Source organism: Muscardinus avellanarius, assembly GCF_963383645.1.
Source record: "Muscardinus avellanarius genome assembly, chromosome: 4".
In the NCBI taxonomy this organism is placed as follows: domain Eukaryota; kingdom Metazoa; phylum Chordata; class Mammalia; order Rodentia; family Gliridae; genus Muscardinus; species Muscardinus avellanarius.
The window spans coordinates 135815687-135959865 of NC_137789.1; the positions used below are offsets into that span (position 1 = coordinate 135815687).

At 42.3% G+C, this 144179-nt stretch overlaps 2 protein-coding genes across 3 annotated transcripts in view; one reads left to right on the forward strand and one right to left on the reverse strand.

Annotated features, from left to right (window-relative positions):
• CNNM2 (cyclin and CBS domain divalent metal cation transport mediator 2) overlaps nucleotides 1-10516 on the forward strand; it is a gene marked incomplete at both ends in the record, with an annotated part of 162575 nt that extends 152059 nt beyond the window's left edge. Inside the window, 3 exons of one of the 2 annotated variants that reach the window (XM_080694604.1) lie at nucleotides 371-436; nucleotides 8063-8244; nucleotides 10307-10516. In XM_080694604.1, the coding sequence (XP_080550730.1) occupies nucleotides 371-436; nucleotides 8063-8244; nucleotides 10307-10516 (458 nt within the window). The remainder of the gene's footprint in view (nucleotides 1-370; nucleotides 437-8062; nucleotides 8245-10306) is intronic. The other variant, XM_080694605.1, reaches the window with a different exon arrangement.
• Nucleotides 10517-24476: 13960 nt separating this feature from the next.
• NT5C2 (5'-nucleotidase, cytosolic II) lies at nucleotides 24477-106856 on the reverse strand (the record flags this gene model as incomplete). Its single annotated transcript, XM_080694687.1, has 17 exons — nucleotides 24477-24719; nucleotides 25244-25420; nucleotides 25568-25628; nucleotides 25732-25783; nucleotides 27513-27683; nucleotides 29856-29922; nucleotides 30184-30291; nucleotides 31429-31470; nucleotides 33661-33744; nucleotides 35934-35987; nucleotides 37217-37310; nucleotides 38500-38557; nucleotides 38701-38792; nucleotides 46142-46237; nucleotides 48107-48224; nucleotides 70963-71036; nucleotides 106756-106856. The coding sequence occupies 17 exons, from the start codon at nucleotides 106854-106856 to the stop codon at nucleotides 24477-24479; spliced, it is 1692 nt and encodes a 563-aa protein (XP_080550813.1).
• Nucleotides 106857-144179: the final 37323 nt, after the last annotated feature.

The window sequence follows — 144179 nt, forward strand, 5'->3', positions numbered from 1 at the left end:
TGCGGCTGGGGCTTGGGCAAGCTCGCAGAGCGGTGGATTCCATGAGATCCCCTTTTGAGGACCCATTTGTAATTCGGCCCTTAAGAGGAGCACGCTTTGGAGCCGTAAGCTCCGATTGGGTTGGTGGCTTAAGAGATCGCTGGGCGGGAAAGGAAGGATGTGAGTTGGACTTCCCCTCCTCAGCCTCCCCATCCGTCTTCCTGGAGAGCAGCGTGCTTTCTCTCGTTTATATAGCCTCACGTGGGCTGTTGCGGTTCTGGGGTTGAGCGCTCGCGTTGGTAGGACAAGTGTCCTCTCCTGGCCCTCAGTTGCAGAGATCTCCTTTCTTTGCCTCTCGAGATGGTCTCACCCTGTTTTTCTCCATTTTCAGTTCCTCTGTCCCTGTCTCGTACCTTTGTTGTCAGCAGAACAGAATTGTTAGCCGCAGGCTCTCCAGGTAACGCGCATGCTTCCTTTTCGTATTTCTCCGGCTGCCTCCCCTCCCCCTGCACAAGGCCGGCTCCCCTCTCCTCAGGCCCCAAGACTGTCCGCTTCACAGACTAGCAGTGGGCCATCCGCAAAGCCTGAGCCACACGGAGGCAGAGAGTGGAGGGAGCCGGGGAGGCCTTCTGGACCATGACGGGGACCGAGAATGACGCTCAGTACAGTGTCAGTGCCCCATCCCACCTGCACGCAGCAGCCTGGGATCCTCGGGGGCTTGGTGTGACTAGGAAGCCATGGGTGTGGAGTCCGCGGAGGCCCTGAGGGCCTCAGAACCCGAGGCCAGCATGCAGTCGTTCAACCAAAAGCCCGAAGGACCATGGCTGCCCTTAGCGAGCAAGAAAGATACACCTTCCCCAGAAGCTCTGTGCTCGCGGCCGGCGGGGCCCTGCTCTGCCCTCGCTGGGTTTTGCAGTGAGCACCTTGCCCATTCCCGGTCAGCTGCTGATTGTGTCCCTGCAGGAGAGTTCAGCCATTTAAAAGAAAGGAAAGGTCTAATCTTTTTTTAATTAAACTTGCTGGAGTTTCCTATTGGGCAGGACAGTTTCCTGTATTTATTTTGTTCCATATGGCTTATGTATTTAAACCTGACTGAAATTTGCATTTCATAATCCAGTTTCAGCAAAATTATACCATGTTGGTATTTGTGAAGGGGGTACTCCTTCTCAGACAGATAGCATTTTCTCAGATTTTTGCTTTTAAAACTTGGGATCATGGAGAGTAAGTTCCCCCCCACCCCCTTCTTGATATTAGGGATTGAAGCCAGGGGCCTTATACCTCTAAGCTACACCCCGAGCCCTATTTAATTTAATTTAACTTATTTATTTATTGGTATTGGGGATGGAACCCAGGGACATTCCACCTCGGAGCTACACCCCCAGCCCTATTTTATTCTTTGATTTTTTTTTGAAACAGGCTCTCACTAAGTTGTCAAGGGCCTCACAGGGTTGCTGAAGCTGGCTGCAAACCTGTGTTCCTCTATCTCAGCCTCCAAAGTTCCGGGATTACAGATGTGCACCACCACGCCCAGCTTGTATTTCTGTTTTTGAAATAAGGGCTAAGTTTCCGAGGGCCTCACTAAGTTACTGAGGTGGACCGCAAACCCGCCATCCTCCTGTTTCAGCCTCCCAGCTACTGCTGGGCCTGCACTGCCACACCTGGCTGTAAGATGTTATTTACAGGGCTATTTGAATCAAGCCAGCAGAATACACATGTGTATGAATACATACATGTATCCATAAACACATATATACTGGTGTGCATATATGTTTGTACTTTTTCTCTTCATTTCCCTTTTTCTGTCTGCTACTGATTTAAAATGTTCAGAGTCAGGCGTGGTGGCGCACGCTTGTAATCCCTGCACTTGGGAGGCTGAGACAGGAGGATCGCGCAGGTTCGAAGCCAGCCTCAGCTACTGAGTGAGGCTCTCAGCAACTTAGTGAGACCTTGTTTCCAAGTAAAATATAAAATAGGTCTGGGAGTATAGCCTAGAGGTAGAAAAGCCCTTGGGCTCCACTCCCAGTACTACTAAAATAAAATAAAATAAAATGTTCCAACGGGGCGTGGCAGTGCACACTTGTAAGCCCAGTACTTGAGAGGCTGAGGATCGCAGGTTCATGGCCAGCACCAGCTGCTTAGTAAGACCCTCCACAATTTAGTGAGACTCTGTTTCAAAATAAAGAATAAAAACATAGGGCTGGAGATATAGCTCAGAGTAGAATGGCCCTGAGTTCAATCCCTGGTACCAAAAAAAAAAAAAAATAGTTCCGGGTGCCGCAGTAAGAGACTTCTGGGCGAAGTCTGTTCGCAGTTTCCCTTCCCCATAGACTGGAACACAGAGGCTTCTTAGCGCTGCGCTCCATCTGAGGCTCAGATGCCCAAGTCCATTGTGTGGTCCAGGCCCCCAGGGGTGCTGGCAGTGCGGTCATATGTACTAGTAAATGGGGGTTGGATTAAGCCAGAGATTTCCAGCCTCTTCCAGAAGGTGTCTTGGGGCTCCCAGGGAGGAGGCTGGACATATTTATTTTGTCTTCTCCATTACTGCCAAGAGGAAAGGATTGATTCCTATGTAGGATGAATAAATTAAACCAAGACAGGCCGTGCGTGGTGGCACACACCTGTAATCCCAGTACTTGGGAGGCTGAGACAGGAGGATTGCAGATTCAGAGATAGCCCTCAGCTATCTAAGTAGTGAGACGCTCATCACCTAGTGAGACCCTGCTTCAAAAAAAACCGGGCTCAATTGCCAGTACCACAAAAAATAAAAAATAAGTAAGTAAACCTCATATCACCCTAGAAAAATGTTGGTGGCACATGATTATAATCCCAGTATTTAGGAGGCAGAGACTGAAAGATTGCAGGTTCAAGGCCAGCTCTTGGCCAGGTGTGCTGGCACATACCTGTAATCTCAGTATTTGGGAGGCTGAGATAGGAGGATTACAGATTCAGATAGCCCTCAGCAAGTAGTGAGACTCTCATCAACCTGGTAAGACCCTGTTTCAAAATAAAAATAAAAGGTCAGTGCTTGGTAATTTAGTGATATCTGGTTTCAAAATAGAAAAGAGCCGGGCATGGTGGCACATGCTTATGATCTCAGTACTTGGAAGGCTGAGACAGAAAGATTACAGATTCACAGCCCGCCTCAGCTACTTAGTGAGGCCCTCTGCAATGTAGTGAGACCCTGTTTCTAAGTAAAGAATAAAAATAGGGATATAGCTCAGACGTTGAATGCCCCAGGTTCAATCTCCCATACCACAAAGAAAAAAAAAAATTATCCAGGCAAGGTGGTGCAGGCTTGCAATCCCGGCACTTGGGAGGCCAAGACAGGAGAATCCCAGGTTCACAGCCAACCTCAGCAATTTAGGCCCTCCACAATTTAGGGAGACCTTGTTTCAAAATTTAAAACAATAAATAAAATAGGGCTGGGGTGTAGCTTAGAGGTAGAATACTCCTGGGTTCATTCCCCAGTACCAAAAATAAATAAATAAAATAGAAATGAGCTGTGTGTGGTGGCTCAGGCTTGCGGTCCCGGTACTTGGGAGGCTGAGACAGGAGGATCACAGGTTTGCAGCCAGCCTCAGAAACTTGGGCACTCTGCAATTTAATGAGAACTTGTTTCAAAATAAAAATAAAGTAGGTTTGGGCGTACAGTTTAGAGGTAGAATCTCCCCTGGGTTCATTCCCTAGCTTCGTTATTAATTAGTTGATTAATTAATTAATTAATTTAAAAGGAGCTGGGCATGGTACAGTATAAACCCCTAATCCCAGTACTTGGGAGTCTGAGACAGGAGGATCACAGATTTGAGGCTAGCCTCAGCAACCTATGTAGTGAGACACTATTCCAAAATAAAATAGGGATAGGGGTGTTGCTCAGAGGTAGGCTAATGTCATACACACACACCCCCCCCACACACACACACAGCCAAGACAAAAGCAGAAATAAAGCAATGCGGAGAAGGCAGAGAGGAATCAAGATTGAAGCTTTTCCAGAATTATTGTCATAAACCTCGGCACATAAATCGAGTAATAAGAGATGACCCGAGGCTAGGGCCGCACGCCAGCTTTTGTTCTGCGCGGTGTGGGTCTGTCTCCCGCTCAGATCTGCTGGGCACCGTGTGTAACGTGGGGCACACAGACCGTGTTGCCTTTCTAGATTTCAGAGCATGCCGGTCCCAGGGGCTCTGGCTAAAGATGTGAACCTGTGCTGCACTGCTGTGACGCCTGGGCTTGTGGCGCTCAGCAGTGGGCTGGAGCCAGGGCGGCGGCCTTCCATCCCGCAGGCACCTGTTGTACAGCAGGAAGTCCCGGGAGAGGCTGCTCTCCAGCTGTGATGACGGTGGGCTCCGGCACAGGGAGGCTCCCTCCACAGAAGCAGCAGGGCCAGCCCCACTCGCCAATAGAGTCTGACCAAGAGCAGAGCACCCTGGGATCAATAAAGTAGGGCGGGGGTGTAGCTTAGAGGTAGAAGGCTGCTGGGTTCATTCCCCTTGCTTGCTTTATTATTTATTTATTTGTTTATTTGTTTATTTTCGAACCCAGGGACATTCTACCTCCAAGCTAAACCCTTTTTGGTTTTTTGTTTTGAAACAGGGTCTGGCGAGGTTGCTGTGTCTTGCTAAGTAGCTGAGGCTGGTCTCAAACCTGCAATCCTCCTGTCTCAGCCTCCTAAATACTGGGATTATAGGCATGCCCCACCGTGCTGGGCTAGTGCCTTGTTTTTACCTTTAAAGTTTAACACTTAGGAGGAAACAGCACTTCAGAGGTATCTTTAGAAACAGAAACAGGGCCGGTGATCTGCCGTGGAGCAACACGGTCACCACGTGGAGAGGCTGGGCCCTGGGGTAGCTGTGGTGGCAAGTTGGAGAACGCGAACGGGAAAGAGCAGACAGTGTTAAGAAGGCGCGCTTGCTGCGTCTGACTGTGTCAGGTGCTGGCTCGAGCACGTTAACTTATTTTTAACCCTCAGACCTTAGGAGGTAGGTGCTATGATTGCACGCATTTTACAGATAAGGAATCAAGCGTAGCAAAATTAGATCATCTGTTCGAAGTTCCATTCTGCTAAATATAAACCATTGATAAATTATTAATGCCCCTCATTCTCAGAGGAGGGAAGGAAGCACCAAGAGGAACTGCTCTTCTGAGTTTAATTTCCACGAACAGAGGAAACCTGGTGCAAGACTGGTTTTAGACACGCAGCTGTAGCCGGGAAGGTCGCGCCCTGGAGTCTGGGGGAGAGGCCTGGGCGCCGGGCTTCCAACATGGGGGTGGGCCGCCGGGTGGGAAACACAGGCCCGCAGAAGAGGAGGCTTCGGGAAAACACGACTCTTGAGAACTGCAGGGCTCCTCTCAAAGGGCCGAGGGATGAACGCGGCAGTAGCGCCCAGCGTGGGAGCCTTGGGAGGTGGGAGGAGACGCTGATTGGCCAGGAGGAAGGCGGCCCCGCCCCGGCGCCTCTGCCCCGCCCGGCTTCTCTGACATTTTGCAACCCAGGACTGTTAAGTATGAGCACCCAGTTAACGTCTGCACAGTCGCATTGGCTAGAGAAACAAAAGCGGAAGAAGCCCTGGCAGAGGTGTATTTATTTATTTTCTATTATTTTCAATGAAAGTTATATTAAAAGCTATAATGAACTTCCTCTAAGAGCAAGAACACAGCCGGGCGTGGTGGTGCACGCTTGTAACCCCAGCTTTCCGGAGGCTGAGACCGGAGGATCGCAGTTCGCGGCCAGCCTCAGCTACTTAGTGAGGCCTCTTCGCAACTTAGTGAGACCCTGTTTCAAAATAAAGAATAAAAAAAAAAAAAATAGGGCAGGGGTGTAGCTCGGAGGTAGAACGTCCCTGTCCATCCCCAGACCCGCAAAAAAAAAAAAAAAAAAAAAAAACTAGAACACTTAGATCCATCTGCATTTCCTTCCGCTTTATCTTTTTGTGTGGTGTACATGTGTGATGCTGGGACCCCCAAGCTATACCCCCAGCCCTATTTTATTCTTTACTTTGAAACAAGGTCTCCCTAAGTTGTGGAAGGCCTCACAAGTTTCTGAAGCTAGCCTCGAACCTATGATCCTCATGTCTCAGCCTCCCAAGTACTGAGATTACAAGCGTGTGTGCCACCACGCCCAGCTCTTCACTTTATCTTAATGAAAGGATACTATCAAAATCTTACTCAAGTCCAGCATGGTGGCACATGCTCATGATCCCAGTACTTGGGAGGCCGAGACAGGAGGATTGCAGGTTCGAGGACAGTCTCAGCAAATAGTGAGGCGCTCATCAACCTAGCAAGACCCTGTTTCAAAATAAAAAAAATAAGGCCGCATGAAGGCCACCAGTTATATGGTTGTATTGATCTCACATTTAAAAATCAATTTTTGAACTATGGCTGACTTGGCGTAATTCCTTTAAGGTACTCATGGTTAGTAATCCAAAAGGAATCCATTAAGGAAATGTGGACCGCAAAGTCCATTCAAGTAGCCCTTTGGCCCAAAGTAAATAAATGTTATAATACAGTAAAAACATAAATAAAATAAAATAAAATAGGGCTGGGCGTGTAACTTGGAGGCAGAATGCCCCTGGGTTCAATGCCAAGTGACACAAACCAGGCATGGCAGTGCACACTTGTAATCCTAGCTACTTGGGAAGCTGAGATGGAAGGGCCACAGGTTCAAGTCCAGCTTGGGCAACTTGTTGAGACCATGTCCCCAAATAATAATAATAATAATTATTATTATTGTTATATAATTATTATTATATTAATATTATATTATATTAATATATTATAATATATTATTATTATTATTATAAAGCCAGGCATGGTAGTGCATGCTTGTAATCCCAGCATTTGGGAGGCTGAGACAGGAGGATCGCGGTTCAAGGCCAGCTTCAGGTACTTAGTGAGGCCCTCTGCAACTCAGTGAGATTCTGCTTCAAAATAAAGAATAAAAAAATAGAGCTGGGGGTGCAGCTCAGAGGTAGGATGCCCTTGGGTTTCATCCCCAGTACCACAAAATAATGATGAATGTTGCTGGTGGTGGTGGTGGTGGTGGTGGTGGTGGTGGTGGTGGTGGTGGTGGCGGCGGCGGCAGCTGTGGCTGGGAAATTAGCTCAGTGGTTGAGCACTGGCCTAGTGCGTGTGAGCTCCTGAGTTTAATTTCCAGCACCACCAGAAAGAAAACCAACAACAACTCCTGAGGAACCACAGAGCACCTACGCCATCTGAGCCCAACTTCTTGAGGGGTTGTGCCGTCTGGCGATCTTGAATTTTCACGGCACCCATGAGATGCCCGACGGGGCTATTATTGAGACAAAGGTGATACTAGGCTTGTCTGGGAGGAATGGCGTGCATAGACAGGCCTTGTTTTGTTTTTTTTTTGCGGTGTTGAGTGAACCCAAGGGCATTCTACCTCTGAGTTGCACCCCCAGCCCGTTGTATTTTTTATTTTGAAACATAAAAATTAAAAATCTCACTAAGTTGCAGAGAAGCAAAGGGACAGAGGGCCTCCCTAAGTTGCTAAGACCGTGCGCCACCATGCCCAGCTCAGAAGTATTTGATCTCTTTTTTTTTTTTTTTTGGTGGTACTGGGGTTCCTGGAAGCCCTTCTACCTCCGGGCTACACTCCCAGACCTATTTTTACATTTTTATTTGGAAACAGGGTCTCCTAAGCCAGCGCGCGCGGCTGGCTTCAGACCTGCGCCATCCTCCTGTCTCTGCCTCCCAAGCGCAGGGATTACAGGTGTGTGCCACCACGCCCAGCGTGATATCTTTTGAGCCTTTTGGCTTTGTTTCTGGCAAAATAACGAAGGCCTGTCTTCAGGGAGCCCGTGTTGGGTGGCAGGCAGCTTCCCCCTCTCAGGCCTCATGCTGTCCTCGTCTAGACCTTTAGCAGCAGTGAGCGACATGCCTCGCCGAGGCGCCCAGCCAAGGAGAAGCAGAAGGCCGCCGTGCGCCGCGGCTGGGCTTGCGTGCCGGGCTGAGGCCAAGGTCTGCGCCCATGGGGCTTGGGTGACAATTATTAGTTTTCATTTGGGAATAAAGAGCTGGCTCTTGGCTATATCTGCTTCACTTACAAGGGCTTTTTCTCCTTTTCTAGGTGAAAATAAGTCACCTCCTCGCCCGTGCGGCCTCAATCATTCCGACTCTCTGAGTAGAAGTGACCGGATGGACGCGGTGGCGCCCTCGCTGGGCAGCAGCAACCAGCTGAGCTCCTCCTTCCTCCAGGTCTACATCCCCGACTACTCGGTGCGCGCCCTCTCCGACCTGCAGTTCGTCAAGGTGAGTGACAGGAGGGCGCCGAGCAGGGTGGGAAACACATCTATCTCCTTGGCTCTATCAAAAAAGCTGCCACGCCAGGTACAGTTGCACACATCCGTAATCCCAGCCCTCGGGAGGCAGAGACAGGAGTATCACAAGGAGTATTACTTAGTAATACCCTACTTAATACCCTGAGAACAGGATATTATTTCAAAATTAAAAAAAATAAATTTAGCCAGTGGTGGTACACATCTGCTAATTCCAACACTCGTGTGGCCGAGCCGGGGGTGGGGGTTGCGTGTTGCAGGTGAGCCTCGGCAATTTAGCAAGGCCCTCGACAACTTAGTGAGACCTTGTGTCTGTGTAGCTTGGAGGTAGAAAGCCCCTGGGTTTAATCCCCAGTACCAAAAAAAAAAAAAAAGTTGACAAATCAGTTGTGGCTATTCAGGGAATGAGAGCGAGAGATCTGGAGAAAAGGAGCCAAGGTTTTTTCAGGAAGCTTTTATGAGCCTAGACTAGCGAGCCCGTCCCTGGTCGGCTTGGGAAGCCAGGGCGGGGCACAGCAGGTCACCGGGGCCGCCTCCTGAGAGGACGAAGAGCTTCCTCTTGGGACTCCTGCAGATGGATCCTTTTCTTGTTCTGAAATGAAGAGGTATTTGACAAGCGGCTTTAGCTGGTGGTAACTCATCTCCGTTTTCTATCTCTGTGAAACTGGAAGCAAAATTGGAAGTGATTTTACATCAGGAGGACCTGACATGTTTGCAAGTCAACCTGAACTTTAACAAACACCTCAGTTTAAGCCCGACACAGTGGTGCACACCTGTAGCCCTAGCGACTTGGGAGGCCAAGGCAGGAGGAGCCCGGAGCCCAGGCCGGGCCGAGCAACGCAATGAGACCGTCTCAAGGGGGAAGAGGAACGTGGCTCGGTTTATACTCAAGAGTGATTTTTTTTTTTTTTTGGTACTGGAGCTTTTTTTGTTTTTATTTTTTGTTTTTGCAGTACTGGGGATTAGAACCCTGGGGCATTCTACCTCCAAACTATACCCCTAACCTTATTTATTTTTTATTTTGAAGCAGTTCTCACTAAGTTGCAGCAGGCTTCAATAGGTAGCTGAGGCTGCTTTGTTTATTTTCATTTTTAAATTTTTTTGCAATATTAGGTAGGGATTGAACCCAGGGGCATACTATCTCTGAGCCACACCCTTGGCCCCTAATTTTTATTCTTTATTTTGAAACAGGATCTCACTAAGTAACTGAGGCTGGCTGGGAACCTGCGATCTTCCTGTCTCGGCCTCCTAGATACTGGGATTATAAGCATGCCCTACCATGCCCACCCAGTTTGGACTGGAATGTCATCCCAGGGGCATTCTACTTCTGAGCTATACCCCCAGCCCTTAAAAAATATATTGATTGAAACAAGGTCTCACTAAGGGTCTTTGCTAAATTGCTGAGGCTAGCCTCAAACTTGTAATCCTCTGTCTCAGCTTCCCAAATACTGGGATTATAGGCGTGTGCCTGACTTCAAAGAGGATTTCCTTGTATGAGACTGCTAGACAGCCGGGTGTGGTGGCGCACATCTATGATCTCAGTATTTGGGAGGTTGAGACAGGAGGGCTACAGGATTGCAGCCAGTCTCGGCAACTTAGCAAGGCTCTCAGAAACTCAGTGAGACCCTTTTTCAAAATAAAAGAATAAGCCGGGTGTGGTGGCGCACACTTGTAATCCCCGTGCTTGGGAGGCGGAGACAGGAGGATCACATAGGTTTGAAGCCGGCCTCGCTGGCTTAAGAGACCCTGTTTCCAAATAAAATATAAAATAGGTCTGGGAGTGCAACCCAGAGGTAGAAGGCCCCTGGTTTCCATCCCCAGTACCACCAAAAAAATAAGTAAATAAAATAATTAAATAGGGCTGGGGTGTGTCTTGCAGGGAGAATGCCCTTGAGTTCCATACCCAGTAGCACAGAAAAAAAGAAAAACTGCTACAGGCCTTTTTGGGGATTCAGTGTGTAGTTTCGTATAGAGGCCAAAGAACCCCAAACTAAGTGCTGACTTGGTTTGTTTTCTGTGCCACGTTCTGGTCCCAGATCTCAAGACAGCAATACCAAAATGCCTTGATGGCATCCCGGATGGACAGGACCCCCCAGTCTTCAGACAGTGAAAACACTAAAATCGAATTGACTCTTACGGAGCTGCATGACGGGTTGCCGGACGAGACGGCCAACCTGCTCACGGAACAGAACTGCGTGGCGCACGGCAAGGCCAACCACAGCCTGCACAGCGAGGGCGCCATCTAGGGCGCCCGCCTCCCCGCCGCCTCTGTCCGCCCGTGACTGGCATTAGTGTGAGCTTGTCCACCGTGCTGCGTCCCGCAACATTCTGAGACCAAAGACTTTGTCCCCTTCCTCAAAGCTGCGGAGGAGGACTGCCAGAGGAGGAACGGAAACTGGAGTCGTGGAAGCGACGGCCGGGGCATGGCGTTCAAGATGCGGAGACGAACTTCTTCTGCCCAGATAGAATCATGTTTATTTTTTCAGCTGTACCATTTATCAGTACTCACTCTCCTCCCTCGATTTGCATGAAGTTGAAAATTGTCGCGATTTATTTTTTCAAGAGATCATGTTTTTTAAAAGTGTCTTTTGCAGAGTTTTAGGTTGTGCTGTAGGAACTCTGCTGTGGTCCCATGACGTGGCCCTGATAGGACGGACCTGCCCTTGAGCGGCCCTGGGGCGCTCCCAGGGAGGGCGCTCTTCCCTGTGCCCTGTGGGTGTCACTGTCGAACTTGATGGATGAAGGAAGAAAATCGTGTCACCGCAGAACCTGCCAAGTCTGTCGTCACCGTGGGGGCACCGCGGTCGCCTCCTTGAGCCCAGTGTTGATTTTGAGAATGTGATGTTTAACCGTGCGCCTTCCCCTCAGGAAGGTTTAACATTGGCTTGGGAATGTGATTTTGCTCCCACCCTAAGGAATTTTTATCACCAAAATGAATGTTAATGAATTTTAAACCCATGGTTTATCATTGGCAAGAGGCAAGTTGACTTCATCCTGATGTTCCTCCGGCCGGGGGCTCTGGCTCAGCCCGCCCACCCCGGCCCCCAGAGCGCGTCGCCACCTCCCGGGCCCTGTCTCTTGCTGCCCCAAGATGCTGCTACACGGATGCCAAATGGAACCCTTCCGTGGGCTTCTCTGTAAACGTGGCGCCGAGGTCTCGCTCCTCCCTTCCACTGGGACGTGTGTAGTTATCAGAACAGGAGATGGATTCTTCACTCGGGGCCAAGAAGGCGTTTCTAGACCAGTGTTTTTAAAGGAGGGAACATTGGGGATTTCCAGCCCCTGTCCCTCCTTCCAGGGAGCCAACTGCCCCTGCCCCCGTAGGGCCCAGCGGCGGCAGTGTCCCTGCCCAAGGCTCGCTGTGTCTCCTGCCTCAGGCACGGCCTGTTCCCAGAGAGGCCGCCTGTGACAGCCCCAAACAGGGATTCCAGAACCAAATGTGTGTCATGGCCATTTCATGTGTGTCTCCGTCTTATTTTTTATACCAAACTCACCATGTGTAGTGAAATTAATGTCAGCAGGCTTTTCTTGGGTGACTGCATCCTTTACTAGCATCATCTGTGTTCTAAGTGTTGGCCGCAGGGATATGTGCATCTTGCTGACAATATTTGTACACGGAAGTGAAGTTCTCCTGGCCACAGCGTTCACGTAGGACTCTCACTCCCCACTGCGCCTGTCACTAGCAGAGAGGAGCCCTCCCTGCACACGGGAGGCCGTGGGGCTCAGCAGTGGCTTCTCCCTCTTCAGGTAGGGAGCCCTCCAGCCCCGGGCGGGGCTCTGGGGGACAGCATGCTGGGCTGGCCTCCTGGTGAGCAATTTGGTGGCTCAGTTTGTCCTGGGGTGCCTTCCTCAAGCCACCACCCCCTTACTGAGAGAGGTGGTGACTCACTTTTTGGAGGTCTTATGGGGCCCCCTCTAGGGGTTTGTGGCCTGTTGCCACCTTGGGATGGAGCCCCCACCATATAGCACAACCTGAGTGGACCCCCACACTTGAGTGTCCCTCATTTTTAGACACATCCATCCAAGTTAAAAGGTCCATTTTTTAAGGCACATCTAGCCACGCACCACCTGGGCACAAATGTATGAAGAGGAGAATCCCCTGTAACCAAGGGAAACCCGGGCTGGTGAGCAGGGATCTCCCTCCACGAACGACCGCCCTCCCGGGTGTGTACCTTCCTGGGGGCTAGCTGAGGCCCCTGGTCTTGCAGGGCTCCATTGCCAGCCCCTCCGGCCCGGGCGGCTCTCCATGGCAGGTGTCTCTGGAATGAGGGTCGTGTTGGGGCTCTTTTGGAGTCCCATCGTTCCTTCATGGATCCTAAAGAGGTGTGAGAGTCTGGGAGACAGAGAAAGAGGGAGCGAGAGACACACCAGCCACCGCCTCCCTGACGCCTCCCTGACGTCAGGAGACACGGCTTCTCGCTGCCTCGCGTGGCGTGGGGGCTCCTTGCAGTCTTCACTTTATAAGAGCTGGCAGGAGGCTCTGCAGTGGCTCCTGACGGACGGGATTTGAGCCCACCCAGTATGTGCATACTTCTTGTTAAATACTTTTTACCTTTGGTTATTCATATTATTTGATAACCACAGAGAATCCAGTGTCTGTCTGGTCCCCGAAGGGGGTAAATTACATCTGGTCTGGGGAGGCTCACGACCTTCCAACAGCACTCCCGGCCGAGTGACCCGGTTCCTCTTCCCATCTCTCCTTCCCCCTGGACACGGCCCCTCAGAGCGAAGGAGGGATGCTGGCTCCTTGCTTCTTGGCTAGGCAGGCCCGTGCCATTTGTAGTCGTAAAGCCAACCGGGCCAGCTGAGCAAGTGTGTCGGGTAGTTGGGAAGGCAGCGCAGCCTGGCTCTGCCTCGGCAGCCCTGGTGAGCATCTTCTAGAGCCAAGCTGCCATCCAGGCACAGGCCCATGTTGTGTGCGCCCTCTCAGACCCAAGGGCCTTGCCCTCCTCTCTGGCGGCCTCTGGGGCCTATGCTGCCAGCCCTGGCTCAGTGCCATGGACAGGGCCATACCTGCTCCTGCTCCCAAGCAGCCACTGACATCCCGAAGGCCCCACTAGACCTGGGTTCCAGGACCCCCTGTCCCAGGACACTTTGCCTTCTCTTTGTGAAGGGCTTTTTGCTACTGTGTTAGAGGCCCCCTCCCTTCTTTGCTTTGTTCTGTATTCATGGGGAAAACAAAACCCTAAGATTTGCAGATGCATACCGATGTGCTAATCAACTAGCTTAAAACCTTGTTTCTTCAAATTTTGAATTTGAAGGGGTTTCACCTATAATTCTGTTCTTCCTTCCCTTCCTTGCCTCATTCCCTGCAGAGAACTCAGTGCAGTGTGCACCTGGTTGGCTTCCCTGTGGAGGAATGAGCATCGTACGACTGTGTTATTTCAAGGAGCCTGTGCAAGTGTTGAATGCAGAACTTTACACTAATATGGAACGCTAACTGTGAATATATTCACCTTGCTGTCCCCATTCTGTACAATTAAAGGACCAGTTTTTCCAAGCCCGGAAGAGTGGTAGATACAAATAGAAATGCATTTTCCCTAGGAAATGGAGCAAGATGATTTTGAGCTAAGCAGGGACCATGAACCTCTGCCCTCAAAGTCTCCAGATTGAGGAGTGGCCTGAGTAGGCACGGGCTGACTGACCCTGTGCTCTGGCTGGTAAAAGCACACAATCACCTGTCACCTTCTGAAGACCAGGGATCTGTGCTGTCCCCGCTATGCTGGGACCAGGAGCGAGATTTCCGCAGAGCTCCCGGGGCTGGTGCAGGAAGGCACTGTCCTCGTGCCCTGCCTGGCTTCCACGCTGTACTGTAGGCCCACGCTCCTGGTGGTGTTGGTGGGGGCTCCCCTCACTGCTCCAACCCCAGAGATAGGCCTTGTTGTGGAGGGGCGAGATCCTGGGCTGACAGTAGGGAGGGCTGGGGGCTGCGCACCAGCGCTCTCCCGGATCACTGCTTTCATTTTGGACTGTGGGCTAGTGGTGCTCTGTCCATCAAGGACAGCTGGGAGAGTTAGAGGTTAACCCAGAATTAGGCAGTATTTAGAGAGTTGAATGGGAAAGCAATTTGGGGGATTCAGAAACTTTTCTGAAATAAATTTATCAATGAGCAGTCTACTCAGTGGACTTTGATAACTCAGGGCCAGCTTCGTATTTGGTTTGGGCTCATAACTGAGTTTGGAGACTTCTAGGCTTTGGCTCATATGTGTCTACTTGAAGGAAAAGTGGCGTGCCAAAGCAGAGCCTGCCGACGCCGTGACAGCGGGTGCCCTCTGCGTTTGCTCGTGTCCTGCCGCCTGCCAGTGCCTACGTGCAGGCTTTCCCTCTGCTTTCTCACCTAACAGGGGCTCACATTCCGGAGACCCTGGGCAGCTGCAGGACGGCAGGAGGAGATGGCAGTTCACAGCAACAGCAAGGGGCGCAGAATTCTATCACCGCGTGCTAGAATTCTGCTTCTTAGGCCTGTGTCGGATTGGCTCCTGGAACCTTTCTCTGTAAGCCAGGGCCACTGACACGTGTCAACCAGAATTGCATTATCTTTTGATGGGAAATGCCAGGTGGTACATTCAGCAGCAAAGATTCTAGTGATGAGTCAAGTTCTCAAGGTCCAACACACATGGTAAGACTTGAGAACACAATGTTTTCAGGATTTAATATCCACTGAGGCTGAGCATAGGGGTGCGCGCCTGTGATCCCAGTACTTGGGAGGCTGAGACAGGAAGATCATTGGTTCCAGGACAGCCTCAGCAATTAGTGAGACTCTCGTCAATCTAGTGAGACCCTGTTTCCAAATAAAATCGGGCTGGGAGGATAGCTCAGAGGTAGAATTCCTCTGGGTTCAATCTCCAGCACCAAACAAAACCCCCCACTGGAAGACTGGCAGTATCGTCTTGCCTGACGTAGAGGGCACCTTCTGATCTCTGGAGACTCACTTAGAAATGGGCCTAGGGGCCGGCTCTTCTCGTTGAAAACTCAGGCCTCTGGGTGTCAACAGCTGCTGCCCAGGCCCAGAGCAGAGGGAAGTAGAGGCTCGCTTGATTCGTTCCCGTTGAGTCTGCTGTGAAGGTGGTCTCAACCCTTTGCCTTTTCTGTTTTTGCAGTCCTCTAAGTTCACAGATGTATATGTTTTATTATATATTATTTATTATGTACATATTCCTCTACTAGTAGTACACCTATGACTAAGCTCTGTTTTGAAGCCTCTCATTCATGGAGACTGGGGTCCCTTAATTGGGTGAGAGGGCAGAGGTGTTTTGTTTTCTAAAACACCACATTGCTGCTCTTCTGTCGGCCCCTGCATCCAGCCCTTGATCGGGCCCACCTGTGTGTGTGGTGACCAGTGTTCGGTAGGAGGATGGAGGCAGGTCGCCTACCTTGTGGCGGGGCTCTTGGGTCCCTCCAACGCTGGAGTACTGTAGAGGTGGTTGCTTGGTGGCTGGGTCTCTTCTACACAGCGGTACAGTATGAGACCCGCGCCCTCCTCCACCTCCCAAGCTCGGGCAGTTGCTGGCCCTGCAGCAGCGACAGCCTCTACTTCACTTTGGATTGTAGAATCCACCTCCCTAGACCATGGGAGCCGCCGGTCCATCTGGGCCTTTCGCCTTGTCCTGGTGTCGCGGGCCCAGTGCCACCCTGCTTCCTGCCCGACTTTCACCTCCCTGAGCCTTTAGTCACTGTATCATGGTGGCCATTTCATGCATTTGAGCAGTGAAGTGTTCTGAACACAGTATCGAGCTGTGACACTGAATAAGCACAATTCAAGTGTATAGATTCCATGGGCTGATTGTCATAATGAATGCATTTTATAATTCAAATGATGTTGATTTACAGTCTATTTATTTTGTACCAATTTATGTGTAAATTTTGATTGTTTTGAAAAGGTTTTTATTTCTATTCTATTTAGATAAATGATTTTCTGTTCACCCTTCTAGCAGATGTGTGTCCCTCTTTCCCCTTTCATCTGTGCAACACCAACCATGCCATCTTGTTCAGCCGTGTTCCACCGTCTCCATGGCCTTACTAGTGGGAAAGCAGGACCGGCTCTCAGCACGGCAGCAGGCAGGGCATCTCTGGACAGAGCTGCAAAATCTTGTTAGCAGAGAAATGAGTCCAAGTTCAGTGCCTCCAAGCTGGAGCCTGGTACAGCCAGTTCTGGGGCAGGGGCGGTCTTTCCAGACTGAAGTCTGTCCCCATCAGTTAATCTCTAGATCCGGATACTCAAAAGTACCCAGTCAATTTGCCCTAGACACTGTCTGTTCAGCTACTGACAACACACAGTTCAGCTAAGCAAATGGCCAGACTAGTTTTCTCAAGCAAGAATAAAGGCATTATACAGGGCTCTCAATTGACTCCTAAAGACGACAATGGCTTTGTAGGTCCTCTGCGCTAAGCATGGGAGGAAGGTCACTCTCAAGTTCAAACACATCTGGCATGCACATGGGAGGCAAGTTCAGATGCTTTTCAGAACTTGAGAGCGCCCATGTGCCCAACAGCCCAGTGTGGGGGCCGCCGCCTCGTCCAGCTCCTCACTCATAGCCTCCTCACTCACACCAGACCCTGAGCGTCTGGCTTCAGGACCTCTCTATGATCTATCTCTAGACACATCTTTCTAGAGTCTTTCTTCTCTACTTAGTCTGTTTCACATTTCAGAGAGGATCATGCTCTAAGAATTAAGCTTCTTGCTTGGTCCCTTCGAGTCCCCACTGTATTTAACCATTTTACTTAGACTTGCCCTGTGGTTGGAGACACTTCAGTGGAGAACTTCTGACAATGTGGCTTTGAGACCGTGCCTAACCTGGCCATCACTCCCCTCCCCAGTGGTTACCCATCTCCTGAGAGTAGCATCAGTTTGTCTCGTTGGGAGCCTGTTTTCCCTAGAAGTAGGCACAAAGCAGCAGTAGGGCAGGGAAAGGACTTGCCGTAGCACACCCACTCCCCCTCCAGCTCTGGTTGGGTTTCCTGCTCTACTGTCTGGGCCAGGAGATGCCCAGAGAGACAGGGCGACCCTTCCTACTGTGAAGGACTTGCCTCAGCCTGTGTCCGTCCGTTCCTACACTTCGCTGTGCAGTGCTTTGGGCTTTCTACTTCACATAAATCCCCAGAGCCTCTTCTAACTTAGCGCTTCGAAGGAAACGCACACTGATCCGACGATCTTGTAGAGGAAATGACTGATAGAAACGGAATCACCTTTTCATAGCCTGGAGTTGATTTCTGGAAACGTATTTATACTTTTTGAAGACAATTTAATAAAGAGAGTACTCCTTATTAAAGCCAAAAAGTTGAATTCCCCCCCCCCCCGGTGGTACTGGGGTTCCTGGAAGCCCTTCTACCTCCAGGCTACACTCCCAGACCTATTTTTTATATTTTTGTTTGGAAACAGTCTCTTAAAAGCCAGTGCGGCTGGCTTCGAACCTGCGCGATCCTCCTGTCTCCGCCTCCCAAGCGCAGGGATTACAGGCGTGCTCCACCATGCCCGGCAAAAAAGTTGAATGCTATTAGAAGGCTAATGTTTTTCTTCTTTGTATGATTGCTTTATCATTTTCTCTCCAAGAGCCTCACATTTGTGCTTCCACAAGTCCCAGAACAAAGGGATGTATAATTATAGGGCCCTTTTTGCTGTAATTAGTCAAAGGTTATCTTTGGAGAAAATCCTCTTTCAAAAGACTGCACATTTAATAAACATTTTTCAGTGTTGGGAAGGTTTGAAGGAATCTCATTCACTCTTACCTCTAGTAATAAATTGGAGCCAAATTGTCTTATTTTATGTTAAGAAACATAAAAGCCATTTTGCTTAATTTGTCATTTTAAGTTTTAAAGTACAGATTACTTAGACACATAGCCAAGCTAGTAAGCTTGGGATGAGATGTTCTGAGTTCAATAGTACGTTTTTGTGTTAAAAGCTCTGTCTACCGAGGAACTTAAGTGGTGTATTGTTCACTTTGCATGTGAACACATTGTTTTTTTCAGATTTATTTTACTTTCTGCTATTTCTACTTTGTAGTGAGAGAATAGTGCAAAATGTTGCTTTATTGTTAGTGGAGGTATGACAGAGTGTAGTTTCTGGAAGACACCTGGTTCTGCTTCCTGACGCGCGTGTGTGCATGTGTGTGTGTACACACATCATTCCTGCCTGTTTAGCAGTAATATACATTGTTCTACCTTCAGCGTTGCCCAAGGAGCTCCACAGAAGAGATTTCATTCTCAGGGCCTCACAAGTTTTTTTTTTTTTTTTTTTTTTATCATTTCAAATTGTTCCATTTCAGGAAAACGTTAAGAGCTGGCTATCCTAGTTACCCAGAAAAAATGTCATGAGAAACATAGTATTGAGCTTGAAACTACTAAACCAAGTGAGGAATTAGGCTGTTAATGGTATGGAAATAGCTAGATCATATTTACCATTTTTCCCACTATCAGAGAGGGGTTAAATAGTTTCCATGATATGGAATGTAGACGGGGTTCTTACCCTAATACAGACTTAAATATGCAGTTGTTTGTCTCAGGCTATTTGTGGTGAATAAGCAGAGAATTTTTAAATGCCCAGGCAGCCTTGGAAAAATTGCAGTTTTAAAGTTGTTGACAAAATATTTCTTAAGTAAATATGACTGATTTAGAAATATCTAAACTTGGACAAAGTACTTTTGAATCTGACATGTAACTGCATGCCACTTTTTTTTTTTTGCAGTACTGGGGATGGGACTTGGGCATTCTCCCCCCCACCCCTATCTTTTATTCTTTATTTTGAAACAGGGTCTCACTGAGTTGCAGAGGGCCTAAGTAGCTGAGGTTGTCCAAGAACCTTGATCCTGGTCTCAGCCTCCCAAATGCTGGGATTACAAATGTGCACCATGCCTGGCTTTGCTTGTCACTTTTGTAAGTAGTTTTTTGTTTTTTTTTTTTTAGTACTGGGGATTAAACTGGGGGGCATGCTACCTATGAACTACAGAGTAGTTCAAGCTCACAAGTTCAAGTAGTATTTTATTTCTATTTTGAAACAGAGTCTTCTGAGAATCTGACTTCTTGCTGGGGTTGTCCTTGAACTTGTGAGCTTCCTCTTTCAGTTTCCCAGGTACTGGGATTACAAGCCACTGCACCTGGTTTATAAGCATTTTTTTTTTGTTGTTGTTGTTGTACTGAGGATGGAACCCAGGGGCATTGTACTCTGCACTATACCCCCAGTCCTATTTTTTATTCTTTTTTTGCGGGTCTGGGGATGGAACCCAGGGGCATTTGACCTCCGAGCTACACCCCCTGCCCAATTTTTATTTAGAAACCGGGTCTCACTGAGTTGCAGAGGGCCTCACTAAGTAACTGAGACTATCCGCGAACCGCGATCCTCCGGTCTCAGCCTCCCAAATGCTGGGATTACAAGCGTGCGCCACCACGCCCGGCTCTATTTTTTTATTCTTTATTTTGAAACAGGGTCTCACTAAGTTGCAGAGGGCCTCATTAAGTAGCTAAAGTTGGGTGCAAACTCAGGATTATCCTGTCTCAGCCTCCCAAGTACTGGGATTAAAAGTATATACCACTTTACCTGGCTTATAAGCAGTTTTATTTAAAATAAGTCTAACATGACTTAAAGATTTATAGCTGTTATTGTAGTTTGATTAAAAACCACTTCTTAGAGCTTCTTAGGGTAGCTTGAAGTGCTTGCCTATTTTAGATCTCAGAGCTATGCTTATGGAAAAACAAACACACAAAAACTTAGATCTAAAACAGGACAGTAAACTTCCTTGGCTTTAACAACTATTTCAAAAATATACCATCAGGGCTCTAACTAATCATCTCTCCAGAGATAAATCTATTGGTCAAATCCTCTCACAGTGGGAACTCAGCAAGGCCTGGGTCTGCTGTGCCTCTAACCAATGGCTCGGTATGCCAAAGTCATCCCTATTAGTTCACACTCTAAGTTTGAGAATCTATTTAGTACTCAAGAAGAGGGTATCTGGTATTCTAAAAAGCCTGTAAATAAGGAGTGTTATCCCAATATCAAGGGAAAAAATTGTCAAGAGATGGAAGATGTGTCTTCATGTTTAAAAACAATGGTAAAAGCCAGGCGTGGTGGCGCACGCTTGTAATCCCAGCAGTCAGAGGCTGAGACCCGAGGACTGCGGCTCACGGACAGCCTCAGCTACTTAGTGAGGTTGTCCGCAACTTAGTGAGACCCTGTTTCAAAATAAAGAATAAAAAATAAATAAAAAATAGGGCAGGGGTATAGCTCGGAGGTCCAATGCCCCTGGGTTCCATCCCCAAGCTGGGTGTGGTGGCACATGCTTGTAATCCTAGCATTTGGGAGGCTGAGACAGGAGGATCCGGGTTTGCAGCCAGCCTCAGCTAATTAGTGAGGCCCTTTGCAACTCCATGAGACCCTGTTTCAAAATAAAAAATAAAAAGTAGGGCTGTGGGGTGTAGCTCAGAGGTAGAATGCCCCTGGGTTCAATCCCTAGTACCACAAGAAAAAAGAAAATAGTAAGTATACATTTAAGTTTAGCTTCCTTAAGTACTGGCAACATAGAGAACTCACAATTCATGCTTTAACAAGCCCAATCAGTTGCTCTGAGTGCCTGCTCTGAGTGACTGATACAGGCTTAATGAGAATGTACAGAAGTACCATGATGTTCTGAGTCGCACGTGTGTATTTTGCTAGGGATCTGACACAGGGATTTATGCATGCCAGGCAAGTACTCTACAACTAAGCCACCTCCAGCCCCTTGGGTCTTAGATTTCTTATGAAATACTAACTCTCTCACAATACATTCTGGTAGTCCTAAAGCAAGCTGTGACAAGCAAGGGAAATTTTTTTTTTTTTTTTTTTGGGTGGTACTGGGGGTGGAACCCAGAGGCTTTCTACCTATGGGCTTTACTCCCAGACCTTTTTTATATTTTATTTGGAAACAGGGTCTCACTAAGTTGCTGAAAGCCTCACTAAGTAGCTGAGGCTGGCTTCGAACCCGTGTGATCCTCCTGTCTCAGCCTCTCAAGCACGGGGATTACAAGTGTGCGCCACCACGCCCGGCTTGAGCAAGGGAAATTTTTAATCATGTACCTTTTGCTTCTCAGTCTCTGGACCCAGAGTCATCTGGCTAATAAAAAACACTTACATGAACATAATATAAAAATAGAGGAAATAAAGCAAAGTGATGTCAGTCTCTACTCTCAAAGGAAAAATATGGTTGAGGTTAGAGTCACATCCTGACACAGCACTTATTCTGGTGTACCAGAGTTCTAAGGGACTCACTGACTCTGATTCACTACTAAGGGTAGTCAGTACCCCCAGTAGTACCCACGTCAGACACGTGCCCTGCCCTGAGACCTGGAAAGCTTGGGCTAACAGATCTCTGTCCTCATGCCCACAGAGTTGGTACCTGCCATGGTATATTAGAAATCCTTTTCTCTTTTTGTAGAAAAGATTTATAGAACTTAAGGAAGTATAGAAATATATCATTATAATAAGTTGGCTCTGCAGTTGTAAGCGATTTAAAGATTTTGTATTGAGAAAAATCTGAGTGTGTTAAACTGGGCAACATCTTTGTTTTTTTTTTTTTGTTTTTTTTTTGCAGGTCTGGGGATGGAACTCAGGGATATTCGACCTCTGAGCTACAGTCCCTGCCCTATTTTTATTCTTTATTTTTTGAAACAGGGTCTCACTAAGTTACAGAGTGCCTCACTAAGTAGCTGAGGCTGTCCACGAACCATGATCCTCCAGTCCCATCCTCCCAAATGTTGGGATTACAAGTGTGTGCCACCATGTCTGGCTCTGCGCAACATCTTAATCTTGAATAATAGTGACTGGAGTGACTACAAACATATTCTCTAAAATATTAAAACAGAGATAGCATATAATGATTATTTGCATTCCTAACTGGATCACAGCACTTCTAACCTGATTCTTTTAAAGAAGCACACATTCCTTTACCTAGGTGCGATGGCACATGCCTGTAATCCTTTTTCTTGGGAGGCTGAGACAGGAGGATCACAGATTCCAGGCCAGCCTCAGAAAAGATACTCAACAACTTAATGAGACCCTGTTTCAAAATGAAAAATAAATAGGACCAGAAGGATATAGGTCAGAGGTAGTCACCCCCAAGTTCAATTCCTAGTGCTACAAACAAACATCTTGCAATGCTGAAAAAAATTATGAGGCCTGTAAGGCACTGTGGATATAATCATACCAGATTCTGTAAACTCCTGAAATTTTCTTTCTAACCAAGAGATCTGGGCATGTTTAGTTTATTTTGGTTTTTTGTGGTACTGGGGTTTGAGCCCAGGGGCATTCTACCTCTGAGATACACCCCCAGCCTTATTTTTATACTTTATTTCGAAACAGGGTCTCATTAAGTTGCTGAGAGCCTCACTCAGTAGCTGAGGCTTTGAACCTGTGTGATCCTCCTGTCTTAGCCTCCTAAGAGCTGGGATTATCAGCGTGTGCCACCACGCCTGGCTCTTATTCTTAGTTTTAAACAGGGTCTCACTGAATTGGAAAGGGCCTCACCAAGTAGCTGGGGCTGGCCGTATACCATGATTCTCCTGTCTCAGCCTCCCAAATGCTGGGATTACAAGCATGCAACACCACGCCCAGCTCATGTTTAGCATATTTTTAAAATGTATATTTCCTTTAAGAAAATACCAAACTGTTGTCACTAAACCAAGCCTAAATACCAAACTGTTGTCACTAAACCAAGCCTAAAATTACTTAAAGACCAATAGCTGTTACAGTTGTGCTATAGAATGGATAAAAGTCAGTATTAGAAATATTACATTTTATTGAATTCTAGAATAGCTAGTCTATTCTCCTTGGTGATCAATTAAGAATGGAAGAAAATATATGAAGGTTAAAGAAAGAATCTATACTACTGTTTAAAATGTTGGAACAACTTTCACTATTGCTGATGAGGAAAAAAATCCCTAGTGTACACAGTAATGATACGTTCCTGTTCAAAACAAAAAGTGACTTCACACTTGAAATCCCGAAGTAATTCATCCTCACTGATTGTGTCATTTGCTTTGTGGAGTTCTGGCTTACAGAGCCTGCCTTCTACTCTCTAATGTTCAATTTTAAAATAGAGCAATCAGCCAGGCGTGGTGGCGCATGATTGTAATCCCAGCACTTGGGAGGCTGGGACAGGAGGACATCAGGTTTGTGGTTAGCCACAGCAACTCAGTGAGACTGCCACAATTCCCTTGTTCCAAAATAGAAAATAAGAGAGGGCTGGGTTGTAGCTTAGAGGTATAATGCCCCTGGGTTCCATCTTCAGTACCACACACTAATAATAATAGAAAAATAGAAATCAAAGCTATGGGATGGAGACATATAATCGGGTAGCAGGAGCCGCGAATCTAACCCATACTAATGGATTTCATTTAGATACACTATAGCATAAAGAGATCCTTCCTTTTCTTTTCTGGGGGCTTGCTCCTATGTTCTCTTTTAGCTAAACTTCCTTATAGATTTATTACAGATGAGAAAAAGAATGTTTTTAGGCACCAAGTAAACATTTGCACTATCAAACTAAAAAAATGTAGAAAGGACAAGGACAAGGACTTTGACCTCAAAATAGCATCCCTACAGCCCGTCCCAGACTGATCCTAAAGCAGAGACTGCTTCTGCAAAGCCACTGTCAGAGCAGCAGTCTTGCCAGGGTCATGGAGGATAATTAAAAGGATCCTGAAAGCAAACTTGACCTTAATAGAAGACTACACTTGATAATGGAAACAATATATTTCTCCACTGATAGACAATACTGTGTAATGCACTGAAAAAGTTGGATTTTGGAATAATAGCACAATTTTTAACAATACAGCATTTTTGAATCATCTCTTCTCACTGTCCTTGTTACACTCTGAAACCTCTGTAACCCTTGGTGTATCCAGATACACTATGCCATACTGATGACAAAAAAAAAAAGACAAGAAAGCAGTGTCCCAAGCCACAATGGAGCCACCTGCATGCAGTTCAGCCTGACTGGAGGCCTACTTTCTTCCAATATAGACTCCATTACAATTCTGAGTCATCTGCAAAGAATACAGATACACACAACTAAAACAAGTATCTCTCTATGATTAGAATATTTTAAGGTCTTCAGAAACTTTCCAAATGTAGCTTTGTTGGAGCACCCCACCCTTTCCAGTAGAACTCCACAAGGCCAGCCTTTGCTCCTGTGAGTCCTGCCAGAACTTCTTAATGGGTGTTCAGGGGCTTAATTTTCCTTTTTATTCTTCCTCCTCCTCCTCTTCCTCCTCTTCATCATCATCTTCATCATGGCAGTGTGTAATTTCCTGGGGGGCCAGTGGGAAGAGGTTGGGGGGTTTAATCTCACTAATCGACCTTGTCAGCTGGTGCCGTTTGTAGTCGGTGTCCTTGAAATCCACTGATGTGCGGTTCCGCGTGGCAAGGGGGGACTCCATCTCATTGATATCTACATGTGTGTGCTCCACTGTTGACTCATGAGGCATCTAGAACAAAGCCAGAGGCTCAGAACATAGGCAGGACCAAAGCGCTGCTTCCTACATCCTAATCCACCTCTCCAACAGACTGACGCTGAGGAAGACAGAGGATGGAGACTTCTATCTTCTACTTCACAGCCAGTCCCAACAGGTGAGTATTAGAACAAAGCCAATGAAAAATCCCATTTCTTTCAGTTATTACTAACAAGAGGAAAGTCTTTCCTACTCAATATAACTTAGACTTCATAAGGTTATATTACATAAGCTTTTTTCCCATACTTTTATTAGTGCATTGTAATTATATATCATGATGTTCAAAATGATATAAACATACATGTACATGCCGCAACTTGTCTATTTGCTGTAAGGTTTTATCTTGATCATACTTTATCAAAGACCCCCAGTGCAACCATGTAACATGTGCATAGGCTTTTCACAGGAGGAAGTTCAAACTGTCTACTGTGCAATCACAGAAAGCTGGCTCGAGACCTCTATCTTACAGTGCATTTTAACCATCAAAAGTAACAACTCACCAGGACATGGGCAGCTCTAAAGAGGTAGCTGAACGGGTAATAGAGCAGGTTGATGAAGGAGGCTGCATAGAGATCAGCGTAACGCATTACTTGGCTGGCAAAGAGGGTCTGCCGGGAGCCGCTGCGGAACAGGCTTCCCATCATCCCATAGCACATGTCCATGTCATGAGTCACTTTCTAAAGCAGAACGAGAATGAGATTGATTCTCAGCTCATTCAACAAATATTAGGCACCAGCTATATGCCAGTCCCTGTAGAAAACAAAAGTGAAAATAATTTAAAACAATTAATTTTCCAAGTTTTTTCTCAAATTCTGTATTGATACCTTAATACGTCTCTGAATGGAACTAATGTCTGGACGCTCATTGCTACTGCTGTCAAGGTGCCTGGAAACAAGAGAAAAAGCCAGTAAAAAGAACATTCTTTTATCTAAGTGAGTCCCAAAGAGGCAGTATTTAGGGAAGAAGTTTTCATAATTGGGAAACTTACTTGTAGAGTTCAGCCAAGAAAATATCCAAGCTCTGAAGTTCTTCGAAAAGTGCTAGTTAGGTTTGGAAAAGAAAGGAAAATGTTTTACATAAATAAACACTCAGTGTTCAACTGACACTAAAACTAAAAAGTTGCATATACGGACAAGAAGTAGATAGCCTGGGATTAACACGCCATAGGCAAGTGTATAAATGGCCTTCTCCTTCAGGAAAACCCACTGGTATCCTGCTTGAAACCTGGCAGCAGCTGAAACCATCGTTTTCTTACTGTCTTTCTGCCTAAACACCACTACTACTACTCTGCCTTCCAGCTGTTTGTTCTGAGATGGCAAAATGCCAATTCCTATCTTGTCTCATGAGCAGTTAGCAAAGAAAGTATTGATATCCCACTTTTAGATGAAGGATTGAGAACAAAGTGACTTGTCCATAGTCACAAGTTCCGGAAATAGCCAGGCGTGGTGGTGCACACTTGTAATCCCCGCGCTTGGGGGGCAGAGACAGGAGGATTGTGCAGGTTCGAAGCCAGCCAGGCTGGCTTAAGAGACCCTGTTTCAAAATAAAAATATATATAAAAAAAATAGGTCTGGGAGTGTAGCTCAGAGGTCTGGGAGTATAGCCCAGAGGTAGAAGGGCTTCCAGGAACCCCAGTACCACCAAAAAAAAAAAAAGTTCCGGAAACAGTAGAGTCAAATCAGCTAAACTTAAAACTTCATAGATGAACGTTAAAAATGGGAATTAAAAACAGCCAGAAAAGCTGGGCACCGTGGTGCATGTCTAATCCTAGTACTTGGGAGGCTGAGTCATGAGGACTGCAGGCTCAAGAACAGCCTCAGCAAGTACTGAGACTCTCAACTTAGTGAGACTCTGTTACAAAATAAAAAATAAAATGGGGGGGGGGCTCTAGCTCCTGGATTCCATCCTTAATAAAACACACACACGCACACGCAGCCATAACATCTTACAGACAGCAGCAGTCGCGACAGCCACATCTGATGCATGTTCCCATGTGTTTAGTCTTTCTCAATCTGGGTTCCCAAAAGAAATATGCCCTACTGCATCCATTGTATGTAACAAATTTTCTTTTACCAACTTTAGCAGACTCAAGGAAAGGGTTATTCAAATGATTTTCTGTGTTTTATGGTTCAGAAGAGGAAAAGTGACTGAGAGTAGCTGTCATGTCTATCTTCTTCATATACATACTGCCCTACTTATGATAGGCACTATTGTCATCCTCTCCATTTTATATGGCAGAGGGTGCCTCAGTAACTTGCCTAAGGTAATGCAGATTTTCAATGAAGGCAGGGTTCCCACTCAAGGCAGGCTGAATTTCTGGAGTCAGTAACTTTCACTATACCATGGGTGATACTCGGTAGGGCTGGACAGAGAACTTGTATACCTTTATATAACGATATCCAAAGCTCAGCTCAGTATAGCATATGTACTACATATTAGACTCAAAATACAATCTGACTTCATTCTCTGCTTCTCAGAAGAATAAATACAAAGAAGTAATTAATATTCGGAGCTGTCACTGCCCCAGAATCACAGGTATGGACTGTTAGCAGAGAAACTAGGACTACTAGGCATGTCTGGAGAAATATGGACTGCAGAGATAACTGCAGCCCTCCTTCACAAGTTAGTTGTTATTTTACTACAACTCAGACACCAACATTTGATCCTTAACTTTGAGAGGATTTAAGAAGTTGAACATGATAATCTCCTATAAACCATCTATGTCAAATAGCTAGTCTTATTTACAAAGTAAGAGTAATGTTCCCTTACAACTCTTGTCAGTCCAGACATGTAATTCCTGTGCAAGTTCAGGAATCACCAAGAATGTTCGCCACCCTTGTCGTTTCTTTGATTTTAAAATGTCTCCAAAAATGTGATCTCCGATATACAAAATGTCTTTGCCTTTGGCTCCCAACAGATCACAGATTGTATCAGATGAACCTGAAACAATAATAACAAAAATGTCTTTATATTAAAGCCAGAAAAGTACCATAACCATTAAATACTGTGATTAAGTTTACTTATGTAAGGACAGGCCTGCCTGTCTGTCTTTCTTTCTTTCTTTCTTTCTTTCTTTCTTTCTTTCTTTCTTTCTTTCTTTCTTTCTTTCTTTTTTTGTGGTACTGGGGGTGGAACCCAGAGGCTTTCTACCTCTGGGCTATACTCCCAGACCTTTTTTATATTTTATTTGGAAACAGGGTCTCACTAAGTTGCTGAGAGCCTCACTAAGTAGCTGAGGCTGGCTTCGAACCCGTGCGATCCTCCTGTCTCCGCCTCCCAAGCATAGGGATGACAAGCGTGCGCCACCATGCCCGGCAGGACAGGCCCTTCTTAGAGATGAAGATCTGAAGACTCACCATTCTTTTTCCCATCGTGTGTGTGTGTTTGTGGGGGGGTGCTGGGGATTGAACTCAGGGGCAGACTACCTCCGAGCTATACCCCAGCCCTAGTTTATTTTTTATTCTGAAACAGGGTCTCACTTGGTAGCACAGGGCCTCACTAACCCTGTGGTCCTCCGGTCTCAGCCTCCTAAGTACTGGTGTTACAAGTGTGCACCACCAGGCTTGGCTCCCACCACGCATTTACTGCCTCTAAGTCAAGGCCTTTAGCTCCACTGCGCTGACCAGAGCTCTGATAACTAAATCCAAGTCAACAGAATCACATGTCTCAGCTCTGATGAGTAAACCTTCAAAAGGACCCCACTATTTTTCATCACAAGCCTGCCGTTAAGCTGGCTTTCTTCAACTGGGTTCTGACTCTAACATAATACGTATCTGTGCCATATAGGCTCACCCTGGAAAAGCACCCCAGATGATTCCAGAAAGTTGAGGAAAAACTTCAAATAGGTTAAGGGAGTGGGAGAACTGATCCTTGTATTTATTTTTTGTGTATGTGGTCCTAGGGATTGAACCCAGGGGCATTCTATTGCCAAGCTACACCCCCAGCCCTGTTTTTTGGGGTTTTTTTTCTTTGTTTTTGGTTTTTTTTTTTTTTTTTTTTTTTGGTGGTACTGGGGTTCCTGGAAACCCTTCTACCTCTGGGCTATACTCCCAGACCTTTTTTTTTTTAATATTTTTTAAATTTGGAAACAGGGTCTCACTAAGTAGCTGAGGCTGGCTTCAAACCCGTGCAATCCTCCTGTCTCAGCCTCCCAAGAGCGGGGATTACAAGCGTGTGCCACCACGCCTGGCCCTATTTTATATTTTTGAACCAGGGTCTCTTACGCCAGCGCGGCTGGCTTCGAACCTGCGCGATCCTTCTGTCTCCACCTCCCAAGCGTGGGGATTACAAGTGTGCGCCACCACGCCCGGCCTGTTTTATTTTTATTTTGATGCAGGTTCTCACTAGGTTGATGAAAGTCTCAACTTATACTTACTGAGGTTGTCCTCAAACCTGTGATCCTCCTGTCTCAGCCTCCCAAGTACTAGAAGTATAAGCATATACCACCACAAACAGCTTTCTTTTTCTCTTTTCTTTATTGCAGTACTAGAGATTGTACCCAGGGGCCTCCTACCCCCAAGCTACAACCCCAACCCTATTTTTTTATTCGTTATTTTGAAACTAGGTCTCACTAAATCACAAAGGGCCTCACTAAGTAGCTGAGGCTGGCCGCAAACCTGTGATCCTCCTGTCTCAGCCTCCCAAGTACTAGGAGTATAAGCATATACCACCACAAACAGCTTTCTTTTTCTCTTTTCTTTATTGCAGTACTAGAGATTGAACCCAGGGGCCTCCTACCCCCAAGCTACAACCCCAACCCTATTTTTTAATTCGTTATTTTGAAACTAGGTCTCACTAAATCACAAAGGGCCTCACTAAGTAGCTGAGGCCGGCCGCAAACCTGTGATCCTCCTGTCTCAGCCTCCCAAGTACTAGGATTACAAGTGTGCATCACCACGCCCAGCAAAATTGATCCTTTTAATGAAAGTGAAGCTCAGTCTCCTCAACTTGTATCATGTTAGAGGACTATTTACCTCCAGTAGATGATACCTCTAATAGAAAAAGTACATGTGGTACTATGCTGAGAAAACACTGAAGTTTTCACAGTAAGGTCCCAGCAAAGATAATATTCACTGTGCAAAAACATTAAATAAAAGGAATTCTGTGACTCACCTCCTGAGTAGACGATGCCATGCTGCAAGGGGCCTGTGTAGGTACCAATCTTCAGCTTGCCAGTTTTCTGTGTGAAAAGAATATGGACTCTGCAGTACTTATCATCAATCACAGTTCACCTACAGTGCTACTTGGCCAAAAGCAAAATGAATGGCACTTTTTCTTTTCAATTAATGGCTAAGGTGAAGTATAGTTAAGACCACATCTTCTAATTTAAAGAGAAATATGGCTGTCAAGTTTAAAACACCTGCTTTCTTAGGGAGAGTGGGAGTGAAGAAGGGAATACATACGGACTATGCACTACTAGACCGATCACCTCTCAACTTACAGTATCCACTTGACGCAGTACTGTGCCTTCTCCAAAGAAGAGTGGTTTCCGTGCATCCACCAAGATCAGGTCAAAATAGGACTGCCACGGCCGATGTGAGCTCCCAGGCTGGGGAAGGAGAACCAGCAAAAGCCAAAACATCACTCCTTACCTTAAGGCACTGATGTTTAATCTCAATAAAATATTAGAACCTTAGAAGTAATTATTTGAACCAGAAGATCTCACTGTTTTACTTTAAAAAATGCACTGTACCTAATTATAAGCCACATCATTTTGGAAGCAGCTAAGTATAAATAGTAAATACACTCAATCTCTACATTTTAAGCCATTTTGTCTACTACTAAATTTGAGCAACTTACTTCACAGCACTTTAATATATGGAAGTGTGCTCACAATCTGAAATAGGAGAAAAGGAGCCAAGAAGAGATTCAAGTCAATACCTAAGGGGCAGATTACGGGAGGTCTCATCAGCAGTAGAACTAAAGTATGTAAAGTGACATGGGACAGATCAGGAGACTTGACTGGTTACATTTTCAGAATGCCATCTCTAGGTTTATACTGGTCTTTGGCTCATACTGCAAAGTAATCATACCACTGGTGTAGAAGATAACGCTCACTAAATTTATTTTTATCCTAAAATGAAACCATGGGATTAACCTTTTCTGGCCAAGCTGAAGGGTACTGCTCAATGTAAGCTTGGGGGAGGGTGGAAATAATTTTAAAAGGTTAACTTTTATTCAGAAATGTCTAGGACTAAAATTTTACAAGTATATGCCTAAGTTGCAATAGGTATTCCAGTGAAGACTTCTCTGCTAAATACCAAAGTTAACTGCTCTCTTGGCACAAAACTCAGCAATATTTAATAGCAGAATCTAGAAACTATTGAAAATATATACATTTTAATTTTACGTTAAATATATTCCTCAACTTAAAAATTTCTTTCATTGCCACACAAACTTAACAATTCTACATAGAACTTCTCCGGCATAAAATTATTCTGATCTTGTTCTACTAAATACCACATGAATATCTTATTTCTGTCTACCAAATATTCAAATTGCTAGTAATTTTAAATTCTACTAGCTCCTGGGTTTTCTTATAATGTTAATGAAGATTAGACAAAAGGCTTAAAACCTAGGACTGACTTTTCTGGGTATTTCTAACCAACTCCTTCCCCCTAAATATTGTCAAATGATTAAACGCACTCATTATTACTACAACAAGGATCTGTTGTTACTATAGTACCTTAGGGCCATGTGGAAAATCAAACAGGTAAGTCATAATTTTCTGGAAAAGAAAATGCAACATAAGGTCCATATATACTACTTTTACTAGGACATAAAACAACTAAAAAAAAAAAAAAAAAGACAACAAAAAAAAAAACACCCAAAATACCCTACATAAAAACTTTTCTTAAGAAAACATGTCTTCCTTGTAATACCAACATTCGGGAGGCTGAGACCGGAAGATGGCGGTTAACAGACAGTCTCAGCTACTTAGTGAGGCCCTCTGCAACTCAGTGAGTGAGACAGAGGGCAGGGGGTGTAGCTTGGAGGTAGAATGCCCCTGGGTTCCATCCCCAGACCCGCAACAAAACAAAACAAAACAAAACAAAACAAAACAAAACATGTCTTCCTTCAATATAGGAGTCACCATATTCTTGTTCCTCTTAAATCATGGCAGTAGAAACTAGAAATTAATGTTTTATCTCACACACACACACACACACACACACACACACACACACACACACTTTGACATTCTCAGGGAGGATATAAACTTTCAGATGTTTCTGTATAGATTCTTTCATATATCCCTATCCATATCTCCTAGAAAGCACACTTGGAAGTTAAGGGGCATATAAGATAAGACAACAGAGTAATATATTACTTTATCAACTTTTATACAAAAATAATTAAAGCCGGGCATGGTGGTGCACGTTTGTAATCCCAGCATTCAGGAGGCTGAGACCAGAGGATCGCAGTTCGCGGACAGCCTCAGCTACTTAGTGAGGCCCTCTGCAACTCAGTGAGACCCGGTTTCAAAATAAAGAATAAAAAATAGGGCAGGGGGTGTAGCTCAGAGGTTGAATGCCCCTGGGTTCCACCCCCAGACCCGCAAAAAAAAAGAAAAAAAAAAAGAAAAATAATTAGAGGAGCAGATTATTTCCTGTACTAGAGATTAAACCCAAAAGCATTCTACTTCCAAGGGACACCTCTAGCCCTTCTTTTTCTTTTTATTACCAGGGGGTGGGGGTGGGGGTGGTTATTGAGGATTGAACCCAGGGGCATTCTACCTCTAAGCTACACCCCAATTCTTTTTATTTATTTTGAAACAGGGTTTCACTAGGTTGTTGAGAGTCTCAATACATTGCTAAGGTTGGTCTCAAACCTATAATCCTCCTGTCTCAGCTTCCCAGGGACTGGGATGACAGGCACCTTACCACCATGCCCTTGCTCTTAATTTTCAGTTTTGAAACAGGGTTTCTCTCTTTTTTTCTTGGTGGTACTGGGGGTGGAACCCAGGGGCTTTCTACCTCAGGGCTATACTCCCAGACCTATTTTACATTTTATTTTGAAAGAGGGTCTCACTAAGTTGCTGAGAGCCTCACTAAGTAGCTGAGGCTGGCTTCGAAACTGTGCGATCCTCCTGTCTCGGCCTCCCAAGCACGGGGATGACAAGCGTGCGCCACCACGCCCGGCTGAAACAGGGTTTCATTAGGTTGCTGAGAGTCTTGCTATGTTGCTGAGGCTGTCCTAGAACCTGCTATCTTCCTGTCTTAGCCTCCCAGATACTGAGATTACAGGTATGTGCCACCACACCAAGCTAGGAATTAGTAAATTTTGGTGGCAAAAATTAAAAACATCTTTGTGCCACTTTTTACTATGGGGCTTCCAATAGCAAGGAAATACAAAAGTAAAGGATATGATTTCCCAGGTTTATATAAATTATGTTCCAAAGAGACACAGAAGCCACTTTAATTAGCACAAATATTTTAAATAAATCCCAAATTAGAGCCGGGCATGGTGACGCACACTTGTAATCCCAGCGCTTGGGAGGCTGAGACAGGAGGATCACACAGGTTTGAAGCCAGCCTCAGCTACTAGTGAGGCTCTCAGCAACTTAGTGAGACCCTGTTTCCAAATAATTTAAAACTACGTTCATTTACTAAACTTTTATCCTCCTCATTATCTTCAAGGTTCGTTAGGCCAAAATAATTTCTCTGTATAAATAAACATAAATATTGCCGGGCATGGTGGCGCACGCTTGTAATCCCTGTGCTTGGGAGACGGAGACAGGAGGATCGCGCAGGTTCGAAGCCAGCTGCGCTGGCTTAAGAGACCCTGTTTCCAAATAAAAATATAAAAAAGGTCTGGGAGTGTAGCCCGGAGGTAGAAGGGTTTCCAGGAACCCCAGTACCACCACAAACAAACAAACAAACAAACAAACAAACAAACAAACAAATTAAGTACTTACATCTGTATATTTATAGTCACTGTTGGTGGCAAGAAACACTTTCCCTACTTCCTTCATCCGGCTCAGAAGCAAAGGTAGTTTTCCCTAAAATGTAATATGAAGATGAACAAAATACAAATACATTTTTATTTATACTTTGGAATAGTCACATGCAAGATTTTTGTTTCCTGAAACAGAAAAAGGGTAAATAAGCCTTTGTGCGTGTGTGTGTACATGGGGGAGATACTGGGGCTTGAACCAAGGGACGGTCTATCTCTGAGCCACATCCATAGCTCTTTTTTTTTTGGGGGGGGTGGTTACTGGGGATGAAACCTAGGGGGTCTCTACCTCTGAGTTATGCTCCCAGACCTATTTTATATTTAGAACAGGGTCTCACTAAGTTGCTGAGGCTGTCCTTGAACCTGTGATCCTCCTGTCTCAGCCTCCCAAGTACTGGGATTATAAGCATGCACCACAATGCCTGGCTCCACTTTTTTTTTTTTTCTTAAACAGGGCCTTGATAAGTTGTGGAGGGTCTAAGTTGCTCTAGCTGGCCACAAACCTGAGATCCTCCTGTCTCAGCCTCCCAAGTACTGGGATTACAGGTGTGCACCACCACAGCCAGCTATACACTGTGGTTTTACAAAGCACCTTCCAGAATGAAGTGACATGTACAGGTACAATCTAGAAAGACCCACACCCACCCACATGTGGATAAGGATATTCTAACTCCTGAGGACAGAAAAAGGAAGGAGAAATTCTGAAAGCTAGAAATCTTTACCATAATATTTTTAAAAAGTATTCTGGTATTTTTACTCTATAGGAAAAAAAAAAAGAAGTACTTCATTTTGGTAATCTGTTGTTTATTCTTTATTTTTAAACAATTTTAGACTTAGAGAGAAGTTGTAAAAACAACACAAAGTTCCTATCTACTTATTTAGAAACTGGAGATTGAACCCAGGGGCATACTACCTCAAAGCTACCTCCAAGTCATTTTTTATTTTGAAACAGGGTCTCAACTAGTATGCTGATAGTCTTGAGAAGTTGCTGAGGCTGGTCCTGAACCTGTGATCCTCCTGCCTCAGTCTCCCAAGTATTGGGGGTAAACATGTATGTCACCATGCCCAGCTTCTCATATATTCTTCAGCTAGATTCCCTTAATAGTAACAACTTATGTTTAACTTCGGAATAAAACTAAAAAATTAACATTGTTAAAATACTATTAAGTAAACTATAGATTTTTAAATTTTTCTCACCTGTTTTCCATGAATCATGAATCTTTTAAGGTATTTTAAAGCCTTCCTCACTATTCTCTACTCTAGGTTAAAGGCAGTTTAAATAACAGCCACTTAGCTGGGCATGGTGACACACCCTTGTAATCCCAGCATTCAGGATGCTGAGACGGGAGGATCGCGGTTCGTGGACAACCTCAGCTACTATTTAGTGAGGCCCTTTGCAACTCAGTGAAACCCTGTTTCAAAATAATGAATGAAAAAATAGGGCTGGGGGTGTAGCTTAGAGGTAGAATGCCCCTGGGTTCCACTCCCAGTACTGAAATAAATAAATAAATAAATAAATAAATAAATAAATGCCACTTACATGCATATTTTTTAGATGGTCTAGTGGAGTGCTTATGAACTAGGCTATATTCAAATGTGAATCTTGCTTTTAATAATAACTGTGCAATCTTGGATATTAAATCCCTCTATGCCTCAGTTTTTTCCCATTTATGAGTAGAGTTAACAATAATACCTAAACCACAGTTACATGGAACATTAGATGGTATAATGCAAGTAATCACAACATGGTCATGTGCACATGGTAATCCTCTAGCTGCTATTTTTATAATTAGGGCTAAAAGGACAAGTGAAATAATAGGTCTTCTAGCCTATCAAGAAACAGAAAAATATACTCTGGCTGAAAATTCTTGGTAATTACTCCTGGCACATACTATGCTATGACAAAGAACTATTTTTCCCTTGTCTAATTCATTAAAAATAAGCTTATTATTAGTTTCATTAGTAGCCAGAATAAGCTATCATGTAGATTATTTACTATTCTGTGGTACTAGGGATGGAACCCAGGGGCATTCTACCTCCAAGATACACCCCCAGCCTTTTATCTTTTGTTCTGAAACAAGGTCTTGCTGGGATGCTGAGAGTCTGGCTGTGTTGCTGAGGCGGAACTCAAACCTGCAATTCTCCTGTCTCCGCCTCCCAAGTACTGGGGTTACAGGTATGTACCACCATTCCTGGCTCATGTAGATTCCCCCACACACACACTTTATTACTTACATCTTTGACGACATACTTCTCAAGATTTTCGACTGTCTTTTCCTTAAGGGATCCCTAGAAGAACAAAAAACAAGGGACTAAGATTATCAGTTCCTAACATTTAGTTTATAAGAAAAATTGTGGTTTATCATTAAGGGAGGGGAGTTAGTACTGAGGATTAAACCCTGAGGTATTCTACCTCTGAGCTACACTTTCAACCCTATTTTGGTTTTTTTTACTTTGAAACAGGTCTCACTAGGTTGCTGAGGTGGCTTCAAACCTGTGACCCTCTTATCTCAGCCTCCCAAGTACTGGGGTGGCCAGTTTGTTTGTTTTTTGGTACTAGAGTATTTTACTTTTGGTCCTTTTTATTTTGAAATAGGATCTTTCTAAGCTACCATTCTGGCCTTAAACTTGCAATAATCCTAGCTCAGCCTCCTAGGTTTGCGCCACTGCACCTGGCTAAATAAATTATATTTACTATAAATCCAAATAAATGTCCTATATTCTTATTAATATGGAAAAGTAGTTAAATTAGAGGCGGCCAGAAAAAGGAACAAGTATGATTTGCTGCAAATCTAACTACAAAAGACATTTATTTTCATTTTAGTGTGTGTGTGTGTGTGTGTGTGTGTGTGTGTGTGTGTGTAACTGGGGATGGAACCCAGGGATATTCTATCTCTGAGCCACAACTCCAGACCTATTTATTTTGAAACAGGGTCTCATATGCTGGGCATCATGGCGCAAGCTTACAATCTCAGCATTTGGGAGGCTGAGAAAGGAAGATCACAGTTTGCAGACAGCCTCAGCTACTTAGTGAGGCCCTCTGCAACTTAGTGAAACCCTGTTTCAAAATAAAGAATAAAAAATAGGGCTGGGAGTGTAGCTCAGAGGTAGAATGCCCCTGAGTTCCAGCCCTAGTACTGCAGAAGGAAGGGAGGAAGGGAGGGAGGGAGGGAGGGAAAAAAAGAGGGTCTCACAAAGTTGCTGAGGCTAGGTGCAAACATGTAATCATCCTGTCTCAGCCTCCCAAGTACTGAGATTACAAGCACACACCACCACACTCAGCTGTAAATATAAATTTAATATTAACTAGATAATGTTATTAGTCAAGTGGAAAATATTTGGGGAGAAAAAATGGAGCCTCAGTCACAAAGATGGTCAGACAAGAACAAATGCATCCCAGAGGGCTACCTTCAGGGACAACACCCTTTTTTTTAATGGAAGAAAAAATTAGCTCCATTTACACTTAGAAAGTAAATGCACGCCAGAGAGCCAGCAAGTGAAGCAGCGGCCACAGTTACCTTGTAATGAACCCAGTCAACAGCATCTCTTACATCCTGGAACATACTCCGATAGGACATGAAGAGGTCACCATCTTTAAATCCTGTCTCACAGCTACCGAAAAAATGAAAAGTGACAGGGAACCCAAAAAAGGGTAAATAAGATAAATACCAAATTTTCCCAGGGGACCCAAAGGTTCCATATAATATGGGTATAGATTGTGGTTAATTAGGAAAATAATTACTCCCTAATAAAATCCATTTTGACAAACAGAAATGGTCATAGTATTCGATAGAATATAATAGTTGTGAACAAATACAAAGCAATAGATGACTAGATAGAAGCTAAAAGGCCAAAATTCAAAATTCCTTCCTCACCCCAGGAATGGGGGTTCCTGGAAGCCCTTCTACCTCCGGGCTACACTCCAAAACCTATTTTATATTTTATTTGGAAACAGCGTCTCTTAAGCCAGCGTGGCTGGCTTTGAACCTGTGTGATCCTCCTGTCTCTGACTCCCAAGCGCGGGGATTACAAGCATGCGCCACCATGCCCAACGCCCTTCATCACTTTTTATAGACAGGGTCTCGCTGAAGAAACATTTAAAACTTACAGTTGGTCATTGAGATTCTTTCCACCCTTGCTTTTATGCAAAGGTGCAGTCCATTTTCAATTGAAGCTTAGTGTGACTCCACTTTCTATCAAATTTAATATCTTAAAGTGGATAGAGCCTAACATAATAAAGTTGGCAAACTCTGCTGGACATGGATACATTTTCAATAATGGCTATATAATTCTCTCTAAAAGGAGAGGATAACTTATTCAATACTTGAGCAAAAATTTGCTTCAGGGAAGATAAACAGGTTTTAATCCTCAAGGAAATCTCACTGGGCCTGGGAATGAAATTAAATTACCATCCCCGAATGGCTCCTGGGTAGCTGCTGTGAAATGAGTTGGGGGGTTTTAGTGTAATTCTGCTTGGACAGATAATCATCACACAAACCTCCCACTCAGTTGTCACAATTAGCACCTCTGCTGGCCGTCTTCATTCCCAGGAGAAGCCAATCAGAAGTGGTCCCTCCAAACATGGCTGCAGCACACTGGCAAGGGGAGGGCCGTGGGGGAGCTGAGAGCCTGCATGGAGCTGCTGGTGCCGTCCCATCTCTCAGGCTGGCAATGTGGCATCTCTCACTAGCACTAAATTCACTTTAGAAAAGCAGAAAAGACCTACAATGGCCAGTTCTCTAAAACCCTGTGTATTAATTTTTTAAAATCAACCAGAAAAAGAAAACCATAGTATACATACCTGGTATATCTGGGACAATTAGTAAAAAAATCTACTAGGCAGGCCAACAGGTAGGTCTCTGAAAAATGAAGAATAGATATTCACAAGCTATAAGTGAAATAATTCAAACTTACTATCTCCCTGCGCAAAGACAAATTGTTATGGACAGAAGGGAAAGCATCTATCTATCTATCTATATATATAGGCATAGAATCAGGCTACCTGGTAGATTGAATAGTGTGTTCAGAATGTAAAATCTTTCAGTGTCATCTCGTTGGATAAATTTATTTGGATACTGCTCTCTAGTTTCTGGCCTGAAAGAGAAATTTTAAAATTAACTGACATTCAAAATTAACATGATAACTGTGAGAAATACTCATTTTTCAAAAATTAATTCAAATACTTTCATGGCTGTGTGCAAGACAGGGCTCCAAATATTAAACACAGGTAGCTATAAGATGAACAAACTTAGTTCTAGCCTTTAAATTCTCAGTCCAGTAGAAGAGGTGAATCACATACACACAAAATTATAACAAGGGGGAAAATTTACAGTACTACAAGAGAGCTGCAAAGTGTTATGAGAAAATGGCAAATCATTTTAACCTAAGAGGCAAAAAGAAGTAAATATAAGGAAAAAAGGAAAATCTAGGATTCATGAAGTGCTGTCCTATGAGCGAACCCATAAAGTTTAAATGCATCAGTTGAGCTGGGTGTGGTGGCATGCACTTGTAATCCCAGTACTCGGGAGGCTGAGACAGGAGGATCACAGGTTCATGGCCAGCCTCAGCTACATAGGCCATCTGTAACTTAGTGAAACTCTTTCAAAATAAAGAAATAAAATGGGGCTGGGGGTGTAGCTTGGAGGTAGAATGCCCCTGGGTTCCATTTCCAATACCACACACTCACACACACAAAAAATAGGACCAGTTGAGAAACTAGTCTAATTTTTTTTTTTTTTTTTTTTTTTTTTGGTGGTACTGGGGTTCCTGGAAGCCCTTCTACCTCCGGGCTACACTCCCATACCTATTTTTACATTTTCATTTTTGGAAACAGGGTCTCCTAAGCCAGCGCGCGCGGCTGGCTTCGAACCTGCGCGATCCTCCTGTCTCCGCCTCCCAAGCGCGGGGATTACAAGCGTGCGCCACCACGCCCGGCGAAACTAGTCTAATTTTAATAGGGCAACCAAGGGGTGGGGGGATACAGCTACAAAGATGGGTTGAAGTAGCTTATGCTATATTTTTCCATATACCTCATTCAGGAACAAGATGATGCAACTTGCAATTTTTAAGCAGAGGGATTAAAGACATTGGAACTAAATTATAAAAAGGTTAAATTGGTGGCAGTTTTAGAATAAACTGCAGTAAGAAAATGTGATGTATTGCAAAATAACCACAAAGTTTTCCTGTCCCTCTGCGATACAACTCATGGCTCCTCTCAGAAGCTGAGTGGGTTTCTGTCCTTGGTGAAAACAGCAGCAAATGGGATCCAAGCAGACTTGGAAAACATCTGTGCACTAGGGCTTCCTTCTCATGCTGCATCTGAAACTCTAAGACTGACAGTGAATGACAGTGAGATGGTTTGTGTGCAGACAAAAGGCTACATGAAGAAATGGGGCGCAGAGCCAAGAGCCTGCCAGCTGGCAGGCACGTGCATAAGGCCATTCTAGGTCAGCTGCCAGCTGACCCACCAGCTGACCGAGACATCAGCTGAGCAATCTTGGAACTGCTCTGCTAACTTTCAGAATTTTGAGCTAAATAAAATAGTCATTGTTTTAAGACACTAAGTATTTGAGTAATTTATTATGCAGCAACATCTAACTAATACAGAATAATAAGAAATCAGTAAGGTGGCCAATGCAATCATTCAGATAAGAATGCCAGAGTCTGTTCAAGTAAGGTATCAAAGGCAAATAAAGGAACAAGTACACTCAAGAGCCTGCCAAGAGAAAATGAGTAAGACCAGGCAGCAGCTTGAACTTGTAGAGGAAAGGCACGAGTCAGAGATGACAGTGCTTATGCTAAGATGTCTCTGAGAGATGAACGATAATGTTAATAAAAATAGGAAACCATCGCCGGGCGTGGGGGCGCACGCTTGTCATCCCCGCACTTGGGAGGCGGAGACAGGAGGATCGCGCAGGTTCGAAGCCAGCCACGCTGGCGTAAGAGACCCTGTTTCAAAAATATAAAATAGGCCTGGGAGTGGAGCCCAGAGGTAGAAGGGCTTCCAGGAACCCCAGTACCACCAAAGAAATAAAATAAAATAAAATAAAATATGAAACCGTAAGTTCAATCCTCAGTATAGCAACATTAAAAAACAACTAAACAAAATAAACAGATAAGAAAATAATGGTTAAGAATTAAACAAAATAAAAAAATAAAAATAATGGTAAAATAAGAAAATAATGGTGTGCCAAGGGTAGTGGCGCACACTTGTAATCCCAGCATTTGGGAGGCTGAGATAGGAGGTCACGGTTCGCAGACAGCCTCTGCTACTTAGTAGGGCCCTCCGCAACTTGAGACCCTGTTTCAAAATAAAGAATAAAAAATAGGGCTGGAGCTGTAGCTAGGAGGTTGAATGCCCCTGGGTTCCATCCTCAAACCCGCAAAACAAACAAACAAACAAACAAACAAACAAACATACATTACGAATTTGGAACAGAGGTTCAGACCTGAGAGATAAATTAGATCATCTATGCATAGATAATTATCATAGAGAGATGAAACTAAGAACCATGACATGAAGAATATTCAGATATAAAAGAAAAAACAAGCTAGTAAAACAACAAAAGTGAGAGGTGCGTAAGAAGGCTGAGAGTGAAATGAAGCACTTCGAGAGACATTTTAAAAATTGTAAATATAAAAACACTTCAGAGAAACTGGAAGACGGAAACAATGCACACTCCTCACAGTAAATTTATGGAAATTAGCAACTCTAAATAAAAGAAACTAAATTTAAAAAGTTAAAACTCAAGCTGGGCGTGGTGGTGCATTCCTGTTATGCCAGTGCTTGGAAGGCTGACAAAGAAGGATAGAAGGGCTCAAGTCAGCTTCAGGGGCTCAGCGAGGTTCTCAGCAACTTAGTGAGATGCTGTTTTCAAATGAAAAAGAAAATCAGGGCTGGCAATACAGCCTGGTGGTAGACCGCCCTGGACCCTGGGTTCCAGCCTCAGTACCAAAAAAAAAAAAAAGGTAGCCAGGCGTGGTGGCGCACGCTTGTCATCCCAGCATTCCGGAGGCTGAGACTGGAGGATCGCAGTTCGCAGACATCTCAGCTACTTAGTGAGGCCCTCTGCAACTTAGTGAGACCCTGTTTCAAAATAAAGAATAAAAAATAGGGCAGGGGGTATAGCTCAGAGGTCAAATGCCCCTGGGTTCCATCCCCAAACCCCCCCCCCAAAAAAAAGGTTAATAGTAAGTTGGGTGAGGTGGTGTAGACTTATAATCTCAGTACTTGAGAAGCTGAGACAGGTGGATCGCAGGTTCAAAGCCAACCCCAACAAGTTAGTGAGACTATTAGTAACTAAGTGAAATTCTGTTTCCAAAAAATAAAATAAAAAGAGCTGGGGGAAGCCAGGCATGGTAGCCCACACTTGTCATCCCAGTATTTGGGAGACTGAGATAGGAGGATCACGGTTCGGTTCGCAGACAGCCTCAGCTACTTAGTGAGGTTCTTTGCAACTGAGTGAGACCCTGTTTCAAAATAAAGAATAAGCGGGATGTGGTGGTGCATGCTTGTAATCCCCACACTTGGGAGGCAGCGACAGGAGGATCATACAGGTTCGAAGCCAGCCTTGCTGGCTTAAGAGACCCTGTTTCCAAATAAAATATAAAATTGGTCTGGGAGTATAGCCCGGAGGTAGAAGGGTTCCATTCCCAGTACCACCAGAAAAAAAAAAAAAAAAAGGGCGTAGTGGCGCACGCTTGTAATCCCAGCATTCTGGAGGCTTGAGACTAGAGGATTATGGTTCACAGACAGCCTCAGCTACTTAGTGAGGTCCTCCACAACTTAGTGAGACCCTATTTCAAAATAAAGAATAAAAAATAGGGCAGGGGGTGTAGCTCGGAGGTCAAATACCTCTGGGTTCCATCCCCAGACCCACAAAAATAAATAAATAAATAAATAAATAAATAAATAAATAAAATTTAAAAAGAATAAAAATAGGGCTGGGGGTATAGCTTGAAGGTAAAATACCCCTGGGTTCATTTCCCAGCACCAAAAAAAAAAAAAAAAAAAAAAAAAGAGCTGGGGGAAGCTGGGCGTGGTAACGCACTCTTGTAATCTCAGCATTTGGGAGGCTGAGACAGGAGGATCACAAGTTCACAGACAGCCTCAGCTACTAATGAGGCCCTTTGCAATTTAGTGAGACCCTGTTTCAAAATAAAGAATAAAAAATAGGGCTGGGGATGTAGCTCAGAGGTAGAATGCCCCTGGGTTCAATACCCAGAAAAAAAAAAAATGTGGGGGTGTAGCTCACGAGGTAGAATGTCCCTGGGTTCAATCCCCAGTACTACAAAAACAAAAAACCCTCAGAGTAACATGGGTAAATTCCTGCTTGGGTTTGTTAACTAAAAATGACATAAACACTAGTTATACATATAAAATAATTTTAGTATCCTTACTGGTCACCTTAGTCATCTTTCTGAAATACAATTTTCTAATAAAAATAACTGCAGAAACTGGGCGTGGTGGCCCATGCTTGCAATCCCAGCACTCAAGAGGCTGAGAAAGGAGGATCATGGTTCACGGACAGCCTCAGCTACTTAGTGAGGCCCTTGGCAAGTCAGTGAGACCCTGTTTCAAAAATAAAAAGACTAAACACTAGGGCTGGGGTGTAGCTCAGAGGTAGAATGCCCCTGGGTTCCATCCCCAGTAGGGCAAAAATAAAATAAAATAAAATAAAATAAAAACTAAAAAGACTAAAACATAGGGCTGGGGATGTAGCTTAGAGGTACAATGCTCTTGGGTTCCATCTCTAGTACTGCAAAACACACACACACACACACACACACACACACACACACACACACACACACCAAAAAAAAAAAAAAAAAAAAACTCTTAGAATCTCTGATTTTCTAGCCTTCCAAGATGTTCTGTAATGAGACACAAAGTAGAGTCGGCGCGATGGAGCACACCTGTAATCCCAGTACCTGGAGGCTGAGACAAGAGGATCACAGATTGGAGAGCAGCCTCAGCAAGTTATCGACACCCTCTTTATTTCTTTATTTTTGTTATTGTTGTTTTCTTTTGCCGTACTGGGAATGGAACCCAAGGACATTCTATCTCCAAGCTATATCCCCAGCCCTGCTTTTTATTCTTTATTTTGAAACAGGGTCTCACTAAGTTGCAGAGGCCTCACTAAGTAGCTGAGGCTGGCTGGGAACCCCACAATCCTTCTGTCTCAGCCTCCCAAATGCTGGGATTATAAGCATGTAGCACCACACCCAGCTTGACACCCTCTTCAAAATAAAAAATAGGGCCGGGCATGGTGGCGCATGCTTGTATGAGACCCTGTTTCAAAATATAAAATAGGTCTGGGAGTGTAGCCTGGAGGTAGAAGGGCTTCCAGGAACCCCAGTACCACCAAAAAAATAAATAAATAAAATAAAATAAATTAAAAAATAAAACAGGGCTGGGCATTCAGTTTGGAGGCAGAAGAACCCTGGGTTCAATCCCCAATACTCTCCCCTCCCGCCCCTCCCCTACAAGGTGAGAGTAACAACAAAAATATACTTTCCTCATTCAGGGTTAGTAAGATGACACTGTCTCCTGAAATTTAGACTCTACAGTTCCCTTCATCATTAAATAGCAGTTCCTCTACACAGATAATTAACAGTTTGTTTTGTTTTGTTTTTTGGCGGGTCTGGGGATGGAACCCAGAGGCATTTGGCCTCCGAGCTACACCCCCTGCCAAATTTTTATCCTTTATTTTGAAACAGGGTCTCACTGAGTTGCAGAGGGCCTCAGTTACAACCCAAACTGACTTATAATTTATTTATTTATTTATTTATTTATTTATCTCTCTCTCTTTCTTTCTTACTTACTTACTGGCAATGGAACCCAGAAGCTTCTACTTCCTGGTTACACTCCTAGACCTACTTTCTATTTTATTTGGAAATGGGGTCTCACTAAGTTGCTGAGAGCCTCACTAAGCAGCTGAGGCTGGCTTCGAACCTGTGTGATCCTCCTGTCTCAGCCTCCAAGCGCGGGGATTACAAGCTTGCGCCACCACTTCTGGCTCATAGCAATTACATTTTGTTGAAATTAAGTATCAAATCATTTGGTATATATTTAAAATAGAAATCAATTCAGGGGAGGTAATGTATCATAAAAGAAGAAACCCTATATAAGCAGTTGGAAAGCAGTTATAATATGGGTTACTGCTAACCTTCTGTGAACTTCAGAACAAATTTTATGAAAAAAATGAATTTCCAGCTGGTTAGCAAGGCCTGTAAGGTGATGCTAGATGCAGCCCTACTTCCCTCCAACTACCCACACTGCACCTCAATAACCGCCTTTCCCTTTCCTCCCATCCTCAGTTTCTCCTTTTCAAGGCTCTTTCTCTTGACTCTGAGAACTGCACTGTGCTAAGTTTGAACGATTTTGCATTTACTCATCAATGACTTATTTTTTCAAAACATTATTAAATGTATTTCTAAGGAGTTATTTGAAAACTTTACTGAGGAAAGAGAGGAGATCTATGGATCTTGAGTTAGTAAATTGGTTGTAAATCTAATTTACTAACTGCTTTGTTTCCTTTTCTTCTCTGTTTATCCCTAATGAAAGGAACAGTAAAAGAAAAGTAAATAAAATCTTTCTGTCCAGATATGTCAGTGTGGCAGATCACAAGTTCAATGCTAGTTGCAGAAACTCAGTGAGACCCTGCTTCAAAAATAAAAATATGTTGGGCATGGTGGCACATGCTTGTAATCCCAGTACTTGGGAGGCTAACAGAAGATCGTAGGTTCAAAGCCAGCCTTAGGAACTTAGCAAGGCTCTCTGCAACTTAGGGAGAACCTGTTTCCAATAAGAAATAAAATCAGGCTAGGGGTTAGAAGCTTCTGGGTTCAGTCACCAGCACCAAAAATACAAAGAATAAATGGGGTAGGGGTATGGCTGAGTAGTAGAATGCGGCTTCTGAGTTCAATCCCCAGCATCACAAAAGGAAGGGAAGGGTAAGGTTCTCTTTTGAGCAAGTTTCCAAAATAGCTACACTGATCCAGGTGTTGGTGGTGTGGGTTTGTAATCCCAGCTACTTGGGATGTTAAGGCAGGAGGATCACAAGTTCAAGGTCAGCTTTAGCAATTTAGTGAGACAAGAGGATCTCAGACACTGTCTCAAAATACAAATGAAAGGTGCGGGGATGCAGCTCAATGGCAGAGCGCCTGCCTGGCATGCATCAGGCCTGGGGCTTGATCCCCCACATGGCAAAAACACAACACACAAAACCCAGGAAAGAAAAAAGATTTAACTTTCTGGACGTTATATAATCAGGTCGATCTGAGTTCTAACTGCCTACTAAAAAGTAAATAATGGATAAAGAAATGGCTCTCTACTGATGGAAGGAAAAGAAAAATAGTATTACCTCAGTAAACACAGTATCATCTTCATAATGTTTGACTATAAAAACATTAGAAAGAAGCTAAAGATTCTTTGTACTCACCCTCTTATGAAATTAAATCCATGTGCACAGACCAACAGGTTTCCATAGGCATCTACTTTCAAAAGATTTCCATATAGTGTGTCAAAGACAAGTCCTCTATATGAAAATAAAGACATCATTGATAATACAAAGTAATACAAGCAATAATTTTATATAGTATTGCTCAATTATCATGAAACAACCTCATCTAATTCAAGCTGGCAACTTAAATATGTCCCAAAACAATATAACCTTAGAGGATAAAATAAGTGAATAAAATCTTTAAAACTAATCCCAGAGCAACTAAAATATATTTACTCTAGATAGACAAATAATCACAATTATTTCTACTAGAAAGGACTTAAACAGGTATGAACTATAAATCTACTGTAATGGTACTGTTCTAAAACATCTTTATATTTCCTTGGACAAGCCAGGCATGGTGGCACATGCTTATAATCCCGGCATTCGGGAGGCTGAGACAGGAGGATCGCGGTTTGCTAACAGCTTTAGCTACTTAGTGAGGCCCTTTACAACTCAGTGAGACCCTGTTTCAAAATAAAGAATAAAAAATAGGGCTGGGGTGTAGCTCAGAGGTAGAGTGCCCCTGGGTTCAATCCTAAGTGCTACCAAAAAATAATAATAATAATAATAATAATAATAATAATAATAATAATAATCCTTGGACAAGCCGGCATGGTGGCACACGTTTTTGTAATCCTAGTACTTGGGAGGCTGCTACAGGAGGATCAGTGAGACCCTATTTCAAAGTAAAGAATAAAAAACATGGCTGGGCGTGGTGGTGAACGATTGTAATCCCAGCATTTGGGAGGTGGAGACCGGAGGATCCTGGTTCACGGACAGCCTCAGCTACTTATTGAGGCCCTTTGCAACCCAGTGAGACCGTTTCAAACATAAAGAGACTAAAAATAGGGCTGGGGTGTAGCTTGGAGATAGAATGCTCTTGGATTCCATCCCCAGTACCGGAGAGAAAAAAAAATTCCTTGAACAAATCACTGGCCTGTATCTGATGGTCCCAGATACAACTTGCTAAGTTGCCCAAGCTGTCCTTAACCGTGGGATCCCCCTGCCTCAGCCTCCCCATAGCTGGGATTACAGAGGCGCTGGGCTCACAGGTGTACATACCTCTAGTTGCCCAAGCCGTCCTTAACCGTGGGATCCCCCTGCCTCAGCCTCCCCATAGCTGGGATTACAGAGGCGCTGGACTCACAGGTGTACATACCTCTACACTTTCTTAAATCTGTCCCTATTAAGTCTAGAAATGCAAAGGTATTAGCAAACACTCTGACTGTGCTCTAACAGCCAAAGGTAGGGCAGATCAGACCATCTGGGATTACTACCCACCAGCTGAGATTATCCTTTTCTTACTGTAAGTGGTTTGTTGTCAATAGTTATAAATTGGTGTGTGTGTGTGTGTGTGTGTGTGTGTGTGTGTGTGTGTGTGTGTGTGTGTGTGTTTACTGGGGATTGAGCCCAGAGGCATTTTATCCCTGAGCTATACCCCTAGCCCTAATTTTTTACTCTTTATTTTGCAATAAGGCTTCACTGAATTGTGGAGAGCCTCACTAAGTAGCTGACATGAACCTGTGATCCTCTGTCTCGATCTCCCAAGAACTGGGATTATAAGCACAGCCACCACACCTGGCTCTGAGTTCAATTTAAGAACACAAAAGAGAGCTTGGCGCAGTGGTGCACGTGGTAACCTTAGCACTTGAAAGGCTGAGAAAGGAGGATCGCAGGTTTCAGGCCAGCTTCAATTTAACAAGACCCTGTTTCAAAATAAAAAGTAAAATAGGGGCTGGGGGTATAGTTTGGAGGTAGAACATCCCTGGGTTCAATCCTTAGTACAAAAAAAAAAAATAAAAATAAAAAAGGACACATTATTTGATGTATTTGGTTTCTGGGATTAGTAACTGGAGGGGGAGGGAGAAGTGGTCTTAATCCCAAAGTCCCTTGAGAAATTACCTGGTAGGGAATGTGGAGTCATAAGCAAAGCTGAGCAGCTCCTGAGGATAGCCAATAGAGACTAGTCTCTCCACGGTAAGTTCAAAGCCAAGGGATTCATACTCCGGGGACTTGTACACTGCACAAAGAGAAGGTTCTCATCAGTTACCACAAAAAAGAAGACCATGAACAGAGGAGGCAAGTGCGTTTCTGTACTCTCTCCCGATCCCTCCTCCCTCCTTCTTTCCCCTCAGACTGTCCTGTACTGCCCACGGTATTAGAGAACACAACTGTTAGTCTGTGGAAACTGGTCATATTATATCAGGAGCAGCAGACACAATAATTACCAAACATTTCACAACAGTTGATTCCTAAGAAATTCAAACTTCTTTCTTTTATGTATTCTTTTTTGGGTACTAGAGATAGAACATAGGGGTGCTATAGCTCTGAGCTATAACCTCAGCCCTATTTATTATTTTGAAATAGAATCTCACTAAGTTGCTGAGGGCCTCACCAAACTGCTGAGGTTGGTCTTGAACCTACAATCCTCTATCTTAGCATCCCAAGTACTGGGATAACAGGCATGTTGCTATCACGCCTGGCTGAAGACACTCCCATAATCTGAATGTAAAAAAGAGACTAATATTCACAGTTTTGATATTAACTATTAGAACACAAAAAACTAGGTAAGCAAGGTATGTATTTGTTAAAGTTTTCACTGATGTGCACAGTGTAGGAATCTTACAACTGAGGGCTTTTGCAAGTCATTTATGGAATCCCTGTTTGGCTCTATAGTTGTATTTCACTCTTTGTTCAATCAGCATATTTGTTATACTTGTCAGATTAACTTGTTTTCTCATCAGCTAACAACAGTCTAACTTCCAAATTACATTTTACAAAGTATTATTGTAAACCAACCATAAAAAGACATGTCTGAGACAATTAGGGAAACCTGGATGTGAACTGGGAATTATTGGGTTTTTTTTCTTTCTTCTTTTTTTGTACTGGGGATGGAACCCAGGGGCATTCTACCTCTGAGCTACACCCCCAGGTCTATCTTTTATTCTTTATTTTAAAAAGGGTCTCACTGAGTTGCAAAGGGCCTCACTAAGTAGCTGAGGCTGTCCTCGAACCACGATCCTCCGGTCTCAGCCTCCCAAATGCTGGATTACAAGTGTGCACCACTACGCCCAGCTAGCTGTGAACTGGAAATTAGACATTAAATACCTATGACTCATTTTATTAGAAATCTTTATGGTAGGGTAGGTACATGCAAGTGTATATAAAAAAATATGTATTTCTCAGCCAGGTGTGGTAGCACATGCCTGTAATCCCAATACTTGGGAGGCTGAGACAGGAGGATCACAGGTTCGAGCATAGCCTCAGCAATTTAGCAAGGCCTTCAACTTAATGAAACTGTTTCAAAATTTAAAAAAATAAAATAAAATAAATAGGGCTGGAAGTGTGTAGCTCAGACACAGAATGCCCCTGGATTCAATCCCTGGTACTACTGGGGGGGGGTATTTTTCTTTGTCTTCAAAAGGAGCATAATGAGCTTTTTACAGGTCAAATAACATGGATTTCGGATTACAAGGAGTTCTCTCTTCTAGTCTATGTGACTGAAATTTTCCATAATAAAAAACTTTTTAAGAGTCATCAATAGAGGTCATCGTAAAGAAAATGTTGTTCCTTATGAATACAGTTCAACTTTCCCCTTCCTAAAGCACTTCTTTAGAATATTTCTGGAAATATGTAAGCAAAACCAGTAATACAGACTGCCTTCAAAGGAAATTGAGTTGCTATATTACCATGGAAGGAAGGAGACCTCAGTGTACTTTCTGTACCTTTAAAACTTTTAATATATTGCTGTGTTTATCTTTTTAAAAATTAAATTGAAATTTTAAAAGAACAAGCTGGGCTTTCAAAATCATTTTAATAGATTGTCAGATTTAAAAAGTAAAGCCCCCCCCCCTTTTTGCACTGGGAACTGATCCCAAGGGCAATTTACCTTCAAACTATTCCCCCAATCTTTTTTTATTAGAAATAGAGTCTCACAAAATTGTTAAAACTAGCCTTAAATTTTCAATCTTCCTTTCTCAGGCTCCCAAATACTGAGATAACAGGTGTGTACCACCTTGCCCAGCTAAATCTAAGTGTTTTTAAGGTCCTTTAGGAGATCCTAGAGTTTCATTTCATCAAAACAATGCCAAAAGAAACCACCTGTTTCTTTTGCTGCTGTGGGGTGGGGTGGGGTGGGATGAGTAACTCAATGCTAAAATAACTCTAAATAACATTTTTGAAACTAGCTACACTTCTTTCTTCCCCAGCTCCTGCTTTATCTCCACATCCCACCCAACCCCTCAGAACAGTAACCCTGAGCCTTAAGTGAGAAATTCCCAAACCTACATGGTACAGGAAGTGCTACATGTTCGTTCACATAGTAACAGAGTAAGCACTGGTGACAGTAAGCCTGGTACCCACTGATATAACGTTGAGTTATGCTGAAAACATAAACTAACATCTCTTACCTTACCTTCCCCTCATGTTCCCACCTCAATTTCAAATAAATCCCACTTTAACAAAATTTCCATGAAAAAAAATTACTTCTTAATCCTAATCAAAGGCCCACTTATTTCAAATAATACTTAATAAAATAAAATCCCAGTATAGCTAAGTAATTTGGGTAGTCTACTGATATTCATTCTTTTGAGTATCTGACCCATAGAAAATGTTTTCAATCATTAATTTTTCAAAAGGATTTTCTGGACATGCCTTAAGAAAGGGAGATAAAATAAGCAATAATGACCGCACCCAAACTCACCCCTAAGTCAGCAATTCTCCCTCATCATAGAGTGATGGAGTAATTAGTGGTTGAAACAATTTGGAATACAGAGCAACTTATTTTATTCTGAATTTTTAGTGAAAAAATACAGAAGGAAAAAAATCTCAAATCCCCATTTTACCAGCACAAATCCTAGAATATCAGGAAAATAAAACACTATATATTTTCCAAAATGCACCAGGGCAGAATTCCCATGGCTCAATTAAGGTGACTTGCTAGAAGTTTCACCTATAGAAATAAACACTTTAAATGTCCTTTCTCTTACTTCAGAGTACTTCACAGAAATACGGTGTATCCTTCCCATTTGCTGATTTGAAGTTAACAGCAAGTACAAACACCAGTTAAAGTCAGAACTGAGGCCTGAGTCTCATCCCAAATTCACTGTGGGAGGAAATCCAACCACTGTTAGGAATTTCTAGATTACAGAGGTCACCAAAGCTTAAGTTTGGATGTTTAAACATATTACTTCAACCTCCAACTTCTTTTAACTAGTCCAAAATAAACTGGCCTGGTGTCAGGTGGGAATGGATTTACTAGAGTCCAAGTTCCACTCAGACAACACCATCTATTTCATTAAGCTCTGTATTAATCGATAAGACCTACAAGCTACTGACATTTTCTCGTAAGCATACTGGATAAACATTTTAGTCACAGACTCTCAGGTCATCAAATCATCTGGTAGAGAGCTATACGAAATACAATCGGCTTGAGAAGCAGAACTGCAGCTGCACAGAGAATGAATTTATTCTAACCGTCTCTTGGTAATAAACATATTGTTCTGACTTGGTAGTAAAAATTCCTTGGTAGCAAAAGCTTACAAAGTACTATTATTTCTTAAAAAAAAAATACTAAGAATCAAAGTTCCCTTTTTAATCAACTAGGCCCTTCAGAGCCAGCCTCAGACATTAGCAGGGAACAATATCTATCACATTAGACTTGAGAGTTCTATGTCTCCTCACAGCTTATAAAAAAATTTTGATTTCTCATAACAAAACTGTGGGAAATAAATGATGCACAGCTTCAAGCTCAATTCTTACAAGCTAATTTTCTCTGGTTCCAAAACCTAGTCAAAACCTTCAGAGAAAATACAGCCTCACACATTAACTGCTTTTTTATTTTCCAAGAAGGTTTTTCGGCCTTTCCCAACTTATCCAATATTTAAGACAAAGGGAGAAATTGTTTTAAGGGCCAGAATCCAAAAAAGAGGACTGTTTCAGCCGCTAGGCCAGCACACAGTGTTCTCAGGTTATGTAAGGACTATAAAGAGAACAACCAAAGCTTTGAAAGTTGAAGCTACTGAGAGCATTTAAAGATACTCTTTACTCCATCATCTGCAAGGAAAAAACAGCTCTTTAAAAATAACTGGGTGTTCTGCGGATGAAAGCTGTGGGCTTTGAGTAGATGCTGTTCATATAAGATAAAACCTATGGTAGGAGAAAATTCCTCTGGAATGAGCAGAAACTTTCTGCAGGGAAGTTTGGAATTCTCATGCACTTTTTACCTTTGCCACCAAGACACACTGTGTAGTTTATAGGTTTTAGAAAAATAAAGGGCAAACCTCTACAGAGGTTCCAGCCTAGCAGAGTGCTGCTGCCAAAATGAGAACTCACATGAGGCAGGTGCGGATGCAGTGTGTGTCACTCCAGTCTTGAAGGAGTTACACTGGCTCTCCTGTTAAAAACAAAACAAAGCAACAAAACAAAACAAAAACAAAAACAAAAGCTGTTTTTAAAACTGTCGTGATGGGCTAGAACAGAGACACACCATTTGGAAACTGGTATTTACAGGATTTACCACTGCCCTCCAATTTAGAAGCCTCTGACCATCACTATAATTAGCCAAACTGGCCATAACAAAACAAAAGTATTAAAAGACAGGCCTACGTGTTATGTATTATTTATTTTTCTGGCACCCTGAGTCTGGAATACAAGCCAGGTCTGATCTTGACATGTTACGCCAAAAGACAAACAGAAAAATAAATCCATTTGTCTTAGTTTATTTTCTCTAGCACATTTCAGGTTAGTGGATAGAAACTGAATGCAGCTGGTAAATGGTGTTTAAAATTGAACAATAGCTAATGAGAGAGATTAAATAAAGTTTACAAAAACCAACCAGAGCAGTCTCATCTTGCTTTCAAATGCCCGCCTAAGCTGAGTCTGCCTATACGAACTTCTAATCCCTCTAACCCTCAACCTGTCATCTTGACAGCAACTAGAGTCAACTGCATGCTGCAGATATCTAACTGTGAGGTAAAAGGAGTTTATTTATTAATAGTCATTTCAGTTTGTCAGTGGATAATTGTGTCCCACAAGCAGTTACAATACTCTTCATAAAGTTAAAAGAAGCTATCTAGTCCAGTAAGTGAGCTGAAGTTATGTATGTATATCTTTTAATTATGTCTAACTTTACAAGGAGTCATTTTCCCCAGACAGTTAGGCTTTTGAAAATAATTAGTTGAACTCCTCCAATCCTGAGGTATTTTTTTGTGTGTGTTTGTTTTTGTTAAAGGGAGATGCTACTCAATAGAAGAGCAGAAATAACAAAATATAATTTCTAAATGTTCCAAAAATATTGCAACTAGCAATACCACCAGCAATATTCAGTATGAAAAAAAAATCCAATCCAACCATCCAAGAATAAAATAGTTATTTGCTTTTATGCTGTAAGTGTAATCACCATCAGCATTCTCCATTTAGTTATGAGGATATATGATGTTGGTCCTCTGGTATTCTATCTAGAAAAGATAATAATGCACATTTGCCTTTTTTTTTTTTTTTTGCATTCTACCTCTGAGTACACCCCAGCCCTAGAAGCCCCAGTTTGTTTGTTTATTTGTTTGTTTTAACAATCATGTTTATTTTAAAACAGGGTCTCACTAAGTTGCAAAGGGCCTCACTAAGTAGCTGAGGCTGGCCATGAACCTGTGATCCTCCTGTCTTGGCCTCCCAAATATTAGGATTACAAGCATGTGCTACCATGCCCAGCCACGTTTTCCATTTTTCAAAATTATCTAAAAATCCTTAACACAACCCAGACATAAGCAAAAATGTTATCTCTAACCTAAGAGATCACAAATGATCTAAAAAAGATCGAAAGTTCCTTAAGAATATCTCACCGGGCGTGGTGGCGCACGCTTGTAATCCCAGCATTCGGGAGGCTGAGACAGGAGGACTGGAGGTTCGCTGCCAGCCTCAGCTACTTAGTGAGGCCCTCTGAGACTTAGTGAAACCCTGTTTCAAAATAAAGAATAAAAATTAGGGCAGGGGGTATAGTCAGGGGTTGAATTCCCCTGGGTTCCATCTCCAGACACACACACAAAAAAAAAAGGAGAATAAAAAATAGGGCTGAGGGTGTAGTGTAGCTTGGAGGTAGAATGCCCCTGGGTTTCATCCCTGTACCGCAAAAAGAAGAAAGAAAGAAAGAAAGAAAGAAAGAAAGAAAGAAAGAAAGAAAGAAAGAAAGAAAGAAAGAAAGAAAGAAAGATCTCAATTTTAGTTATTTGTTTACTTTGCGGTACTAGGGATGGAACCCAGGGGCATTCTACCTCTGAGCTACACCCCCAGCCCTATATTTTATTCTTTATTTTGAAACAGGGTCTCACTGAGTTGCAAAGGACCTCACTAAGTAGATAAGGCTGTCCTCGAACCACAATCCTCTCCTGTCTCAGACTCCCCAATGCTGGGATTACAAGCATGCGCCACCACGCCCAGCTATTTGTTTGTTTATTTGTTTGTTTATTTGTGTCTGTGTGTGTTACTGGCGATTGAACCCAGGGGTATTCTACTTCTGAGCTACACCTCCAACCCTACTTTATTCTTTTACTTGGAAATATGGTTCCACTAAGTTGCAGAGGACCTCACTTTTTTGCTGAGGCTGGTTACAAATCTGTGATCCTCCTGTCTCAGCCTCCCAAAAGTACTGGAATTACAAGCATGCGCCACCATGCCCTGCTCTCAGTTTTAATTTACTTAAAGAAGCTAGTTACCACATAATATTTTTTTCTTCATTTTTTTTCTTCTTTTCTTCTTTTCTTCTTTTCTTTTTTTTTGGTGGTACTGGTGGTGAAACCCAGAGGCTTTCTACCACAGGGTTATACTCCCAGACATATTTTATACTTTATTTGGAAACAGGGTCTCACTAAGTTGCAGAGAGCCTCACTAAGTAGCTGAGACTGGCTTCGAACCTGCGCGATCCTCCTGTCTCAGCCTCCCAAGCGCAGGGATTACAAGTATGCGACACCACACCCAGCCCACATAATACTTTTAATAATATAAATTAACTTCCCAAAGTATTAGGTACGTAAGTAAGTAAAAATAAGTGGAATTTGACAGGCTGCCAATATTTTAATCCTGTAAAGGCAAAATTAAATGGTAAACAAGAGACTTCTTTGTTTCAAAAATATTAAGACTATTAGAAGAGTGTTTTTTTAAATAAAAGGGAAATTGTCTAACTCAAATCTTTCCCTCTGGGAATCTGTACTTACTAGGGTCTTGTCTTTTCAATTTAAGACTGAAAAACTTAAAGTTTTTGACTTAAAACTTAAAAAACTTAATAGCTTTTTAGTATCTTGTTTAACCAAAGAAGTTGCCTGAAGTAAAACAATAGAAATAACTACATTTTTCCCATAACAGATAAAAATCGGATCATAACACTCAGATGATTAGAGGGATTTAACAAACACTGTCCCTACTTTGAAGGAGCATACAGTTCATGGTACACTACAGGATATGCAATTAAATAAGTTCTAGAATATCAGTAACATAATATGACTAATAAGGCATAGAAGAACAGAAAAAGGACCCATTAGTAAAGCCTAGGAAGGCTTTCCTTAAAAACTATGTATAATTTATTCAGGCAAACAGAGATAACTTGTTTTTGTAACCAGTATCTCAGGGTACTATAAAACTTACCTAACAACTTTCCGAGATTCAGATGTAGCTAATATGCTCCAAATGCGTGTGTCAGCGTCAGGAAAGTGAATCAGTGTGTGAAATGGGCTAAGTGAGGGTGTACATGTTGCCTGGATGAAGAAGTGGCTACTCAACTGTACCAGGCTTCCCTGTGAAAATGGTCAAATGTATGAGGACAGCCAAACTCGTGCTTTACTTGCAATCTTCAATTTTGTAATACTGATCCAATCAAACAAAACTACATACGCTCCTTGAGGCAAATGTCCTATGGTCTGAAGTGGGGCCATGGTCAAGATGTGCGTCTCCAGCCTGCATGTCAGGTACTTCCACATAAACTACCTTTGTGTGTGTGTGTGGGGGGGGGGGAGGGTGCTGGGGTTGAACCCCACAGGCATTCTACCTCTGAGCGAAACCCAAAGCCCTATTTTAGTTTTTATTTGGACATGGGTCTAAGTGGCTGAGGCTGGCTTTTGAACCTGTGATCCTCCGATCCTCCAGTCTCAGCCTCCCAAGTACTGCGACTACAGGTGTGCTCCACCATGCCCAGCTCTATAGTATTCTATTTAATTGAAATGTTTGACACCACAGGTTCTCTTGGGTGTGTATGTGCGCGCGCACCCGCAGTACTGGGGATTGAACCAGGGCACTCTACCTCTGGGCTACACTCTCAAACTCCCACCACTACCTTTTTTTTTTTTTTTGGAAACATGGTCTCACTAAGTGGCTGACAGTCTCAGTGTTGCTCAGGCAATCCCCCTGTCTCAGCCTCCCAAGTACTGGGATTACAGGCATGTGACATCATTCCCGGCTTCAAAAGGTTTTAAAGAAGTAAACAGAAGCTGGGCGTGGTGGCGCATGCTTGTAATCCCGCGCTTGGGAGGCGGAGACAGGAGGATCGCACAGGTTCGAAGCCAGCTTCGCACGCTGGCTTAGGAGACTGTTTCCAAATAAAAATGTAAAAATAGGTCTGGGAGTGTAGCCCAGACGTAGAAGGGCTTCCAGGAACCCCAGTACCACCAAAAAAAAAAAAAAAAAGAAGAAGAAGTAAACAGAAACCCGGCTCTACTTAGGTTCTTAATGAGTTGAAAACCCACATGGGAATAAATTTAGTCTTCAATAACCAGAAGAAAAAAAATCCTAGGTAATGTCCTTTTTATCCCAAGAAAAAATTGGGTGGTTCAGGGCCGGGCATGGTGGCGCACACTGGTAATCCCCATGCTTGGGAGGCTGAGACAGGAGGATCACACGGGTTTGAAGCCAGCCTCAGCTACTTAGTGAGGCTCTCAGCAACTTAGACCCTGTTTCCAAATAAAATATAAAAAAGGTCTGGGAATATAGCCCGGGAGGTAGAAAGCCTCTGGGTTCCACCCCCAGTACCACAAAAAAAAAAATAATAATAATAATAAATTGGGTGGGGTGGGGGGGGAGACAGACAAAAGTTGGGGAAATAAAAGAAACTTGATGTGGTCATTTAATTTGGTCTCCTATTGCAATGTCATAAAAATTGTAATCACCTGAATCTGATTCCTTCATCTGACTACCAAAACCAAACAAATATTCTGAGAGAGAAAAAGAATCACAAGGTCCTCATGATCTTAATGTTTCCTGCCCCCCCCACGGAGGGTTTTATCCACAGGGTCTAACCTAAATCTATGCCACACAGCGTGATTCCATTATCATCTGTCCTTTCCTCAGTGGCCATTATTCCATATAAAGCAAACAAAGAATGTGAAAGCAGGAAAGATATAATGAAGCAAAGGTAGTTATCGTGTTAGAAGCATTTTTAAAACAAATTTAGCCGTGTTGAAAATAGCCCATGACACTGGGGAAAAAATTCGTCTTAGAAACTTTACTGATGCAACTAACATTATATGACATTTATTTACAAAAAATATCTGGCTTACATTTGAATGCTCCATGACTGGCAACAAAGAGTAGTGATCATAAACACTAGTACTAAACACTAGTAGCTGATTATTTCGATCACTTACCATATAATGGAGAAGATGGAATTAGTTTTATTAAGCAATCTTTTAAATTTCCTGATGATGCAGAAACAAATCACATATTATTGCAATTCAGATAAATTAATTCAATATTGGTGAAAGCCATACTGGGATATAGACTTGAAATAAAGGAAATCAAAGGACACTGAGTAGATTCATACATATAATAGGAAAGCACAAAAGTTATACATACACACACACACACCCCTAAAATAAATAATATAAATCTATATGCAAGATAGTCTTGAGGGTGTTTACTTCAACAGATACAAAGGATTTTCATCCCTTACACACAATTTTCTTGCATACAGGAGATCTGTTTGGAGCCTATGAGGAAAAGGTAATATGCAAGTTCTATATTTTCCAAATTGTGAAAAGGATGCCCTGAGTATCGTCTCGTGACAAGATTTCTCTATTTTTTTCTTTTTGTATGAAAAGTTATCTTCCTCAGTTTGTACCAAAGACTCCTCAACAAGTTATCTCTTATCACACTAAGAACATCAAATAGATGCAATCATTTTACACACTATCCGTAGTTCAATTTAGCTAATGTTCCATATTAATTTACTCTATCACTACTGCATTTTTTTTTTTTTTTTTGGTGGTACTGGGGTTCCTGGAAGCCCTTCTACCTCTGGGCTACACTCCCAGACCTCTTTTTACATTTTATATTTGGAAACAGGGTCTCCTAAGCCAGCGCGCGCGGCTGGCTTCGAACCTGCGCGATCCTCCTGTCTCTGCCTCCCAAGCTCGGGGATTACAAGCGTGCGCCACCACGCCCGGCCTACTGCATTTTTTTAAAAGAACAAATACAAGCTGGGTATGGTGGCACACGCTTGTAAACCCAACATTTGGGAGGCTGTGCACCGGGAAAAAGAAAGAAAGAAAGAAAGAAAGAAAGAAAGAAAGAAAGAAAGAAAGAAAGAAAGAAAGAAAGAGAGAGAGAGAGAGAGAGAGAGAGAGAGAAAGGAAAAAGGAAGGAAGGAAGGCAGGCAGGCAGCCAGGTGCGAAAGAAAGAAAAGAAAAGAAAAGAAAAGAAAAGGAAAAGAAAAGAAAAGAAAAGAAAAGGAAAGGAAAGGAAAGGAAAGGAAAGGAAAGGAAGGAAGAAAGAAAGAAAATGCAGCCAGGTGCAACGGCCTGCAACCCTAGGAATTTGAGAGGTGAGGCAGGAGGACTACAAGCTTGAGGCTAGCAGGGGCAACTTAGTGAGGCTCTGGCTAAAAAGAAAAAGGGGGAAAGATGTAGCTCATTGGCTGAGCACCCAGTTCAATCCCCAGTACTACACAAGGATAGAGTTAAGGGGGGGAGGGAGGAAAAATGCTGAAACACAAATAAAACTTTGTCATCCTTGGTTTACATTTTTATGAAGTGTTCTTGTATATATGGCAAACTTGGTTTTTGTTTTGCAGTACTGAGGAATGGAACTCAGAGGCACTCTACCTCTGAGCTACACCCCCAGCCCTATTTATTGGTCTTTTTATTTTTGAAACATGGTCTCGCTGAGTTGCAAGGGGCCTCACTAAGTAGCTGAGGCTGGCTGCGAACCATGATCCTCCTGTCTCAGCCTCCTGAATGCTGGGATTAAAAGCGTGTGCCACCATACCCAGCTCATTTTTTTACACTATAAAAAGAGTGAAAAGACAACACATAGCCAACATTTATAATTCATGCATAAGGCATTAATAACTAGTGGGGAGGCGGGGATAACTGGAAATTGAGCCCAGGACCAAATGTATGTTAGGCAGGCACTCTACCACTGAGCTATATTCCCAACTCTTTATATTTTTATTTTTAGTCAGGGTCTCACTAAGTTGCCCGGGCTGGTCTTGAACTTGTGATCTTCCTGCCTTCAGCTACCAAGTAGCTAGAATTGTAGGTGTATGTCACCACATTTGACAGTATTCAGAATATTTAAAGAGGTTCCAGAAGTCAGCAACAACGAAATCAGCCCAATTCAAATAAATATACAAATGACCAATAAGCACTAACCTTTAGGGAAACATAAAAACTACAACAGATGCTATTTCAGACCCACTGGGATAACTATGATCAAAACGTCAAAAAATATCTGAAGGAAAAAAGTTGTTGCCAAGGATATGGAGAAATTAGAACCCTTTTGCACTGCTGACAGAAATGTTAAATGTCACAACTACTAAGGAAAACAGTTTGGTGCTTCTTAAAAAGTGAAACACACAATTACTATATGATCCAGCAATTCCATTCCTGGGTATACACCTAGAGGAACTGAAAGCAGGAACTCAACAGATTCTTGGAAACCAATATACACAGCAATGGAAACAATCCAAATGTACAACAGATGGATATATAAACAAAACACAAAAACAAATGCTTATAATTCCACTTCTGTGAAATATCTACAACAGGCACTCATAGAGACTAAAAGTAGATTTGAAGTTACCAGGAGTTGTAGGGAGGAACAGAGACATACTGCTTAATAGGCAAGAAATTTCAGTTTGGGATGATGTTCTATAACGACAAGTTGTGAGCACTGCACAACACGGTGAATGTATTCAATGTCACTGAACTGTACAATTAAGGACAGCTTAGCCGGGTGTGGTGGCGCACTCTTGTAATCCCAGCATTCGGGAGGCTCAGACAAGAGGACCGCAGGTACACAGACAGCCTCAGCTACTTAGTGAGGCCCTTTGCAACTCAGTGAGAACCTGTTTCCAAATAAAGAATAAAAAATAGGGCTGAGGGTGTAGCTCATAGGTAGAATGTCCCCGAGTTCCAACCCCAGTACTGAAAAAAAAAAAAAAGAATAGTTTAAAATGGTAAATTTGCTATATCTGAGAAAGAATGTTCTGACTTGAGACATCCATAATGATAGTACACCAATATTAAATATCCCTTCTCACTTTAGATTGCTTTTCTCACCCTTTTAAATACCTCTAATGCCAGTAGTAAGGTGTGGATATACAATTGCTGACAGAAACATGATAAGTGCCCTGGACTCTAGTCCAAGTAAACACATCATGCAAAAATGTTGGTTTAAATGTCAAGGGAGTTGAGTCTATTCCAATAGCAATAAAACAAAACCAGAGTGTATCTACCATGTGTTTATTAGAGACTAGCAATCAAAAGTACTGAAATGTTTCAGTTAGTACTAGGATAACTAGTGCTAACTCTGGTTTGCCAACACCAAAAGCTAGTTTCTCATAATTTCTTCCCTGGTACTCTTAATACCATTAGTCTGATGTCTCTCCCCAGGCTTTAGAGGCAATACAAAGCACTTATGTTTATGAAAACTGAATTTCATTCCCAGTGGCTAAAGATACAGCCTAGAAAAAAGGGGGGAGCAAGATCCAAAAGGAAGGGAATCGTTCTAAAGTATATTTTCAACCCTTCAAGTTCTAATTGAAAAACAATTTTAGAATCCTAACATTTGAAATAACTTTTTTATAGTAAGTTTAAGGCCTCATTTTGTTAAATTATTTCTAAAAATTAAGCACAGGAAAAACTGCATAAACTACCCATATTCTAAGGATGAGGATTATAATTTTGACTGCAAGAAAATGGCATATTTTAAAAACTGGTGCACTGTAGTCACACATCCTAATGAGGTAGAAGACGGTAGACGCATCCATGCACACATCGCTCATTTAGCCCTTCCCTATTTCCAGCCTCCCCCCATGTTCGGCTTGGTGACTGTGATGTGCGTGAATGTGCATCATGTGCATTAGGGAATCCCCCACCCCCCTCAGTTAGGTCGCCTTATTTGCTCATCTAAAGTTTCTCTTTCTTTGTCTGGAGTTCCTCCTATAACCCGTTTTCTCCCTAGCTTCCTTTTATTAGGGAGAGCATCTGCTTTTTTACTTTTTGTGACTGACTAATCTCACTTAGCATAATGTTCTCCAGTTCCATCCATTTCTCTGCAAATAACATATTTTCCTTCTTTTTTATGGCTGAGCCAAGCTCCATGTGTACATATCCCATAGCTTAGTAATCCATTCATCTGTTGTTGGACAGCATGGAAATTCAGAGGATTATCAGAAACTACTTTGAAAATCTATACTAAAAAAAAAAAAATAGAAAATCTAGAAGAAATTGATAAATTTCTAGATACATAGAACCTTCCTAAATTGTATCAAGAATAGAAATTTTAAACCAACCAATAGTAATCAAAGAGATTGAAAAAGGCATTTTTGCTCTGGGCATAAAATAATGAAGGCTGATCTTTTTTGTTAATGAGCTCTTGTCTCTCATTCATATCTCAATTAGAACTTACTGGACAATTTTTCTTTTTGTTTTGTTTTTGGCTTTATACTGGAGATTGAGCCCAAGCACATTCTACTTCTGGGCTACACCCCCAGTCCTTTTTAATATAAAACAGGGTCTCACTAAGAGGCTGAGGCTGTCCTAGGACCTGTGACCCTCCTGCCCCAGCCTCCCAAGTACTGCAATTATAGATGTGCACCATGCCCAGCTCAACTTTCGTCCTTCTGGAAGCTGGAAGTAGTATGAGAAAGAGGGCCTGACCGGGGTTTAGATTCAGCTATACCTTTTTTTTTTTTTTTTTTTTTTTGGTGGTACTGGGGGTGGAACCCAGAGGCTTTCTACCTCTGGGCTATACTCCCAGACCTATTTTATGTTTTTTATTTGGAAACAGGGTCTCACTAAGTTGCTGAGAGCCTCACTCAGTAGCTGAGGCTGGCTTCCAATCTGTGCGATCCTCCTGGCTCAGCCTCCCTGCGCTTGGGCCACCACGCCCAGCTCGGCTATAACTTTTAACAAGTCACTTGCTACTCATTAATGGGGTTCGGGACACACTACCTCCAAACACAGCACCTTGACATCTGAGAAACCAGAAGCAGAACGTCACTCTTCTAGAACTTCTGTCTCACTTCACCTCCTAAGCATGTCATGATACCTAGGAGGAATGTTTCTGACATTCTAAGCAGATCATAAGACTCCTTCTCTGTACCTGGAGGAAAGGTATACGCACAATCACCGGGCTTCATGGCCTTATTTGTAAAATGTTGCTAGCAATCCCTAACTCACTGAGCTGTTACAAAGAGTAAATGGTATAGCCAAGCATAGTGGTGTACACCTGTAATCCCAGGTGGGACTGCAGGGAGGCTGAGACAAAAGGATGGCCAATTCAAGACCAAACTCAGCAATTTGTCCAGACCCTGTTTGTTTTTTGTTTTTGTTTTTGTTTTTGTTTTGTGGTACTGGGGCTCCAGGAAACCTTTCTACTTCCGGGCTACACTCGCAGACCTATTTTATACTTTTTATTTGGAAACAGGGTCTCCTAAGCCAGTGTGGCTGGCTTTGAACCTGCATGATCCTCCTGTCTCTGCCTCCCAAACGCGGGAATTACAAGCATGTGCCACCACACCCGGCTCCAGACCCTGTTTTAAAATAAAAAATAAACTGGGAGCAGGGTGTGGTGGCACACACTTGTAATCCCAGCATTCAGGAAGCGGAGACCAGAGGATCATGGTTCACAGACAGCCTCAGCTACTTAGCAAGGCCCTTTGCAACTCAGTGAGACTCTGTTTCAAAATTAAAAATTAAAAAAAAAAAATAGGGCTGGGGTGTAGCTCAAAGGTATAATGCCCCTGGGTTCCATTCCTGGTACTGCAAAAATAAAATAAAGTAAAATAAAATTAAATAAAATTAAAATAAGCTGGGCATGGTAGCACATGCTTATCCCAGTATTTGGGAGGCTGAAACAGAACGCTCACAGGTTTGAGGCCAGCCTCAGCTATTTCATAAGGCCCCCCACAACTTAGTGAGACCCTGTTTCAAAATAAAAAATAAAAAATAGGGCTGGAGTATAGCTCGGAAGTAGAATGCCCCTGGGTTCAATCCCCAGTACTGTGAAAGAGAGAGAAAAAAGAAAAGAAAAGAAAAGAAAAGAAAAGAAAAGAAAAGAGAAGGGAGAAGAGAAGGGAGAAGAGAAGGGAGAAGAGAAAAGAAAGAAAGAAAGAAAGAAAGAAAGAAAGAAAGAAAGAAAGAAAGAGAGGAAGGGAGGAAGGAGGGAAGGGAGGGGTGGGGTCTGGGGCTGTAGCTCAGAGGTAGAATGCTGGTTCAATCCCCACTAACACTAAAAACAAAAAGTATATTTTCTAGTATAGGTACATGTTTCACAAATGTGGCTTCTTGTCCTCCTGAACACTCTGAAGAAAATGTAGGGACTAGACACTAGCCATTGATTCTAAAATAATAGAAATCAAGAGTTCATTGCTGGATTTACAGAAATGGCTCAAAACCTAACCCTGTTGAGACTAGAAAGAAACTGTAATACATCTTCCTTATGGATCTCTGAACCTAGATTCACAAGAAGGCCAATAAACAATAAATAACCTGAACTTTTTAATTGAAAAAAAATCAAGATGATTTCCCAAGTGAACCAAATTAAAAATAATACATTTTCACAGTTCTAAATCAAGAGTCACTCAGTATTTGTGAATATTAAATAAATATTAACAACCCCCCTCAAATATTGCCCTATGAGGTTAAGATTTCTAGAAATTTAACAATTTCACATATATAATTTTGAAGGTCACTCCATGGAACATATCATATCATATGTTTAAGTATTTCATTAAATGTGTTCTTGTTCAAAAATCAAATAACTCCTTTTGTATCTATTAGAAGGATATCAAGCCGGGTGTGGTGGCATATATATGCTTGTAATCCTAGCGTTTGAGAGGCTGAGACAGGAGGATCCCCCAGGTTTGAAGCCAGCTTTAGCTAGTTAAGCTCTCAGCAACTTAGTGAGACCCGGTTTTCAAATAAAATATAAAATAGGTCTGGGAGTGTAGCCTGGAGGCAAAAAGCCTCTGGGTTCCATCCCGAGTATCAGAGGAGGAGGAGGAGGAGGAGGAGGAGGAGGAGGAGGAGGAGGAGGAGATTAAATGATAACTATGTCATAAGGATCACATTTCTTTTTTTTTCTTTGTGGGTCTGGGGATGGAACCCACGGGACATTCAACCTCTGAGCTACACCCCCTGCCCTATTTTTTATTCTTCTTATTTTGAAACCAGGTCTCACGGAGTTACAAAGGGCCTCACTAAGTAGCTGAGGCTGTCTGCGAACCACGATCCTCCAGTCTCAGCCTCCTGAATGCTGGGATTACAAGCATGTACCACCACACCCAGCTTGGAACATTTCTTAAAGTTTAAATAAGGACTTATTTTCCAAAACCTGTTTCTTTCAACATGATATTTCTAAGAATTAATATTTCATGAAAACATTCCTTCATTTCAGCAAAAATATAATCTAATGCTGAAAATACCTGTTATTAAAAACTGCTCAGTAAAAAAAAAAAAAAAAAAACAATTTTTGTGGTGGTGGGGGGTGGAACCCAGGGGCTTTTCTACCCCCAGGCTATACTCCCAGACCTATTTTATACTTTATTTAGAAACAAGGTCTCACTAAGTTGCTGAGAGCCATATAGCCGAGGCTGGCTTTGAACTTGTGCTTTGAACTTGTGCGATCCTCCTGTCTCAGCCTCCCAAGCACTGGGATTACAGGCATGCACTACCACACCTGGCTGTAAAAATGCTTTTAACTTCTTCATAATCATCTGCAATACTTTGAAAAATTAAAAAAACAAAAGTGTTTAAATATTCCACTGGCATCTGCATTCCAAGTTTTTTCACACTATATGGTATTTATCTAGGAAAATATGGCATTTTTCTATCCCTTATATTTTACCCTTACTGGTCCAATTCAGTGTATTAATATATTGGTGTCAGCTGAGTGTGATGACACACATCTGTAATATAAGTACTTGAGAGGCTGAGACAGGAGGATCACAAGTTTGAGGACAGCCTTGGCAACTTAATGAGATTCTTAGCAACCTATCAAGACTCTATTTCAATACAAAAAATAAGAAGGGCTCAAGGTGTAACTCAGAGGTAGAATGCCCCGGGTTCAATCTTCAGTATCACACTTAAAAAAAAATTGTTTTATATGTCACCATAAAAACACTTTGACTGTACTAACCATTTTATATTCATTTAAATTTAGACCAATATTTTTATCCCTATCACACTTGACCTTTTCTTTCTTCTTCTTTTTTTTTTTTTTTTGGTGGTTCTGGGGTTCCTGGAAGCCCTTCTACTTCCAGGCTACACTCCCAGGCCTATTTTTAAATATTTTTTTAAATTTGGAAACAGGGTCTCTTAAGCCAGCTGTGCTTAAACCTTTGCCATCCTTCTGTCTCTGCCTCCCACGTGTGGGGATTACAAAACGTAATCGCACGAACCTGATCGCGCAAACGAGATCGCGAACCTGGCGATCTCCGTTTCCTCGGGATCTCTGCCTCCCAAGCACAGGGATTACAAGCGTGCGCCACCACGCCCAGCTGACCTTTTTTTTTTTAATGAAGAAACTGAGACTCAGAGAGATTAAGCAACATGCTATTGACCAAGAACTATAAGGCAGAGGAGGGATCTAAATCCATGTCTAGCATACTCAAGATTTTTTTCTTCCAACTATATAGCCTCTGCTATGAATAAAAATAAAGTTAGAGCCAGGTATAGTGGCACAGGCCTGTAATCCCAGTACTTGGGAAGCTGAGACAAGAGGTTTACAAATTCAAGGTCAGCCTCAATAACTTAGCAAAACTCTGTTTCAAAATAAAAAGAAGCCGGCGCGGTGGCGCACGCTTGTAATCCCCACACTTGGGAGGAAGAGACAGGAGGATGGCAAAGGTTCGAAACCAGCCACTCTGGCTTAAGAGACCCTGTTTCCAAATTTTAAAAAATATTTAAAAATAGGTCTAGGAGTGTAGCCTGGAGGTAGAAGGGCTTCCAGGAACCCCAGTACCAAAATATAAATAAACAAAATAATAAAAAATAAAAAATAAAATTGGGCTGGGGGTGTATGTCAGAGATATGCTTCAGAAATGTGAGAAATAAATTTCTGTTTACAAATTACCTAGTTTTGTAATTTAGTGTGTGTGTGCTACTAAACCTAGGGGTGCTCTACCATTAACTTATATCACCAGCCTTTTAATTTTTTTATTCTGAAGCAGGGTCTCACTAAGTTGCCAAGGTGGGTCTCAAATTCATGATGCTCCTGTCTCGGAATCCCAAGTCCTGAGATTACAGGTGTGTGCCCCAGGGCCTGACTCAGGTTATGATCATTTATTTTGGTAGCCCAAATGACTGAACCAGCACATATAATATTTTCATTGCAGATAACAGTAACACCTTATTGAGTTATTCCTTTCCCCTACAATAGAAAATCAAATATATTGAATGTCTTCTCCATTAGGAAAGGTAGTATACAAACAAGGTAGCTATTTATTCTAATACTACTTATTAAGTCTCCTTAATCACATTAAATGTCTCATCAATCATATTAAAATTCAGATGAGTACACTGCTATTTTATTCCCCCATGAGACCTTGTCTAAGTCATTCCTTAGCTCCATATAGATGAGGCTTGCCTAAAGACATTCATTTATTTCTTCAACTTGGCATGTTGTTCATGTCTATACTACTTATAACCTTCTGGCCTTCTTTTGGTACCTCCCTCATTTCTCCCAGATGGTAGTTATCATATTACTTAACACTTGAAACACTAACATTTTAATCAAGTCCCACTATATGAGAAGTTAGCCACAAATTTACTATAGAAGAGCTTGACAGATGAAGGTATAGTCACTGGTAGAGTTTGCATGCTTAGTATATGCCAAGGCCATGGGTTTGATTCTCTTTTGTTGTTTTGCGGTACTTGGATGGAATCAGGGGCATTCTACCTCTGAGCTCCATCCCCCAGCTCTATTTTATTTTAATTCTGAAATAGGGTCTACTAGGTTGATTAGTCTCACTACCTGCTGAGGCTGTCCTCAAACCTGTGATCCTCCCGTCTCAGCTTCCCAAGTATTGGGGTTACAGGCGTGCACCACCAAGCCCAATGAGTTTTGCTTTTTTGAGTGCTTAAGTCTTAGTTTGTTTGTCTGAAGAGAGAGTTAAAGGGTTATTACTTTGAAATTAGACTTTATAAATTACTATTATTGAAGTTCTTACAATAATGTAAACCTGTAACTACATACACCTGCATGCTTAGGTTTAAATCTCAGTTCAACTTATCATTTACCTCAATTTTATTGGACAAACTACTTAATGCCTGAGTGTCATCTGTAAAATGGAAATAATAATAGCAGTATCTACCTTATAGCATTTCTGGAAATATTAAATGAGATAACAGATGAAAAGGAGGTAATCCATGTAATAAATGAGAAAATCTACATAAAGCACCTAGAACAGGGGCCAGAATATAATATATACTTGATAAACATTAATAGTTATACATATATAAAAGAATATAAATTATTTAGAATAAAGTGCTAAAACTGAAATGACATAAAAAATTAAAAGCAAATTAAAAATCATAGGTATCATTAAAATTTAGAGGCTAAGATTCATAACTTTTCAATAAACAAGTTTTTTTCTATTATTCTGTGGGAACATATGATTTTTTCAATATTCAGTAACAAATGAGCCAAATATGAGATTCTCAAAGTACTTATTTAACTACCTCAATATGAGATTGTTTTTAATAATCAACTTACTAAATTCTATTTGTTTTGAATAATATCTCTTCTAGTTGCCAAATTATCTTGCCATTCCTTTCCCTAAAGAGTTATAATTCTTTTTTACAGCATTGGGGATCAAACACAGGGCCTTGTACATGCTAAGCAGTGCTCTATGACTGACCTACATCCCCAGTCCTAGAATTTTTCATTATAGGACTTTCTCCCCATTTGGATGGGGGGGGGGGTACTAGGGATTGAACCCAGGAGTGTTCTACCTCTAAGCTCCAACTTCAGCCCCCCACCTTTCCACCTTTTCATGTTGAAACAGGGTCTTGATAAGTTGTTGAGGCTGGTCTTAAATCTGTGATTTTCCTGTCTCAGCCTTCCAAGAACTAGGATGATTATAGGTATGTGCCACCACACCTAACTTTATATTTTAAATAATTTGTTTTGTAGTTTAGCAATGCATGAGTTTTTGTACATGTATAGTATCTCTTTATATCTGTAAATTAAAACATCAAATTGAAATGTCTATTTTGAGATGAAAGTTTGTTTTGGTACTAGGGACTGAACCCAGAGGCATTCTACCTCTGAGCGATATGCTCAGCCTGATTTTACTTTGTTTTGAAACAGGACCGCTCTAGGTTGCTAAGAGCCTTCCAATTGCTAAGGCTGGTCTCAAACCTACACTCCCCTTGCCTCAACTTCCCATGCACTGGGATTATAGGCATGTGTCAACACATTCAGCTGAAGTTTTTTAGTAGTTGTATAAATAATTCCTGAAATAAGTGAATTTATAAATCTTACAGTTTTGTACTATGCTTAAATTTAAAAAGCTGTGTTGTTGTTTTTCCTTCCTTTATTGAGGCAGGGTTCTGCTATAATGCTCAGGATGACTCACAAACTTCTAGGTTCAAAAGATCCTCCTGCCTCAGCCTCTCCTGGCTGGGACTATATATGCATATATCACAGTGCTCAGAACTATTTTTGTAATACCAGGAACTGAACCCAGGAGCCTTTTACCTCTGAGTTATACCCTCAGCCCTATTTCTTGTTTTGAAATAGGATCTCAGTAAGTTGCAGAGGGCCTTAGCTGCTGAGGCTGGCTGTGAACCTGGAGCCTCCTGTCTCAGCCTCCCAAGTACGGGGATTACAGGCCTGCACCACCACACTGAGCTCCCACTGCTTCTCAAATGACATCTTCACCAGACTGGAAATACTTTACACATGTAAGTTCTGAAGGAACACAGCTATTCACTGATGTGATGAATGTGTGTGTGTGTGGTGCTTGGGATTGAACCCAATGGCATTTTACTTCTGAACTACACCACCAGCCCTATTTTATTTTTCATTTTGAAACAGGATCTCACTAGGTTGCTGAGGGCCTCTCTCACTTGCTGAGACTAGCCTTAAGTCTGCAATCTTCCTGTCTCAGTCTTCCAAGTACTTGGATTACAAGCATGCACAGCCATGCCTGGCTACTGATTATTTCAATTTCTCAGAAACTGAAGGCAAAAAACAGCACAGTGCTGGTGTTTAAAGATTATCTGATAATGAATAGAGCTAACAGCTTTACTTTTTTTTTTACTGCAACTGGGGGTTGAACCCAGAGGCATTCTACCTCCAAGCTACATCCCCAGCCCTACTTTTTATTCTTAATTTTGAAACAAAGTCTCACTAAATTGCAGAGAGCCTAAGTAGCTGAGACAGGCTACAAACCTGAGATCTTCCTGTCTCAGCCTCCCAAGTACTGGGATTACAAACATGTGCCACCATGCCCGGCTATAGCTTTACTCTTTATTTGGTTTTATTTTGGGGTTTTTTGAGGTACTGGGGATGGAACCCAGAGACATTCTACCTCTCAGCTATACCCCAGACCTATTTTTTATTCTTTATTTTTGAAACAGGGTCTTACTGAGTTACAAAGGGCCTCATTTAAGTAGCTGAGGCTGTCCATGAAGTGCAATCCTCCTGTCTTAGCTTCCTGAATGCTGGGATTACAAGCATGCGCCACCACGCTCAGTTTAGCTTTAAAGCCTTTTACTTATGTGTGCAATCACTTCAATGGAAAATGAACACATTTCCACTTCCCATTTGTGTTAAGAGAAACACATTAGAGACAGAGGATATAATATCTCAAAAGTACAGCTCTTGCCTACAATCCACAAACCCTGGGATTTAAATCCCTACCACTGCAAAATGACAGCAAAAAATACCCCATTTTATAAAAATCATGTGTTAAAAATTTTAACTGATAATCTGCCTTACATCAGAGAGAAAAAATTCATCTCTGAAGAACAGCTTAATAGAGTGAAAGTCTCAAATATTACACATTAATGTATAATTTTACCAAATCATTTCTTGCCAGAGTTTCTGAAATAGTTTAGGACCTGTTCAACCTATTTGTACTAGCTCATGAACCAAATAGTAAGTATACTGTATAATTAAAGTATTTTAAAAGCTCAATAAAAACAGCTTAAGAGCTCCAGGCAACCAAATTTATAATTAAATCAACATATGTATATTGAATTGCCTACTGTGGGCCCACTGTTATATCAAAAACAGCAATTCTTGGGCGATCAGAAACTGCTACTCACCAGCAAGGGTATAATCCATGTCAAAGCCAAAACACTTTATTTTTTCCATGGCTAAGCTTCGGTTCACAAACACCCTAGGGAAAGAACAAAAACAAATTAACACTACAAGGGAAAGTTTGGAATGTAATGACATTATTTGGCTATTTTTTAAGATCTTATCATTTACTTTCCCAACTGATTTTTTTCTTCTATTACTATATATATTTAGGGTAATTCTTTATTTTTGTGGTACTGGGGGTAGAACCCAGGGGCTTTCTACCTCCAAGCTATACCTCCAGACCTATTTTATATTTTATTTGGAACAGCGTCTCACTAAGTTGCTGAGAGCCTCACTGAGTAGCTGAGGCTGGCTTTGAACCTGTGCGATCCTCCTGTCTCAGCCTCCCAAGCACGGGGATTGCAGGCGTGGTTACCACGCCCAGCTCAAGGTATTCATTTATTGTGTGGGGTGCTGGAGATTGAACCCAGAGGCATTCTATCTCCAAGCAACGCCTCTGGCTCCACTGTTTCAAGCTGGTGCGTTGTGATGACACGTGCTGATGAAGTTGAAGCGACAAGAGCACACATGCTCCCGGCCCCCGCTGGGCCTCCCCAGCTGCCTGCCCTGTCCCCCTCCCCAAGCCGGCGTGGGACTGGCCTTGGTAAGTTCCAGTGTGTGCATCAAGTCCACCGAGGTGCTTCCCTCTTCAAATCCCCCTCCTCCCATCTCCCTGCTAGATCCCCTCCTTCACTCCACTAAGGTTTCTTCCTTTGCCTAGGGTCCCTCTGGTGTCCCAATTTCCCCCTAGCTTCCATGTATGAGGGAAAATATCTAACCTTTTGCTTTTTGTAACTGACTAATCTCAATTAGCATATTTTCCTGTTCCATCCATTTCCTTGCAAATGATATAATTTTGTTCTGCTTTATGGCTTAGTGAAATTCCACTGTGTGTATATCTCAAAATTTTGTAATTCATTCTTCTGTTGATGAACATCCCAGCCTGATCCATAGTGTGGCAATTATGAATTGTACAGCTATAAGCATAGAGATGCATACACTACTATGCTAGTCTGGTTTCAAATTTTTTGGGTAAATCCTGGGAGATGTACAGCCGGGTCAGTTTTTCTGAGGTCCCTCCACACTGTTTTCCCGCTAACAATGTATCAAGAGTTCTACTTCCCCACATCCTCCCCAACATTTATTATGGTATGTGTTTTTAAAGACTGCCATTTTTGATGGGGATTGAGCTTGTATTGATTGTTAATAAGAGCTGTAAAAATAAAATAAAATAAAAACCTATGTTACCTTTGGCCTGACAGATGTCAGGAAGCGAACAGAAAGAGAGGGGAATGTGCCAGTATTGGGAAATGGCTTCAAAATGTTTCTGAAAATAACTTTGGTATTGGAAAGCCAGAAGTGATTAGCAAGAAAATAGAGGGAGCCCAGTGTCTTTTACATTTTGGTAATAAGCAAAACTTCCCAAGCATGTGGGGGGATGCCATAAACCTTCAAGAGCTCCCAGACTCCATAATCAATGAACACATTTTGAGGTGGAACAAAAGGCTTGGGGTCTATACTGAGACAGGGCAGGCCTACAGGAAGGAATCCCCACATCTAAAGACCTGCCCCAGGGAAAGGGTGGATCTAGTGGGTCAGAAGACTTGGTATAAACTGTTCTGTATCCAAAAGACTTCAGTGACTTTTCAAGTCAACCCACTGTGTCACCCTTTATGGCAGAGTGCTTTACTCTAAGCTATGTCCTATCTTTACATCTTTATAATAATAAAATCGCTTAAGCTTAAAAAAAATAAAATGAAAAATAAGAATAAAGATTGCCATTCTAATTGGGGTGAAATCTCAGGGAAGTTTTTATTTGCATCTGATTGTTAATGATGTTGAACATTTTTTCATATATCTATTGGCTATTTTTATTTTTTGTAAAGTGTGTAATTATTTATTAGTTCACTTGCCCATTTTTTGATTCAGTTATTCTTTCTTTGGTGGTGAGTTTCTTGAGTTCTTTGTATACTCTAGATATTAGTCCTCTATCGGAGGAGTAGCTGGCAAAGATCTCCTATTCTGTGGAATCTCTCTTATGGTTCTTGATAATTTCCTTTGCTGCACAGAAGCTCTTCAGTTTAATGCAATCACATATTAATCATTTTAATCTCTTGTGCCTCTGGAGTTTTACTGAGGAAGTTTTTGCCTATGCCTATATGTTGGAGTACTGGTCTTATGCTCTCTTCAAGTAACTGCAAAGTTTCTGATCTAATTTTTGGGTCTTTGATCCATCTTGAACTGACTCTTGAGTAGGGCAAGAGAGTGGGACAATTCCATTTTTTTCTACTTATAGATAACCAATTTTGCCAATAACATTTGTTGAAGAGGCTTTTTTTCCAGAGTGTTTCTGGACCCTTTTTCAAAAGTTAGTCGTTTCTGAATCTTCCATTCTGTTCTATTTGTCTATGTATCTGCTTTTATGCCAATAACATGAGGCTGAAATCAGGTACTATGATGCCACCTGCACAGTTCTTACTGCTGAGACTATTTTGGCTATTCTGGGTCTTTTGTTGCTCCATATAAACTTAAGAACTGATTTTTCTAGATCTTTAAGGAATGACTATTATATTTTAATAGGGATTGCATTGAATCTGTAGATCACCTTTGGTAGGATGGCCATTTTGATATTTATTCTGCCTATCTAAGAGTATGGGAAATCCTTCCATCTTCTAAGATCTTCAATTTCTTTCTTTACTGTTTTAAATTTTTCATTATAGAAGTCTTTTACTTTCTTGATTAGATTTATTTCTAAGTATTTTATTGTTGGGGTTTTATTGGGGGATACTGGGATGGAACTGAAGGGCCTTATGTTTTATTTGGAAGCAGGGTAGTAGCTTGGAGGTAAAATGCCTCTATGTGCAATTTCCAGTACCAATATAAATAAATAAATGAATAAATAAATTTTCTATATCCTCTTGATTCAATTTAGAAAGGTTGTATCTAGAAATATGTCAATTCCTTCTAGGTTTTCCATTTTGCTGGAATTTTTCAAAATAGTTTCTGATGATCCTCTGGATTTCTGTGCTGTGGTGATAATCACCTTTTTTGTCTCTTATTTTAATAACCTGAGTTGATTCTTTCTTTTGGTTAGATTGGCTAATAGCTTATTTATCTTGTTTATTTTTTGGTGAAATCAGCTTTTGGCTTTGTTGATTTTTTTTCTTTTGTAGGTTTGCTTTTTCTCTACTTTACTGATTTCTGCTTTTATTTTAATGATTTCCTGTCTTCTACTGGCTTTGAGATTAGACTGTTCCTGCTTTCCAAGGGCTCTGAGGTATGTCATTAGGTTTTTTATTTGGTGACTTTCTGTTCTTGTGTGAACACTCTGTGTTATGAATTTTCTTCTTAATACTGCCTTCAAAGTGGCCCAGTGATTTTTAATATGCTGTGTTTCTATTTTCATTTGTTCCCAAGAATTTTTTAATTTCTCTTATTTCTTCTATGATTTAGTCCTCATTCAGCAGTATGGTATTCAGTTTTCATGTATTTATCTAATTTCTTTGGGACTTGTTATTTTTTTATTTTTTATTTTTTTATTTTTTGGTGGTTCTGGGGTTCTTGGAAGCCCGTCTATCTCCGGGCTACACTCCCAGACCTATTTTATTTTTGGAAACAGGGTCTCCTAAGCCAGCGCGGCTGGCTTTGAACCTGCGCGATCCTCCTGTCTCTGCCTCCCAAGCGCAGGGATTACAAGCGTGCGCCACCACACCTGGCTTATTTTTTTATTTTTATTTATTTATTTTTGGGGCAGGTCTGGGGATGGAACCCAGGAGCATTCAACTTCTGAGCTACACTCCCTGCCCTATTTTTTATTCTTTATTTTGAAACCGGGTCTCACTGAGTTGCAAAGGGCCTCACTAGCTGAGGTTGTCCACGAACTGTGATCCTCCTGTCTCAGGCTCCCAAATGCTGGGATTACAAGCATGTACCGCCACGCCCGGAAGGGGACTTATTAATTTCTAATATCATTATGGTCTAAAAAGATGAAGAGAGAGAGAATTATGTCATAGTTTTTTAATTTGCTAGTGTTTGTTTGTGGCCCAGGATATGGTCTATTCTGGAGAAGCTTCCACGAGCAACTGAAATGAATGTACATTCGGTTATAGTTGGATGGAAAATTCTGTACATGTCTGGTAGGTCCACTTGGTTTATGGTGTTCCACATTTTGTGGTACTAGGGATTGAACCCAGAGGTATTGTACCTCTAAGGTACACCCTCAACTCTATTTTTCATTTATTTGTTTGTTTGTTTGTTTGTTTGTTTTTTGTAGTACTGGATATGGAACCCAGGGGCATTCTACCTTTAAGCTATACCCCAGTACTATTTTTGTTCTTTATTTTGAAACAGGGTCTCCCTAAGTTGCAAAGGGCCTCACTAAATAACTGAGGTTATCCTCAAACCTCGATCCTCCTGTCTCAGCTTCCCCAATGCTGGGATTATAAGCATGAGCCACCATGCCCGGATAAGAGAGTAGATTTTTTAGGTACTCTTACCATAGGAGGAGGAAGGGAGGGAGGGAAGGAAGGAGGAAGGAGAATAGAAAGTTATATGATACATCATTTGCTTAACTCTCACTATGTCTATATACATGAAAATAAGTATATCAAAACATCATGGTGGCCAGGTGTGGTGGCACACACTTGTAATCTCAGTACTTGGGAGGCTGAGACATGAGGATGTGTGTTCGCAGCCATCCTCAGCTACTTAGACCCTGTTTCAAAATAAAGAATGAAAAATAGGCCTAAGGGTATAGCTCAGAGGTAGAATGCCCCTGTGTTTAATCCCTAGCACCACAAAAAGAAAAGAAAAATCATGGTGCTGGCATATGCCTGTAATACCAGAACCTGGGAGGCTAAAACGGATCACAGATTAGAGGCTAGCTTTAGCAACTTACTGAGACCCTGTTTCAAAAAACAATAGGGGTGCAGCTCAGAAGTAGAAGACCCCTAGGTTCAACCCCCAGTGCCTCAGGAGGAAGAGGAGGAGGAAGAAGAGTAGTAGGAGGAGGAGAATAAGGAGGAAACTCTCCTCTCCTCTTAAAATGTATGTACCATGTTTACTGTGGTACTGGAGACTGAATCCAGACCTACTATCAATGAGTTACACCTCCAACCCTTTTTTTTTTAATTTTGAAATAGGGTCTTACCAAGTTACTGCATGCTGTCTTCATACCTACAATCCTTCTGTCTCAATCTCCCAAGTACCACACTCAACTGGTGCTAACTTTAAAAGAAGACAAATTTTCAAAATTTGCTTAAAATAGTTTAAGGACTTAAAATCACCCCCCTTGAATTCAGAATTATCATCTTTTTCTCACCATATTTTTAGACTTTTTCAAAAGTCTAACAATTATTGGCTATATCATAGGCTTAAACTGCTAGTTCAAGAGATGTTATGTGAAATATACTTTCCCTAAGAAAACCTGGTGTTTTGGAAAACTGATATTTTATCCTGGATTAGCAGAAAAGAGAAGTGATTGCTGAAAGATAAAAAGTTAGAAGATAAATGATAGCTACAAATCTCCTTTAAAATAAAAACTCTGGATTCCAAAATATCACCAAGATCCCACCAGTTTATCAAACTTTATCCTACTCTTACTGATAAGAGATTCTAAAAGTAACAACTTTTTCCAGTTATATAAATCCTGTTCACAGCAGCAGAGTGAAAGACACAAAACAGTGGTTCTAATTCTAGAAAGTACATGTTACTACTGAAGCTTAGGTTTTTCAAAAGGCTCACTATTCAGACAAGGGGCCAACTGGACCAAATGAGTCCGAACAGCTGACATGCCTAAAATATTCTATGGGAATACAGGCAGGGATGGATTGAGGAAGATTTTTCCTCCTTGTGATACAATCATATTCTAGGGGAATACTGGCAGGGATGGATTGAAGAAGATTTTTCCTCCTTGTGATACAATCCAGGAAAGAGATATGGAAACATATAATAAAATAAATAGCTTTGATTTTGATAGAAAAAAGCTAGCTGGTTTCAGACACAAAAGTCACAGGGAAAAAAGACTCTGCTAATGTCAATCAGTTCTAAAGGTAGAAAGAAACTATCAACAGTTCCAACGAAGACGTTCACCAGTTTCTTTCCCAGGCATGATTCGAGGACAGCCTCAGCTACTAAGCAGTAACTGAGGCTGTCGATGAATTGCAATCCTCTGGTCTCAGCCTCCCGAATGCTGGACTCCAAGTGTGTACAACCACACCCGGCTAAAAGTAGGTATCCTTTTATGACATGTCTCATAGAAACTGTCCCTTTGTAAGTGTTACAGATTAGTAAATGTTTTTCTAAAAAGATCTTTCACCAAATATCCTTTATTTTTTCATTTTCATTCAAAACATGTATTCTAACTCACAGAAGCAATTCCTGAATTTAGAAATAATCATCTTTCTCCTCTCTCACCAATTCATTTCTAGTATGTCTATGAAACAAAGAGAAAACCTCTGATATATATTCTCGTCTCTCCTTTTCTTTCTCCAACTTAAGCTACAAAACATGGAGGGAGGACCAATCGGGAATGAAATCTGAAGTACATCAGCCAAGCTATAATAACAAAATGAAACAGCTGCATTATACAGAACTGCAGTATGACAAATAGAGTTATTTCCTCTCTGTATAGGCAAGCATTGACTTCAGCACAGAGGAAGCCTTAAATCTCAACTAGCATGTCTCCAGGATATAGCTTTAAAAGAAACTAGTCTCTTAGCCTAAAAGGAATGACACTGTTCACTGGGCTTGGAGCAAAATAAAGTGCTAGATACTGTATCAACTAAAAGACATCCTATCAATGAGAAGGCTAATTATCTCTCAAAACATTTCAAAACAGACATTTATCTGTTTAGGGAATCCAAAAATTTTGTTGTTCTCGGGACCTTTGACAAAGCCAATTTACTGTGTCACTTTTCTAATTAGCCAGTGAAACATACTCCACTCCTATATTCAAGAGTCTGAACATATCTGTGAAATTAACTTTCCAAAGCTTGTCTTAAAATAAGCACAAAGTTGCCACCCTAGAAAGCATGACTAAACTAAGCATCCAAACATAAAATACAATTAGGAAACAAATTCCCACATACTAAGTCATTTGCAAGTTTCAGATTTGAGCATTAAACAAAAGAAACGTTTCTAAAAGATATACAGAATACTATAAAACTGAACATGGACTTCAACACAAAGTGTAATAGAGTTATCATCATATCCCATTGCAGAAGGTATAAAATTTGAAGAAACTGTGCAAATATAGACGTTAATCAAAAGAAATAAAACCATTAATATAATGTGCATTATAACAAAGGATCTAATAGTCTCATACTTAACATGAACATGCAATTCACTATATATTTGTAAATAGCAAACTCTTACAGGTTTTGAGATTTAGCTCATAATCCAAAGCAGAATTACCTCATCTGTCACTGGTTGCCGTTTTTGCAAATTGAAACTATGAGTCAACTAGTTCTTGAAGTCACATAACAAAATTCTTCTTAAAATAATTTTTTTGGTGTGTACTTTTAACCTAATCTCAAAAAGACTGCTTTGTGTGAACCAGGCCCCTCAAAAGCATGTATCTTCTGAGACAGTGCTGGAGAGAACACCTCTGTGGTCTAATTTAACTTGTCACTGGATATCACTGTTGCTTCACACAAATCCATTTGGAATTGAATTTCTTTGGCAACGGTGAACTTTATCTGTAACTCCTCCTTTGCTTAAGAGTCACAATTTCCTGGCCAAGTGCCCAACAACAGTTACTGCAACAACAAGTCAGACTAAAGAGTCAAGCATAAAAATCTTCCTGGCCATCTGTTTCAATATGGTTTTATGTCATTAGTAAAAATTCAAACTTTACTATAATCAAGAGGAAAAAAGTTACAAGTACTTTTTAGTGGGCAAACAAATTATGAACCAATAAATATAAGTATGTGCATATTTTCACTTAATGAAAAAATGCTACAATATAGAATTTGGCTGAAAATATATTTAATATCTCAAACTATAGTCTGAGGAGAAATACAGAATTCCTCTTTTTGCTATTGACACTCATTTTCCCGCTGCATAAAACCACATTCAATTGTCCTACACACTTTCATTTAAATTTCCAAATGTCTCTGGAATCCAGGTCTTCCATTCATTTCATACTGCTAACAACTTGTCAAAGTCATACTTCTCCAGAAATCATCTCCCGATTGCTCTACCCTCAGAGCAATGTTAAATCAATTGCTCTGAAGTAGTGCTACTCAGAGTGGCACATAGACAAGTGCTGGTCTATGAATATCTGTCACTAATCCATACATACACATATAGAAATTTCAAGCATTTAGAAACTTTTAGCCAGGTGTGGTGACGCATGCTTGTAATCCCAGCCTTTGGGAAGCTGAGACAGGAGGATCGCACAAGTTTGAAGCCAGCCTCAGCTACTTAGTGAGACCCTGTTTCCAAATAAAACACAAAATAGGTCTGGGAATATAGCCTGGAGGTAGAAAAGCCCCTGAGTTCCACCCCTAGTACCACATACACACAAAAAAAAGAAACTTTTATAGCAATTGGTAGAAAAATTGTATTGAATGTGAAGCTGAGCAGAGGCCAGATTTCCTGCTCCCTATTTAACCTTTCCAGACCCTTGATTTCCGTAACTAGATGAAGTGTGTGTGTGTGTGTGTGTGTGTGTGTGTATTTTTTTTTTTTTTTTGGTAGTACTAGGGTTCCTGGAAACCCTTCTCCCAGCTATACTCCCAGACCTACTTTTTTTTTGGGGGGGCGCAGGTTTTTTTTGGCGCAGGTCTGGGGATGGAACCCAGGGGCATTTGACCTCCGAGCTACACCCCTGCCCTATTTTTTATTCTTTATATTGAAACCAGGTCTCACTGAGTTGCAGAGGGCCTCAGTAAGTAGCTGAGGCTGTCTGTGAACCGCAATCCTCCAGGTCTCAGCCTCCCAAATGCTGGGATTACAAGCGTGCGCCACCACGCTCGGCTCCTACTATATATATTATTTTTATTTGGAAAAGAATCTCTTAAGCCAGCAAGGCTGGCTTCGAACCTGCGCAATCCTCCTGTCTCTGCCTCCCAAGCGCAGGGATTACAAGCATGCGCCACCATGCCCAGCGTTGAAGTATATTTTTTTAATCACCATGAATTTGTCCATCAACAAGAGGGCCTAGGGCAATTATATCCTCTAGCATGTCCAGTGTATTAACTGTAAAACAACAAATATAGCTCAAGAAAGCAGATAAAGTGGTACAGGCCTATAATCTCAGCTATTTCCAGGTACCTGGGCAGCTAAAGCAAGAGGTCTTTGAGAGTGAGGCCAGCATGGGCAACTTAACAAGACCCTGCCTTGATATTTGTAAAAATGAGCCAGATGTGGTGGCACATGCTTGTAATCCCAGTACTTGGGAGGCTGAGACAGAAAGAACACAGGTTTGAAGCCAGCCTCAGCAACTTAGTAAGACTCCTCTCAGCAACCAGAGAGACCCAGTTTCCAAATAAGAAATAAAATCAGGCTAGGGGTGTAGCTCAGAGGTAGAATGCCCTTGGGTTCAATCCCCAGTGCTACAAAAACAAAAACTAAACCAACTTCCCAACAAGATGGACTTTGGGCAAGAGTCCTCCATCTTTTTGTTGAGCCAACGTTTTGAATAAAGTTGCCTTCCTTGCCTCCATACTGTCTCTTGACTTAACTGAGCTAGCCTACGGCAAGCAGCTAGATGTGAATCTGGCAACAAATAGAATAACAAAAAGCAAAGGCCTCATTTTTTTAAGTCTCTCTTTTTTTCTAGTAATTCAGTTTTATTATATTTTATAATATCAATTTGGTTTTTTTTTTCTTTCTTTTTTTTTTTTTTTTTTTTGGTGGTTCTGGGGTTCCTGGAAGCCCTTCTACCTCCGGGCTACACTCCCAGACCTATTTTTTTACATTTTCATTTTGGAAACAGGGTCTCCTAAGCCAGCGCGCGCGGCTGGCTTTGAACCTGCGCGATCCTCCTGTCTCCGCCTCCCAAGCGCGGGGATTACAAGCGTGTGCCACCACGCCCGGCTATGATATCAATTTGAAACAGAATTTTTTTAAATTGTCCTCCATCATTGCTTGAAAAGCATTGTTCTAAAGCTTAGCTACAATGATGTCACTCTATATTTATTAATCTTCAGTTATTGCCCATACCCACGCAACTAATAAAGTACAAATTCTTGAATCTTCAACAAGTTCAAAACCTTTCACCACCAGAATCAGTTTTACCTTATGTTGCTCTATATCATGAACCTTTTGTTCTAATAAAGAAAATGACTTGCAATTTCTTGAATGTCCTGAGCGTTTGCTTATGCTGTTCCCTATACCTAAAGTGTACACCTCTGTTATCTTACAATTCAAAACCTTCTACCTCAAGTGATTTCTTCAAGAAACCATCTGGATCTGGCTATACCACAGAACTAATACCTCTGGCTCTCAGATTACTTTTCTTCCCAATAAAAAAGATTTGATCAACAACTAAAATTCTATATAGAGTTGTGGTCCAAACAAGAGGTTTGAATATTCAAAATCCTTCATTTTTTTAGCATTTGGTATATTTTGTCACAAGTAAAATATACATGAGTATTTTTAAGGCCAGGATTTATAGCCTACTCAATACCTAACATAGGGCCTTGTAAATAGGAAATACAACATTTAATTAAACTAAGAATTAAACTAGAAACTTAATAGCAGTTTTTTCAGAGGCAGTCAAGAGGAAGGAATGTGGAATTTCTGCTAACGAGTACAGGGTTTCTTGTAGGGGTCATGAAAATGTTCTAAAATTAGTGGTGATGGTTTTACAATTCTGTGAATTGTACACTTAAAAAGAGTAAACAGAATGGTATGCAGTTGTACCTCAATAATGCTGTTATTTAGGATACAGTGGTGTACGCCTATTGCATAGTTGAGGCAGGAGGATTACAAGTTCCAGCTTGGACAAAATAGTGAGATTCTGTCTCAGAAAGAAATAAAAAGGGGTGCAAATGTCAAGCAACCCTGAGTTCGATCTCCAATACCATGAAAAAAGAAAAATAGAAAACACACACACACACACACACACACACACACACACACACCCCTTAAGAGGAAGACCTTAGTCTGCCATTATGTCTCTCTTTCAGTAAAAGTATGATTGGTAATTTAAAATATATTCTAGGTGAGAACTTTATACAGTTCTTAAAAATTAAAAGTTTAAATACAATCAATACATAACTAGGCCTAGCAAAACAGGCCTATAATCCCAGTACTTGGGAGGCTGAGAAAGGAAGATAGCAGATTTGAGGACAACCTCAGCAATTTAGTGAGACCCTCACCATCTTAGTGAGACCCTGTTTCAAAAGTAAAAAGGACTGTTTGCAACCAGCCTCAGCAATTTATCATGGCCCTCTGCAATTGAGACCATGTTTCATATAAAAAATAAAATAGGGCTGGGAGTATAGCTCGGAGGTATAATACCCCTGGGTTCAAGCCACAGTATTACAAAAATATAAAAATAAATATAAAAATAAATAAAATAGGACTGGGGGTATAGTTCAGAGGTAGGATGACTAGAAAATTTGTAAGAAATTATAAAAGCAGAAATCACTTAGTGGCCTTTATTGTGCTTTTCATATATTCCAGCCAATAGCATTCTATCTCTGAGCTACACCCTCAGAGCCCCTCCTCATTTTTTTGGTACTGGGTATTGAACACAGGGGCATTCTACTTTTGAGCTACATTCCAGCCATTTTTATTTTTTTGTTTTGAAACAAGATTTCACTAGTTTGCCAAGAGTCTCTAAGTTGCTGAAGCTGGCCTTAAACCTGCAATCCTCCTGTCACAGTGTCCCAAAAACTTGAGATTACAGGAATATGCCACCACACCTAGCCAAAAACTTATTAGTAAGTTAACATTTTCTGAGGAACATCCTCAAGAGAAATACATTTTATCAGATTGTGCCAAACAGCAGCCTGTGCTTTAAAAGTCTTATCAGCCGGGCGTGGTGGCGCACGCTTGTAATCCTCGTGCTTGGGAGGCAGAGACAGGAGGATCGCGCAGGTTTGAAGCCAGCCGCGCTGGCTTACGAGACCCTGTTTCAAAATTATAAAAAATAGGTCTGGGAGTGTAGCCCGGAGGTAGAAGGGCTTCCAGGAACCCCAGTACCACCAAAAAGAAAAAAGTCTTAACAATCATCTTGCCATTTTTATGACAAAACATGAACTATAATGTTCTTTTTCCTAATACACTCAATATTAAAAAGCTCCAGAGAAATCAGTATGGAGGCATACACAGAGCAAATTTAAGATGATTTAAAGATGCTGCCAAGTGTAAAACTTACTCTTATACAAGTAAGAAAGGGGGAGAAACGTCTAAGAGTAAAACCTTAGTAGAAGAGTCCACGTAAAGCCAGGTATCAAAGGGTTATTCCCATAAGCCAGGATAATGGTGGACTATATCTACAACACAGGAGCAGCCCACAAAGACACGCATGTATCTTAGGCTTGACAATGAAGTAATGGAAGAACCCAAAAATGTCTTGTAGGTTGTGGTATGAAGTTACTTTTTCAGGATAGCTGAAACTGCTCCCAGATTGACTAAAGGAAGCAAGAGTATATCCCATCTGGGAGAATTCAACTTGAATTCTAGGTAACATATTGCTAGCTACAGCCCAATTTAGAGATGTTTACGTGTGGAAAAAATGTGTACCTTAAAAGTAATAAGGTACACTATTAAGAGTAATGAGACCTTTTCCACCAAAGGTCTCAAAACATACAGTAAGGAAATCCATTAGAAATGTTTAAGGGGGCAGGTGTGGTGGCACACACTTGTAATCCCAGGGAGTTTGAGACAGGAGGATCACAGGTTAGAGGCGAGCCCTGGCAACTTAATGAGACCCTGTTTCAAAATAAAATATAGAAAGCCGGGCGTGGTGGCGCACGCTTGTAATCCCTGCTCTTGGGAGGCTGAGAAAGGCGGATCGCACGGGTTCGAAGCCAGCCTCAGCTACTTAGTGAGGCTCTCAGCAACTTAGTGAGACCCTGTTTCCAAATAAAATATAAAAAAAAAGGTCTGGGAGTATAGCCTGGAAGTAGAAAGCCTCTGGGTTCTACCCCCAGTACCACGAAATAAGTAAATAAATAAATTAATTAATTAAATTAAATATAGAGACAGGGACATAGCTTTCAGATGTAGAATGCCCCTAGATTCAATCTCCAGTATCACACCTCCCTCTCTCTTACCCTCCTCCCACCACACACACACACACACACACACACACACACACACACACACACACACATTTATGCAGGTGTGATGCCATGGTTCCATCTCCAACACCACCAAAAAATGTAAAAGAAAAAGAAGAAATCACGGCATTCCAATGAGTGGAAGACGATGGATCATGAACATCACACATCCAAAAGCACTTGTATTTTACCAGAACCATTCCCTTGAATAACTGACACTTATTTACTAATTTTAAGTCAGCAAGTTATAGAGTTTCTCAAGTCTCATTCCTTCATTAATTTCATTGAGGTATAATCTGCCTATTAAAATAAATAAAACTACTCAGACAAAGTGCCATGCACCTGCAGTCCCAGCTACTCAGGAGGCTAAGGGCAGGAGGAATGCTTGAACCAGGATTTGAAGGCCAGCCTGGGCAACATAATAGTGAGACCTACCTCAGAAAAAAACAAAACACAAATCAATAAAATTCACTCACCTTACACTTAAAGTTTGGTGGGTTCTGACAACTGTGGTTTTTGACAATCTTACATTCATTTAACAACTACAACAACAGAGATGTAGAATGTTTCCTTTAATCCAAAAAATTATTTCATGTTCCTTTGCAATCTCCTTCCTAACTCCTGGCCCCAAGTTACCACAAATCCTTGCAGGGTTTTTCATTTTTGTTTTTAGTATTGGGGATTGAATCCAGGGGCACTCTACCACTGAGCTACATCCCCAGTCGTTTTCTGAATTTTGAGAATCTCTCTCAATTGCCCAGGCTAACCTCAAACTTGAAATCCTCTTGCCTCAGCCTCCCGGCCTCCAATCTGGGACTGCAAGTATGTGCCACCACTCTCGGCTTAATCTCTGCTTTCTGTCACTATACTAGTCACATAAATAAAATTAAACATTATGCAGTTGTGTGTCTGGCTTCTTTTACTTCTGAGATTCATCCATATTATTCCATGCTACATAATTAGTTCTGTTCCTGAATATTTTGTGTATGTGTGTGTTTTTTGTTTATCCACCCTGTTAATAGATATTTGAGGTGCTTTCAGGTTTTGACTATTATAAATAATGCTGCTGCAAACAATCACATACAAATCTGTGTAAACATATGCTTTCATTTCTCATGGGTAAATATCTAAAAGTGGAATTACTAAAGTAATATGGTAAATATATGTTTAACTTGAAAAAAATGTCAAAACTCAAGTCGTGCATGGCGGTGCACACCTGTAATCCCAGTATTTAAGAAGGAGAACGAGATTTCTTAAAAGCTTTTATTATTTTTAGTTTTTCTTTTTTATAATACTCAGGAAGGAACACATACTGGGAAACTTTCTGCCACTGAGCTACATCCCTAGCAGTGAGTGAGAGAGAGAGAGAGAGAGAGAGAGAGAGAGAGAGAGAGAGAGAGAGAGAGAGAGAGAGACTGAGACTACAGTCAGTCTAACATATAGGTAGTGGTACCACATTGTTTTAATCTGGATTTCCCTAATGACTAATTATGTAGAGCGTCTTTTCAAGGTTTTTTTTTTTTTTTCTGTTTGTAAAGTATCTACTCAAATCTTTTGCCCATTTTTAAACTGGACTGTTACTCTTATTGTGTTATAAGAGCTCTTCATATATTTTAGATATAAGTCCTTCATCAAATATAAATGTATTGAGAATATTTTCCCTTACTGTGTGACTTGCCTTTTTATTTTAATAGCATCTTTTTTAAAAAGCAGTGTTGATATTTTTAATAAAACTCAATTTATCAATTATCATTTATGTATCTTATCTCAAAAATATTTACCTAATTTAAAGTGACAAAGATTATGTTTAGGTGTATGATCCATTTTGTGATTTTTTATTATGGTTTAACATTAATTGTTAATACTGAATTTCCTTGGCTTCACTGCTGAAAAATCAGCTAAGTATATATGTGTGAGTCTATGAATTCTGTATTTGGTTCCATGACTTTTAAGTCTGTTGTTATAGTAATAATGATAAGGATAACTAATAATAATAACTAATAAGGTTTACATATGGATCATGTAAAATTGTGCATCACACCCAGGCGTGGTGGTGCACTCTTGTAATCCCAGCACTCGGAGGCTGAGACAGGAGGATCTCACAAACTTCTGGGATTACAGGCATGCTCCTTGTACCTGGCTTCATATAGCTCCTTGGAGATGTGGTAAAGTTGGGCATGCTGGCACACACTTGTAATCCTCAATATCATAAAAAAAAGACATGGTAAATATGAGGTATATAAGGCTGCTGCTAGCATAATACAACAGTAATATAATTGTCTATTATCATTATCAACTATTCTATATTATTATACACACACACACATATTTGGGGGTACTAGGGATTAAACTCACAAATGTTCTATCTCCAAGCTGCACCTTTTCTTTATTTTTTATTTTGAAACACAGCCTCTGAACACAAACCTGTGATCCTCCTGTCTCAGCCTCCCAAGTACTGAGATTATAGGCATGCACCACATGCCTGGCCAATTTAACTCTTAAAACAATTATTTTGAGGGAAGTATCTAACAGATATCAAATACTATACAAATATGATGCATATAAAACCAAGAATATAAGAATTCTTTTCATCCCACAGTACAAAACTTATCCATTTGTTTCTAAAGATAGTAAAGAGAATAATTTATATTTTATTTATATAATCCATGTATTTGCTGATTATCTATTCTGACAGGAAAGGAATTGCTCTGTGCCCCTAAAGATAAACCTAAAAGAATATCTTGGCCCTTATAGGGTCCTTTGGCTTCTATAGATTCCTCTAACTAGGAAACGTGTGTGTGTGTGTGTGTGTGTGTGTGTGTGTGTCACTAGGGATTGATCCAGAGCATTCTACCTCAGAGCTATACCCCCATCCCTGGTTAGAATAGGGTCTTACTAGGCTGATACAGGTCTCACTACTTGCTGAGCTGTCCCTGAGCCTGCAATCCTCCTGTCTCTGCCTCTCAACATACTGGGATTACAAGCATGGGCCACCACACCCAGCTAACTATGCACCTTTAACATATGCTTTAGTTACCACCAGGGGAAATTTCTTTTCTTTTCTTTCTTTCTTTTTTTTTTTTTTAACTTTTGATACTGGTAACTAAACCCAGTGATGTTCTACCTCTAGGCTATCCCCCCTTTTATTTTTATTTTTTTATATAGGGTCTAAGTTAGCCTCTAACACCCTAATAATTAAGGGTCTTGTTAAGTTGCTGAGACTGGCTTTGAACCTACAATCCTCCTGTCTTAGCTTTCCCAAGTACTGGAATTACAGGTGAGTACCACTGTGCTGGCCCCACAAGAGAATTTTTTTTTTTTAAGTACTGGGGATGGAACCCAGGGGCATTTTACCTCTGAGCTCCACTCCCCCAACCCTATTTTTTATTCTTTATTTTGAAACAGGGTCTCACAGAGGAGTTTCAAAGGACCTCAATAAGTAGCTGATGCTGCCCACGAACTACGATTCTCCTGTCTCAGCCTCCTAAGTACCTAAGTGCACTACCACGCCCAGCCTCACAAGGGGAAACGTAATGCTAATTACTTCCCAAGAATTTTAACTGCATCTAGGCATATAGTTCATCTTAAATCTACAGACTAGCTTTATAAATAAACATGTATAAAAAATTTATGAAGAGCCGGGCATGGTGGCGCATGCTTGTAATCCCCGCGCTTGGGAGGCAGAGACAGGAGATCGCACAGGATCGAAGCCAGCTGTGCTGGCTTAAGAGACCCTGTTTCCAAATATAAAGTATAAAATAGGTCTGGGAGTGTAACCCAGATGTAGAAGGGTTCCCAGGAACCCCAGTACCACCAAAAAACAAACAAACAAAAAAAAACTTATGAAGATACTAACATCTGTTAATCCTTATCATAAAAATTGTCAAACAAACCAGGAATAGTGGCACATGCTTATAATCCCAGTATTTGGGAGGCTGAAACAGAAGAATCTCCAGTTCAATGCCAGCCTTAGCACGTTAGAGAAGCTCTCTGCATCCTAGTAAGATCTTGTTTCCAAATAAAAAATAGTATCAGGCTGGGGTTGGGTGTATCTTGGAGGTAGAATGCCTCTGGGTTCAAACCCCAGTAACACACACACACACACACACACACACACACACACACACACACATTTTCTAAACCTGCAGATTTGTAACCAATCCTGAAAAGAAAGGAAACATAAAAACCTAAATAGGAGCCATTGGTGCATGCTTGTAATCCCCACGCTTGGGAGGCTGAAACAGGAGGATGCACAGGTTCGAAGCCAGCCTCAGCTACTTAGTGAGGCTTTCAGCAACTTAGTGAGACCCTGTTTCCAAATAAAATATAAAAAAAGGTCTGGGAGTATAGCCTGGAGGTAGAAAGCCTCCCCAGTACCACCAAAACAAAAAACAAAAACAAAAACCTAAATAGGTGGGGCATGGTGGCTCATGCTTATAATTCCAGTACTTGAGAGGCTAATGACAGGAGGATCACAGGTTTGCAGCCGGCCTCAGTTACTTAATGAGACTCTATTTCAAAAATAAATAATAAAAAATAGGGCTGGAGGTGCAGCTCGAAAGTACAATGCCCCTGGGTTCCATCCCCAGTACCTAAAAAAAAAAAAAAAAAAAAAAAAACTAAAGAGGCAGCCCTTCATAATTTTCACATTTAAAAGATACCACAAAATTGTAGTGATGTCATGAGCTATCTAAAACTAATGAACAATTATTTACACCCTGGTTCTCTTTATCCAATAATTAGGTTTAAGAACACTAATAAAGTGGGTCAATTTATTGTGCCCATCACCAATACATGATTAGATTAAAATACATCAAGAGTGCAACGCTCTCAAACCACTTCAGAATTCCCTATAGTACAACAATTAAAAAACTAATAAAAGAATAGCTCTAAGAAAATCAAAATTTTTCATATTTAAAAAATTATTTTAAGCCAGGCGTGGTGGCGCACACTTGTAATCCCAGTACTTAGGAGGATGAAACAGGAGGAGCACAGGTTCATGGCCAGCCTGAGCTACTTAGTGAGACCCTGTTTTAAAATAAAGAATAAAAAATAGGGCTGGGGTGTAGCTCAGAGGTAGAATGCCCCTGGGTTCAATCCCTGGTACCACTATATATATTATTTTTTGAAATATGTATGTTCTACTTAACAAAGAATGACTCTCTAAAATTAATCAGGTCTAGTCATTCTTGAAGCATAGAAATGAAATAATCAACAGTATGTAGTCACTAACTTGTTACCTATTATAGTGGTCAGAAAAAGAGAATTGGCAATTATTCAAACTCAAACACAAGATAATATAAAAACAATAAAAATCCAACATAAAACAATTTTATATTACAAACCAAAGAAGAATAAACTCTATTTTTTTGCCTGCACTGCTGAGAAACAAAATCACAGGCTGCTTTTCACTCAATCTTTTACAACAACTTTCTAAAGATACAATTTATTTTAAAATGCGTTTGACTTTTAAGTATCATTCAGTTCTTTTGTAAAACAGCATTTGCTTCCAAACTTTATAAATACATCCTACAAAAAAAACAAAAAATAAATTCACAACAGAGTGAGCAGGGTATTTATTATCTTAATGAATTCATATTAAGATTACTCATTCCTAATGCTGTTCTAAGAACAGTAACCTTACAATAGGTTATACATGACAACTATAAGCTTTGAAGTGAATTTCTTTCGATCTCTGCCTCCACCTCCACTCAGATTAGCAGCATTGCTTACTAATTTTCAAATTCACTTAGATGACACTTCTTCCCTGAGAAAATGAGAAAGAACAGTAAACTCACTTACCCTTCCTTAGCCATTCTCCAAGATCTACTTCCTCTGGAAAAGAATACAGGATCAACAAACAAGCTCCACTGATCTCTTGAGAACTGTAGCTCATTTGTTAAAGCACAGAGAACTCGGGCCCTGAGAGGCCCAACAAATTTGGCACAATGCCGAACCCTAACTGGGCAGTATCTCAGTGACCAATATCCTCAGCTTTAAATACTTAAAAATCTAATAATAGAAAAAAAATTGGAGACCAGGAAAAATAACAAGCATCCTGAACTGTTTAAGACTGTCCAGTTAAGGAAGGAGACAATCCAAATGGCAAGTCCCCGTAAGAGACAGAAATCGTTACTGGCAAACACAGAAAAAGCAAATTTACCCCCTAATGAGGCCCTCCAATAGTACACAAACAATGTGAGTGTCACAGAATCGAGGAGCCCTAGTTGGTCAAAATCACTTTCAGTTTACTCTGAGAGAAAAAAAGAGGATAAATAACTTAATGTTTTAATTATCTATTTAGTTATTTCCTCCCTTAGAAGATGAACAATATGAACTACAAGAAAAAAATTTATGTGCTGATCAAAAGGAAACTAAAATATTTCTACTTTCTTCTGATCTTATTAGCTGCCCTTAAGGAAAACGTGTTCACAATTCTTTTACTCAATTGCCTGAAATTCTGAGCTTATGTGAAAATATATTTACAGATCTTTGGCATGGTGGGAGGGATAGGTCTAGAACATTCTAAGAGTTAACTTCAAATCTCAGAGCAAAGTGAGGTTTGAAAGAGAAACATCTACAACATTCCTCCCTCCTGACCAGTATAATATACAGGGATTATACAACAGGAAAAGAAATAAACAAAGTCTGCTGAAGTCTGAGAATACTAAGATGGTTAGTAAGTCCTCTTAGTGATTCAAATTTAAAAATAGACTATATATGCCTCAAAAAATATTAATTGAATTTTAGGTCTTAATCTCTCTAAATACTTTTACCATAAGGTTTCTGTTAGTTATTAAAATGTTTAAGTAGTCACCTAAGAATTAAAGACACTATTAAATAGTATAAATTCAAAGTAAAGTTATTTTCAACTTGTAATAGAAATGCTTTAACCTCCTAGTGGATGTAATAAAAATATTCTTAAGCCAGATGTAGTAGTGCACGCTTTTAATCGCAGCATTTGGGAGGCTGAGGAAGATCGTGGTTCACAGCCAGCCTCAGCTACTTAAGCCCTTGGCAACTCAGTGAGACCCTGTTTCCAAATAAAGAATAAAATATAGGGCTGGGGATATAGCTCGGAGGTACAATGCCCCTGGGTTCCACCCCCAGTACCACAAAAAAAAAAAAAAAAAAGTATTCTTACAAAAAAATTTGAAAAGGAGGTAGGGTCAGGAAAACAGGTATGCTGGCACAAGCTTGTAATCCCAGCATTTGAGAGGCTGAGACAGAAAGCTCACTGTTTACGGACAGCCTCTGCTACTTAGTGAGGCCCTTTGCAAATTAGTGAGACCCTGTTTCAAAATAAAGAATAAAAAATAGGGCTGGGGTGTAGCTTGGAGGTAGAATGCCCCTGGGTTCCATCCCCAATACTGCAAACAGAAAAGAAAGGAAGAAAGGAAAGAAGGAAGGAAGGGAAGGGAGGGAGGAGGGAGGAGGGAGGAAGGGAGGAAAGAAGGAAAGGTGAGTGTCAGGAACACAATTCAGGTCTTTTGACTCATACCCAAGTTCTTTAAGATTTAAATTTTTGCTAGGTATAGAGGAAACCTGTAATTCCAGTACTTGAGAGATAAGAGGGGAAGATTGCAGGTTAAAGACCAGCCTCAGCAACTTAACCGAGACCCTGTTTAAATGAGAAAAGTGGGGGGTGGGGGAGGGGGTTTGGTGGAGCTCGGAAGTAGAAGGTCCCTGGGTTCAATTCCTAGTACCCTCTGCGGGGGGGGGGGGGGGGGATGATCTACTGTTTATAAAATGGAAAATACAAAAAGCAACACTTTAGATGTAAAAAAAATTCCAAAATTATAAAATAAAAAGTTTAAAAATATGACTTAAGCCAAGTGTGGTGGCGCATGTTTGTAATCCCAGTACTTGGGAGGCAGAGACAAAAGATCACAGGTTCACAGCCAGCCTCAGCTACTTAGTGAGGCCCCGTTTCAAAATGAAGTATAAAAAATTAAGGCTGGGAATGAAGAATGCCTCTGGGTTTCATCTCCAGTACCACCAAAAAAAAATTTTTTTTTTTTTTTTTGCTGTACTGGGGATGGAACTCAGGGGCATTTTGCTTTCAAGCTATACCCCAGCCCTATGTTTTATTCTTTATTTTGAAACAGGGTCTCACTGAGTTGCAAAGGGCCTCACTAAGTAGCTGAGGCTGACCATGAACCACAATCCTCCTTTCTCAGCCTCCCAAATATTGGAATTACAAGTGTGCACCACCACACCCGGAAAAATATGATAATTTCAAACCAAAATTTGAAGCCAGGCGTGGTGGCACATGCTTATAATCCCAGTGCTTGGGAGGCTGAGACAGGAGGATCACACAGGTTCGAAGCCAGCCTCAGCTACTTAGGCTTTCAGCAACTTAGTAAAACCCTGTTTCAAAATAAAATTATAGGCCGGGCCCAGAGCCTACTGCATGGCAGGCCTGGAACTGGGGCCTGGTTCACAGCAAAGGGCCAGCAGGTTTCTTCAACTATGTAGCCAGGAAGCACTAGAAGCTGCCGCTGCCTCACCTAATCTCTCAGCAGATTTCCAGATCCAAGTGACCTCTATTAAAAAAAAAATTGGTTGTGAATGGATCATCCTGTCAAAGTTATTCATATTCTGGCTTTCAGGTTTTCAGTAAGTGGGAATAAGTGTGGAGAAATAGAAACTCTAATACATTGTTGTGGGATTGCAAGTGGGTGAAAACACTTTGGAGAACAGTATAGAAGATCCTCAGAAGAAGGAAAACGAGCTTACCATATGATCCAGCAATACCACCTCTGGGTATCTACCAAGAATGAAAACCAAAATACCAAACTAATGCATGGACAACCGTGTTCACAGCTGCACAGTTCACCACTGCCAAACTGTGGAACCCGCCAAGATGTCCTTCAATGGGTGAGTGGATTTCAAAACTATGGGATGTGTACACAATGGAATTTTGCTCAGCCATAATGGAGAACAAAATTATGGCATTTACGGTGAAATGTCACAAAAAAATAAGAAATCAGATGCTTTTCTTAATGTGCAAAATATTAGGGAGAAATGGGTAACAGGAGGAACTTAGATGAAGAAGGGACCCTCTCGAGGAGCAACGAAGGTGACATATCTGAGGGGATAAGAGGGAGGATAAGGGAAACTCTTTAAAGCACATGATGTACTCAAACATATCAAAGTCAATCAGGAAGCCAAGCATGGGTAGGAAGGAGGGGGAGGGAAGGGGTTAGAGATTGGGTAGGGGCTGACTGGGTGATGTGTGCATGTATATCCCCACAAGTTTTTTTATCCCATTGAGATGTATGACTACAATGCACCAATAAAAATTTATTTAAAAAAATAAATAAATTACAAAAGAGGGTTGGGGAGTACCGCAGAGGTAGAAAGTCCCTGGATTCCATCCCCCCAATACCACACAAAAAAACAATATTTTATTTTATTTATTTATTTTGTGGGTCTGGGGATGGAACCCATCTCTGAGCTATACCCCCTGCCCTATTTTTTATTCTTTATTTTGAAACAGGGCTTCACTAAGTAGCTGAGGCTGTCCGCAAACAGCGTTCCTCTGGTCTCAGCCTCCCGAATGCTGGGATTACAAGCATGCACCACCACGCCCGGCTCAAATTTTGATAATTTAATATGATTTAAAAGCCAAAGCCAAGTTTTGAGCCAAGTGTGGTGGCGCACGCTTGTAATCCCAGCTTTCAGGAGGCTGAGACCAGAGGACAGCGGTTCGTGGACAGCCTCAGGTACTTAGTGAAGCCCTCCGCAACTTAGTGAGACCCTGTTTCAAAAAATAAAGAATAAAAAAATAGAGCAGGGGGTATAGCTCGGAGGTCAAATGCCCGAGTTCCATCCCCAGACCCGCAAAAATAAAATAAAAACCAAAATGTAAAAATATGATAAAAGAGCTGGGCATGGACCATCATACCACACCTATAGTCCCAATACTTGTGAGGCCCTCTTCAATTTAGTGAGACTCTGTTTCAAAATAAAAAATATAGGGCTCGGTGGTAGAATTCCTCTGGGTCCAATCCTCAGTACCCCCAAAATAAGAAAAAACAAACAGTATTTAACTATACATACCTTTAGTTTTTGGCAGAATAGAGTAAAAGAGTAGAACTGCAAATAAATCCTATACTTTTTTAGGTTTAGTATAGCATGGACAAATTAATCTGATTAATTAGATTGATCAAATGAGTGAATATGTTAATGATGTTGGGAGCCAGCATTCTTACTGTGGAACAGGGGATATATAAAAATGAAATCTAAAAAAAATTAAAAATTAAAATAAATAAATAAAAATGAAATCTGAGTGTGAACGAGAAGAAACTTTTTTGGACCAGAATTGGAAATAATGGTGTGAATTCATGATTCCTAAAATATGTATAAGAATATGTAGTCATTAAAAATACCCTTCATGAATAAATGCAAAACCACCTCTAAAATACTCCAGTCAGCATCGGCAAAATACAAACTGTGCCAAAAGTATGCAGACGGTTATCCAAGATAGACCACATGGTAGCCAATAAACCAAACTTAAATAAATTGAAAAGAACTAAAATCATATAAAATATGTTCTCCAACCACAATGGAATGAAAGTACAAATAAGAAACAAGGATATCTGGGACATTTACAAGTATGTGGAAATTAAACAGCACACTCCTAAATAACCAATGGGTAAAAGAAATCCTAAGGGAAATTTAAAAATACTTATGAGTTGAATGAAAACAACACAACATACCAAAACCACTGGAATGCAGTAAAAAGCAGTATAAGTCAAATTCATAGCTGGAAATGCATATATAAAAAAATAAGAAACATCTAAGTCAAAAACCTAACTTTCCCCTTAAGAAACTAAGTTGGAACTAAATACGGTGGCACATGCTTGTAACACCAGTACTTAGGAGGCTGATACAGGAGGACACAGGTTCTAGGCTGGCCTCGGCCATCTAGCAAGACCCTCCACAACCTGGTGAGACTGTGTCCCAAAAAAAAGCACAGGGTGAGGTGTAGCTCAAAGGTACAATCCCTAGTACCACAGAAAGAAAGAAGAAAGGATGGAAGGAGGGAGGAAGAGTGAGAAAGAAAAGAAAGGAAGGAAGAGACGCAGGGAGCGCAGGTGAGAAAGAGAGAGACTAACTCAATCTGGCACAGTGGCAAACACCTGTAATCTCAGTACTTGGAAAGCTGAGTCAGAAGGTCTGTAAAGTCGGTAGTAATATCTCTACTTTCGTTCCTGGTTCAAGACCAGCCTCAGCAACTTAGGAAGACTCTGAGCTAGTCTCAGCAACCTAGTGAGACCTTGTTTCAAAATAAAACAATTTTAACAAAGGGCTGGGGCTCAAAGGTAGACTCTGGGTTCAATCCCAGTACAGAGAGAAAGAGAGAATGAACAATAAATTAAGAAACCAACAAGCAAAGCAATAACACAAAGTACAGCATAGCTAAAACACAAAAATAGAAAAACATCAGCGAAAAATCAAACTAAACGTTGGTTCTTTGAAAACAGCAACAAAAACCAGGCGTGGTGGCGCACACTCGTAATGCCTGCGCTTGGGAGGCTGAAACAGGAGGATCGCGCAGGTTCAAAGCCAGCCTCAGCTACTGAGTGAGGCTCTCAGCAACTTGGTGAGACTCTGTTTCCAAATAAAAAAATAAAATAGGTCTTGGAGTATAGACCAGAGGTAGAAAGCCTCTGGGTTCCACCCCCAGTACCACAAAAAATAAAAATATAAAATAAAATACAGAATTAAAAATAGGGTTAGACGTGTAGCTCTCAGAGGTAGAACACCCCTGGGTGTCATTCTCGGTACAGCAAAAAAAAGGAATCTCTTCAACCTAATAAGGGGCATCTCTGAAAAATCCACTGCTAACTTCATATGTATGATTAAAGACTGAACACTTTCTAAGGTCAGGCATTCTAGCCAAAATAATCAAGCAAGAAAAAAAAATCAATAGCTCCAATTAAAGAACAAGAAATAAAACTATTCCTATCTGCAGATGGAGTAACTAAGACAGAAATCCCTAAAACACACAACTAATAGAATAAATAAATTCAGTAAAACTTCAGGATATAAGATCAATATATAAAATCAGTTCTATTTCCATAAACTAGCAATGATCAATCTAAAAACAAAATTAAATAATCCCATTTACTGCAGCATCAGAAATAATGAAATAACAATAAGTTTAACAAAAGAAGTAAAAGATCTGTACTCTGAAAACCACAAAATTACATTAAAAGAAAGTAAATATCTAAACAAATGGAAAGGCAGGCCACGTTCTGCGATAAGAAGACAATGCTGTTAAGCTGGCAGTACTCCTGAAACGGAGGTACACAGGCTCAACGCAATCCCTAGCAAAATCCCACTGACGATTCTTTATAGAAATTGACAACACTGATCCAAAAGTCCCTAAGGAAATGGAGGGTGCCCAGGATGGCCAAAGCAGTCTGGAAAAGACCAAGGCCGAAGGGCTCAAGTCACACTTCAAGACGCACTAGACAGCTGGACACAGCAGCAACACCAGGAACCCAGCTACCTGGACACAGCAGCAACACCAGGAACCCAGCTACCTGGACACAGCAGCAACACCAGGAACCCAGCTACCTGGACACAGCAGCAACACCAGTAACCCCAGCTACCTGGACACAGCAGCAACACCAGTAACCCCAGCTACCTGGACACAGCAGCACACACCAGTAACCCCAGCTACCTGGACACAGCAGCACACACCAGTAACCCCAGCTACCTGGACACAGCAGCACACACCAGTAACCCCAGCTACCTGGACACAGCAGCACACACCAGTAACCCCAGCTACCTGGACACAGCAGCACACACCAGTAACCCCAGCTACCTGGACACAGCAGCACACACCAGTAACCCCAGCTACCTGGAAGGCAGAGGTGAAAGATTTGAAGTTCAAGCCCAGCCTGGGCAATTTAACGAGAGCTTTACAATAAAGAAATGGCTGGAGTGGTGTAACACCACTGGGTTCAATCCCAGGACCAAGAAGAAAACAACAACAAAAAATTACACTATAAAGGGGCAGTAATCAAAACTATATGGTAAATACAAGGTTCTTTCTTTTTTTTTTTTTTTTTGTGGTACTGGGGTTCCTGGAAGCCCTTCTACCTCCGGGCTACACTCCCAGCCCTATTTTTAGTCTTTTTATTTTTTATTATTATTATTATTATTATTATTATTATTATTATTATTATTATTATTATTTGATGGTACTGGGGTTCCTGGAAGCCCTTCTACCTCCGGGCTACACTCCCAGACCTATTTTTACATTTTTATTTGGAAACAGGGTCTCCTAAGCCAGCGCGCACGTCTGGCTTCAAACCTGCGCCATCCTCCTGTCTCTGCCTCCCAAGCGCGGGGATTACAAGCGTGCGCCACCACGCCCAGCTAAATACAAGGTTCTTAACAATACTTTTTATTTTGGAAACAGGGTCTAACTAAATTGTTGAGTCTCTCGCTAAACTGCTAAAACTGGCCTCAAACCTGCCATCTTCCTGTCTGTCTCCCAGGTACTGGGATTACAGGCATGCACCACCAAGCTTGGCACACTTTTTTTTTTTCTTGCTGTATTGGAGATTGAACCAAGGGGCATTCTACCTCTAAACTATGCCCAGCCCGATTTTTTATTCCTTATTTTCAAACAGGGTCTCAGTAAGTAGCTGAGGCTGGCCACGAACCTGCAATCCTCCCATCTCAGCCCCCCAACTACTCGGATTATAAGCATGCACCACCATACCTGGCATGCACCACCATACCTGGCTACAAAAAAAATTTTTTAACATAATTTTGCTACTCTACCTTATATATCTTATTTTGCGTGTGTGTGTGTGTGTGTGTGTGTGTATGTGTAGTACTGGGGATGGAACCCAGGGGTATTCTACCCCAGCCCTATTTTTAACTTTTTTTTTTTTTTTATGGTACCGGGGGTGGAACCCAGAGGCTTGCTACCTCCAGGCTATACTCCCAGACCTATTTTTATATCTTATTTGGAAACAGGGTCTCACTAAGTTGCTGAGAGCCTCACTAAGTAGCTGAGGCTGGCTTCGAACCTGTGTGATCCTCCTGTCTGAGCCTCCCAAGTGCGGGGATTACAAGCATGCGCCACCACGCCTGGCTTAACTCTTTATTTTGAAACAGGGTCCCACTGAGTTGCAAAGGGCCTAGCTAAGTAGCTGAAGCTGTCCACAAACTGCAATCCTCCTGTCTTCACCTTCAGAATGCTGGGATTACAAGCATGAGCCATCACGCCCAGCTACATATCTTATTCTAATAAGATACATCACACTGTGCATTAAAGAATAGTATTCCTCAGCATTTCTTTGGACTTACTTTTCCCATGTGATTTTCAAATTATAAAGTGGCTATTGAAAATTAAATAATTTCCTAATTTAAATATTTGATCCCATACTAAAATAACAGTTGATTCAGCCTCATTAATAATATAATTAAGCCGAGCGTGGTGGCGCACGCTTGTAATCCTCCACACTTGGGAGGCGAAGACAGAAGGATCGCGTTGGTTTGGAGCCAGCCTCGCTGGCTTAAGAGACCCTGTTTCCAAATAAAAATATAAAATAGGTCTGGGAGTGTAGCCCGGAGGTAGAAGGGCTTCCAGGAACCCCAGTACCACCAAAAAAAAAAAAAAAGGAAGGAAGGAAGGAAGGAAGGAGAAAAGAAGTATGTCTATATTCAAATAATAATAATATAATTAAGCCAGGTGAGGTGGCACAAGCTTGTGATCCCAGCATTTGGGAGGCTGAGACAGGAGGATCATGGTTCAAGGACAGCCTCAGCTACTTAGTGAGGCCTTTGCAACTCAGTGAGACCCTGTTCCAAAATAAAGAATAAAGCCGGGCATGGTGGCACAAGCTTGTAATCCTAGTACTTGGCTGAGACAGGAGGATCCAACAGGTTCGAAGCCAGCCTCAGCTACTTAGTGAGACCCTCTTTCCAAATAAAATATAAAATAGGTCGGGGACATAGCCCAGAGGTAGAGGTCCTGGGTTCCATCCCCAGGACTACAAAAAAAAAAAAAAAAAAAAAATAGGGATGGGGGTATAGCTTGGAGGTAGAATGCCCATGGGTTCCATCCCCAGTACCAAAAAAAAAGTAATTATAATAATAATAAAAATTAAAAACTGAGCCAGGCATGAGACCCTGTTTCCAAATAAAAAAAATAAAACAGGGCTGGGTGTGTAACTTGGGGATAGAATGCTTCTGTGTTCAACCTCCAATGTCCCCCCAAAAAATCCTCAGTGCCCCATAACTATATGCAATTATTTTATCTCAATTAAGAAAATGTAAATATCTTTAAATATCCAATTAATAAAAAGATGATATCCTTAGGTATTTAAGAGAGAAATAATTTAAAATTTATCTATCTGGCCTGGCATTTCTGTCACCATATAACCTGATACCTGCTGTTAATTGAAGTTAAAATAAAATCAGTCAGGTATGGTGGTGTATACTTGTAATCCCAGCATTTGGGAGGCTGAGACAGGAGGATTGCAGGTTCAAGGACAGCCTCAGCTACTTAGTGAGGCCCCCTGCAATTTTGTGAGACGCTGTTTCAAAATAAATGATAGAAAAAAGAGCTGGGATGCAACTCGGAGATAGAGTGCCCCTGTGTTCCATCCCCAGTTCCACAAAAAATAATAAATAAAAAAATAAAATTATTATGAACAGCTCTAAATTATTAGTGTGCCCAGCTACAGATACTAAATCATTTTATAAATGTAAAGAAATTCATTTTTACTCCTTAAATATATGTAAATTTACTTTAGCCAGGCAAGGTGGCACACACTTGTAAAGACAAAATGCAGTATCTTTTAAAATACAGCAAAAGCCAGGCGTGGTGGCGCACGCTTGTAATCCCAGCATTCGGGAGGCTGAAACCGGAGGATCGCGGTTCGCGGACAGCCTCAGCTACTTAGTGAGGCCCTCTGCAGCTCAGTGAGACCTGGTTTCAAAATAACGAATAAAAAATAGGGCAGGGGCTGTAGCTCAGAGGTCGAATACCCCTGGGTTCCATCCCCAGACCCGCAAAAAAAAAAAAAAAAAAAAAAAAATACAGCAAAAAAACTGATTAACTAAAAATGCATAAGCCTCATTACCTATCAAATTTTAATTAAACATGATTAAAAAAACACTGAATTCAAAAGCTATGTTCATTAGAAAAAGTCAACTCACTGTCTTACCAAAATTCTTATGTACTATAAGCAACAGAACTTTAAAAAGGTAAAACCAAATACCTGATTTCAGGATCATAGGCATAGTCTATGTGGAGAGCCGATGAAAAATCTAATTGTTCCATTCTTGGATTTGGTGAATATAAATTCTGATCTGTACTGATCACTATCAGCTTTTAGGTGTTAAACGAGGAACTATTTAGGAAATAATTTTCTGACCTGTCTCCTTCTGGTTATAGAACACCTAAGCAGCTCAGGCTATCCTCTGACTATATAGCAAAACATATTCCAATGAAGGGTTTGGCCTGATAATTATCCTCAGCCCAAAACACTGAACAATGATAATAAGGAAACGAAAGAGGAACAACAGTCATACATTCAGCAGGTGAGTTTCCTAATAATGACACATACCAGGCACGGTGGCGCACTGGTTATTCCTTGTATTTGAAGGCTAAGACAGTAGGATCAAAGGTTTGAGGACAGCCTCTGTTTCAAAATAAAAAATAAGAATAGCTGAGGGTAGAGTTCGAAGGTAGCATGCTTCTGGGTTCAATCTTCAGTATCCCTCAAAAATTAAAAAAGTTCTGTTTTAAAAAATGACACATAACCATCATTTCCTTATTGAATTTTTTTTTTTTTTTTTTTTTTTTTTGGTGGTACTGGGGGTGGAACGCAGGGGCTTTTTACCTCCAGGCTATACTCCCAGACCCATTTTATATTTTATTTGGAAACAGGGTCTCACTAAGTTGCTGAGAGCCTCAGTAAGTAGCTGAGGCTGGCTTCGAACCTGTGTGATCCTCCTGTCTCAGCCTCCCAAGCACGGGGATTACAAGCATGCGCCATCACGCCCAGCTGCCTTATTGAAATTTAAAAGGCTAATATTAAACATGAAAAAAGCTGAAAATAAGATGGTTATTCACTTTTTTTTTCCTTTGGGCACTAGGGATTAAATCCAGGGGCATTCTACTCCAAGCTCTTTAGACTCCCAGTCCTATTTTATTTCTATTTTGAAACGGGGTCTTGCTAGGTTGATGAGACTCACTACTTGCTAAGGTTTTCCTCCAACCTTCAATCCTCCTATCTCAGCCTCCCACATACTGGGGTTACAAGCATGCACCACCAAACCCAACTCAGATGGTCATTAAGAATATTTAGCTCCTTCTAAAAAAAATTCTCAATATAGCGTACCACAGACTCCCTAACTTAGCCAATGGTAAATTATCAATTCAAATAAATGTCTTTAATAAAAAGCCTTAGAAAAACACCATGTGGGGCATGGTGGTGCACACATTATCCTTGTAATTGGAAGGCTGAGACAGGAGGATGGAAGTTCATGAACATCCTCAGCTACTAAATTGCTGAGAGCTTCACTAAGAAGCTGAGGCTGCCTTCGAACCTGTGCGATCATCCTGTCTCAGCCTCCCAAGCGCTGGGATTATAAGCGTGCACCACCACACCCGGCTTTATACAAAAACTTTTAAATTAAAATATTATTATAATTTAAACCCTTAGAGCTGCTTTGTATTACTTCTACTGATTCAGATTTCACCCTACTATGTGAAGAATGTAGGGAGCTCACCTAAAATCTTCAGGAATACCATTCCGAATGAGTCAGACATACATTCTGGCTATGACATGCTAAGTACAATTACAATGTTTACAAGATGATGTTTACTAGAACCCTAATGTTGGCTAGGTAATCTCTCTTCATTACATAATTCAATACTTGTTTCCACTGCTAAAAATGTTACATCCTAAGCAAATGTATACTTCACTTCATAAGACTAAGGAAATGAGTCAGGCACAATAGTTCATGCCTGTAATTTCAACTACTCAGGAAGCTGAAGGCAGAAGAGTCACAAATTCAAAGGCCAGTCTCAGCAACTTAGCAAGACACTATCTTAAAATAAAAAGGGCAGCCAGGCGTGGTTGAACACACTTGTAAACCCAGTACTTGGGAGGCTGAAACAGGAGGATGGTGATCAGTGGCCAGCCTCAGCTACTTAGGCCCTGTGCAACTAAGTGAGACCCTGTTTCAAAATAAAGAACAAAAAATAGGCCTGGGGATGTAGCTCACTGCTGGAAGCCCCTGAATTCAATCCTCAGTACTACCAAAAAAAGAAAAAAAGAAAATAAACAAACAAAGGAAATAACTGAATAAAATGTAGAACATTTCTATATAAAATAATGCATATAGTATGTGTTTTATTTACAGATGCAGACAAATGCTGGGGGGGGGGGGTTGTGTGTGTGGCACTGGGGATTAACCCAGGGACATTCTATTTCTGAGCTACACCCCAGCCCTATTTTTATTTATTTATTTTTTTGTGGTAATGAGGGTGGAACCCAGAGGCAGTATACTCCCAGACCTATTTTGTACTTTATTTGGAAACAGGGTCTCACTAAGTTGCCGAGAGCCTTGCTAAGTAGCTGAGGCTGGCTTCGAACCTGTGCGATCCTGTCTCAGCCTCCTAAGCGCTGAGAATACACACATGTGCCACCACTCCCTGCTTATTTTTATTTTTGAAACAGATTCTTGCTAAATTGATGAGAGTCTCACTACTTGATAAGTCTGTCCTCGAACCTGTGATCCTCCTGTCTCAGCCTCTCAAGTACTGGGATTACAGGTGTGCGCCGCCACACCTGACTACTAAATGCTGTTTTACACTTTAATTTCATTTCTATATACCAATATGCCTCAGACATCAAAGAGAATTGCCAATACCCACTGACTGATTTGGAGTCTTGATAGGGACTAGAAATTTTTTTGCTTTTTCAGAGTTTAATAGCCTAGCCGGGCGTAGTGGCGCACGCTTGTAATCCCCGCGCTTGGGAGGCAGAGACAGGAGGATCGCGCCAGTTCGAAGCCAGCCGCGCTGGCTTAAGAGACCCTGTTTCCAAATAAAAATAATATAAAAAATAGGTCTGGGAGTGTAGCCTGGATGTAGAAGGGTTTTCAGGAACCCCAGTACCTCCAAAGAAAAAGAAAAAGAAAAAAGAATAGTAGCCTAAGATCCAGAAATGGTAGTACACAGTGACCTATCATGAGGCAAGTATCACCAGCCTGCTTGAAAATTAACTATTGAAACAATAACTTTTAAAACACTCAACACCAACTAACTATTTCCCCAAAATGTTAATACTTATATACAATAACATATTAACCCAATTCTCACTTTTTCTGTATAGAGAAGAATCAGGATATTTTTGTCTACTTATAAAAACTTACTAGTAATAAATTACTTTTATACTATTTTATAGCTTTATATTAATTAAGCTTTATACTATACTAACTTGTTAATATAAATTAGGCACAGGTAGATACTTCCTCAAAAAGACCCCATAGCTCAGGAAATTAAAACAAGAATTAATAAATGGGATATTAAACTAAAAGTTTCTGCTCTTTTTTTTTTTTTTTTTTTTGGTGGTGGTACTGGAGTTCCTGGAAGCCCTTCTACCTCTGGGCTACACTCCCAGACCTATTTTATATTTTTTTATTTGGAAACAGGGTCTCTGAAGCCAGCATGGCTGGCTTCGAAGCTGCGCCATCCTCCTGTCTCCGCCTCCCAGCGTGGGCCACCACGCCTAGCTAAAAGTTTCTGATCTTTAAAGGAAACCATCAAGAGTCTAAAGAGAAAGCCTACAGAATGGGAGATCTTTGCCAGCTATCCCTCTGATAGAGGACTAATATCTAAAATTCACAAAGAACTTAAAAGACTTTACACTAAAATAAAAAATGACAATAATCCCCTCAAGAAATGGGCAATTGAATTGGATATTTCACAAAAGAAGAGATACAAATGGCCAGTAAACACATGAAAATAATGCTCAACATATTAGCAATCAGGGAGATGCAAATCAAAACTACGCTGAGATTCCATCTAATCTCAATCAGAATGGCAATCATCAAGAAGTCAAATAACAATAAATGTTGGCGAGGATGTGAGGAAATAGGAACTCTTCTACACTGCTGGTGGAATTACAAACTAGTTCAGCTGCTATGAAGATCAGTGTGTAGATTCCTTAGAAAACTGGGAATGGATCCACCATATGATCCGGCTATACCACTCCTGGGTATCTTTCCAAAGGGGCCAAAATCAGAGAACTACAGTAATATATGCATAACTAGAATCCTAGCAGCACAATTCACAATAGACAAATTATGGAACCAACCTAAGTGCCTAAAAACAGATGAATGGATTACAAAATTATGAGATATATACACAATGGAATTCTATTCAACAATGAAGAAGAACAAAGTTATGTTATTTGCTAGAAAATGGAATGACCTGGAGAACACTATGTTAAGTGAGATTAGCCAGTCACAGAAAGTGAAGGGTCATATGTTTTCTCTCTTCTAGGGATGGAACCCAGAGGCATTCTATGTCCAAACTACAACCCCAGCCCAATTTTGTTTCTTTTTTATTTAGAAACAGGGTCTAAGTTGCAGAGGACCTCATTAAGTTGCAGAGGCTGGCTGCAAATCTGTGATCCTCCTGTTTTAGCCTCCCAAGTACCAGAACTGACAAGTGTATGCCACCATGCTCAGCTCTATTATGTTTAATATGTGCAAGCTAGCGAGTAATTGGGATACCAGAGACTCTAGATAATGGAGAAGAAACCTCAGTGGAGCCAGGGAGGTGGTCCAAGGAGAGGGGAGGGGAAGAGTGAGGTGCATTAATGGAATTATCACCATCAACTATGAGTAATAGGTGAAAATAGCAACGTCAATCTCAGAACTCTGTACTGGGAAGGGGGGATATGGGACGTGGGGGTGGGGGTCGAGGGAGTGTGTTGTCCTGTGTGCATTTATATCACTGTCAACACGATTTACATTATAAGACTATAATGCACCAATAAAAGCATTTTTTTAAAATAAAAGTTAGTTTGTTTTTCCAGTAAGGTTTTCTCTTTCTTTTTTTGGTGGTGCTGAGGATCAAATCAGGGCTTCATGAATGCTAGGCAAGCACCCCACCATTGAGCTACATCTCCAACCCTCCACATTTTAAAAGTTGTATTTCAAGCCAGGCATGATGGTGCATGCTTTTAACCCAATACTTGGGAGGCTGAGTGAGGAGGATCATAGGTTCATGACCAGTCTCTTAGTGAGGCCTTCCATAACTTAGGGAGACCCTACCTCAAAATAAAAAATAGACTATAGCTCAAAGGTAGAATTCCTTTGGCTTCAATCCCCAGTACCAAAAAACAAGGGGGAAAAAAAAAGAGTAATATTTTCTCTAGCATGGAAACAGCTAAGTGACTATGCAACCCCCCCCCGGTAGAACTGTGGACTGAGCTACATTCCCAGAGTGCTTGCCTAGCAGGTACAAGGCCCTGGGTTCAATCCCCAGCACTGAAAAAGAATTATTAACAACTTAGATGTAATTTTCTAGAATTTAAATGACTTTCTTCTTTTCTCTCTCTCTTTTTTTTTTTTTGGTACTGGGGATGGAACACAGGAGACTTCTACCCCCAAGCTATACCCCAGGCCTATTTTATTTCAATTTTTTTTTTTTTTTTTTTTTTTTTTTTTTGTGGTACTGGGATTCCTGGAAGCCCTTCTACCTCCGGGCTACACTCCCAGACCTATTTTTTTACATTTTTATTTGGAAACAGGGTCTCCTAAGCCAGCGCTTGAGGCTGGCTTCGAACCTTTGCCATCCTCCTGTCTGCCTCCCAAGCGCGGGGATTACAAGTGTGCGCCACCACACCCGGCTTATTTTATTACTATTTTGAAACAAGGTCTCACTAGGTTGATGAAGATTTTCACTACTTGCTGAGGCTGTCCTCAACCTGTGATCCTCCAGTCTCAGCCTCCCAAGTACTGGGATTATAAGCAGTGCGACACCACACCCAGTTTAAGTGACTTTTTTCTTTTAAAGATTTCTATCTACTAATAGAGACAAGTGATACTAATAGTTCAAAGTCTACATTTTGGATTTGAATCATAAAGTAGGTATATGATCTGATAAATTACTCTTTATGTTAATTTCATCATCTATAAAATGAGGATAGCAAGCTGGGCGTGGTGGCACATGCTTGTAATCTCAGCATTTGGGAGGCTGAGACCAGAGGATCACAGTTCACGGACAGCCTCGGCTACTTAGTGAGGCCCTCCGCAACTCAATGAGACCCGGTTTCAAAAAAAAGAATAAAAAATAGGGCAGGGGGCGTAGCTCAAAGGTCAAATGCCCCTGGGTTCCATCTCCAGACCCGCAATAAATAAATAAATAAATAAATAAATAAATAAATAAATAAATAAAATAAATAAATATAAGTGCCATTTCACAGAGCTGTTTTGAGGATCAAACAGACTACTTACCGATGATAGGCCTCCCTCCGATACTTTTTCAGGGCATGCTTATCCATGTTAGCAGGCATATCTGCTGCATTTTGTAACCGATCACTCCAGGAGGTTGTCATTTTATTGAAATTGTATGCTACGTTCTAGAAAAAAAAAATAGCAATTTATTAGTTTAAGATTAGCATCAGTGCGCTGATACCTAATTTTTTAAAATATCAGAAGCCAGGTGTGGTGACATGTGCCTGTAATCCTAGTACTTGGGAGGCTGAGACAGAAAGATCACATGTTCAAGGACAGCCTCAGCAAAGTAGCAAGACTCTGCAACCTAGCGAGACCATTCCTTAAAATAAAAAATAAAACCAGGCATGGTGGTACACACTTGTAATCTCAGTACATGGAAAGCTGGAACAGGAGGATTGTGCGTTCACAGCCAGCCTCAGCTACTTAGTGAGACTCTATTTCAAAACTAAAGAATTAAAAATAGAGCTGGGAATATAGCTCAGAAATGTTCCTAGATTCAATCTCCAATACCACACACACACACACACACACACACACACACACACACACACACCAAAAAAAAAAAAAAAAATATATATATATATATATAAGCTGGGCATTGTGGTGCAAGCCTGTAATCCAAGTACTTGGGAGGCTGAGACAGCAGGATCACAGGTTCAAGGACAGCCTCAGCAAATAAAGACTCTCATCAACCTAGCAAGATTCTGTTTACAAATAAGAAATAAAACCGGGCTGGGGGAGTAGCATATGTGTGGGTTCAATCCCCACACATATCAGAGGGCTTTGCTAAATTGCTGAGGCTGATATTAAACCCGCAACCCTCTTTACTAGGAATAAAGGCTACCACCATGCTCATCTTAAACTATGCTTTTTTTTTTGGGGGGGGGGGTGGAACTGGGGGTGGAACCCTTCTACCTCCGGGCTACACGCCCAGACCAATTTTATATTTTTTAGTTGGAAACAAGATCTCTTAGGCCAGTGAGGCTAGCTTCAAACCTGCACAATTCTCCTGTCTCCGCCTCCCAAGCAAGGGGATTACAAGCGTGTGCCACCACACCTGGCTTAAACTATGCAAATTTAAGGAAATAATTTCATATGATAGGTTCTATCAAGAAAGATGATACAGCCGGGAGTGGTGGCACACACTTGTAATCTCAGCATTCAGGAGGCGGAGAGCCTTAGCTACTTAGGTCCTTCGCAACTCAGTGATACCGTTTCATAAATAAAAAGACTAAAAAATAGGGCTGGAGGTGTAGCTGGGAGGTACAATGCCCCTGGGTTCCATCCCCAGTACCGAAAAAAAAAAAAATCATATACATTATCTCTAAATTAAGCACACTACTATCTGTCATTAACAATCATAGACTCTCTAAAAGGAAATAAAGGCCACAAGTATGTGAACATATATAATTTTAGATTAATATACTTTTTGAAAATAGACTAAATAAGCAACTCTTAAAATTCTGATCAACACACTAAGCTCAACCAATGTTGGCACAAATGTAAGAAATGAATGCTTGGCTTCTAATTGTTTCATGCTTTTATATTTTTCTATAAATTACTTTTTAGCTAAGATCAGATTTAGGACTAAGAGAAATAAACTAAAACATTTCACCTCATTAGAAAAGCATCTAGAACAAGGTAGGCAGCTGAATATCTGTTTTCAGTACTTTGATAACTAGTTATTCTTAGGTTTCATTCTACTTTTGATGTTTTCATCTGTAAATAGATTTTGGGGGTGCTGCCTGTTTTACTGTTGTTTTTAGGTTACTAAGGATCCAACCCCAGGACCTAGCACATTCTAGGTAATCATCTACAAATGAGCTACATTCTTAGCTATGTAACTTATTAACTTTTTTTTTTCTCTTGTGGTACTGGGGATTGACCTGAGGGACATACTACCCAGAGGTATATCCCTATCCTTTTCTCTTTTATTTTTTTAAACAGAGAAAGTCTCACTAAGTTACTGAGGTTGGTCTCAAACCTGTGAGCCTGTCTCATAAGCAAGGGGAATACAGGCATGTACCACCACACCCAGCTATCTTAATTCCCACTTTGAAAAACACCAATATCAGCTGGGCATGGTGGCAAACACCTGTAATCCCAATACTTGGGAGGTTGAGACAGGAGGATCACAGGTTCAAAGCCAGCCTTAGCAATTTAGAGGCTCTTAGCAGCTTATGGAGATCCTGTTTCCAAATTTAAATTTTTTTAAATAGGGATGGGGTATAGCTCACAGGTAGAATTTAATTTTTTTTTTAAATAGGGATGGGGTATAGCTCACAGGTAGAATTTTTTTTTTTTAAATAGGGATGGGGTAGCCGGGCGTGGTGGCGCACGCTTGTAATCCCCGCGCTTGGGAGGCAGAGACAGGAGGATCGCGCAGGTTCGAAGCCAGCCGCGTGCGCTGGCTTAGGAGACCCTGTTTCCAAATAAAAATGTAAAAATAGGTCTGGGAGTGTAGCCCAGAGGTAGAAGGGCTTCCAGGAACCCCAGTACCACAAAAAAAAAAAAAAAAAAAAAATAGGGATGGGGCATAGCTTGCAGGTAGAATGCTCCTAGGTTCAATGCCCAGTACCACAAGGAGGGAGGGAGGGATCACTTAAGACATTAACTTTTTTTTTCAGTACTAGGGATAGAACCCAGGAGCATTCTACCTCCAAGCTACACCCCTAGCCCTTATTTTTATTCTTAATTTGAAACAGTGTCTCACTGAGTTGCAAAGGGTCTCACTAAGTAGCTGAGGCTGTCCACCAACCAGATCCTGTCTCAGCCTCCCAAATGCTGAGATTACAAGCATGCGCCACCACACTCCACTTGGGTCAACTTTTAAAGCAAACCAAGTTTGTATTGGGGAAAGCGATGGAGATTGAACCCAGGGACGCTCTACCTTTGAGCTACATCCTCAGCCCTATTTTACTTTTTATTCTGAAACAGGTTCTCACTAATTACAATGTGTTCCCCTCAAACCTGTGATTCTCCTGTCTCAAGCTTCCCAAATATTGGGATTACGTGACACCAAGCAGCCCAGCAAGCAGTTTTTTGTTTTCTTTGATGGTACTGGGGATTGAACCCAGAGGCATTCTACCTCTGAGATATATCCCCAGCCCATTTTATTTATTTTTTTCAAACAGGGTCTAAATTGAGGAGGGCCTCGCTAAATTTCTGAGGCTGGCCTTGAACCGGCAATCCTCCTGTCTCAGCTTCCCAAGTGCTAGGATAACAAGCATGTACTGCCATGTTAGGCTTGCTTTCTGAATTTTAGAAGCTAATTTTTGTGTAAGCCTGAAAACACAAGAATATGGCACAAGTTCATTTAATGCTTTAAGAGAATCTTCGTGAAATCTCACTCTTGGTTCATGAATGAATTCTCAGCTTGACTGGGTATTGCCTACAATACCAGTTACGCAGGAAACTTAGGCAAGAGGACCACAAATCCGAGGTCAATCCAGGCCATTTAGCAGAGACCCTGTCTCAAAATAAAATTTAAAAAGGGATAGGGATAGCCAGGCATGGTGGCACATGCTTGTGATCCCAGAAATTGGGAGGTTGAGACAGAAGAATCTCGGTTCAGAATCAGCCTTAGCAATTCAGTGAGGCTCTTGGCAACCTAATGAGACTGTTTCCAAATAAGAAATAAAATCAGGCTGGAGTATAGCTTGGAGATAGAAAGCCTCCAAGCTTTCAATCCCCAGTTTAAAAAAAAAAATGCTGGGGACGTACTTCAGTAATAGAGGTCTTGCCTAGCATGCTCAAGGCCCAGGGTTCAACTCCTAGCACCACAACAAAGAAAAATCATCATCATCATCATCATCACCTTGGTGAGCCAGGCATGGTGACACCAACTGGAATCCCAGGACTTGGGAGGCTGAGACAGAGATCACAGGTTCACAGCCAGCCTCAGATACTTAGTGAGGCCCTGTTTCAAAATAAAGAATAAACCGGATGGCGCATGCTTGTAATCCCAGCATTTGAGAGACTGAAACAGGAGGATTGGGGTTTGTGGCCAGCCTCGACTACTTAGTGAGGCCCTTTGCAACTTAGTGAGACCCTGTTTCAAAATAAAAAGTAAAAAAACAGTGCTGGGACTGTAGCTCGTAGGTAGCATGTCCCTAGGTTCCATCCCCAGTACTGCCAAAAAACAAAAAATAAAAATAAAGAATAAAAAAAGGGCTGGAGGTGTAGCTCAGAGGCAAAATGCCCCTGGGTTCAGTTCCCAGTAACTAACACACACACACACACACACACACACACACACACACACACACACACACACAGAATCTTGGCATGATTAATGTAATAATATTTTGCTAATCTTTTAACATCAAGCCATGGAACAAAAGGTTCCTTGTTCTCGCTGATGGAAAATAACAAAGCTAAGAAAAGATCTTGTCAAGTGAAAAATGCAATACCTGTGGTCTTAGTAATTTGTTATTCTTCCTCAAGTAATGACATGTTCCTATCTATAGGCTGAAACTGTAACTAAAAAATACAAATTTCATCTATTCCTAAAGTTTTGAAAATATACAAAAAAGACCTAAGTTATAGGCTTTCATGTTCTTCTGAACACTGTAGTGCTACTACTACTAGAATTCTATATATTTCACATAGAATGCTATATATTTGTTCTACATCAGCATATTAAATTGCTCCTAACTCGACATTTTGAATACCACATCTTCAAAAACGTGATTACTGAGTCAGGGATGGGGGCACACACCTGTCAACCCAGTACTTATGTGTCTGAGACAGGAGGATTGCAGGTTTAAGGTCAGCCTCAGCAACTCAGCAAGACCCTCCGCCACTTAGTGAGACCCTGTTTCAAAAGAAAAATTAGAAACCAGGCATGGTGGTGCACACCTGTAATCCCAGTACTTGGGAGAGAATGAGACAGGAGGATCACAGGTTCAAGGACAGTCTCAGCAAGTAATGAGACTCTCATCAACCTATTGAGATCTGGTTTTAAAAATAAAAATAAGGCCGGGCGTGGTAGCACACGCTTGTAATCCCCGCACTAGATCACGCAGGTTCGAAGCCAGCCTCGCTGGCTTAAGAGACCCTGTTCCCAAATAAAAATATAAAATAGGTCTGGGAGTGTAGCCCAGAGAAGGGTTCCATCCCCAGTACCACAAAATAAATAAATTAATTAAGTAATTAATTAAAATAAATGACCAAAAAATAGTTCTGGGTATGTAGTTCAGAGTTAGAGGCCCCTGGGTTCAATCCTCAGTATCACAAAATTAATAATAATAATAATAATAATAATAATAATAATAATAATAATGTGGCAAAATGTTAACTGGTGAATCCAGATGAAAGATGTAGAAGTACTCACTGAACTATTATTGTGGCTTATCTTACAGAATCTAAATCTAAAAATACAAAGCTGCTATACAATAAAAAGTAATTTAAAACACACACACTAAGGAGATACTTACAACACCATAACCAAGATTAGCATAGATAAAGAGAGCTATAGCCAGACGTGGTGGCACAGGTTTGTAATCGCAGCATTCAGGAGGCTGAGACAGGAGGATTGAGGATTGTAGTTCGCAGACAGCCTAAGCTACTTAGTGAGGCCCTCTGCAACTCAGTGAGATCCTGTTTCAAAATACAGAATAAAAAATAGCCATGCTGGGCGCGGTGGCGCACGCTTGTAATACCCGCGCTTGGGAGGCTGAGACAGGAGGATCAAAGCCAGCCTCAGCTACTTAGTGAGGCTCTCAGCAATGAAGTGAGACCCTGTCTCCAAATAAAATATAAAATAGGTCTGGGAGTATAGCCCGGAGGTAGAAAGCCTCTGGGCTCCACCCCCAGTACCACCAAAAAAAAAAAAAAAAAATAGCCAGGCCCAGCACTGGGGAGGCTGAGACAAGAGGATTGCACAAGTTGGAAGCCAGCCTCAGCTACTTACTGAGGCTCTCAGCAACTTAGTAAGACCCTATTTCCAAATAAAATATAAAAGAGGTTTGGGAGTATAGCCCGGAGGTAGAAAAGCCCCTGGGTTCAACAGGAAGAGGTCGAGCTATAGAAAGGGCCCTATAGTGAAGCAACTAAGGTGACCAATCAGAGGGTATGGAATAGGGGAGGATGGAGCCTCTTTAAAACGCAGGAGGTACATAAACAAATGTATCAAAGTTAATCACCAAACAAGCATGGGATGGAGGGAGAGGGAGGGAATGGGATGGGGGCTGGATAAGGGCTAATTGGATGATGTGTGCTTGTATATCCTCTCAAGTCTTGTATTCCAATGTGATATATGATTATAATGCACCAATAAAAATAAATAAAATAAAATAAAATAAAAAAATAGTAGTAAAAAAGTAACTACCATGTCTGGTATTGGTAAGGACTAAATGGATTACTTATAAAAGCATTTAAAATATTTGACAATACTAAATAAAAATCCAATAAATATTTTTTTAAAAAGCCCCTGGGTTCCATCCCCAGTAACACAAAATAATAATAATAATAATTAAATTAAAATTAAAAATTAAAAAGAATAAAAAATAGGGCTGGGGGCGTGACTCAGAGGTAGAATACCCCTGGATTCCATTCCTAGTACTGCAAAACATGAGAGAGAGAGAGAGAGCGCGCGCTATAAACCGATGGAAAAATAAATATGCCAATAGAAAAATGAAATCTATAAATAGGCTACTTTCAGAAATGGAAATGTACAATAAATGAATGTAAAGAAGCTCAACCTCATTAAAACAACCAATCAGAATGGCCAAAATTTTAAAGTCTGTCAATATCAAATATTTGTAAAGATATGCCAAAGTGGCTCTACTCACAACCTGCTGGTAGATATTTTGTATTTAGTCTTTTGAAAAATACAACAGGGCTGGGGATATAGCTCAGTGGTGTTGGGCTTGCCTACCATGCACAAGGCACCAGTTTGGATGCCCAGTACTGTAAAAAAAAGAAAATGAAAAGAAAAATATGGTATTGACTAAAAAGGTTAACGATGCTTATACTCTACAACCTAAGAACCCCTATGTTTATAATTCTCACATTAAAACCGACCGTGGTGGCGCATGCTTGTAATCCCAGCATTAGGGAGGCCGAGACAGGAGGATCAAGGTTTGAGGACAGCCTGAGCTACTTAGTGAGGCCCTTTGCAACTCAGTGAGACCCTGTTTCAAAATAAAGAATAAAAAACAGGGCTGGGGGTGTAGCTCAGAGGTAGAATGCCCCTGGGTCCCATCCTCAGTACTGCAAAAAAATATACATATTTTTTTTTCTCACATGTAAACTGGTCCTGGTAGCACATGCCTGTCATCCCAGTACATGGGAGGCTGAAACAGGATTGCAGGTTTGAAGCCAGCCTCAGCAATTTAATGAGGCTTTCAACAATTTAGTGAGACTTTTTGGAAATAAAAAATAAATAAAATAGTACTGAGATGTAGCTCACAGGTAGAATGCCCCTGGGTTCAATTTCCAACCACACACACACACACACACACACACACACACACACACACACACACACACGAATTCTCACATGTAAACAAAATACCCAAGAATATTTATTATATCATTAATAAGAGCAAAAAGGCAGAAACAGGCAGGGCATAGTGGCACAGGCCTGTAATCCCAGTACTTAGGAGGCTGAGACAGAAGGATCACAGAGTTAAGGTCAGCCTCAGCAGCTTAGTGAGGCCATTCACAAATTACTGAGATGCTGTTTTCAAAATAAAAAAATAAAATAGGGCTAGGGCTGTGGCTCAGAGGTAGAATATCCCTGGGCTAAATTTCTAATACCACAAAATAAATAAGATATAAAGAGAGTTAGGAGTATAGCTCAAAGGTAGAATGCCCCAGGTTCAATCCTCAGTACCCCCCCCAAAAAAGGCAGAAATAACCTAATATCCACAAACAGTGGTCTATTCATGTTATCGGACAGAACAGAGCAACTGAAATGAACTGAAGATACATCAACATTGGATATGTATCAGACACAAGGTGGACAAGCCGGGCGTGGTGGCGCACGCTTGTAATCCCCGCGCTTGGGAGGCTGAGACAGGAGGATCGCACAGGTTCAAAGCCAGCCTCAGCTACTTAGTGAGGCTCTCAGCAACTCAGTGAGACCCTGTTTCCAAATAAAATATAAAATAGGTCTGGGAGTATAGCCCGGATAGAAAGCCCCTGGGTTCCACCTCCAGTACCACCAAAAAAGAAAGAAAGAAACAAGGTGGACAAGTATCTACCTCTGAGCTCCTTCCTTATAGATAGTAAGTTGGGGGGGGAGGGGGCTGGACAACCTAGTGAGATCCTGTCCTCAAAAAATTTAGAATGTAGCTCAGTGAAAGAATTCTTGCCGAGCGTACTTGAGTCCCTGGGTTCAACCCCTAGTATTTGAGAGAAAAAAAAAAGTTGATAGGGCTGGGGAGAGTAGCTAAGTGGTAGAGTGCCTGCTTAGCTTGAAATTCCAGAATCATATGTGTAACATATTAAGCCAGAGAGTACACACTTGTATGGATATCTATATTAATAAAAGTATACAATATAATGAGAATAATTGCCTGATGAGAGTAAGAGGAAAAGAGAAAAACAGGATCAGCAAGGTTTCATACATGCCTCAACTGTTTCTGTAATATTTATAAACAATAGAAAAATGAATTAAAAAGAAATTTAAATCTTAACTGTTGAGATTTAATAAAGCAGATAGTAAAAATTTAAAATTTAAGTTAAAACATGGCCAGGCATGGTGGCACACACTTGTAATCCCAATACCAGGAAGGCTGAGACAGGAGGATCACAGTTTGGGTCAGCCTCAGCTACTTAGTGAGACCCTGTTTCAAAATAAGGACTAAAATATAGGGCTGGGAGTGTAGCCCAGAGGTAGAAAGCCTCTGAATTCAATCCGCAGTACTGCAAAAAAATTTTTAATTAATTAAAACACTGGAGAGATCCCATTAAACTAAATGAAGGAACTTTAAAAATATCTATACTACACTGAACTTTTTTTTTTTTTTTTGTGTGTGTGTGTGTGTGTGTGTGTGTGTGTGTAGTTCTGGGGATTGAACCCAGGGGACTTCTACCTCCGAGCTACACCCCCAGACCTTCCTTTTGTGTGTGTGTGTGTGTGTGTGTGTGTGTGTGTTACTAGGGATGGAACCCAAAGGCATTCTACATCTGAGCTACACCCCCAGCCCTATTTTTTATTTTTTATTTTGAAACAGGGTTTCACCAAGTTATAGAAGGCCTAAGTAGGCGAGGCTGTTCTCAAACCATGATCCTCCTGTCTCAGCCTCCCAAATGCTGGAATTACACGTGTGCGTCACCACGCCCAGCTCCATTCTTTATTTTGAAACAGGGTCTCACTAAGTTGCAAAGGGCCTAAGTAACTGACTGAGGCTGGCCACAAACTGGGGTCCTTCTGTCTCAAACCTCCCAAGTACTGGGATTACAAGTGTGCATCGCCACACCTGGCTTTATTCTTTATTTTGAAATAGAGTCTTACTAAGTTGTGAAGGGCCTCACTAAGGAGTGGAAGCTAGCCACAAACCCATGATCCTCCTGTCTCAGCCTCCCAAGTACTGGGATTACAAGTGCGCACCACCACACCCAGCAATACTAAACATTCAAAATGGAAGCATGCCAATATTTAACAAGCTTACTGACTTTTTTTTTTTTTAATTTCAGGTACCAAGTCAGGCGTGGTGGCGCATGCTTATAATTCCAGAACTTAGGAGGCTAAGACAAGAAGATTACAGGTTCTCAGCCAGCCTCAGCAATTTCATGAGGCCACAATTTACTGAGACTCTATTTCAAAATAGGACTGAGGGGTGTAGCTTGGAGGTAGAATGCCCCTGAGTTCAATCCCCAGTACCACACACACACACAAAAATTTTCCCCCCCTTTGGCAGTACTGGGGATAGAACCCAGGGGCATTGTGCCTGGGTTCTACTCCCAGTACCACACACACAAAAAAAAAAAAAAAATCAGGGCATTGTACCTGGAGCTAAACCCCCAGCACTCTTTTTAATATTTATTTATTTATTTATTTATTTATTTGTTTATTTATTTATTTTGCAGTACCGGGGATGGAACCCAGGGACATGTGACCTCCAAGCTACACCTCCTGCCCTACTTTTTATTCTTTATTTTGACACAGGGTCTCACTGAGTTGTAAAGGGCCTCAAGTAGCTGAGGCTGTCCGTGAACCTTGATCCTCAAGTCTCAGCCTCCCGAATGCTAAGATTACAATGGTGCGCCATCACACCTGGCTTAGACTTTTTATTTTTGAACAGGGTCTCACTGAGACGTGAAGGGCCTTGCTAAGTAGCTGAGGCTGCCCACGAAAAACGATCTTCCAGTCTCAGCCTCCCGAATGTTGGAATGTTGGGATTACAAGCGTGCGCCACCACACCCAGCATACAAAAAGATATTTCTAAAGTAGCAGGTTTCAGTCCTCTTTCCAAGCAGATCTTGACAAGGAAGCTTTCATATTTTTTCTAATGCTTCCCCACCAAGAGAGGTGCACAAAAGGTAAGAATAGTTCATCACTCTCCAAATCAATTTAGTCTTTCTATTTCCAGCATAAAAAGGGACATTTCTGCTGCTCTGCTAGCAGTTCTGCTATTTTTATTGGTTCGTTGCTAGTTATTTTCCACAAACACCCACTGCACATTTTGGCAACCAACCATTCATTATAAGATGCAATCCAATTTCAATGAGTAAAAAGTCATATGAGACTTACTGGGTCAAGTGACAAGATCCTTAGCATTCCATAATAATTTGCTACCAACCTCCTCTTTTTTTTTTTTTAAATGGTATTAGGAGTGGAAACCAGGGGCCTCCTACCTCCAAACTATATCCCCAGCCCCTTTTTATTTTTGTTTTGAAACAAGGTCTGACTAAGTTCTTGAGAGCCTAAGTTGCTGAAGCTGGCTTCAAACCTGCCTGCGATCCTCCTGTCTCAGCCTCCCAAGCACTAGAATTAGAGGCACAAACCACCACACCCGGCTTACCAACTTCCTTAAAGCAAGTAATTCTTCCTGTCGAACTTAAAACCAAATCAAATCAGCAAAAAACACCAAAAAAAAAAAAAAAATCAACTTAACTGAATGTGGTGGCACATGCTTGTAATCCCAGTACTTGAGAAGCTGAGACAAGAGGATTGCAGGTTCAACCAGCCTTAACTACTTACTAAGGCCCTCTGCAACTTAGTGACACTCTGTTTCAAAATAAAGAATAAAAATATTCATAAAATATTCGGCTGGGAGTGTAGTTCTGAAGTAGAATGCCCCTGGGTTCAATCCTTAATACTGCAAAAAAATTAAATTTCAAAACACTTATATAAAGAATTATCTTCATTCATTCACTCTAGTCTATCTGTAGGGAATCCAAGTAGAATATCTTGTAAACAGCTTTCAAGAACTACTGATTCCAGCTTTATCTTATACTATGGTTCTTTGTCTTGGTGAAAACAATCTCTCCATTTCAATATCCCATTTCAACATCTTCTCCCTAGCCTCAGGGTCACCTTGTTTTCCCTGCTCCCACCAGCCTATGGTATCTCTCCAGGTTGAGCCAAAAAATAGTAATATCTGACATACAAAGAGAATTTAATGTGTCAGTATTACAACAGTAAAATTATTCTATATAATCTACACAATCCTGTAAAATTTCCTCTCCCACCTCCCCCCTTTTTTTTTCTTTTTTTTTTTTTTTTTTTGGTGGTACTGGGGGTGAAACCCAGAGGCTTTCTACCTCCGGACTATAATCCCAGACCTTTTTTATATTTTATTTTGAAACAGGGTCTCACTACGTTGCTGAGAGCCTCACTAAGTAGCTGAGGCTGGCTTCGAACTTGTGCAATCCTCCTGTCTCAGCCTCCCAAGCGCGGGGATTACAAGCGTGCGCCGCCACGCCTAGTTCCCACCTCCCCTTTTCAAGGTGAGAAAAACTGAGTGAGGCGTTATAAGATTAAGCTAAGGTTTCACGGATGGTAAATGGCAATCCAGGTCTCAAACCCAGACTATAAAATGTAAGCCCCTAAACATATGCAAGGCTATCTACTAGCTGAAAGTACTATCTTTACTGCTCATATGTCACTTAACATATGCCTTGTGATATTTAACATTTTGGGTTAGTAGATGTTGTCTCAAAAACTCAAAACATTACATTCATTCAATAAAAATTTACTAAAAGTCTGTGTGCTAGGCATTGCTATCATGTATAAAGGCAAGTTACAAAGCATCTACAAATGAAAATTAGGTAAGTTCTCTAGACACATGGATATCACAGAAATGTAAATGACTCAAAATATGTGCACAGCACTTATCACTAAATAAAAACCCATGTTTTTATATGAGATTTTTAAAGTATAATTATAAATAATATGATCAAGTTGGGGGGTTGGGTTTTTTTCCTATTTCATTAAGCCGTGTGTGTGTGTGTGTACGTACTGAGTACTGAACCCAGGGGCATTCTACTTCCTAGCTACACCGCCACCCCTTTTTGAAACAGGGTCTCACTAGGATGAGAGCCTCACTGCTAGCTGAGACTGTCCTCAAACCTGTGATCCTCGTTTCAGACTCCTAATACTGGGAATACAAGTCTGCACCACCATACCCAACTTCATTAAGCTTTTCAGTTCGAAAATTTAAAAAGACGTGTGTGTGTGTGTGTGTGTGTGTGTGTGTGTGTTACTGGGGATAGAGCTCTGGGGCATTCTACTTGTGAACTACATCCTCAGTTCTATTTTATTTTTATTTTTGAAACAGAGTCTTGCTAAGTTAATGAGAGTCTCACTACTTGCTGACACTGTCCTCAAATCTGTGATCCTCCTGTTTCAGCCTCCCAAGCATTGTGATTACAAGAGTGCATCACCACTCCCAGACTAATGATTTTTAAAATTATGTTTTGTGTACTCCTTCTTTCCCTTGAAATGGTAGAAATAGCCTAGAGACATCAGAGAACACACCTCCTCTTAACATGCCAGTGCAATTTGGCTTTCCTTAGGAAGACCTAGCGTCTTCAACAAAGGCTGGGAGGTACCGGAAGTCAGTATCTATATAAATCGTCCAGCAATTATAAACTTCTGGAAACTTGTAAATTACTAAAACTTTCATGCAATGTCATCAAAACTTAGAATGGAACAGAACCTTGTGGAACAAGTCCTTTGGCCCCTGTTTTTACAAATTAGTTGGCTACTGAATTCTAAAACCTAAATTCGAGATTAATGCAGCAAAGTCAACTGCTGAAATGTAGTGGTTTATAGTGTAATGAAAAAGCACTTCAGAAGTAGTGCGTGTGCTAGCATCGACCCAGCGTGTGCAGTTTTAACTTTAATTACTAACCAGCTATGTCTTCTTCAATTTAACCTTTCCAGGCCTTGGATGTCTTCATCTGGATAAATTCTAACCACTGCTGGAGAGTGCCATGGTAAATATTTGAAAGACCTGAATGAAGCCTTCCCTATACTCAGTAACATTTTCTTTCTTGGGGGGGGGGGGTGGTGGCGATTTCTGCGGATGGAACCCGGGCGCATTCTACCTCCTGCGGGACTCGCGACGCGGCTGAGGCTGACCTCGAACTCGCAATCCTCCTCTCGGCCTCCCCAAGCACTGGGCTTACAGGCGTGCGCCAGGTCTAACGCCAAGTCTCCACGGTAAACGGCATTGTTTCAAATCCTCCCCCTTCACATGACTGCCAGCGGAGCCGACATCCGCTGCTCGAAGACGCAAAACTAACAGCTCGTAGATATTACGAAACAAATAGGAGAAATCTGCCCGCACCCGGATGCGCGCAGGCGCGCGTGCGTGGACGCACACGGACACACACACACACGCACACGCACACGGACACACGGACACACACACCCCTCGAATGGTGACCCGTCGTTTCAGGGCACAGCCCTCCAACCTAACCGCCGCAGCGCTGAACGCACGGGAACCCCGGGGCGGCGAGCACCTTGCCCCGGCCGCGGCGGCCCGGCAGGCCCAGGCCCGCGCCTCCCGCCACCCGCCCGGCTCCTCGGCCCGGAGCGCGGCGCCGCCCGCGGGGCCGGCGGGCGGGCAGGGCGGCCCCGGCCGCGGGACAATGGCGGGCGGGCGGGGCTCGGCGGGCCGGGCCGGGGTCGCGCGCCGCGGCCGCCGCACTCACCCGCTCCGCAGCTCTCCCGGCGCGCAACTGCCGCGGCCCGCCCCCGCCGCCCGGCGCCGCCCCCTCGGCCAGGGACCGCGCGCGATTCCGGCCCCCGGCGCCGCCGCACGCGCGGCCGACGCTCCCTGGCCGCGCCCCGCCCCGCCGCAGGCCCCGCCCCCGCCGCGGCCGACGCTCCCTGGCCGCGCCCCGCCCCGCCGCAGGCCCCGCCCCCGCCGCGGTCGACGCTCCCTGGCCGCGCCCCGCCCCGCCGCAGGCCCCGCCCCCGCCGCGGCCGATGCTCCCTGGCCGCGCCCCGCCCCGCCGCAGGCCCCGCCCCCGCCGCGGCCGATGCTCCCTGGCCGCGCCCCGCCCCGCCGCAGGCCCCGCCCCCCCTCTCGCCCTGTAGAACGGCTAAACGTGATGGCTTTGGGTCAGCAGGAGGGTTCGAGTCCCGGGCTCCCCACCTGCCAACGGCGCCCTTGGGTGAGGTGCCCGACTCCACGGCACCCAGTTCCCTCGTCTGTAACGCAGGGATAGAAAACATGATTACAGGAGGGGGTGGGGGGGGACAGGGAAGACCCTCCCGCGCGTAGGGGGCACGCCTCAGTGGTAGGTAGTGCCCCACCCCACCGAAGAGCCCTAAAGACAGACAGCCGGCCACTTCCGGGGCTCTGCGGGCCTTCCGTCCAGGCGGCTCCGGCCAGTTAGCGATTTTTGAAGTTCTACCCTTGAAGCCTCAGAAAACAAACTGGTCTGAGCTCTCTTGGACCTTTGACTTTTCTGCCCAAGGTCTCCTCTTCTCCCAGATCAGTATATATCACTCCTTCCATTGTTCCTCCTTTGCCCTTTTTTATTTATTTATTTATTTATTTTTGGTGGTGGTGGCACTGGGGATTAAACTCAGAAGCATTCTACCTCCGAGCTATACCCCCAGCCCTATATTTTATTCTTTATTTTGAAACCGGGTCTCACTGAGTTGCAGAGGGACTCACTAAGTAGCTGAGTGCTGTCTGCGAACCGCGATCCTCCCGTCTCAGCCTCTCGAATGCTGGGCTTACAAGCGTGCGCCACCACGCCCGGCTGAGTGACTCCTAATTTCGAATGTGCCACCCAACACTGAGCCAAAACTCTGTGGCCTGTCAGAGCAAAGCAGGATTATAGCATCCGGCTTGTAGGATTTCTACCTTGCATCCATGCAGTAAAGTTCTTGGCGCCCGGTGGCAGGAGCCTATAGTCCCAGCTACCAAGAAGCAGGCTTGAGCACAGGAGTTCAGAGGCCAGCATGGGCAACAGATGAGACCCTGAGTCCTGAACAAAACCTCTTGGCCTCCAGACTATCAACTCCCTCTGAGCTTGCAGTCAACTTAAGCCTCTGATTCTTTTGTTGTTGTTTTCCTGGGTATTGAACCCTTGGGTGCTTTACCACTGAGCGTGTGTGTGTGTGTGTGTGTGTGTGTGTGTGTGTGTGTGTGTGGTGGGGTGGTAACAGGGGATTGAATCCAGCGGTACTCCACCACTGAGCTACATTCAGGTAGCTTTTTTCCCCCTGAGACAAGGTGTCCATTAAGTCACCCCAGCTCTCCAGGAACTTGTGACCCTCCTGCCTCAGTTCCCAGTAGCTGGGATTGCAAACATGCTCCACTGTGTCTGGCCCTCCCCAGTGTTCCACTCCAGCAGATCTACCCTCTCATGTGGGTTTCTTTTGTTGTTGTTTTTATATTTTTGGTGTGTGTGTGTGTCACTGGCTACATCCCCAGACTTTTTTTTTTTTTTTTTTTTTTTTTAGTAACAGGGTCGCTGGGGTGGTGGCGCACACTTGTAATCCCCGTGCTTGGGAGGTGGAGACAGGAGGATCGCGCAGGTTCAAAGCCAGCTGCGCTGGCTTAAGAGACCCTGTTTCCAAATAAAAATATAAAAAATGGGCCTGGGAGTGTAGTCCGGAGGTAGAAGGGTTTCCAGGAACCCCAGTACCACCAAGAAGGAGGAGGAGGAGGAGAAGGAGGAGGAGGAGGAGGAGGAGGAGGAGGAGGAGGAGGAGGAGGAGGAGGAACAGGGTCTCACTAAATTGCAGAGGGCCTCAGTTAGTTGCTGACGCTGGCAATCTTCCTGTCTCAGTCTCCCAAGTACTGGGATTACAAGTGTGTGCCACCATGCTCTGCTTTCTCCTGTGTGTTTTTGAGCCAACCTCAGCTCAGGTCAGAGACCTTGGGCCTCTAACCTACTTGTTTTTCAGGAAATGTGGAAAGGAATGGAGGAATTGGAAGTTAGTTTACCACCCTCTTTAAACCCAATTCAAGCCGGGCGTGGTAGCACACGCTTGTAACCCCAGCATTCGGGAAGCTGAGACCGGAGGATCGCGATTCCTGGACAGCCTTAGCTACTTAGTGAGGCCCTCCACGGAACTCAGTGAGACCCTGTTTCAAAATAAAGAATTAAAAAAAAAAAATAGGGCTGGGGGTGTAGCTCAGAGGTAAAATGCCCCTCGGTTCCATCCCCAGTACCACACACACACACACAAAAACCTAATTCATTTTTAAAATGCCAGTATTCGTGTCTAAAGACAGATAGATATAAGGCAGGGTTGTGCATGCCCATAATCCCAGTACTTAATAATCTCAGCAATTTAGTGAGACTCTGTTTCAAAGATAAAAAATGAAACGGGGTTGGGATATAGCTCAGAGGTAGAATGCCCCCAGGTTCAGTCCCCAGCACCAAAAAAAAAAAAAAGACTGATTCTGATTCTGATTGAAATTGTGTGTACTCACACACACACACACACACACACACACACACACACACACACAGTGTGAAAAAATGTGAACAGAAAAGAGTAGAAAAAATATATAACTGGGTATATTAACATTTATTTTCTCCCAGTGGTAGATTTTTGTTTGTTTTCTGGGAAATTTTTTCTTTCTTTTGTTTGTTCTTTTTTGTGGTACTATCAGCTACACTCCAAGCCCGATTTTGTATTCTTGTTTTTGAAACAGGGTCCCACTAGATTGGCAAACATTTTGCTAAGTTCCTAAGGCTATCCTCAAACCTGCAATCCTCCTGCAGTCCCAGCCTCCCAAACACTGAGACTACAGATGTGTACCACAACACCTGGCTGAGATGTTTTATTCTTTATACTTTTCTATTGATTTTCTACATTGTCTTTGTTTACTTTTATAATGAAGGACTCTGTTCCCCAAAGAATCAGAAAAAAAAAAAACAATATATCAGAAGAAGCTAGGCATGGTGGTATATGGCCATAATCTCAGTACTTTGGGAAGCTGAGACAGGAGAATCACAGTTTCAAGGCCAGCCGCAACAACTTAGTGAGACTCTGTTTCAGAACCTTAAAAAAAAATTTTAAATAAAGCCACTGTGGTGGCACACGCTTGTAATCCAAGTGCATGGGAGGCTGAGACAGGAGGATCACACAGGTTCAAAGCCAGCCTCAGCTACTTAGTGAGGCTCTCAGCAACTTAGTGAGACCCTGTTTCCAAATAAAGTATACAAATAGGTCTGGGAGTATAGCCCGGAGGTAGAAAAGCCTCTGGGTTCCACTCCCAGTACCACAAAAGAAAAAAAATTTAAATGAATCAGAAAGATAAACTGTGGTACAGCTCATGGGGAAAAATACATGCCTAACCTGCTTAAGACCCTTAGTTCCGTCCCAAGCACACACACGCATGCATGCTCACACACACACATCAGACAGATAAAAGAATAACTTGAAAAACATTTAAAAGATAGCCAGCTATGGAAAAACATTTGCAGTGCATAAAACAGACAAATCATGGTGGAACTTAAGGAAAAAAATCTGATTAAAATATTAGGAAGTTGGGCATGGCAGCATATGCCTGTAATCTCAGTACTTGGGAGGCTAAGTCAGTGGGATGCAGGTTTTGTGGCCAGCCTCAACAACTTAATGAGATCCTCTTCAACTTAGTGAGACCCTTTTTCAAAACAAAATAATAAAATAGGGCTGGGGGTATAGATCAGAGGTCAAAGGCCCCTGGATTCCATTCCCAAACTACAAAAAAAAAAAAAAAGGGTAAAGAATGTAAATAGCTCACAGAAAAGGAAATATAAACTGCCAAAGAACACAAAAAGACTCTCAATCTCACTAGTAATCAGAGAAATGGAAAATAAAACAACCTGCAATTCCCCTCTGTCTCGGCCTCTCAAGCACTCGGATTACCGGCATGCGCCACTGTGCCCCATTTACCTTTAGTTGTGAATGTTGTAGAAGGTGAATTTAAGCATGCATTGCTCTTATAACAAAAGATCAATTATTTTAATGCAAAAGTAAGCAAAAAGACCAGTTAGTTCCATGACTTTCTGAGGTAAGACAACCCACACCAATATATGAAATAACTTTCTACCAAAGAGTAGAGAGGCTGAGGAATCACAGGTTTTGCTTGAGGTCTTCACCCTGACATTAGCTGAAGGGCCTGGGCCCTGCTTGGCAAAAGAAGCCACCCCACTGTGGCCTTGGATGGCCTCTCAACAAACTTTCTCTCTTCTCTTCTCTTCTCTTCTCTTCTCTTCTCTTCTCTTCTCTTCTCTTCTCTCTCTCTCTCTCTCTTTCCCTCTCTCCCTCTCTCCCTCTCCCCCTCCCTCTCCCTCTCTCCCTCTGCTGGATGTTGAACCCAGGGGCATTCTTCTACCTCCGAGCTACACTGCCCCTCTCCCCCGCCCCCGGCCTTATTTTATTTTTTATTTTGAAACAGGGTCCCACTGAGTTGTGGAGGCCTCACTAAGTTGCTGAGGCTAGCTGCAAACCTGCGATCCTCCTATCTCAGCCTCCCAAAGTACTGGGATTACAAACGTGTGCCACCACACCCAGCTCTGTCCTACATATCTGATCAACAGTTTTACCAAAAATTATGTAAACTCTGAATCAATCATCCAGAATGAAAACAGAATTCTCAGGTAACTCAGCAGTTTTTCTGCTCCTTGGCAGAAACTTGCTTCAAAAACATGCGTCACAGGCCTAACACTGTGAGTTTCTGCCCTCATGGAATTTGCCAGCTACTTGGAAGGTGAACTTTGAATAAATCAATCATTATTTTACCACAATTTTACTAAGTCATATGCAGAAAAAGTAGAAGATTGTATGAGGGAGAACAAAATAGGGGCCAGAGTTGGGTTGGGAAGATGTAATCTCAACTGAGACCAGAAGGATGAGTAGGGTTTAGGCATTAAAGAAGGGGACTGGGCGCGGTGGCGCACGCTTGTAATCCCTGCACTTGGGAGGCAGAAACAGGAGGATCGCGCGGGTTCAAATCCAGCCTAGCAATTTAGCCAGACCCTGTTTCAAAATAAAATACAAGCTGGGTATGATGGCTCACATCTATCATCCCAGTACTTATGAGGCTGAGACAGGAGGATCGAAGGTTTGAGACCAGCCTTAGCAATGTAGCGAGATTCTCAGTAACTTAGTGAGGCCCTGTTTCCAAATTTAAAAAAAAAAAAAAATAGGGCTGAGGGCATAGCCTGGAGGTAGAAGGCCTTTGGGTTCCATCACGAGTACCAAAAATAATAAAAATAAAATAGAACTGGGGGTGGGGGGTAGCTCGGAGGTAGAATGTCCCTAGGTTCAATCCCCAGTGCCCCCAAAATAAAAAGGGCTACAGGTGAAACTCAGGGGTAGAATGCCCCCAAGTTCAATCCTCAGTGTCAATATAAATAGAGATAACCCAACAACAAATTGTCTCACACAGTCATGAAAAGAAATTCATTTGAATCAGGCCAAAGTCTCTTAGTTGCCTAAATGGGAACTTCTGGGTGTTTTCAATATGAAAGAGACGCGGTCTACAACCTATAGCACAATCATTTTATTTATTGAACACATACCAGGTGGTAGACATTGGAGATTCAATTTGATCCTCCGCCCACACTTTGTTCCAGAATTGCGGAACATCTATTTAGGAAATCAGACACTTGGGTAAAGCATGAAGACAGGTCATTAGAAGACCCTTGCCTTAATGACTTAGATTATGTCACTTAGATTAGTGACATCCCAAAGAGCTTTAGATTTTCAGGAAAGATGGCCTTGAGAAGATAGAAGAGTCAGAATCAAACAGAGATACCATATCATATCCATGGCTACGAGCAAAAAAATGGAAAATAACAACTGCTGGTGGATGTTTAGAAGTTTGAACCCTTGTGCATTGCTGGTAGGCATGTAAATGGTGTAAGTCACAGTGGGAAAGAGATTGGCAGATTCTGAAAAAGTTAAGCATAGAATTACCATATGAGCCAGAAATTCCACTCCTGGGTAGATATACAAAAGAACTGAAAACAGGGACCTAGACACTGTATCCTAATATTCATGCTGGATCTGTGAGGGGGGGGGTACTGGGTATTGAATACAAGGATAGTCTTCCTCTGAGCCACACCTCCAACCCTAATATATTTTTTAGTTTTAAACAGGAACTCACTAAGTTGTGCAGGACCTCACTAAGTTGCCTGGTAGCAAACCTCCTGCTCAGCCTCCCAACTACTGGGATTGCAAGCATGCACCACCACCCATGCCCAACTGGGAATTTTTCACAATAGCAAAATTGGAAATAACTTGTGTTCATCAACACAGAAATGGATAAATAAAAAATAGTATATACAGCCGGGTGTGGTGGCACACGCTTGTAATCCCCGCTCTTGGGAGGCGGAGACAGGAGGATCACGGAGGTTCGAAGCCAGCCGCACTGGCTTAAGGGACCCTGTTTCCAAAAATAAAAAAGTACAAAATAGGTCTGGGAGTATAGCCCGGAGGTAGAAGGGCTTCCAGGAACCCCAGTACCACACATAAAAAAATAGTATAGACAATGAAGTATTTTTCAGCCATAAAAGGAATGAAGTTCTGATACATGATACAAATTAAATGACAAAAAAATAAGTTTTGGCACATGATGTGTCTTGGATGGACCTTGCAAACATTATGCTAAGTGAAAGAAGCCAGACATGAAAGGACAAATATTGATTTCACTTATATGAAATAGCTAGAATAGGCAAATTCATAGAGATGAAAGTAAGTTAAAGTCGGGCTTGGTGACGCATGCCTATAATCTCAGTACTTGGTGTTAGAAAATATAGAGGGAAAGGGACACAGGTCTACAGCAAGGAACAGGCTTTATTTGAGATAAAAGCCTGGAAGGGAACAACTGAATGGGGAGAGAATCCATGAGTCAGAAGCTCCCTTCCTTACAGACTTGAGGCTTTTTATGGGGTTGGGAAGGGAGCCTGAGTGAAGGAACCGCTGTGTAGCCCACCTGCCGAGGGGAAGATTGGTGCCCTTGTAGTCAGGCCAGATTTGGTAAAGTCCTTGGCTGGGAGACAGGGAGATGGTTCAGGCTTTTCTCTGTACACTCATGGCATTGCTTGGGTTTCTTTATTCTTGGCCTTCTCCAGCCAGACCTCACAATGCCCACACTTGGGAGAATGAGGAAGATCGCAGGTTCAAGGACAGTCTCAGCAAATTAGTGAGGCTCTCAGAAACTTAGTGAGACCCAGTTTCCTAATAAGACATAAAATAGGGATAGGGGTGCAGCTCAGAGTAAGAATGCCCCTGGGTTCAATTCCAAGAACCACCACCAACAACAAAAATAAAAGTAGATTAGAGGTTACCAGGCACTGGAGAAGGAAAGGCACGGAAAGTTATTGCTTAATTGTTAAGAGTTTCTGCTTAGGGTGGCAAAAACATTGTGGAAACAGTGGTGCCATTGCACAATACTGTGAATGCAATTAACACCACTGAATTGGCCGGAAGTGGTGACCACACCTGCAATCCCAATACTTGGAGGCTGAGACAGGAGGATCGCAGGTTCGCAGCCAGGCTCAGCTGCTTAGGCCCTCTGCAACTTAGTGGGACCCTGTTTCCAAAAAAAAGAATAAAAAACAGAGCTGGAGGTGTAGCTTGGAGGTAGAATGCCCCTGGATTCAATTCCCAGTACTGCAAAACAAAAAAAAAACAAAACAAAACAAAAAAACTGACTGAATTGTACATTGTGCCTTAAAATAGTTAAAATAACAAATTTATGTTGTATATATTTTACTCAAGAAAGAAAAAATTTTGAACTTTCAAAAAAAGAATCAGTGCTGGGCGTGGTGGCGCACGCTTGTAATCCCCACGCTTGGGAGGTGGAAACAGGAGGATCGCGCAGGTTCAAAGCCAGCCTCACTAGCTTAAGAGACCCTGTTTCCAAATAGAAAATATAAAATAGGTCTGGGAGTACAGCCCAGAGGTAGAAGGATTTTCAGGAACCCCAGTACCACACACACACACACACACACACACACACACACACACACACACAAAGAATCAAAGCCAGGCATGGTGGAGCACTCCTGTAATCCCAGGCTAAGACAGGAGGATTGCAGGTTCATGATTTAGTGAGGCCTTCTGCAACTTAGATTCTGTCTCAAAATAAAAATAGGGTTGGAGGGTGTAGCCTGGAGGTAGAATGCCCCTGGGTTCCATCTTCCTTCCCAGTGCCACCAAAAAAAGAAGAAGCCAAGTGTGGTGGCACATGCTTATAATCCCAGTATTTGGGAGGCTGAGATTGGAGGATCACAGGTTTGCAGCAAGTTTCAGCAATTTAGTGAGGCCCTCTGCAACTTAGTGAGGCCCTGCATTAAAATAAAATATAGAGCTGGAGGAGGGGGGAGCTTGTAGCTGGAAGGTAGAATGCCCCTGGGTTCAATCCCTAGTTACACACACACACATACACACACACACACACACACACACACACACACACACACACACACACGAAAAAAAAAAAAGGAATCAAATACAAAATAGGGCCATTTCCTCTTCCATTTTCACCGAGAATACTCCAGTTTCTGTGTCTCTGCAGATACCGCTTTCTCTGTCTGAAAAGTTCTTTTCACCTTCTTAGTTCCTGTTCATCCCAAAGGCCTGAGCTCAAACGTGATTCAGAGGCCTTCCCTATTTGCTCACTTAATCTACCAGAAACCTCCCCAACCCGAAGCTTCCTTTCATGTTCCTCTTCCTTCCTTTTACTCCCCTACTTAGCACAGCTGCATTTGTGGGATTTTCTTTACTATCTGCCTTCTACTATCTCTCTTGTTGACTATAAGCCCCAAGAGGGCAGGAACACTGTCCATCTCGTCATTGAAAGAGAGACAACCCTTATCTCAGGGTCTGGTACATTAGGGTTCCATATGTATTTTCATTTTACTTATTTATTTATTTTGATTAATTGATTAATTGATTGTGATACTGGAGGTGGAACTCAGGTGCTTTCCACCTCCAGACTATGCCCCCAGCCCTATTTTCAATTTTTATTTGAAAACAGAGTTTTACTAAATTGCTGAGAGCCTCACTCGGTTGCTGAGGCTGGTCTCAAACCTGGGATTCTCCTGTCTCAGCCTCCCAAGTACTGGGATTACAAGCATGCATGGCCACACCTGGCTATATTCCTGTCTTTTTTTTTTTTTTTTTTTTTTGTATTGGGGATGGAACCCAGGGGCATTCTACCTCCCAGCTACACCCCCAGCCCTATTTTTTGTTCTTGATGTTGAAACAGGGCCTCACTGAGTTGCAAAGGGCCTCACTAAGTAGCTGAGGCTGTCCGGGAACTGCGATCCTCCTGTCTCAGCCTCTCAAACACTGGGATTACAAGTGTGTGCCACCATGCCCGGATACATTCCTGTCTTTAACATGTGAAGTCATCAGCATCAGCCATCTCTTGGAGCAGGAACCTGAGCGATTTTCTGACAATTTATTTCCAGGTGGACCTGATACATCACTAACCATCTAGCCTTAGTGTCTAAATATCTACCTGAATAACTGATAAATTGTTGGACTTAAAATAGAACACCTTTTCTCTGTGCAGCCGGAGCAGTGGCCTTCCCCCACTGCACTTCAGCCGGCCTGGGCATCGCACCAGTGTGGGTTACGCAACACCCATCTTGGAACTCAAGTCTGAGGCATGCGTATTACCATCAGGACGAGAAAGAGCATGTACTTGTGTATTTAGAAAGCCAATCCTAGAGTAAGTATGGGTAAGTTTAGGTTTCCTACTATTACTCAGCGAAAGCATTTCCTAATTGATTTAATTTTCCCATCTTGGCAGTCCACATGAACCTCAGTAAACAGTTTTCTTGCTGACAGGAAGCTAAAGAAACACAATTATTTTAGAGACAAGACATGCAAATGAAAGCTGCCCCGTGGCTTTGTTTTCTGGATGTGAACCATTGGGGGAACTGGAAAGCGTGACAGTACAACAGGAAGACAGGGCTCACTCTTTCATGTTAGACAAAATTGTATCCCACGGAGTCTATTCTCTCAGCCCACAAATAATAGTCCTCTCTCTGCTTTTTACTTTTGTACATTTTACATGTAAATCATGCAGACCAAAGACTGCAAAGCAAGCCAGCGACCACACACGTTAGGACATTTTTGGTCACAAGTAACAGGAAACCCAGAAAAAAACAGGCTTAAACCATGAGGAAGTTCAGGGGTAGGGTTGAACCTGAGTTAAATGATTAAATCAATACTGCCCTAAGGACCCGGTTTCATCTCTCTGCCCTGTACTTTCCCCTGGGGCTTGTAAAATGGTTTCAGATTTCCTTGCTCAGGTCAGCAAAAAGTGAGACACCCCAGCCCAGCCAGCATGGTGGCGCAGGCCGGTAATCCCGGGACCTGAAAGGCTGAGATAGGAGGATCTCAAATTTGAGGACAGTCTCAGTAACATAGGGAGCCTCTAGACAGGAACATAGTGAGACCCTGCTTCAAGACAAAACAAGCCAGGTGTGGTGGTGCATGTTTGTAATCCCAGTTGTTGAGAGGCTGAGACAGGAGGATTACAGGTTTGAAGCCAACCTCAGCAACTTAGTGAGACCCTATTTCCAAATAAAAATAAAATAGGGCTGGGGATGTAGCTCAGAGGTAGAATGCCCCTGGGTTCAATCCCCAGCACTGTTTTAAAAAAAATTAAAAAGTAGTTTTTAATGTAGTTTGAAGTTAGAAGGTCCCTGGGTTAAATCCTCAGTAACATGCGTGCACACACACACACACACACACACACACAGAGAGAGAGAGAGAGAGAGAGAGAGAGAGAGAGAGAAAGAGAGAGAGAGAGAGAGAAAGAGAGAGACTTCTCCACCCCAGATGTTAAGTCCTTCCCTTTAAGCTAATTGGAATGAATGAATTAGGAAACAGGCAGAATTGCTAGACAAAGAGTCATTGCCAAGGAAGGATCATACACTGACTAATTAAACATTATCCCTGGAGTTAGAGGTGGAGAAAATACCCGAACAAACCTGAGATTGATTGATTGATTGATTTTCTTTCTTTCTTTCATTCTTTTTGTCATTGGAATTTAGCTCAAATGCATTTTTTTTAGATACACTCCAGCCTAATTTTTTTAATTTCTTATTTGGAAATAGGGTCTTAATAGGTTGCCGAGAGCCTCACTAAGTTGCCAAGGCTGGCTTTGAACCTGCGATCCTCCTGCTTCAGCACCACCATGCCTGGCTTGGGAGTATGTATATGTGTGTTAGTTGGGATTGAACCCAGGGGCATTCTACCTCGAAGCTATGTCCTCAGCCCATTTTATTATTTTTATTATTTTTTTGTGTGTGTGTGGTACTGGGGGTAGAACCCAGAGGCTTTCTACCTCCAGGCTATATTCCCAGACCTATTTTATATTTTATTTGGAAACAGGGTCTCACTAAGTTGCTGAGAGCCTCACTAAGTAGCTGAGGCTGGCTTCGAACCTGTGTGATCCTCCTGTCTCAGCCTCCCAAGTGCTGGGATTTTAAGCATGCGCCACCATCCTTGGCTATTCTTTTATTTTGAAACTGTCTAAGTTGCAGAGGGCCTCCCTAAATTGCTGAAGCTGGTTTCCAACCTGTGATCCTCCTTTCTCAGCCTCCCCAGGGCCCTGGGATTATAATAAATATGCTCCACCACACCCAGCTCAAATCTGGGATTTTTAACAGGGAAAAAAGTACTTGGAAAGCGGAGAGAGGAGGATTGAATGTTTGAGGACAGCTTCAGCAACACAGAAAGACTCTGAGTACCCTAGAGAGACCCCGTTGCAAGACAAAAAATAAAAAGTAGTCTGGGTGTGTGGCTCAGAGGTAGAATGCCTCTGGGTTCAATTCCCAATATAAAAAAAAATTTAAAAAGAAAGAAAGGATACGAACTACAATCTAACAAACAGGAATCTGCACAGTGAGTTACAAGTAATATTAGAGAAATAGAACATTTTTAATTTCACACATCCGATATTAGACATAAGAATACATTCTTATTGGCCGGGCATGGTGGTGCATGCTTGTAATCCCAGCAATTTGGTTGTTTGTTTTTTTCGGTACTTGGGATTGAACCAAGGGGCATTCTACCTCTGAGCTATACCCCCAGTCCTATTTTTTATTCTTTATTTTGAAACAGGGTCTCACTAAGTTGCAGAGGGCCTTACTAAGTAGCTGAGGCTGTCCTTGAACCTGTGATCCTCCTGTCTCAGCCTCCCAAGTATTGGGATTACAAACGTGAGCCACCATGCCCAGCTATCCCAGCAATTTGGGAGGCTAAGACAGGAGGATCGCAGTTTGCAGACAGCCTCAGCTACCTAGTGAGGCCCTTTGCAACTCAGTGAGACCCTGTTTTAAAATATAGAATAAAAAATAGGGCTGAGGGTATAGCTCAAAGGTAGAATGACCTGGCTTCCATCCCCAGTACAGAAAAAAAAAAAAAAGAAAAAAAAAAAGAATACACTCTCATTAGCAGCTGTGGCTGATGACAGCTGTGACTCTCAAAAACATCAGGAAGCCTCAATGTGGAGTGGTCTTCACTATGTCCTGCAGTCTGTCCTTCTAAGGAAGAATGTCACCTCTCAATATTATTGGGAACTTAGCATCATCCTCGCTAGCCCCGTCAGTGCTGACCCCTTCTTGCATCACCCCTAGTCCTGTCCTTCACAGTGTTTTGTTTTATTTTTGTACTGGGGATTGAACCCAGAGGCATTCTACCTCCAATATATAGCCTCAGCACTTATAATTTTTTGATTTTTGAAACAGGATCTTGCTAGGTTGCTGAGTCTTACTACATTGCTGAGGCGGTCCTCAAACCTATAATCATATGCCACTATGCCTGGCTTTTTTTTCTTTTCTTTCAGAACTGAGGATGGAACCCAGGGGCATTCTACCTCTGAACAACATCCCCAGCCCTATTTTTTAATCTTTATTTTGAAACAGGGTCTCACTAAGTAGCTGAGGCTGTCTGTGAATCAGAATCCTCCTGTTTCAGACTCCCTAATGCTGGGATTACAAACGTGTGCCACCACACCCGGCTATGCCTGGCTCTTCACAGTGAACTTAAACAGCATTTCCCAATTCAGGAAACTTACTTTGGGAGTTCCAAATATATTATGGTATAACAGCTCTGTGAGATGTGTATAGATGTTCCTTGTAGAAAAGGTCCATGCTTGTAGATTTTTTTTTTTCTTTTTCTGGTACTGAGGATCAAACCCAGGGCCTCTTACATGCTAAGCAAGCACTCTACCATTAAGCTACACCCACAGCCCTCTTATAGAAGTCTTGAAAAGCCTATTTAAACAGCACTCAGAAAAACTTGGGCATTTGTTATTATAAATTCCTAAGGTAGCAAATAAGCTTGTTATTTTAGAATCCTTGTAAGCAAGAAAGTGGCTCTGGTTCTCAGATCAAAAAGGTAAGAGGGAGCCAGGCGTGGTGTGGCACACTTAAAATCTCAGTACTTGGGAGGCTGGGACAGGAGGATCATAGATTCGAAGCCGGCCTCTCGGCAACCTAGTGGGACCCTGTTTCCAAATAAGAAAATCAGGCTAGGGGTGTTTTGAGTTCAATTCCCAGTAGGAGAGAGAGAGAGAGAGAGAGAGAGAGAGAGAGAAGAGAAGAGAAGAGAAGAGAAGAGAAGAGGAGGAAGGGAGGGAGGGAGGGAGAGAGAGAGAGAGAGAGAGAGAGAGAGAGAGAGAGAGAGAGAGAGAGAGAGAGAAAAGGAGGAGGAGGAGGAGGAGGAGGAGGAGGAGGAGCTGATATAGGGATTTGTAAGATATACACTATTTTCTTCAATCAGTGGTTTCTCAAACTTTACCTGGCATAAGGGTTGCCTGGGGAGTTTTCTAAAGAGCAAATTCTAGAAGCTATCCCAGGCCTATTAATTATGAATCTCTAGCTATGTGTCCTGGGAATCCAATATTTAAACAAACTCCCAGGTAATTCTGATGCAAGTGGTCCAGTGCGATTCACTTCAAGCCTGCTTGTAAAAGCAATCAATGTTGCCATGGTAACAGCCAATTGGAGTCACCACTGCCTCCAGCTGCCCAGGCAACAGCTGACTTTGTGGACATTTTCTTTGTTTGTTAGCCCAAGGGGCCATTTTGAAAAACAATCCTGAGTAGCATAAAAAAATTTTATAGCTGACCCAAAGAAACTGCCTCATGTCTGCAGGATCAGGGATTTTATATCCCTATGTTACCCCATCTTTAAGCAGCCGTGTGTGTGTGTGTGTGTGTGTGTGTGTGTGTGTGTGTGTGTGTATGTGTGTGTGTGTGTGTGTGTGTGGTTGTTGCTGGGGATTACACCCAGGGTCATTCCACCTCTGAACTGTATCCCTAACCCTATTTTATTTTTTATTTGGAAACAGGTCTCACTAAAGTACTGAGAGCTCACGAAGTTGCCAAGAGCCTCGCTAAATCCCTGAGGCTGGCCTTGAACCTATTATCCTCCTGTCTCAGTCTCCCAAGTACTGGGATTATGGATGTGTGCCAACATGTCTGATCCAGAGCACCCAGCTCCTGTGTGTGTGTGTGTGTGTGTGTGTGTGTGTGTGTGTGTGTGTGAGAGTGACTGGGGACTGAACCCAGGGGAATTCTACCCTCCAAGCTATACCCCCCCAGCCCTATATTCTTTATTTTGAAACAGAGCTATACCCCCAGCCCTATTTTTTGTTGTTCATTTTGAAACAGGGTCTCACTAAGTTATGGAGGGCCTCACTAAGTAGCTGAAGCTAGCCACAAATGTACAATTCTTCTATCTCAGCCTCCCACGTACTGGGATTACAAGCATGTACCACCATGCCCGTCTATACCAATCACTTAATTTCCCCTTTTTTGTGCAGTACTGGGGATTGAATCTAGGGGCATTCTACCCCTGAACTCTACCCAAGGGCATATTTATTTATTTATTTATTTATTTATTTATTTATTTATCCAAAATGTGTTAGCCGGGCATGGTAGCACACACCTGTAATGCCAGTACTTGAGAGTGGGGGTGCCGAGACAGGAGAATCACAGGTTCAAGGACAGCCTTGGCAAGTAGTGAGACTCTCATCAACCTAATGAGACACTGTTTCAAAGTAGAAATAAAATAGGGCTGGGGGTGTAGCGTAGAGACAGAATGCCTCTGGGTTCAATCCCCAGTACCACAAAGAAGAACGTCTTTGTTGGGATGGCTTCCCGCTCGTCTTGATCTAGGCTGCTCTGTCCTGAAGGAAGTCCTTGCTTTTCCCCTGTAGGCTTTGAAAGGACAGTGGAGCAGTTTACACACGGGATTATCATCTGTGCCTGACTAAAGACCGCGGTGATTCTGTGGCATCCTGGGCATTTCACATCCATGAAGTAGGAACTGGGGCGCTGCACCAGGGACTTCTTCTTGTGTTTCCTCTTCTCCTCTTCTGGAGAAGGATGAAGGAGATCTTTTGCAAGGGGCGTGTTCTCACGGAGAGATTGTCACTGCCGGAAAGGCTTATTTTTTATTTTGAAACAGGATCTTACTAAATTGCGAGGCTGGCCGTGAACTTGTGATCCTCTTGTCTCAGTTTCCCAACTGCAGGGATTACAGGTGTGCAGCACCGTACCACCACCACCCTCTTGGGGTGCTCCATTTCCGATGCTAGCCCTCAAAAACTATATTTCATTGGCATGAACACAGTGCAAACCCAGACAATTTTCTAAGCACGCCACAAGCGTTCCTACCTTAACTGACACCTGTAGCATATCCCTGCGGCAACAAGGTCTTCCCAGGTTAAATGTAAATAAACCTGGTCTCATGTGAGTGGCTAGTGGTGCAGTTTATTTAGTTACTTATTTTGTGTGTGTGTGTGGTTCTGGAGTTGAACCCAGGGCCCTGTGCATGCCAGGCGAGCGCTCTACCACAGACTACTACATCCCCAGCCCAAGTTTATTACTTCTGCTTTCACCAAGCCTAAAAGAGGTCTTTTCAACTACTTTTTTGGTTCAGAAACTAGCCATCTAAAAGAAAATCCATGCTAATAAGAGGACAGGGTAAGTACTAGGACCTGGTCTACTTCCTTTTGCAAGAATGAAAGGCAAAATAACTGTGAGTAGGCCAGGTGTGGTGGCATATGCCCGTAATCCCAGCATTTAAGAGGCTGAGACAAGAGGATTATAGGTTCAAGGCCAGACTCAGCAACTTAGTAAGACTGTTTTAATTTATTTTATATATTTTATTTATTTATTTATTTATTTATTTTGTGGTACTGGGGTTCTTGGAAGCCCTTCTACCTCCGGGCTACACTCCCAGACCTATTTTATGTTTTTTTTTTTTTTTAATTTAGAAACAGGGTCTCTTAAATCAGCGAGGCTGGCTTCGAACCTGCGCGATCCTCCTGTCTCTGCCTCCTAAGCGTGGGGATTACAAACGTGCACCACCACGCCCGGCAAGTAAGACTGTTTTAAGTTAAAAAATAAATAAATAAACCCACGCGTGGTGGCGCACACTTGTAATCCCTGCACTTGGGAGGCAGAGACAGGAGGATCGCGCAGGTTCGAAGCCAGCCTCGCTGACTTAAGAGACCCTGTTTCCAAATAAAAATATAAAAAATAGGTGTCTGGGAGAGTAGCCCAGAGTGTAGCCCGGAGGTAGAAGGGTTTCCAGGAACCCCAGTACCACCAAAATAAATAAAAATAAATAAATAAATAAATAAAAACAGCTAGGGGATGTAACTCAGAGGGAGAACGCCTCTGAGTTCAAACCACAGTGCATGCACATGCACACACACACACACACCACATACACACAAAGAAACCCCACCCCACTCTGTGACAGTTGCATAACAAAGGAGAACCAAGCAGGTGGAATTAGCTATGCTAATCTGACTAGTTTAGAAAGAGAAGCTCCAGTTTTCCAAGCGGGTCCAGTATAGTCTCACAAGTATCCTTAAATAGGGAAGAGGGAGGGAAAAGTCACTATCAGAGAGACACACTGTGAGAAAGATTTGACCAGCCCTTGCTGGCTATGAGGATGGGAGAGGACCATAAGCCAAGGAGTGTAGGCAGCCCCTGGGAGCTGGAAAAGGCAAGGAAACTGCTTCTCCCCCGGGGCCTCCAGAAGGAACAGCCCTGACACTGAACCCCATTTCAGACGTCTGGCCTCCAGAACCACAGCATAACAGCGCTGTGTTGTTTATACCACTAAGCTGGGGTCATTTGTTGTAGCAGCAATAAGAAACAAATACACAGGGCATTAGGAGAGAAGGCCAGCAACAAATACAGAGTAGAGGGTCAAACAAATGTGGGTCTCCCTGCTAGTGCCATTGAGGCTGTTGAGTTTTCAAGAGCCTTGACGTTGAACCAGGCGACCTGGTTCAAATATCTGTAGGATAAAAAGAAGAAAAGAATAAAGACTTGGATTATGTCTATCTGGATGAGCCAAATTCATGTGTGGCCCTTCGGTTTTGCTGTGTTTTAACTTTTTTTGTTGTTGTTGTTGTACAGGGGATGGAACCCAGGGGCATTCTACCTCCGATCTACATCCCCACCCCTCCCTTTTTTGTTGTTGTTGTTGCGGGTCTGGGGATGGAACCCAGGGGCATTCGACCTCCGAGCTACGCCCCCTGCCCTATTTTTTATTATTTATTTTGAAACCGGGTCTCACTGAGTTGCAAAGGGCCTCACTAAGTAGCTGAGGCTGGCTGCGAACCGCAGTCATCCGGTTTCAGCCTCCCAAATGCTGGGATTACAAGTGTGCCCCACGACGACGCCTGGCTCCTAGCCCTATTTTTTATTCTTTTTATTTTGAAACAGGATCCTACTGAGTTGCAAAGGCCCTTGCTAAGTAGCTTTGGCTGTCCTCGAACTGCGATCCTCCTCTTATGCCGGGATTACAAGCATGTGCCACCACAGCTGGCCTTCTTTTTTTTAATGAAGGATAATAAGCATTTTATGAGACTAATATTTTTACAGGACTACTTTTGTAAAACCTGGTGTGGAGCAATGGTTTTCAAACTGTGTTCCTCAAAGCTCTAGGGACCCAGAGCAACAGGATCCCCACTTCTGTTTCAACACAACATCTGCACTTTAACTGGTTATGAGAGAGCTCCACAGAGTAGGTGTGTACATGTACATGCATACACACATATGTGTTACATATATGGCTATCTATACAATTAACTGCACATGGGTCTATATTTGAAAAAAAGGGGTTGATTGCTTTGAAAAATCTTTTTGAGCCAGGCGTGGTGGCACATGCTTGTAATCCCAGCATTTAGGAGGCTGAAACAAGAGGATTGCAGTTTGAAGACAGCTTCAGCTCCTACTCAGTGAGGCCCTTTGCAACTCAGTGAGACCCTGTTTCAAAATAAAGGCTAAAAAAATAGGGCTGGGGGTGTATCTCAGAGGTAGAATGCCCCTGGGTTCCATCCTTAGTACCGCAAAAAAAAAAAAAAAAGGTTTTTGAAAGACATCCAGGCAACAGGATGTGGCGCCACACTCTTGTAATCCCAGTACTTGAAAGGCTGAGACAGGAGGACTGAAGGTTCACAGCCAGCGATTTAAGGAGGCCTTCTGCAACTGTTTTCAGATAAAAATGAAACAGGACTGTGGGGTTCAATTCCCAGGTCAAGAGAGGAAGGAAGAAAGGAAGGAAGGAAGGAGGGAGGGAGGGAGGGAGGAAGGAAGGAAGGAAGGAAGGAAGGAAGGAAGGAAGGAAGGAAGGAAGGAAGGAAACCTATCAGCTCTAGCGGACCTCAGGGTCCAAGCTCCGGGGCCTCCCTAACCTCTGCAGTTCACTGAGTTTGCTGCTGGTCTTTCAGGACTGTCTGCAGCAGTCCCACTAGCTGATTTTTAAGCTGTGTTGTGGCAACACCTCAGAAAGGTTGCTTTGACAAGTAGCTCAACACAGATCAGAGAGCTTAGTCCACAGGCACTTTCCATCTGTGGAATCAGAGGCTGAAAATAGATCATTACATGCCACTCAAGTCTTAAATTGCTTTTTAACCAGGCAATGTAGTGTGGGGATTAAGAGCACGGATTCCAGAGCCAACCTGCTGGCTTCCACTCCTGGCTCTGCTGTCAACAAGCTGCGACCTTGGGCAGTGTGTGTGTGTGTGTGTGTGTGTGTGTGTGTGTGTGTGTGTGTGTGTGTTTCTCAGGAGCATTCTACCTCTGAGTTATATCCCCATTCCTATTTTATTTTAAAACAGTGTTCTGAGTTGCAGAGGACCTCACTAAGTTGCTAAGTCTGAACACAAACTTGTGATCCTCCTGACTCAGCCTCTCAAGTACTGGAATTACAGGCATGTGCTGCTACAGTGCTTGGCTTTTTATTTTATTTATTTATTTATTTATTTATTTATTTATTTATTGGTCCTGGGGATGGAACCCAGGGGCATTCTACCTCTGAGCTACACCTCCAATGCTATTTTTTATTCTTTATTTTAAAACAGGGTCTCATGAGTTGCAAAGGGCCTCACTAAGTAGCTAAGGCTGTCTGTGAACTGAGATCCTCCTGACTCAGCCTCCTGAATGCTGGGATTACCAGCATGTGCCACCATGCCTGGCTTATTTTTCATTTTAAAACAGGGTCTCCCAAAGTTGTGGAGAGCCGAGTTGGGCATGGTGGCATTCGTTTGTAATCCCAGCATTTGGGAGGCTAAGACAGGAGGATCGTGGTTTAAGAACAGCCTCAGCTACTTAGTGAGGCCCTTTGCAACTCAGTGAGACCCTGCTTCAAAATAAAGAATAAAAAACAGGGCTGGGGGTGTAGCTCAGAGGTAGAATGCCCCTGGGTCCCATCCTCAGTACTGCAAAAAAAAAAAAAAAAAAAAAAAAATTTTTTATATATATATATATATATATATACATATTCTCACATGTAAACTGGTCCTGGTAGCACATGCCTGTCATCCCAGTACATGGGAGGCTGAGACAGGTTGCAGGTTTGAAGCCAGCCTCAGCAATTTAATGAGGCAAAAGAAAAAGAAAAAGAAAAAAAAAGCTGCGGCTCTCCTCACTACAGTGCTGACGATGATCACAAACCTGCGATCTGCTCGTCTCAGTCTCCCAAGTACTGGGATTACAGGCCTGCACCACCACGCCCAGGTTTTCATCTCCCTTTTAAAAACTCAGCAGAAACCAGAAAACATTTTTGTTAGCTGTAACAGAAAGATAGAATCCATAACAACTAAACATTGTTAATGACAACCACCATTAGCCTTTACCCTCACTGTATTTGCCGCCTCATCTAGTCTTCCCAACACCCCTATGAGATAGGTATCTCCTATTTATTTGTTTGTTTGTTTGTTTGTTTGTTTGTTTGTTGTCATACTGGGAATTGAACCCAGGGGCATTCTACCTCCAAGCTACACTCCCAGCCCTATTTTTATTCTTTATTTTGAAACAAGATCTCACTAAGCTGTTGAGGACCTCACTAAGGTGTAGCTGGCCTCAAACCTGTGATTCTCCTGTCTCAGCCTCCGATGTACTGGGATTACAAGCCTGCGCCACCACGCCCAGCTATTTTTTATTTTTTATTTATTTTATTTATTTATTTATTTATTTATTTATTTATTTTTGTGGTGTTGGGGATGGAACTCAGAGGACTTCTACCTCCGGGCTACACTCCCAGACCTATTTTCTATTTTATTTGGAAACAGGGTCTCACTAAGTTGCGGAGAGCCTCACCAAGTATCTGAGGCTGGCTTTGAACCTGTGCGATCCTCCTGTCTCAGCCTCCCAAGTGCAGAGATTACAAGGGTGTGCCACCACGCCCGGCTTATTATTATTTTTTTTTGGTGGTACTGGGGTTCCTGGAAGCCCTTCTACCTCCGGTATACACTCCCACAGGCTACACTCCCAGACCTATTTTTTAACATTTTTATGTGGAAACAGAGTCTCTTAAGCCAGCGAGGCTGGCTCCGAACCAGCGCGATCCTCCTGTCTCCGCCTCCCAAGCGCGGGGATTACAAGCGTGCGCCACCACGCCCGACTTATTTTTTATTTTTGATACAGGGTCTCACTAGGTTGATGAGGGTCTCGCTACTCTGATTCTCCCATTGTTTAACTTTCGGTCGCTGCTCTCAGGGTGAGGCCCTCTCTGTGGCTTCCCAGTGCCCTAAGAAGTCTGGAATTCTTCAGCCTCCCCTCTGGACCTCCAAAGCGGTTACCAGACTCGGAAGTCCTCAGCTCTGAAACATTTCAGAGGTAATATAGGGTGGCCGTCTTTCGACTTTGGTAGTCAGAATATCAAAATAAAAGTCAGGCGCGGTTCAGTCCCTAATATAACACACACAAAAGAACAAGTATCAAAATAAACTGCCATCTACTGTTACTACTATTTCATGAAAGATGATTTTAACACCAAAAAAGCAGTAAAGACATAATCTCACAATAATAGGGCTCTAAATTAATTCAACTTAGCTCAGTAAAAAAAAAATATATATATATATATATCACTACCCCTTTATATTTTTCCACTTCATTTGAGCCAGTGGCCCCGGGCCAGCGCCTGGTGTGACCTGGTATTTGGCCAACACCATTCCACCAGCCCCAATGGTGTGCTTCTGGACACACCGGGCATTTTCACTTCGCACCTTCCTGAATGGCCAAGCTTCAAAGCCAGTACTGAGCGCCCCAAACTTTACAAATATTTACAAATATTTGCTAATGATCCCAGGGAGTGAGAACCACCGTGCTCAGAGACGGAGGGACTCCAGGGTACTGGGAAGAGGGATTTAATTTTTTCTCGTAGCGTTTGATAGGGCCATTTAGAACCTTGATTCTACGCCCAAGAAGAACTCTGATCTATCTGGACGTGCAGTTTTTCCACCTGGGGCTGGAGTTGGATTACAAGAGTTCTCATGATGACCCCACTGCTGAGCCGCTGTAATTTTTGGTAATGCTCCTAACTGTTCAGAGATGCTGTTCTCATCTACAAGTCAGACGCAGAAATGTGATATCGGCTCTGCATTTCTCAAGGTTGTTTTGGGAACTGTGTACACGTGAGGCCTGACAAGAGGAGGCTGAAAACAAAGGACTCTGGAAAGCTGGGGAAATGCCCCTAACCATCCTCCTGCCCCCAGCCCCATAAATTTACCTTTCCTGGCCTGCTGTTAAGGCACCAATAAGAGAAATACACGACTGCCTTACCTTCCCTTCCTCCTAACTCCCCATAAAAAAAACCTAATCTGAGCCGGGCGTGGTGGCTCACGCTTCTAATCCCAGCACTCGGGAGGCTGAGACCTGGAGGATCGCGGTTCGCGGACAGCCTCAGCTACTTAGTGAGGCCCTCTGCAACTCAGTGAGACCCGGTTTCAAAATAAAGAATAAAAAATAGGGCAGGGGGTGTAGCTCGGAGGTCGAATGCCCCTGGGTTCCATCCCCAGACCCGCAAAGAAAACAAAAAAACAAACAAAATAAAAACCCCTAATCTGTAAGAAAGGGGCTCCTGACTCTCGTGGACTCCCCTAGTCAGCCTCCTTCCCAGGCTCTACTCCAATTCAAGATCCTGTTCTGGCCTGTAGAGCTGTATTTCTTTTTCTTTATCCCTATATTATCTAACAGGAACCAAATATGTCATAGCTGTGAATGTGGTTTTAAAGTACTATACTGCCAGGTGCAGTGACACACACCTGTAATCCCAGTACTTGGGAGTCTGAGACAGGAGAATCGCAGGTTCAAGGCCAGCCTCAGCAACTTGGACCCTATTTGAAAAAAACAGTGCTTCAGGTGTAGCTTGGAGGTAATATGCCCCAGTTCAATTCCTAGTACCACAGAAATACATACACATACACACATACATACACACATACATCTGAACATACACAAAGCACTGCACTGATAAAGGAATGAGTATGTGTAACCCTCGGTCCTGCTCCCTTCTAGTTAGGGCTCCAAGTTTACACAAAGTTTACTCTAAGTTTACACAGACTCTTTTCACCTCCTTTTCCTTCAGCCTGATTAGTTTACCACAGCATAACATTCCAGGGCATCGAGACTCCCAGACCTCAGTGCAACAGCAGAAGTAAGAAGTGGGCACAGTGGCGCATACCAGGATCCTGGCACTTGGGAGGCTGTGACAGAAGG